Below are 144,179 nucleotides of genomic sequence, written 5' to 3'. Positions count from 1 at the left end.
TATATTAGTCAATTTTTCAACCATAAAAGGCAAGTCATTAATATAAATGAGGAATAAAAATGGTCCTAGAATAGATCCTTGAGGGACGCCTATCTTTACATGAGCCCCCTGTGATTTAGTATTGTTAATATCGACCCTTTGTTGCCTCTTGTCTAAATATGAAGCTATCAAATCTAAAGCCTTTCCTCCTATTCCATAGTATCTCAGTTTCGAAATTAAAGTCTGATGGTCTACACAATCAAACGCCTTCGATAGATCACAGAAGACTCCAATAGCATCGTGATGGTCTTCCCAGGCGTCAAATATGTGCTTAATTAACGCAGTACCGGCATCGGTTGTTGATTTGCCTTTTGTAAAACCATACTGTTGGCTATGAAACAATCGAGCTTCATTGAAATGCAAAAGCATCTGATTGAGTATGACCCTCTCAAATATTTTACTCAAAACTGGAAGAACCGAGACAGGCCTGAAATTTGCAGGGTCCTCCATATCCCCACTCTTGAACAGAGGTATAATTTTACTCAATTTCATAAGATCTGGGAACACACCTTCAGCGATACATTTATTAAAAATGTTAGCCAAAATTGGGGCGATTTTGTTAATAATAGAAAGAACAAATTTAACTGACATTCCCCACAAGTCTTCAGTTTTCTTCATATTTAAGGACTTAAATGTTTTTATAATAGTTAATGTATTAATATATCTGAATTTAAATTCCTTATCGGTTGAAGGTGCGTTCTCCTTCGCCAGGGTTTCAGCTAATGTAGCTGAAGAATCTAGGTTGCAAGTAGTCTCTAAAGGAATGTTCGTAAAAAACTCTTCAAAGACTCTCGCCACCTCGTCATTTGATGTTATTATGTCATTGCCTACCTTTAAAGATAAATTAGTCTCGCGTGTTCGATTCTTCCCCGTTTCGTTATTAATTATATTCCAAATGGCCTTAGATTTGTTAGCCGAGTCTTTAATCTTGTTATTAATAGAAATTGTCTTCGCACAGTGACAGACACATTTGTACATTTTGCTATATTTCTTCACATAAGATTGAAAGTCAGGGCGGAGTATGAATGTTTTCATCTCATACAGATCATATAATGTCGCCCTGCTTTTGCGAATACCATCTGTAGCCCAGTCACAAAATTTAATTTTATTGTCTATCAAAACTTCCTTCGTTTTAAAATTACTCTCAAACTCATCAGCTATTACCTCTTTAACAGGGGTAAAAAAAGCTTATCATCTTCATCGAGGAAAAAAGAATGTAAATTAGGTACTCTTGGATTCCCACTAATGAATCCCAGTGAGACCTCTCAATACCTTCTGTAGACACAGTATTAAGAATGCCAATAGGTAACCTTTGTAACTGCGACCGAGTAGGTAATTAATAAGAGAAATTCCCCTAAAACCAAAGATGAGGACGCCTTTGGATGGAATAGCTGATCAGTACTGACCTAGTTCCTTTTGACTCTGTTCCACGGAGAACTGTAATCAATGGGAAACCCTATTGAATGTAAAAAGTAATTAGTGGAGACTTTCAATCAACGGTGGTAAATAACAAAAAAAATATCAGATTTTTCAGATGTATAGTTGTATAATAAATATAATATTTACCTACACCGATTATTAGCAGGCTATTTTTGTATTCATTAGGTACTTACTCATATTAATAATTTTAGTAAGTTAGCACACAAATCAAAGAAATAATTTAGTTTAAAAAGTTATGATAAAATAATTTCTTCGTCTAGAAATTTAATCCGGGTCAGTATCGGTAACATACATAAGTACATATTACTGCATTAAGCTCTATATTTTTTTGAACTATGCTCCAAATTTATTCCCAACATTATCTAAAGGAGGTTTTTCCGAAAAGTGTTTTTCATCGGCACGTTCGCGTTGTATTTTCCGGTTATCCGGTTTTATCCAGTTTGTACCGGTTTACCCGGTTTTTCCGATCCGTTATTTACATATACCCACGCACGATTGGTCCTGATTATTTTTTTATTTTACGGACGAGTCGGTCGTTGTTTACCGGTAAGAACGGTCTAGTGAACTTGGGCTTTTGGTAATGGGAAATTAATTTGTTATTAAGTGGTTAATAAGTATCCCCCATGTTAATTTTTGCTCAGATTTGTGATTTAAGTTATAGGTAGTTACTCTTTAAAGCTGCTTATATTTTTTTTGTAATTTGACCGATCTCAAAAAATTAATTCTCACTAGAGACGAAAAAACCAACTTACATGCCCATTTTCGGGGTATTCATACCTACTTTCAGAGCATGAGCATGAGTCTTGAAATAATAGGTACTTAAAATAGACAGATATAATATCCTTGGTAGACAAAGATGTCTCAAAACGAAATCTCTGTTTTCTATTCAATTACCTATTCCGGTAATACCCTTGAGCCAAATGGAAATCTTGTGATTATCTTATGGAAATCCAGTTTAAAGGGTTTTACTTAGCGAAAATAGATAGTTATTTATTTACAATTTGTGAAATATTGAGTGTGGGTAGAAGTATTGTGGGTCGGGAGGCACTGAGCTGTTTGTAAAAGTTTCGGCTGAATATTTTATTCATAAAAATACGATCTTGATACATTCAGCCTTTTCCTTCTCCATCTACGTGTCATTCACCACGTACCTACTTATATTATTTATAATAAGTATGGTATTTAACTGTAAGTACCAAGTAAGTACCTATCATTTATTCCAGTTTTTTGAACTGTTTTTTGGTGGAACAAAGCAGTTTGATGGTAAAGTATTTCAATGATAACAAAAAAAAATGCGGCTTGTCCAACAAGGGTGTCCCAAATAAGACTGTACGAAATTTTCAAATGTATCGGACATCAGGAAATTGATCAGATCTCCTCACCCACTACATAAGATCTGATAATCTCCAAACGTCTGAACCGATTTTTATGAAACATGGCTAAGGACATTCAGGGTAACATTACCATCACTCTAAAAAAAACAAATCCAAATCGTTTCAGCTGCTTGGGAGCTACGCTACCACTGACAGATACACCACAGAGACGTTAAACTTATAACACCCCCATTCGTCAGGGGTGTAATATTATCAATGTTGGTATTCCAATTTTAATAAATAAATATACCTACAACTAAGTACCTACATTACAGCATCGCATGAGTCTACACTTACAGTTATTTATTGGTTTGTATTTTCCCGCTAAAGCTGTTTGCAACTGCGTTAAGTACCTAGTTACTACTATCCATACACTGTTCTGTGTAATAAACACACATTTTAGTCGAATTGAACAACTAGTAGCTATGTTTATACAGGATGTAGTTTTATCTGTGTGCTTCCCGTAGGTACCTCAATGTGCCTACTCGTTATACATGGTTATAATAAGACACTTTCATAATGGAATCAACTCAAAAGTCGCGAAAACTGAAATTGGAAACTGTTTATTCATAGTTAAGTTAATGTGAACTGTACTTATTAAGGCTAACTAGAGCCGCAATGGACAACATTTCATTTTCTTTACCCTATATTTTTATTAGTTATTCGGAAACTTTATAGAAAATTAGTGGACCCGTATTTTTATATTTTTTTTATACATACATATATGCATGTTATTTTTAACTTTAAAGTTAATTATTTTAAAACCGGAAGTGACGTCACATATTAGGCTCAATTTTTATTTTTGTCTATTGCCTTAGTCACGAAAAAAAACATAAATGACACTGACAAGTGACATTTAAACTTTGTTTACATGCCAACCAACAAATGGGTCATTTTCAAATGACCTTGATATTTCCGATGATGGAAAGTAGGTACTTATCATGTAAAAAAATAAGCAGAAGCATTTTTTCAGCTGTGTAGGCGGTGGCATGCTCTGGGACATATTATATAGAGGTCATCTCTTAATAATAAATTAAAAAAATAGTCAGAAAGTGTCAGAACAGAATTAATGAAAATGACCCAAATAAACAACAACGTCGCGATAAAACGTCAACGTCAATCAAAAATGAAAGTGACAGTAACTTTGTTTTTAAATCTATAGGCTTTGATCATCAAAATGCATCGCACCTGATGCATGACGTCATCAGCACTTTTTTACTATTTTATGATTTTCTCGAAAATGATACATCCAAAAAATACAAAAACATTTTTTTTGTGGCCTTTAGAGCTAAATCTCGAAATGGTTTTCGATTTATAGCAGCTTTAGTTTTTTGAAATGTTGTCCATTATAAGGAAATCGTAAGTTCCGTTTGAAAACGTATTTTTTTCAAAACTGCCACGTTTCATTTACTATTCATGATAATTCCTTTTTTTAACTTACCTCCAAATAGCCATCACCTAGAATGTAATAAGTTAATGAAGTTAATAAAAAAATGCAAAAACTGGCGTTTCTGGCGGAAACGACCGAAAAGCTGTCAGATTAAAGAAGTAATACCCTCAGTATATTTATCACATTGACCTGCCAACGCCAAGTACACTGATAAATTACCACCCTGTGTACAGTCGTAACAAAACACAATGCTATTATTTGATTGCCCACGGATTATTGTGAGATCGCTGGGTATTAAACTTTTATGAGCCGTTCCTATTTACACAGACAATATTTCTGTGTATCGGAAGCAACATTAAGGCATAATATGATGATTATTCAATAATTATATTTATCTTATTTATATGTTTTTTGATAACACCAACAGCGTAACAATATAAATTTATTAAAGCTGAAATCTTAATAGTTATGCCAATAACAGGTATCTTGTTTCAATATATTTAGTAGATATATTAGTTTTCGTGAGGAAACCTGTTCATCTAGATTCAAGATGACAGACCCTAAGTGCATTGTACTCGTTTAAAAACGGCGATATGACTCGCGACCATAGAACAACGTGGACTCGTGTGTCTTGCGACCTATCACTTCAGTAAAAATATACAGCGAAAAGTGGATGGCTCGCTTGCAAATCACCTTTCAGTAGGTACCTCTTCGGAGATTACAGTCGTGATTGTATCTTGCTGAGAAACGCATTTCTTAACTTGATTCTTACAAAGGCTTAGTTTAAAAAAAACTATCTTACTTAGGGCAAATTTTTCAATAGTGAGATAAACGTTATCTCAGGAATAAAATAGTTCCTGTCATCCGTCGCGACATCATCAGAATTATTATTAAACAAATTAAAATATTTAAACAAACTACGGGAGTTCAGAGGCCTTCGGGCAGCTTTAAAACATCTGACAGTCGGGTTGCCCACTTACCCCGCAACTCTCTCACCAACTAGCCCTAAACCCTTCCTTCAATGGAAGGAGACCCGTGCCCCAGCAGTGGGTCGTGATGATGATGATGATGATGAAGGGAGCTCACATATCTGCATAGCAGACTGTGTATAATTTTAGTTTGAAATCATTGCTGGAACATAGGAATTTACTGAATAGAAAATAAGGTATTCTCATCTCGAAAAGATTTGGAAACTTTACGTGTAAGGCACAAAGCCTTACATGATCCCTAAGTGTTAAGAAGTCGTTCTCAAAGCAACAGTAAGTAGGTACTTAGCGACGTAAGTAACCTGAGCATCGCTTAAATTAAGTTAAAGCGTTTAAGATACTTAGTGGCTTTTCACGAACAATTACTAGGGGGGAAATGTCTTGTTCCTCAATAATAATGTTCTGCGTAGGCATTATTTTCTGCGGTATTCACGAGAACTCGTTGATCATCGGTTCTTCAGTAGATACAAACAGCCCACTACTTACAACTTCAGCTAACATAAGTAATATCATCATCATCATGACCCATTACGTCCCCACTGCTGGGGCACGGGTCTCCTTCCAATGAAGGAAGGGTTTAGGCCTAGCATAATATATGTAGGTATATTGAAAGATCTATGCATGTTCCTACCCATTAATAATCGGTTTGTTTTCCACGTCCTGTCTATTAAGACAACTTATAACGACGGAACAGGTGAAGAGGTAGAGTTGAAATCAAAAACCATGTATGTATTATGTCGCAGGCATCTGGTTGAATCTCCTTTTTGGTTGAATCACTAACGCGTTCATTGAATGGCGCTCCTCAATTGAATGACTAGGCCGAACTTTGATTTTACAAGCGTCACAAAATGTCCAACTAGTTAGCGGACTTAAAATCAGTCAGGTGGTGAATAAAACAAATATGGCGTCTCTAACAGGTAGCAGCTGACACAAAAAGCACCTGTATTGTTATTTTTTGCAAATAAATTAGCTTTAAAGTGCGTTATTTGTGTTAAAATAGTGTAACAACATGGATTTACGCATTATTACGCAGCTGGCGGTTAGTTTCAAAGATAAAATTGTGGCGAAACTGGATAATTATGAACAACTATATCAAGGTACTTACGTTTATTGTTATTGTTTAGTTAATTTGTGAGATGAGAGCTTTATAACATAGTCTTTTTGTTGACTCTTGTCTGGTCATGTTCATCCTAACCAGAAATTACAAAGTTGCTATACTATAGGTATCCCATTCAAAGACTTCGTTGAGTAACGTTCAGTCAAGACGTCGAACGTTACATTCAACGACTTGACGAGTTGTCCTTGAGCCATACAATTGAGTAGCGCCATCCAAGACGGAAATCAGCAGGATGATTGCCAACCTTCGATAGGAGACGGCACCAGAAGAAGAAGAATCCAATGAACGCGCTAGTGATTCAACCAAAAAGGAGATCCAACCAGATGCCTGCGACATAATGTATACAGGGTGATTGGAAAGTCGACGTATTCCTTTAAATGGGTTGTAGACGAAGGCATTTCCAGACGATTGTACCCCATAATGCATCATCAGAAAGTCAACCAGTTCTGGGTTATTTAAGTTTTAATAAGTTTTTTTTTTAGATTTTTGCCAAAATTGATGTGTAAAAGCTCAATATTTAAAAAAACTAACCATTTTTTAAATATTTTTTTGATTGTTTTGCTTTTGTGACACCTTAGCCAACTAATTATAATCATTAAATACGCAATATTTAACTTAATTTAGACACAGTGCTTCAAAATATATAAAGTTCAAAACAAAAATGCTAAATCAAAAAAAAAATGTGCCAATTTTTCAGGCACTACAGCTTCGAAACATAGTCAACTTATAAGCTTTAAAATTACATATCTCAATCTAAAATCGATTAAGGTATGACCAAGATATAGCCAATACAACCGCATAGGCGGACAAATCTCAGTAAGGAAACGAATAAGATAAGTTTCAATTTTAAGGTAAATTTGTTATAACTGGACTTCTAGAGCCCCGAACCGTTTACTAATTATTCTTCTCGGATAGCGCGGTACTTACCTCAAAATCACAGATCGATGACAAGGTTGCTTCGGATGTACCTAGACCTACTTTAACTTAGGACACCTCCTGTATATTGTCATTCGATATTTTGACATTCACGACTTTTTGACGCATTCATAAAATTCACATTTGTCATACATCATTTTTACAAAAATGCCGTGTCTGTAAAATTGCTTATACATAGGTAGGTACAATCTCATGTCATTGTCCCTGGAGCGCCCCTCGCCCCTCAAGTTCACCTCGCTACTTTTGACAGATTTTCATTTTCATTCGAGGAAGACGGGACTCTTAAATGTTTTAAAAAATTGGGGACATTTGTGGAACTGTTTCTTTGCACGTGAGTTTATTAGTCACGTGACAAAGTCCACTTCTCCCTATTCCCTGGAAGTAGATTTTAGTATCTGGAATATCATGATATAGGTATAATTACGGTATCGTGATGCTCACAAGGATTTTCAATTAGGCTAATAGGTATCATCATTACCGCCAGCTGTGATGTCTGTCAATTATTGCCGAGATGAGAAAGGGATCACGTATATAGGTAGGTATGTTCGTAATAGATTAAATTTTACTCAGTACCCAATGATTTCAAAAGGAAGGATACGCCCGTCAGAACGTTTTGTCAAAAGAAAATGGCACCCGCGCGCTGGCCCTAATTCATACAAATTATGACAGATTTATGAGATTTTAGGGCCAACGCGAGGGTGTCATTTCCTAGGGCGGTTGGGCCTGTCCTTACGGTAGTAATATATAAGTCAATGTCAGTACCATATACTCGTACCTAGCTTAGATTAACAATTAGCTTAGAGTGGTAAGCAGACAAAATAATTAAAAACTTATCTCATAAAAATGACCACTCTTCAAAAGGCACGGACATAAAGTGTGTGGAGTGATAATCATTTATAAATAAAAAAACAATTCGATACGACAACCATATAATAAAAACCAATGAATAAAGACTATTAAAGACACACGTCTTCTAACTGACTAATCCTAACTAATATTATAAATGCGAAAGTAACTGTGTCTGTCTGTCTGTCTGTCTGTCTATTACTCTTTCACGCCAAAACTACTGAACGGATTTGAATGAAATTTGGTATACATACGGTCTAGACTCTGGGAAAGAACATAGGCTACTTTTTATCCCGGAATTCCCACGGGAAAAGTTTTTAAGGCGAAGCGAAGCGCGCGGGAACAGCTAGTTCAAAATAAGAGCTCAGTGGTAGAAGTGGGGTATTATTTTTGGCTTAGGAGGCAAGTCGCCCACAAAATATTTAGTCCGCGGGCGAGTTTACACTTTTTAATTTAAGTTGTAGGTAACTGGCCTGAAGGTTTCACAAAATAGGGCCAGTATACACACGAAGACAATTATTTGTGGTAAATTGGTCCGAACTGAATAAGTATTCATTTTTTGTACTTACTCGATTGTTCGTATCATACATAAAGTAACATAACCACTCACACTTGTTATAGAATCATTTATTTACGTTCAGTGTTGGTTTTTTTTTATGTAGCCTGTTTCGTGTCCCACGTTCAGTGTTGGTTTTTTTTTTTATGTAGCCTGTATCGTGTTCCACGTTCAGTGTTGGTTTTTTTTTTAAGTAGGCTGTATCTTGTTATAGTTTTCTCGGAATAAAATATTAGGAGTAAATTAGCCTTCAAATTAAATGTTTGAATCATTCAATTAAATCAATAATATGTATATTAATAATAACTTTTATTTTAACCAATGTAAAACTTAAGTACCTGCTAACAAATTAAAAATACTAATCATTTATAAACTTTTAATTTCTTGATTTAAGTAACCATGTGTAGGTATAATATATATTATGTTTTAAATAGGTAATACTTCATATTAATAATATTTTTAGTTTCACTTGAATGTGAACCGTTCTAGTCACCCACATTTAGTTTATATTTTAGATATAAAAATAATAATAAAGTAATTTATACAGGCATCAATTTAGCCTATTTGGAGACAAAATACATAATATACCTAATTAGGTTGAAAAAAATTATAGAAAACGTCTTTGTTCTTGAAAAGAAACTGTGAATTGTTATTGTAATGTAAATAAATGTACGAAGTAAATTTCTGCGTTAATTAACAATTAATGAATTTTGTAAATCAATAAATATGATTTTCTGATCTAAACCACACTAAAATTAAATATTGCTTAGTTTTTCAATGCAGTGCCCAAGACTAATTTCACTATCACATAATTCACGTGTACAGCGTTCAATTTTTTTCTGTATTTGCATGGTTTGGTAGGTACGTTTACTTATGAAACCTTTTTGTTTCATCAATCCAAAATAATAATTGGAATTTTTCTCCAACAATTTCAACAGAGTGGCAATATTCGGCTTTGATGAAATCTTTTTATTTAGCCTACCATTCCAGGTCTCATTTGCATTATTAGTTTTATGTCTTATATTGTAAAAGCACCATTTATCGAAAAGCAATGAGCTAGCTCGAATCCATGTTTGCTCAAAGTACTCATTAAATTGACAAATTTTGCTGTCTGTTCCGCCTTCACCTTTGACGTACAACCAACCATCCGTTACAAATTCTTTTGGTAGGTAAGCCAGAGAAACAGCACGTCGAATATGTGCCTTGGCAAATCTACACTTTTTTAAGCCAAGATTATAAGCTTTTCGCCAACAAGCACGGCTAAAGTGAAAAAAACAACCACGAATTGTAACTGTAGGGAAACAATTTTTAACGGCCAGCATTGCACTAGCTTCATAGTCACTTGTAAAAGACTTTGGCTGCAATTCCGGAATCAGACTTTTAATCATTTCGAATAAAATTTCATATGTGTTCTGCTTCTTATCAGGAAGTAAAGCGTAGCATAATGGTATAATTTTGTTTGTTTCTGTGGTACTACCCATGTCCGCTTGAATGACATATAACTGTTTGAAAGGAGGAGAAGCACTTTTAAAAGTTCCATCTATATAAAAACTACTGCATTTCTTAATATTTCTCTGGCTTTCGGGGATGCAAAAATTAAAATTCTACAGTTTTTTTCAGAGTAATCAGCTAAAACAAACTTTTGGAAGCAACCAGGCACTTTCACGTCACTTATTTTCAGGAATCGTGTTTTTTTTGCCTGCAGTGATTGAAGTCGGTGTTTATACAGCGTTTTTTTTAGATTGTCATAAGTTGGCATTTCTTTAACTAAACTAAATCCAGTGTTACTAAATTCTTCAACCACTTCTGCGTAAATAGAAGGAATAGGAGTCGTTTCATTTTTTGCTTTTTCTATGCACTTGTTTACTCTCTTTTTGACCTCGTTTTCAATTTCATTTTGCCTACATTTGTGGGTTTCCTCTTTAATGATAGTCACACCATTAGTTACTAAATTTGCAGTACAATCCTTCCTTTTAGTACAACGCCAAACTATATGTCCATTTTTATTTTTACATCTCTTTGTGTATCTACGCCCATTTAAAAGAAGTAGGTCACCACCTCTTTGTGAAGGGATAATTTCAAAATTGGAATCACAATTTTTTTCCATATTCGAACACGACGGTTCATCCATGCTAAAACAAAATAAACAAGTAGGTAAAATATAAGAATATTATGCTTCCGATTCGATACGTAAGTAGGTACTTAATAAATGGTAATATTAAAATACGTGTTTACTCAACTTACTCAATGGATTAAAGTCCAATACTAAAAATTGACAGGAAATCACTAAAAACTGTATGTACTCGCGATGGAAATTATTTTCAATTATTAAAACCTTTTCGATAAACAGCTCACATATTCTGAAAAAATCACTAACTTCAAGTAACAGAATAACAAATAAATTTTACACTACCCACATCATATTAATAACGAAAATAACGTTTTGTTTTCGCTTTTTTTCCTAAGCTGAGTTAGTTGTGTGCGTGTGGTTTCTTTTTTTAAAATTTGAACAATCAACATTATAAAAAAAAAGTTAAAATTTTGTACCAACACTGAACGTGGGACACGATACAGCCTACTTAAAAAAAAAAAAAAAACCAACACTGAACGTGGGACACGAAACAGGCTACATAAAAAAAAAAACCAACACTGAACGTGGAACACGATACAGGCTACATAAAAAAAAAACCAACACTGAACGTGGGACACGAAACAGGCTACATAAAAAAAAAACCAACACTGAACGTAAATAAATGATTCTATAACAAGTGTGAGTGGTTATGTTACTTTATGTATGATACGAACAATCGAGTAAGTACAAAAAATGAATACTTATTCAGTTCGGACCAATTTACCACAAATAATTGTCTTCGTGTGTATACTGGCCCTATTTTGTGAAACCTTCAGGCCAGTTACCTACAACTTAAATTAAAAAGTGTAAACTCGCCCGCGGACTAAATATTTTGTGGGCGACTTGCCTCCTAAGCCTTATTTTTGACGAGATGTTTGCTCTGACACTCCATCTTGTTCGTATATTGTTAATCTAAGGTACAGAAGGTCCTCAAGGTCCATTTGAGTGAACTAGGTGGAGGCACTAATTAATTAAAAAACTAATGATTCTTTTCCTTTTGTTATTTATGTTTAAAACAGCAACAGAATGAAACAAAAAACCTATACCTAACTATTGAAAACACAACCATTATTATTATTAAATTCTTTATTAAACATAAATCAATTTGTACATAGGCGAACTTAATGCTAAAAGCATTATCTTCCAGTTAACCTTGCCATTTTATATACGGTTAGCTTGGCAACGAAAAGTGTTCTTTAAACAAATCGAGAATGAAAAGGTAGTTACAATTGAAAAAGTCGGAATTTATGTCAACAACAGTCAACAATGAATCGGAGTGCCATATAGACTGCCAATTTAAAGGTTACAGTTCAGTGCACCGGAAAATATTGACGTTTCTAGCTGTACAGTGTTAAGGGTTAACCCTAGTCCGCGTTCTTCTATGGTATTAAGGGGTCACACCACGGAACAAACCGGAATCGGTTGTACCTCAGACAAAATCCTAACTAATATTATAAATGCGAAAGTAACTGTGTCTGTCTGTCTGGAACTCTTTCACGCCAAAACTGCTTTGAATGAGATTTGGTACAGACATGGTCTAGACTTTGAGAAAAACATAGGCTACTTTTTATCCCGGAATTCCCACGGGAAAACTTTTAAAAGCTAAGCAAAGCTGGCGGGAACAGCTAGTTATAAATTAAATCCAATATTAAGAGCACGAGCCGACGATTGATAACTCAAAAAAATACCACCTAAATATTAGTTTTCGTATTATTTTGATAGTAATTATTTCTTGTCAATAAGCCTTCTGGGCCTGACAGAAGAAACTATGTAATAAAATCGTCTTGCAATTTGGTATTACTTTTTGAAAAACATCATCATTAAACATTTACTGGTGGCAGTGACATTTAATAATTAATATTCTAGCTATTTACTTGCGAATATCAAATAAAATTCGTGATACAGTTGAGTGCTTCAAATTTTCCAAATAAATGTTCATATTTGCCAATTAAGATATTGTTATCGTTTGATATTATTAAACACCAACCTGATTTGTAGTGAAATGTTAGCAATTTGTGATATTAACTCAGCTCAATCCAGAGAATAATATTTTGGACATAATTGAAATCCAACGGAATGCATATATGGGGGAATTTGAAGTAAGTATTCACACAAACACATACCCTGTCTATCGTACCAAAATAATATGTGAAATTAAGCATGATATACGAATACCTATAAGCAATTGTTTTTACTATTATTAAAAGTTTTACCTAACTACTTATTTGTTTTTCGCGAAAAAGAGTACTGAAACCAAAAGTTGGACAAAATTACTTCTGTTTATTTAAAAGAATAGGTAAAGGTCCATAAAAAAAGACTTTTTAGGATTCCGTTTCTAAATAACAAAAACGCAACCCTTATGGCTTCGTCATTATATTTTTTTAAGTTATTGCGCGAACCAATGGCTTCCATGCAATCCATGCTGTGTAGAGTGATGTGACAAAACTTCTCCGTTGCGCTCGCTCTTGAGGCTGCGCGATGTGAGTGAGCGCGATGCAATACTTGAGTCACATCTTAAATGCGCCCCGTGCTAGCCCTTCTAGAGGTCATAGCCATTACGATAGAATAAACTAACTGTGAAATATTGAAACACTGATATTTTTTTCATAAACTAACACCAGTATAAGAATATTGTTTTACTAGCACATCTATGAATAAAGATTTATAATTGCAAATTTTTAGTCCGGCACTTATTTTGTTGGCCAATAATATGTATCATGGATTGGAATCTGTATAAGTCCACTAGACAGTCGAATAGTGTAGTGGTTACTGGCCCTGACTGCTATGCCGAAGGTCCCGGGTTCAATTTCCGGCTGGGGCAGATATTTGTTTAAAGACAGATATTTGTACTCGGGTCTTGGGTGTTGATATTTATATTTAATATGTATCTATCTATGTATTTGTGTAGATATATCAGTTGTCCAATACCTAACACAGGCTCTGCCTAGCTTGGGGTCGGATGGCCGTGTGTGAGATGTCCCTACCAGTGGCGGCTGCACCTCAAGTGCGCCCGTGCAACGCACTACCATTTAAAAACCTTCTATATATGTACCTTCCTTCTTCCTATACCATACTAGGTACGTGTAAAAAAAAACTTCACAACAAATACCAATATATAACAACCGTAATACCTACCCTAAACAGAAATTACATAAATCTGATTATCGTTACGAGTTAAATGAAATCGAGCTGGCCTATTTTGATTTCTACTGCGAAAGAATTAGATCTTATTTTTGCTTGAACAAAAACGGCCTCGTGCGCTCGGATTGTCGCACGGGGCGAGCTCCTACATGCAGTATGAAACAGGATGGAAATCGCCCGGCGCGTGAGACGGAAGATGCTCAGTACAAACTGTATGCAGTTCTAGGATAAATTCGTGCGCCGCACGCGACCGGAAATTGCCGAAATAATACGAATGACGCCACGGGACTCGGGAGCGGGAGGCGCGGGCGGTGGCCTTGACCGGTGGCGTGACCTACGAACGATGCACTTGTCATGTCATTGTCAATTTCACCTTTCGCGCGCGAATACGTAATTAATTTGCTAATTACTTATTAACTAAGAAAGTAGTAAAGATTTCGTGAGTGTGTATGTGTGTGTGTGAGTGAAAATGAGTGCAAAATACAATATTGACTTCATAAAAAGCAATAGGACATTGCAAAATAGACTGGACATTAAATCTGCTGGGCCGCCTCGGCCTTTAGTGCAAAACAAAAAATGAAACTTATAAGTACCTACCTGAATTTTCAAAAGTGAAATGTTCAATAAAAAGAAATGGTTATGTGGATGTGAGAGACTAATGCTTTATTTTGCTTTCCGTGTGTTGTTTTCGTTTCGGCGGAGAAGCTATTTCGCGTCAATAAATAAGGTAAATATACAGGGTGTCCCAAAAGTCAACGTCATCCCTTAAATGGCTGATAGGTCAGCTCATGAGAGGCCAGAATATCACAATATGACTTTAGTAAAAACTCGATAATTTTGGAGATATTGACACTTTTATAAATTTGCTGAAAATCGACACCTTGGATCAGTTTTTTGCGTGCCACCGGTACAAAAATCCATATTGTTAGAATTTGTTTGGTGTCGCATCACTCTGTATAGCCCTGCTATTGATCGCAGTCAAAAAAAATATCGAGTAATGCTGTATGTTTAAAAAAAACACGGTTTTCAAAGTCATAAAAGGTAATCGTATTTTTTTATAAACAACTTTGACTCTACATACTGTAAAAAAAATATACCACGCAAACCTGGCACCTTATTTGTAAAGATTGCTCGTTTAATGCAGTTTCCAAAATGGTATAAAACGTTGCTATTGTATTAATTACCAAAAAAGTTATTGCTATTTTAGTACAAAACGACTTCGATGTAAAATTGTTTGAAGGAAATTTATCTGACTGAATTTATTAAGGGTAAGTCATGTTGGAATGAGTAAAAGTAAAATAGGTGGTGTGGCCGGGAGTGAGAAAAGAGACAACGTTGTCACAGTTAATAAAAAAAACGCATTTTGAGTATCTTTCTCGAAAAAAGTGGACTATAGCAGCTCCACATTCGCCATAAATGTAGCGCATGGTAACGTACATTCCTGAGTAGTGCTATTGTGTGATAGAATGAAGTAAAACTCTTACACATGTACATTGTACACCCACAGCATCCAAAAAAGGGCGGGATCAGCTTGTCATTAACATTACCTCTAATTACTAGTTATTTATTTTAAAGTTATTGTTAAACAAAACCAAATTCACAAAATTATGATTATGACCATTAATGAGTATTATTTTTTGCTGATTATGTACTTAATATAATAATGTGGTGTTATAATTTTGAGAAATAAAAATAAAAGTCGATAAATGTTTGTTTCTTTTTTAATTAAGGTGTAAAAAACGCAAAATATGTTTTATAAGAGTTTGGTAAGTTTTTTCTTAGCTATTTTTGCGTCATCTATGTTGCCACGGCTGACCCCATCACCTATTTTACTTTTACTCATTCCAACATGACTTACCCTTAATAAATTCAGTCAGATACATTTCCTTCAAACAATTTTACATCGAGGTCGTTTTGTACTAAAATACCAATAACTTTTTTGTTAATTGAAACAATAGCAACGTTTTATACCATTTTGGAAACTGCATTAAATGAAGAATCTTTTCAAATAAGGTGCCAGGTTTGCGTGGTATATTTTTTTAAAGTATGTAGAGTCAAAGTTGTTTATAAAAAAATACGATTACTTTTTATGACTTTGAAAACCGTGTTTTTTTTAAACATACAGCATTACTCGATATTTTTTTTGACTGCGATCAATAGCAGGGCTATACAGGGTGATGCAACACCAAACAAATTCTAACAATATGGATTTTTGTACCGGCGGCACGCAAAAAACTGATCCAAGGTGTCGATTTTCAGCAAATTTATAAAAGTGACAATATCTCGAAAATTATCGAGTTTTTACTAAGGTCATATTGTGATATTCTGGCCTCTCATAAGCTGACCTATCAGCCCTTTAAGGGATGACGTTGACTTTTGGGACACCCTGTATACTTATAATTTTTTTACTTCTAATATTGTAATAGTTAATCTATTTTTCTCCAAAAAATTACTAAACCCATAAAGTGCACCACCGGGTATCTGAGGCACCAGCCGCCACTGGTCCCTACATATTTATGTCCCCACATATATTTTATAAGCATATCTACCTAATAAGATGATGATGAATGTGCACAGATACCATCTCAGGGTATTCATGTTTCTCATTTCCGTCCGTATGAAATGGAAACCAGCAAGGACGATTACCTATTTTTAGAATATATTTCACCCTCAAAAGGGACGTAAACATAATTTGTGAGGAATTATAGACCCAAATAAAATTAAATTTGTATGCCATAAACATGGACAATATTTATTAAATTAGATACCTACTCACAGGTTTTTTTAATGATGTAAACAATTAATAGTACATACAATGCTTACGCAATTAATTTAAATTACTTATTTTTTGAATATTCAGAATTACTGCCGAAAATAACAGAGACACATGATAACAGATACAGTAGGTACATGTCTTTGTCAAACATAACATTATAGATTCCTTATTTTGTCGAGGGATTAGAAGTCAAATAATTAGCGTTTGAACCTTCTGGATCGAAAGCTACTGCTAATCTCATTGAAGTTCGCAGCTAATATTTGTCTTTCATAATTAGTTAGCAAATAAACTTGACTCAAAGGGAAGTTAGTGTGTACGGTGGCCAAACAGGCTAAGTACATAGTGCCTACTTTTCCGTTTCTTGCCCTAGGGGAAAAATAAATAGATATAAAAGAGTTAGAAAGAGAAACGATATCTTGTGTCAACATTGGGTACTTACTGGTTATGTTTGATGTTCGTTTGTGAGAAAGTAGGAGTAAATACCTACTCAGTTAAGCTCAATAAAATATATATAATATAAGTAAATGTTTAATGGAGTGTTATCTCGCCAAGCGCCTACTTTTTTACAGTTTAATAGTTGAAGGTGAGCGCTATTTATTGATTTATTCAGGTAATTACTATCATATTATTACAGTAAAATACATGTTTATAAATGTATAGCTAAGAATAGATTACCCTAGGCTAGGAGAAAACAGAAATATTGTATTTAGTTATACGTCAAAAGTAAGTCTAGCACAGGTTTCTTAAAAAAATAGAGGCAGCCATTTGTGTTTGTTTTCAAACCTATCATAATTGGAACATCCTATTTCGGATTCCGCACCCGAAAAAATCATTATCGCTCATTGCACTCCATGGGACCCTAATATAAGTCTCCTCTGTAATCTGTTGTCTGTCTGCCAGAAGGTTGTTTCTCATTATCTCAATTATGTAGGTTAAAAGAGAAAATTTTCAATAATGACTTGATTGTGAAATATAAATATATATATATCATCATCATCATCATCAGCCTATGTCAACCCATTAATTTAAATATATTTATGTAAATAGTGTGTTGGGAAAAAAGTCATCTGTACAAGCAGCTGACACGTTAATTGTTAATATGACATACATAAATAATGTATGCAGGCCAATGTACCTATGAAAATAATATTCCAATATTTATGTAATTATAACATTGAAATTTTACAAACATATATTTCTAATTTATTTTTTAACAACATACATAAGCTCTTTAGAATTTGAAGTGACATTATTTTGGAAACATTTTATTAATGGTCCTATTAGGTGTTACATAAATCTTGAAGATAAATAGCTTTCTGGGTCGTAATTTTTTCAGTTTACCATGATTATGTGTGTCCAAGTCCAAATATAGTTAATTATTTTTGGTAACCTAAATGTATGTTATGATATTGATGAATATATTAATATTAATATAATTAGGTAGTGGTACATTTTTGTTGACTCATAGATTTGGCATGCTATGAAAATTCGGCCGCCTTCACCAGAAAAGCATTAAGTTTGTAATAATTTTAAAATAATTAATTATACCTACCTATCCAATAAAAAGCCTATAGGCTAGCCTCGCTTTATTTTTATACACTTTCATGTACTAGCTGCCGACGAGCTTTTGTTGCTGAAATGTTCGCTAAAATCCGAGTTGAGTATTTTGCTTTTAAATTAATCCCTGACACTCCGGAAGTCCAGACACACTTGAAAAGTGTATATTATGTACCTATACCATGCAGCAGATGGATATTATATCAGTCGAGAAAGCCTTGTATAAGTCATAATATTTTATTCATAATCTTCTGCTGGCTCAGTTTTTCCGCATTTCCTTTTTTCCAATATTGGGCCAGACGATAAAACCCAAAATATGAGAACAAACAAAAAACTTTCTGTCGGACATAGGTCGGTCCCAAGACCTCTTTGCAAAAATAAGTTTCAATTAAGTATTACTTAAGTAATAGTTGGTCTCAAACCCACGCATTGCTCTTTGCCCACGCTAAGTTCAATAAGGCCCGATTTCACCACTGAAGATTAAGGCTATTCCGAGAGTAAATCGACTTTTTTCTCGAGAGCAAGCAACGTCGTTCGTCAACATATTCTCGAAATAACCTTATTCTTCAATGGTGAAATCGGCTCTAAGTGACCCACGGACCACACGGGATCCACGCAAATATGAAAATGTATTCAGTAATACGCATTATTGTTTTTATTCTCAAGTTACGTGGGTTCGTGCCATCATTATTAAATATCTCGCAATATTGATAAATACTTAAGAAGTTCTTTTTAGTGGTTTTTATACATAAATATTATGATTTTATGATGTTATAAAGATAGAGCCATTATGGTGTAACGTATAAGATGTCCTTTCATTCAAGAGTACCTATGAATTCATTAGAAATTATGAATTTATGTAGAATTATACCAAGTGCTCTTACGTTCATAAGTGAAGGAAAACCTCGCGATCAGATTTAGCACATGCATATACAGCGTGGTGGGTAATGGCCAAAGCTTAGGCAGTTTAGAACTTAAGGGTATATTATGCACAAAGGTTCCAATCGAAATGCGAGAGAGCCAGAAACAGGCACTAACACAACCGTAGAGAATATAATTGATTAAAATAAATATAAATATGTTGTTATATACCAAAGCCTTCCTGGCTTATTCAATCTACGCTAAGCTGATCTAAAGTTACATCCATCACTAGAAAACAAAAATAAACACTTCAATTCACCCAGCGAGGTCGGCTATAAAAATACTTTACGCCAGCGGAAGCCATTACTGAGCGACACAAGTCAAGAAATACAAATCGAGTCTAGAGATCTCGAGTCTTATCTTGGGAACTCCGCAATAGTCAAGCTAAAAGGGATGTCAACTGTCAACCACATCGACCGAGCAATATACTAGACTATACAGACTATACAGTCAGATAAACCCATTATAGAACGGGATTCTTAGAAAAGAATATGTTGTAGTCGTAGCGAAATGATTCATTTGTTTAATGCCTACCACAAACATTGTGGAAGTATCTAATGGGTTTATTGTATTTTATAAATCTGAGTTTCTACAGGATGTTGCAAAAAGAGTATACTAAGCCGAAACCAATATACGTGTGTATGATATATCTAAGCCCGAAAATAAAAAGAGAATGTAAAAATTCGCGAAAAAAGTATTCATTTTCCATACTTAGAAACTTTATTGGTCACGTGACTTTTTACCTACTATGGAGAATGTATTGTTGTTCTTGAATTATTCTAATTCACTCCAAATTCATAAATTTCATAGTACCTAATAAGTAGTATACCACCGATTACCACCCCATGAAGGGCTATTCAATTAATAGTATTCATTCATACACTAGACAATAGACATTCCTTACTACATGAAATGTCTCGTAGTTTAGGTGAAATGTTTTAAGTAGCCCTCTGCAATATCAGAAATTTTGAAAGTAGTCTGTGTGATAAAACATAATTTCAGAGTGTGACAGCATATTGTAAAACAGGCAATTACGCTGACTAAACTTAATATTCTTAACTCTTACTGATAAAATATATACTAGTACGCGTACTATGTATGTGTTTGTATGTTTATGTGTAAAACATATAAACTCAATAGTTATACAACAGTATAACACACAGGCTTTTTACCCAGGAGTTTATACGGAAACCTTTTAAGCTAAAGCTAAGCTCGCATGAAAAAGCTGCTATATACGTTAAGTTGGTTTCTCTATATATACAGATGGTAAAAATTAAACAACACAGTACCAAGTACAGCCATTATAAAAAACCACACCGTGTTAATTAGTTGACGTATTTTACGTAAGCAGGTTAAAGTAATTATTATGAAAATCAGTGCAGCGATCACAGGATTCGATATTAATTTCGAATTAACACAACACAACCATATGGAAAAACATTACCCTCCTCCTTCGGCAGTCGGGTAAAAAGAACAGTATCGTCAACTGTCACTGTCAAAATGTAAGTGACATTAAATTTGTTTTTTCGATATAGATTCGAAAATAGTATCGAATCCTGTGATTATTCACATCTCTGCTTTGCAGACTACATTATCATGGCGGAATCACTGTAGTGCTCACATAAAACCGGAGCCGATGAGTGGGATGCAACAATCGAAGTTGTTCAGGAATATGTCTTGTCTACCTTGTACAGACTATTTGACAAGGCCGAATCAACTTCGACAAGGCTGAAAGGCGCATACAACTGGGTTGGGCGGCATACGTGAAGCTTCGACACATAATATTCGCCTCGGCCATTCCTCAAAGCCTGAAGATAATAAAGGCTTTCAATCAGTATGTACCTACTGCCGGTGATGATGTATGGTTTAGCGGCTACTACAGTCATGGGTACATCATCGATATCGATAAACTCCTTTGCACGTTTCATCAATCACAGCGCCATATTTATGGCGAATCGCGATATAGTGACGTTTATCTACGTCGATAACAATCCCAATGGATAGACCTATACTCGGGTTTTCTATGAAGAACCATAACACCATCAATGGAATCACCATAATACCATAATAATAACATCGTTAGCTCTAAAAACCTGCAAACTGGAGTAACAGAGCGACCGGGCTTATAATATGGCGAGGAACCGATGACCAGTGGGGCAAACGAGTTCTCTAGTGGAGACCACAAACAGGCAAGCGTAGCGTGGGATGCTCTACGGCCCGGTGGACCGACGGCCTTAGACAGGTGGCTGGTAGTGGCTAGATCAGGAATACTGAGGACAGAGTGTGCCACCACTCCCACGCTCTTTGGGAGAGACCAATGTCCGCAGCAGTGGTCGATTACGGGCTGATGATGATGATCAATAAGGACATTAAAATAATACTACATAAAATATAATAAAATAGACCATACTAGAACATAAAGGGATGAAAATTAGCCCGTTTGTTTAGTTTGTTAGTATGTTCATCCACGCCATTGTCTGCATACGTTTAACTTAGACTCATCATTCTCAAATAGCAATTTAAAATACGTAATGAGAAAATATTTGTTGTTCCGTTTCCGTATCAGCGTCATAAAACAGAAAATTAAAGCGTAATTGCCGTTTGGGAGTTCATTAATTAATTTTAAGCGATCGCGTATTACTTTACGCTTCAAACAAATTCCTGAAATACAACACGTTTTTTCACTCAAATATTAATTAGCTAAACAGATTAAATACTTTCAAAACTCATTACGTGCTAAATTGAATAATGTTCCTTCCGAGTTTTTTAAATACTTAACATTAAAAGCAGAAACTTACTTTGAAACTTAGCTTCCTCAAATGAAAAACATACACTTTCCAGAACGCACGTCGAATTTACACAAATCTTTTGTTTTCTTTTCTACACTCACACGTTCACAGTACTGGTATTCGAACGCGAATTCTGAATTCAAAAATCAAACATCGAATCGTGTATAAGGGGTGAGGCACACGCGCGGAGGTCCCGGGCTCGCGAGGCGGACTGGGCCGGGGTTGCGGTGCAGCCCGCCAGCCGCCCCCATGGCGCAGGTTCGCATATTTTCCAGTGAACGGATCACGCGTCGAGTCTGCCCTCACCTTTATAGCATTTTACTTTTTCCCTTTATTTCGAAAACGTTAGTGGCCATTAAAAATATAGTTTAGACTCTACACGTTAAAACATAAGAATTTAACGCGTACAATGTTTTTTTTCTGTTTAACTATACGAGGGATGCAATGGGTTTCAGGGAGGTTTTGATGGAGCTGACAAACATAAAAAACACAAAATACACGCACTCACGCCTTGTACTAATGTACTCCCTTGCGGGGTAGGCAGAGGTGCATTGTTGGACCCACTTTTCGCCAGAGTGTTATGTTAGTCCCAATGTAATAGCCAGGGCGGGCCTATTGCCATTTTACGGGCACATCCAAGACCCGAGAACAAATATCTGTGTTCAAACAAATATCTGCCCCAGCCGGGAATCAAACCCGGGACCATCGGCTCAGTAGTCAGGGTCACTAACCACTACGCCATTCGGTCGTCTGACAAACATAATGTCATTGATACGGAAAAGAAGATACAACAGTCAACTACATTTGGTAGAGATAATTGCCGCGTGTTTGCTTTGGCAGTAAATGCAAAATGCAACTATTTACATTTATATGTTACCTATATCACGCAGGTAACCGTAACGGCCATAGTATTAAATTTTCAGTCGATACACATAGAATTGCCAATGAATTTGCTTTCATAACGTACATTCCCAAACGCATGCCAACAACAGTTTATTGTAGAACTGTTTCATTAATAAGGAACATACCTGCCTTGTTTATATTTAAAAAAATTGCTTTTATATTCTCTATCTACTGTACAAGCACTGGTTTAAAAAAATCTTCAAATGCTTCTGTTCTTGCAGTTCAATTGAGTTACAAAGCTGATTCAAATCCCTAATATTTTTTCCGAAGTAAATAATATTGTGCCACGGTGAAAAATTGCTATAGTTCTATATTTTGTTATCTCAACCTTGCTTTGTTGTGAATCGTATGAAGTTTTTTTATTGGAGAATAACACAGAAAGAGTTTTCCTCTATAGAACTACTGAAGCGAGTAAATAATTCTTTTTTGAGAGTGTTGGAAAGTATAAACGCGTGCATATTTCTGCGAATCGGTTCCGTAGGTGCCAACAAACGAAGGGGAATTTTATCTTTAACATAACTTTGTACTTTTCCAGTAAATATTTGAAAATGATTTCGAGAATGGTGGGTAAATTGTAAAAGTAAGTACTTAGCTTTTCATTCTATGCAATCGATAAAAAAATTCAATTTTGTGGACATTGAGTTAAAGTTGATTATTAACAAGGTGTAAAGTCCAATGCCTTACAGGGCTCTTTGGGGCATCTATCTTTCATACCATTAAAAGTTTGTATCTTTTTTATGTGTAAAAACCGTATTGAAAGTACAGTCATCTGTAGATAGCAGGTTCGTCAGTCATATTATTCCTATAGCACCAGCGTCCGCTAAACGGGGTGGTTATCACCGTCGATAAACTCGTTGCATGCGCGTTCCACCAATCACAGTGCCGTATTTATGGCGATTCTCGATATAGTAACGTTTATCACGTCAATAACGAACCCGTGTAGCAGCAGCTATTCAGAGAACAATCGCCCCTACAGACTGTGGAACTAAGACATGGACAAGATAAACAAAATGCTATAAACATTGTTTGATTCCCGGAACCTCTCATTGTTGTGTTCAGATGGAGATTAATCCTATTGTTGCGTTGTGTTCTACTGCCGGGACGTGAAGCGGGTACTGTGTAGAATGGACTTAATGTAGCGAGGCTTGCGGGTGTCAGGGGGCGCAGTGTGTATACAACAATTATTTTGGTGTATACACACTGTATAGTTAATTGTGTAATCGAAATATGTAACATACTTATGTAAGTACGAGTACATACAAGTACGTACAAGGAACACGGTAGTACGATGGTCATCAAATTCTTACAGCTACGAACAGAGGTCTTATCAGTAAACACGTACGCAAACTTGTTTATTTTTCCATTCAAAATGATTTTTTTGTAAATGTTATTTCGTTATGACTTCGCGATATGGCCGCTGACCTATAATTTGTTTCACATAAAGCCTTCACAATACACATTTAGGGGTGTACAAAAGTCCCCGAATATCGTACGACATATTTCAGGGCACCCTGGGCAGTCCGCGACACACGATAATCTGACTGCTGGCAAATCCTTCCACCATCTTATTTATAAACGCTTTATTGTACACAAACAAACAATATACAAAACAGATTACAAATTTAAAACATATAGGACGTATACAAAGGCGGGCTTATTGCCAAAAAGCAATTTCTTCCAGCCAACCTACGACCTTTTCAGTTCAATCCTTCCTACGGTGACAAACCCTAGTCTAGCTCTATGTCACCGACGCGCTCAGAAACAGAATGAACATTCTACGTAAATTTTATCAATGCTAACCTTTTAGTAAATTAAATAAGCACGGTATAAATAGCTAAATTTATTCGACACGTTTTCACGAGAAAGGTACAAACTGGTGCTATTTCCGTAGAAATGATATGGTCGATAAAATGCAAAAATATCTTGTTGGCCATTCAGATAAACATTCCTTTGATTATTCATTTGAAAGTTTCTTCATTGGAAGTCCACAATAACCAACCATTAAAACAGAATCAGTTATAAGTTTAAATTGTGTCTTTGTTTGTTGCTACAAAACCAACGTGATTGACGAATGTTTCAGCAAAATTAGGTCAGCCGCTCACATTTATTCTATTATCTTCATTGTGAACCATCGCATGGAAGTCAATACAATAGGCGGCTGTATCGTTAAAATCGATCTCATCCAGGCCACCTTTGGGTGAACGAAAGACTTGAAATGGCTCCCTGATGTCCCTGAATTAAGGCCATAGCTCATTAGAGCCACCCAAATCCAACTCCTGACCTTTACGGTTGTCATGCAGAGGGCTGGGGCGTCTCAACTTCACTTTCACTCTTTCGTCTAAAAATGAAATACCTAAGTACACTGAAGTACACAAACAAATCGCATCTTATCTGGTACTTATAAAATGGCTTGTGAACTTTTGAAGCCTACCTGCTTCTTAGATTAAAAATATTCGAACAATATGATCAAGCAAAAAAATAAATCTTGTTTACAGTCAAACCGTTTAAGTTCAACCTAATGACAACCATTGTACAGTCAGCTGCATAAGTAGCTATACACTTTTGTACCTTGTCAATCTGAAACCGCCTATCCATCCATTGAAATATTGACAGTCCGTCAGTTTGAAAAGGTACAAAATTGTATAACGACTTATGCAGCTGACCGTACCAATGAAAAAAGTCAAAAATCTTCTAACCGAACTAATTCAAAATGAGAACTCAGTGTTAGAAGTGGGGTGTTATTTGTCGAGATGTTTCTTTTGCACTGACACTCTATCTAGTTCGTATTAAAATATCGTTGGACATTTGGTAATACCTACTTATGACATCCTGCTCTGGGTATTACGGTTATATTTTAAAGTTGTTTGTCTCGGAGTTTAACAATGGAAGAGGGTACTCACAAATCTCTTGAATATCTTGATATTGATATTCAGGCTCAGCTTTCATGGAAGAGAAAAAAAGGTGAAATCGATTGTTGGGTAAATACTGGGTATTATCCATTTATTTTTTTCTAATTTATTTCAGAAATAAAAAGGTGTATTATTTATTATCTAGGTACCTTCGAATTTATGTACTTATGAAGCTGACTGTACAAGGCGAGTCTGAGTGTGTTTTATTATGAACATTGTGCAGTCTAACAAAAAAGTCAAGAAAATAAAGAGTGCTAAGACTTTTTATCATTGTCTTTTTAACGGGTTTGTGTTTAACCAAATATAATAGATTACATACGGCTTTAAATAATTAGTCAGGATCCACTTCCATTTTCAAGATTTTATAGTTGAATGGTATGAAAATATACCTAACTGAATGGATGATTGTAAAAACCCACCTCGGACAATATTTTCTGAAACCTTTTTATGATTGAAAACTATTCTCTAACAACAATATTCCTACGCGTGTTTTGAGTGTAAAGACCTGAAAATTTACATAATAGTCTCAATGCATTCAACTTTTTACCTATTTATATCCTGCCGCTAATAGGTATTTCTGCATTTTTACAGCAAGAAACTCAACAAATTGATATTAAAATAAACTACAAACTGGTTCTTTAGTAGCGAAGGTCGTAACACACTTCATTAAGCTTTTCCTTGTTTAACTAGTGAGACTCCATCGCAACTAGTCTGTTCGTTTCAAATTGGCTTCCATTCGTCTTTGTCTCGCACAAACAGGGGAATCCCTCTGATTTTCCGCATTCGAAATATCGGAGCTTCGCCATGCCAACGCCATTGCTAATCCAAAGCGATAGAGTCGTGTTTTCCTCGGCGTTTCAAATAAAATTACTTGTATGAAAAGTGGGAGTGAACGCCTAGATAGAGTGCTGGTAAAGCCACTGCATCGTTTAAATACTCTTTGTTCGAAGCATGTGGGCACGGTGCGGCTTTTCACGATAAAACACAGAGAAGCATTCGTTTCGAAAGAACCTCGAAGTTAATTTATGTGTTACTTGCTTTTGTGGTGAAATTTTTGGTTAGGATTGCGGGATTATATTCTTCTTAAAACTAAGTCTAAGTAGTTTCACGTAGACAACCTTAATTTTTAATGTAAACCAACGATATTTTAATACTGAACGTTTTTATTGCGTACGTTTGTAGGTATACTGTTAATTTAAGCATTGAACATTATTTTATTCACGGTCGTCAACATCAGCAAACATCACTTTTCTATATTATTTTTATTTCTGACACAGCCGTGCTATTTCTCTTCCTTATTGATTTAGATCCTCCAGTTAATGATAATAATTATATCCCATCTTTTACCAGTTGCAAAGTTAGCGCTGTTGGAATCTAAGAGGTGTTCATTTGGCAGGCCATTGTGTTTATTCTTTAGGAAGGCGTATTGGCCTATCTCCAAGATCCTATCGACCGCATCATGAGTTATACAACACATTGGCAACTTTAAACCTTTTGCAATGCGATTACGAAATGGAAAATGGGAGAAAAATTACTCTAAAATTGTACAATAACACAGTATGATACTTTGGTATTACGATCTCACTCTGATTGGCTACTGTACATGAAAAAAGGCTAATGCCCAGCTGCTCATTTCAGCTTATACCTATATGAAACGCAGCCTTTCTTGTTAGAGTAGTAATTTATGTTTCTTGAACGCTGCATTTCTACCAGAGATTTTTCTACTAGGGACATTAGCTACTAAAAATACGAAAATGTGTAGATATACAATAATTATATAACAAACTATCGTCAATATGAACTCAAGTTAGGTGGTGTCAGCTCATGAAATCTAGAAGTAGCGCGAAAAAAGAAAAACTCAAGCCCGAGATCCATGTCCTTATAATAGTTTTACTTGTAAACTAGGCATAACACTAATAAATAATATCATTACGATAGTTGTTGTTACTTTGACTTTGACAAAGCTTTCACATAACATTATTTTAACGATGCGTAAAAAAACCGACCAAGTATATGTATTAATTTCTGTACCACTTATGATATTAATGTTGGTTAAAAATTAAATGAAAAGTTTTTCGAATAATCGTTGGCGCTCGTGGAGACCTCCCCCCCTAAGTGGTCACTCTATACGACCAAAAAGCAAGGTTTCGAAGCGCTACTACGCGAGCCAAAACTCTGATATCTTTGTATTAAACGTGCCGGTTGCACGACAGCTCTTGATCGTTAGTTTTTCGTCAGAAAAGAGTGACCCCTCTGGCCTCTGTGTGGTCTGGATTGCCATCTTGACCCAGTCGGTGCATTGCCTTTGCCTCGCCGCTTTTACTAGCATTTCTAGTGCTTTCGCCGAACTAAAACAGCTGCAAGGATAAACAAAAACTACGGGGATTATTTCGGAAGTATTTAAACGTTCGGGATTATTTCTGCACCACAATAATACACTGGGCTGCAAAAATAGTACTTACTACAATCTTTTTCTTCTAAACTGTAATAATGTAGTTACGGCTCGAGACCTACCTTATGCATCGTAAGTGCAAAAGTACAACGAAAAGCGGATGACTCGCTTACGACCATAATATATAATTATGTACCTAATGTACGGTATTTATTAATACTATTAATTGAAATATAATGCAAAATTCTTGGTATAATAATTTATATTGTTAGCCGAAACGGGGTGACCCAACTCGTCATACAAAATAACTTTTTCTTAATGAAATTGAATAAAATCTATGAAAGAATTCGCAGGAAAAAACTCGCCTGTGTTGTAGATGCACAATTAATGTTTCGTGAGTTCATCACTGTACACGAAAACGCTATTAAATTGTTCAAATATATTATTATGTTTGTACCTGAGTATAGCGTAGTAATAATTACTCCCATTCGTGCTTCATCATTTAACATTGCTGACATTTACGTGTAAAGTACCTACCTACTTGTTGTCTCGTGAAATAAAATAACAAAGTATTGACATATGTTATTAAAACACATACAGTTCCCCAAAATTGATAATGCACATAGAAATCTTCGTCATTGTTCGGCAACGGTCGTATTCCCGAGCGTTAGAAAACTATTATGTATTTAGAGTGGTTAAGTGCATTTTCTTCATGAAATTTTAGTAGAATTATGTAATTGGTGCTAAAAGAGATAATTGATTTATCAGTAACGAAATTTGATTCGATAATTCATAATATTAAAATTTACTTCGAAAATGTTACAGTAGGTACTTTTCAAGTGTCTTACTGAAGCTGATGTAAAGATGGATGAAAGAAGGTTTGAATAACACAAGGTTTATATTATAAGGAGAAATGGATTTCAAACACATGTTTATATTAAAAAATTTAAATCTCAGTTCAAAAGTATTTACAGCACTGATTATTTCACATCAATAAACATGTTTACATTAAAATCTCAGTTCAAAAGTATTTACAGCGCTAATCATTCACAATAATATTACAATTACAAACTTGGTCTTTTGGGTGTGGCTTTATTGGCAAAGTGAAGTCTATCAATGTGACGTATATTTTATTCTTAAATGCGCCTCATAATATGGCATCGTCAAAATTAATTAAAGTTGAAATTAAATTCACATTTGAAAAAAATAACAAGAACGATGTGTAATTGCAGCTCTTTATAATTCCACAAAAGTAATATTGATCTTGACCTTGAGACCCTTGACTGATCGGTGACAGCCACCGACCGCCCAAATTGTTTTCGATTATGTGTCACATGATATTGACTACTATTTCTTTCGAACAAGGATCAAAATGCAAGTGCTTTGTTTAATTCAATGATTCGGGTGTTTCCGGGAATACGACAGTTTGCGAAGATTTGCATGCGCATTATTAATATGGGAGAACTGTACTTAAGGGCTGATTTTTCAATGGTCAGATAAACGTTATCTGAGGAATAATTCTGATGCTGTCACATCTGAATTTTGTATTAGACAGTGACAGCAATAATTTTGTTCCTCAGATAACGTTTATCTGGCCATTGGAAAATCTGCCCTAAATAACATACCTAAACTCTTATTTCGTTTTAAAATTAAAGTCAGTATCAACTCTAACATTAATTACCTTCTTCCTAAAGGACCTTATCTACTGGCATTCGCAAACTCGCAACCACAGAAGTTTGGTTCGTTAAATGAAAGAATCCAGAAGTTAGAGAGTATTTGCGAAGTTCCCTACACACATTCCTATCCTGTGCGAAGTTGTTTTAAAGTTACCGTCGTTCCAGGGATGTGATACTGTGATATATAGGGTTTTTAGGTTTCTCCCTCAAAATAAGAGATTATTATCTACCTAATTGCTTTCAACGGATCAATCTTTACCAACCAAAGGCTGGAACAAATTGCTTTTTTAAATGGCAATAAGCCCACTTTATACAATTTATTGCACTTTTTTTCTTTTTATGTACCAACTAGCTGTTCCCGCGAGCTTCGCTTCGCCTTAAAAAGTTTTCCTGCGGAAATTCCGGGATAAAAAGTAACCTATGTTCTTTCTCAGGATCTAGACCATATATTATGTTTACCAAATTTCATTCAAATCCGTTCAGTAGTTTTGGCGTGAAAGAGTAACAGACAGACAGACACAGTTACTTTCGCATTTATAATCCTAATCCTAACTAATATTATAAATGCGAAAGTAACTGTGTCTGTCTGTCTGTCTGTCTGTCTGTCTGTCTGTCTGTTACTCTTTCACGCCAAAACTACTGAACGGATTTGAATGAAATTTGGTATACATACGGTCTAGACCCTGGGAAAGAACATAGGATACTTTTTATCCCGGAATTCCCACGGGAAAACTTTTTAAGGCGAAGCGAAGCGCGCGGGAACAGCTAGTATTATATATAGTTAGGATACCTAATTGTGTCCGTAATCCGCTTATTCACGTAATAAATAAAATATCACCTGAGTTCTTAAGTTTATAGGAAATGTATTTCTGTATGCAGTGCTTTGAATGGCCATACCTATGGAATATCTTAGCGAAGATTATAACTTTGAGATACTCGGAAATGTCTGCTTAGTAAATTCGCTTTGAAGTTGACAACTTTTCAAAGAAATATTTCAGGACAAGTATTTGCCCGCGAGTTTTATAGGTACGGTCAAGTGCAGAGAAACCTGACCCCCCTCTCATAGTAACCATGTTTCTGAGAGGGGTCAGGTCTTTCTGCCCTTTACTGTACGTTTTAAGGTCACAGCACATAATAAACGTAACGTTAACGGATCGCCTCTTTTTCTTCTGTCAACCAGTAGAACGCGAGCGCGAATGCCGTTTTTACGTTACGCTTAATATGTGCTGAGACCCTTAATAATATGGTGACATGACGACTATGTCGTTCGGAAGGTTGCAATACCTTATATCATAGTGTCTTGCGCCACCAGTTATACCTTTAGGTTCTCCCTGGGTTTTTTTTTTTTTTTTTTTTTTTTAAGTTTTTATTATCACTCCACAGACTTTATGTCCGTGCCTTTTTGAGAGATCAATATATTGTGAGAGTTTGCTTGTTTTTTATCTTCATCTTTTAACTACTCACTACTCAATGTGGAAGCTTATAATATATATATTTTATCTTTTATATATATATATATATATATAAGATACTCTCTTTTATATATATATATATACTAGTGATGTAACGAATGTGTGTTTTTGGACATTCGCGAATGCGAATGCGAATGCGAATGCGAATATTCACATTTTGTTCAAATTTGGCGCCATTTGTATGGTTTGGTGGCAGTCTCGTACTGAACGAGGCTCGTTCCGTTCTAGGCGCATTCCGAATGAGACTAGCCAGTACTAGTCGTAGTTTTTTTTAAAAGTAGTTACACTTTAGTTAGCACCGTAACTGTTACGATACATTGCGACTATGTGCGGTTTCTGAGGACGACTTACACGAAACATTTTTTAAACGTATTTAAATCTATGGCGGTCTTGCTCAGACACTACAGGATTATTGGTAAGTAGACCTGATCCTTTCAAGAGGTTATATAGGAAGACATTTCCAGTCGATTGAACCCTATAATGCATCATCCGAAACTGAACTATTTCTAAGATATTTAATCTTTAGGTTTTTAAATTTACTTATGTCAAAATTTTAAACATATAACGGAATATAAAAAAAACTGGACACGTATATTTCAATTTTTTGGTTGTTTTGCATAAGTAACATCTTAATAAACTAATTAAAATGCTTAGTCAAATCAATGTGCATTTTTGGACTAAAATTAGACACAATAGCTCAAAATCGTTAAACATTTTCAAAAAATATTAAAAACTTAAAAACAAATAAGTTAATTTAAAAAGAAAGTCATTTGTCAATTTTTTGTGCACTTCAGCTTAAAAACATTGTCAACTTATAAGCTTTCAAATAAGATATTTCAATATCAAATCGATTTAGGTATCTCTAAGATATGGCGAAAACAACCAGAGAAGGCGGAGAAAACTCAACATGGGTTTCCAATATTAAAGTAAAAAAAATCACACTTTTTAGCTTTAAATTGGGCTAATCTAAATCTGGAAAACTAACAGTTTTCCTATTGAATTTTGTCCGCCTGTGCTGATTGTTTTGGCCATATCTTGGTGATACCTAAATCGATTTGATATTGAAATACCTTATTTAAATTTAATTTGTTTAAGTTTCGGATTATGCATTATAGGGTTCCATCGACTGGAAATGTATTCTTCTATCACCTCCTGAAAGGATCAAGTCTATTTGCAAATAACCCTGTATACTGTGAAAATACGCTTTTTGTTTGTTTAAAGAGTTTATTTAGGTATGTTTAGGTCTTATGAAACTATTAACTATAATATTTAAAGTTTCATTTCCCAAAGTAAATAAATAATACAAAAAGATAAAGTAGACTGGAAATGTGATTAAGAGGGTAACTTGTAATAAAAAGGTTATAGTCGAATGGATTTAGATTTTGTTAACCTACCATTATTTAAAATAGTTTTTTTAATAGGTCCAATTCATTCATATTCATAGGTCATATTCGCAAAACATTCGCACAAAATTTTGCGAATGCGAATATCCAAAAATATGCGAATATTCGCGAATGCGAATGCGAATGCGAATATTCGTTACATCACTAATATATACCTATATATTATCAATAATTTTTTTTTTTGCACTCCTGGAGGAAAATCTACACAGACACCTGGGAAGGGGACCCAGGTAGTGTCGGCCTTTAACCGACTAAAAACCCCCAGTTGTGCATTTCTTGTTTTTTTTTTTTTTTTCTTTGTTTCACACAGTCACACTTACAATTATAATGGCAACAAACATTTGAAGGGTAGGGCCAGTGTCAGCTGTCTTCAGAGAACTTAAGAGGATCCCTAAAGCTAAAATGCTAAAGTCGGCTTGATATACTTGATTAGATTGGAAAAACGGTGGCTTCTATCACATTGATAAAAATATATATTGTAGCAGAGGGTATACTGAAAATGTTAGTTGCTTATAAATTGGTGCAGGATTATAATAAGTATGTTAAAAAAAATTGCAAACACACCATGTCTTTTGCCATTTTTTGACTTATTATGAAAAAACCCTCGAAATCAGAGGGCCCATTTTCATGGAATCTTATATGTATGTGTAGGTAATTAAATTCTTAACAAAGTTACCTTAAAGAGTTGGATTTAATGGACCAGAAGTCAACTTTTTTTGCAAAAAACTAATAAATTCCGGTTTAAAAATGATGACACCGTGACAGATTTCAGATTTCTTCAGTCGTCGCCCTGGTGGCGGCCTGTTAGGAGCGATACCCACGCCATTTTATTTTTTATCAAATATTTCACAAAAACTGATTAAATCAACAAATTATGACTACAAGTATTATAATACATATGCATTTGCTATGGAAAGTTAATTTTCTAATCATTTTAGATGCAGAAAAGCCGAAAATTCTTAGAAAACATTTCGCCTTTTCGATTTGTTTACATTTTTTACTATAGAGTTACAGATGCATAGATAAAGGTAAACATTGCACATAATGACACTTATTAGATTCTCCGAATAAGAACTATACGGTCAATGCAGTATATATGCCGAATATAACTACGAGTGCGTCGATAGAACTATGCTACCTGCTGATACATACACCTTTGTCAGTGATGCACATGGCTCCGTCTCGTGGCTTGACCATTGTCTGATATCAGAGACGGTGAAGAAGAGCATAACAGATATATGCGTGGACTACGACGTGACATGGACTGACCATCGACCAATACATATAACACTTTCAATAAATAAACTGTCAAGGGTGTCAGTCATAGAGAAAAAATAAATAATTGTGAAAAGAGTGGCATCTCGAGGAGTTTTTTGTCATACTCTATACGTCATACTGAACAGCGTCATCTCTTTTTATTTCTCAGCCTCATTGTACATACGTACAGGGTGCCCTTGGGACACCCTGTATATATAGATATAGCTGTTCCCGCGCGCTTCGCTTCGCCCTAAATAGTTTTCCCGTGGGAATTCCGGGATAAAAAGTAGCCTATGTTTTTTCCCAGGGTCTAGACCGTATGTATACCAAATTTCATTCAAATCCGTTCAGTAGTTATGGCGTGAAAGAGTAACAGACAGACAGACACAGTTACTTTCGCATTTATAATATTATAGTAAGGAGTAAGGATTGTTATGACAAGTTATTAACTTCAATCTATAATGATATCCTAATCCTAACTATCCTAACTAATATCATAAATGCGAAAGTAATTGTGTCTGTCTGTTACTCTTTCACGCCAAAACTACTGAACGGATTTAAATAAAATTTGGTATACATACGGTCTAGACCCTGGGAAAGAACATTAGCTACTTTTTATCCCGGAATTCCCACGGGAAAACTTTTTAAGGCGAAGTGAAGCGCGCGGGAACAGCTAGTAAGACATATTTGCCTTAACGTAGTTACACCACACAACAGTTATTACTTTATTAGCTAAATGTAAGTTCAATCTACATATTTATGTACCTACCTACATGCAACAATAAATAAAAAACAAATTATTATATAATTATTTATTACCTCGCATATAACAATGTTTCAGTTCAGTTTTGTTCATGTCACTTGTAAAATAATATGCGAGTGGGTGTGTATATTCCTTTTTTATTCCTTTCACCATGAAAACCAATTCATGTTGTGCTAGTTTAATGTTTCCCAAGAGAAGAAAATCCTTTCAATTGACCCCTAGCGGCATCATAATGCACTTGTGGTGATAAAGTCATTTCGTCCAAGATAATAGTGCATCATTTATCCTCGCGAGGCAAATCTTTGACGACATTTATCAGTTTGGTACACATAGTATTTTAATCTTCAGCGGATATGAAGATGTCGAACGCTCTTTGCCAGTGCCGCCATTTCAGCTCGGTTCCCGTGGAACCACGTGGAACCTGGATCCATATGGAATCTGTTAGGTCGCAAGAATTTCATAAAAACACTTTTAGCTCATAAAGATGCTTTTTCTTGACACATCATTTTTATTTGTATATAAAATTTATAAATAACGATATACCGAGAATAAAGGCTTTTATTTACAAAAATTAAACATGTTATTTGCGAGACATTGTAAGACAACTGAACTGACACTGACACGCAATTTCTTCATAATAGCCATAGATCATGACAATGTTGACATTCAAATACTACTTATCTATGTGTCTTGTTATTGTTCTATGGTCTTGTTCATAACGCCATCTTACATCTTTTTTGGTAATAAGAGTAATATAAAGAGATGGCGCTACCTTCTACTAAAAGTTCAGCCATTAAGGCAGTGACCCCCCCCTGGTGTCAGTCGGCCCAGAGAACTCTCACACTAATCCCTGGGCATGGAGACCACGGGATAGAAACGATATTGTTAGGTACGGTAACCTGATGAATATATACCTACCACATGAAAAACATGGTGAAGAACCTAAAACGGCTGCAGAGATAAATGAGCTGTATGAACTTATTGTTACCACTATGCAAATCGCTGCTGCAGGTGCATTTAATAAAAAAAAAACGCAATAAAAAATATAAATCTCAAGCGGGCTGGAGTGAACATGTTGCGGAACACTATGCTAAATCACGGGATGCTCTGAGAGAATGGCACTGCGGCGGGAGACCTGCTGCTGGCGAACTCACTGATAATAGACGACTAGCTCGGTCCAAGTTCAAAGAGGCGCTCAAGAAATGTCAACAAAATGAAGAGCAAAATAAAATGAATAGCATAGCAAAAAATTTCTACAACAAAAACTTCACTAACTTCTGGCAAAAAACAAATAAAATATGCAAGTCTCGAAGTTCAATTCCCTCCAATATCGATGGTGAAACTGACAAAAAAAGAATAGCGGACTTGTTTATCAATAAGTTCACACACCCGCCACCGGCTACGCAAACCTATGCCCAGTCACTGCAGACTGCCTCTGCTGGAAGTGACATTACGTGTGAAAGGGATCAGCCCGGTGGTGATACAGCCAACAGTATTACGCCCAAGTTGCTTCAGAAAATTATGAGTAAAACTGCGAATGGAAAATCTCCGGGGCATGACGGGTTATCAATTGAACATCTGAAAACTCTTGGGCGCCCCTTGTGTGTCATCCTGTGTAACCTGTTTAGAGCGATAATAAAACTGGAACACCTACCAATTTCACTTACTCGGACAGTCGTAGTGCCCATATGCAAAGACAAACAGAAGGACATATCCAACTCCAACAACTACCGTCCGATTGCCCTCGCACCTATTATAGCACGACTGCTAGAAAAAGTGATTCACTCTCTATCTGAGAAATACCTCTATAGCAGTGATCATCAGATGGGGTTCAAGAGTAACTCGTCGACAACAACAGCTATATACGTAGTCAAGCAAATAGCTCATTACTACAAGCACAGAAACACATCTGTTATAGCCTGCTACCTGGACCTTAGCAAGGCTTTCGACCGTGTCTCTCACACTCTGCTCTGGGATAAACTTCGCGAAAGAGGAATGCCGGAGATCCTTGTGAGAGTTCTAGTGAAATGGCACCAACAGCAGACGAACTCCGTGAGATGGAACGGCGAGTACTCCAAACCTGAAAAGCTGTACTGTGGGGTGAGACAGGGAGGATCCAGCTCTCCAGTGATGTTCAATGTGTACATGGATGAGCTGAGCAGCAGGCTGGCGGAGTCCGGTGTTGGCTGCTACATGAATGGACTATGTGTGAACCATGCAAGCTACGCAGACGACATGGTGCTCTTGGCGCCCTCGGTATCCGCCATGAGGCTTATGCTAAAAATCTGCGAAGACTATGCAGAATCACATAACATGCTGTACAACGCAAGCAAATCTGTGTACATGGTGTTCGAGTCCTCTAACACTCCTGCCGAAAATCCACCCCTACATCTCAATGGGGCAGCTCTGGCAAAGGTCAGCCAAGTTAAATATCTCGGACACTTAATTGACGACAAGCTTCGCGACGAAGCCGACATCGAGAGACAGCGCAGGGCTATCAGCGTCAAAGCCAACATGCTGGCGCGCCGCTTCCAGCGCTGCAGCGTGGAGGTGAAGCGCCTGCTGTTCACCACGTTCTGCTACAACCTGTACACGGCTGAGCTCTGGTGCCACTATACGAAGGCAGCATACAACCGAATCCGCGTGCAGTACAACAATGCATGGCGGATACTGCACCGCCTGCCCCCCTGGTGCAGCGCGTCGGAGATGTTCGCGGCCGGGCGCGTGCACGGCTGGGCGGCGCTGATGCGCCACACCACGGCGGGCGCGTCGGAGCGCCTGCGCCGGTCCTGCAACACCGTGGTGCGCGCGGCCGGCAGCTGGCAGGCGAGCCCCGTCCATGCAGTCTGGAGGCGACTACAAACACACTCACCATGACTGACAACTGGCTCAAACTGGCTTTTATATTATTATTGTGTGATAAATGCATGTAAAATAATGTTTAATATGAAATGAATTATGAATGTATTTAAAGGTAAAATGTAAATTAATTTTATATAATTTATTAGTAATCTTGCTTTATAAATAATTATTAATGTTAATGTTATTTAATCAAAAATATGGGTTATGACCTGGAATAAATAAATTTATTATTATTATTATTATTAGTATGCCAAAGCGCGAGCCTGTTTATATTCTGAGGGGTAATTTATTTTATTTTAACGGTTGTGTATGGTAGGTAAGCTACACAATATACAGGGTGTTGAAAAGTAAGTTCATAATTTGTTTTATTTGAAACCAAAAACCGTAGTTAATTAAAAATATATATATTTTAAGATGTGGTAGTCTGTACACTACAGGTTGTTAAAAATAAGTAAGTATTTTTAAAAATTGAAGATCTAAAATTTACATAATTTTTTAAATCTATTTAACAAGCTTTGCAAAAAAGCGGTTAAGTGCGACTGTATCTCGCCATGAAAAAAATGAAATGTTTACTGTAGCTATGAATTTTATGCGTTACAAGTGGAATAAAATACCGCATAATATTATGTACAACTATGTAAGAGCCTAGTATTTAAAAAAAAACTCATAAGAAAATATTAAATACACAGGTTTTATAACCCCTGAAGGAAATAGAGGGGTGTTATAAGTTTAAAGTAAGGGCTGAATTTTTTTTTTAAATTAGGGTGATAGGTAATGTACCTATATTTTTAATGATTTTTTCAAATAGATAAATGTTATACCATTTTTAAATTGCCATAAAATTACCTATAGTTATAGTTATAGAAAAGGGCAGGGCTACCAGTGCCCATTCGCCAATGCAACCTATAAAAGATCTATAAATTATGACTCCCCATGCCGAGTCTCACTCTACAGGCCCAGGTCTTTTATAAACCTGATATTACCTATACAGGATGTTGCAAAAAGGGTATACTGTGCCGAAAGGGTTTGACTCAGGGGTTATTCTGAACAACTTTTGTTCTCCAAGTTTTGGAAATTCTCGAAAAATAAATTCGGTCTCTGTAGTAAAAAGTCACGTGATCGGATAAGTTTCTATGTAAAAGGTTTTGTTACGTGAATTTTCAAAATTGTAGAAGAAAAGTGGATCAGAATGGCACCTAAATCCACTTTTGGCTAAGCTTTATACCCTTTTTTCAATACCTTGTATAAAATATCGTCAGCGTCACCTTAGATCGTAATCATCGTAACTCCTCGTGACCAAATTTTAGAGGAGACAAAAATACTGTTTTATTTGTAGTTCTAGTTGGCATACTACCCACCTAAAGTTTTTTTTAACTAGCCTAAAAATGATTTGTTTAGACAGTCTATCTTCCTGTTCAACCGCAGCCTGAGTGCCAGTGACTCAATGACTCAAAGACATTAGTGCTCCTAAATAAATAAAGCAGGCCTGTAGATTATCTTTCAGTGTACCGACACATCTGATTGCTGTAAGAGCCTGATAAGCTCTTCGAACGAGTCATACCTCTGTGGTGGTACGGTTTCGACCTTTCGGACAGTCAGTTTGGCATCCGAAATGCGGATTCGAATAGTGGGTACAATACTTTGCGTTCGTTCACTGTCGGAGCAGGATAAGAACCACGGGCGAGTTGTTGCGCTGGCTGTTTGCTTAAAAATAGTAACCGCGTTCAACTCTATCCCCTAGAGGGCGAACCTTTAGGGCGGCTCTTGTATACCATCACTTGTCTTCTTATCTGCAGAAAATTGACAGAGGTCATACGTGTCTAACAAGTACATTAAGGATGCGAAAAGAGAGGGTTTGTTTTCACAGAAGAAGTTCAGTTGCGGAGTTCCACAGCGGTAGGTCTTGGACCCCTCTGCTGTGGAACTTGGCATACAACGCGGTCCTGCAAATCAAGCTCGCAAATGGCGTTAGCACAGTGCATTTTTCTAATGTCACACAGGTCGTGAGGTAGGCTGAGAGCCTCCTTCGGGGATGACATCCCAATGATTCATTACGAAAAAATTGCTGCAGCTGTGCTCGCCATGCAGTGCATGGGCTACTTCCGAATCTGGGGGGCTGTTGCAAAGGAGTCCGTTGCCTCTATACGGTACGGGTTCCGTGCGATCTATGATCCTTCCGGGAGCACCTGTCTTGTCAAGTCGAAGAGAATGGCTCGTATTCGACGCAACCTGCAATACTGGTGGGATTGGTTGGAGGGCAGGACAGCAGGAAGCTGCAGCAGCCGTCATGCTGTGATTCGACGCATAGATGCAAAAAAAAGTTGAAAGTAACTTCATGTTAATAAAATTAATATTAGATCTTAATTTAACAACATAACATTGCAAAAAAAATTAACATTGTTGAGTATGTTATTGTAATTTACTAAAGTAGTAATAAAAACAAAGGCTTATTGCATAGTTTTCGTTCACGTTCGCCTACATCGCACGTTGTATATGAGAATAAAGGGTAATTACTAAGTTTTCTTGTTTAAAAATCACGGTTTGGGGTTTAGAGGAAAACAAATGGTAAAATGCGGAATACAGTTTTTTTGTTTCGAATAAAGAGGAAAACATGTGAATTCAAAAAACGTTTCTATTGACACCAAAGAGTACTTTTCGCCGAGAAAAGTGGAGTTACAATGTTTGCGATCTAAAGTGATGATAGAACTAGAACTTATTTTTTCAGTTCACCTGCTGTTGAGTGAAATCGTAATTAGGTAAATGACTCCTTGACATGAAAATAACATTTTTTTTATAATCGTTATTACAAAACCGTTTTTTTAATACAACAATATTTGTAGGTGTACTTACAGTGAGCAAAAGAGCGCAGCAAGGTGTAAATTTTTTGGTTTTTAAGAAACAAAAATATTATTTCTATCATATCCCAAATACACATAAGTACTTAAAAAAAAACGCACACTCACGCCTTGTACTAATGTACTCCCTTGCGGGGGTACTTACATGTTATTATTTTTCTGGTGACCTCCCCATATCCCTTTGCCAGCTACGTAACCTTTTGTGACACCCTGTATATGCAGAGTTCTGCAAACTACTGTTCTGCTTTTGAAACACCAAAAAAAAACAGGTCGTCTAACTAAAAGGTCACGTGACCAAAAAAAAATTATATGAAGAAGCGTTTTTTTCACGAATATAAAAAATTACGTAGGAAAAAAGTTTTTCAGAGTGACGCCTGAGTAACGCCCTTTCGGCTAACTATACTTTTTTTATTTACTATTGTTATACCTCACACGGGGGCAGAGTTTAATACAACACCCTGAACTATTAAACTCTGATAATATTTTCGCGATTTTTTTACATTCTAATTTCATTTCCTGGCTTAGAAATAACATCAATAACATGCTGCACACGTAGGTTTCGGCATAGTATTAAACCCTTTTTGCAACAACCTGTATAAATATCGGCACGGGTACGACTTTATATATAATTAATTATTAAATATTAAAAATACTTTCAAATAAAAATAAATATTTTCGTATCACAAAACAATATTACTTACTTAGTATACGTTTAACAAAGTGGCATGTCTTCACTTTAATGTTTTCGAGTACTATGTTAAAATTTCATGTCATTGTCCGGAGAACGCCCCGCATACCTCAACCCCCCTCACTAGATTTGACAGATTCTGATTTTCTTCTAGCTTTAGTGACAGCCTTAACAGACGCCTGTCAGTGGCCACACACTCCTTTTGTCATCGCTGTTGTTTTGCCTGGTGTTAATGTGTGACAGTGTTCTTAACACTATCTTAATTTTATTGGTTAGTTCTTATACAGATAATATTAATTCATGATATACTATACAATACCTACATATCAAAACTATACAATACATGCTATATACTATACATAACAAAACTATAAAATACATGCAATACTGTTTGGCCGTCAATATAAAATTAAAATCAAAATTCTCCTATTCCGCTCCATTTTGCGTTGCCAAAAACCTTGATTGCTGGGCAACGACCTCTTTGTCCCGATTTTTTATTGCCATCTTTAGGTTGTACTCGAGGATCCGTTTCTTCGGTGCTGTTATTGACGTTTTAGCGAGGTTGCCGATAGCGTCCTCGGTGTCATCCGCATAGTAGGTGCAGGCGGAGGTGTGCCTCGACAGCGCCACTACTGCGTGAGGTATGCTATCGTGCAACTTTATTTTATCTTTTGTTTTTATGATAATGACGGATTCGTACGTCAATCCCTGTGCTTCGTGTATGGTTAAGACGCGTGATCCCGTTCCTTCTCCAAACCCTTGGCTTGGTCAGGGTCTCTTTTTCTTCCTGTGTATGCGTTAGGAATAGAGTGTTGGTTTGGGATTTTGGAATTGCTGCGTCTGTAAACCTTTTCAGCTGCAGAGATTGGATACGCGCTGTGGCTGCGTATATGCCTGAGTATACTTCTCTTAGCGCGTATGCAACATCCATGGGGTTTCTGTATGAGCACAACAGCTCCTGGGTGATGTTTGCTACCAGTGTTGGGCGACTGTACCTTAGTTCGAATAGGTTCTCTCTGTCTATGTACGGTAGCTGGTTGATGTCTCCGATTAGAGCAATATCACTGGCACGGGACAGGCGGGCGGCAATTACGATTGCCCCGAAATGGTTCATCAGGGCCTCGTCAATTATCAGGCGTTGGCATCCGACATGTTCTCTAAAGCCGTTTACTAGGACTGATGCCATCGTACGTACCCTAGTTCTAACCATGTCCCCGATCCTATGCGCTAGCCTGTTTCGTATATCGACGGCCGCCTCAGTTGTCGTGGTGATAATGGTGTCTTTGCTCACATCGAAGTTATTTACCACCCAGGTTGTCTTCCCACATCCAGGTACCCCGTTCACCCAAGCGATGGTGGGCATCGTCCAGCTATTCCAGGTAGCGTTAATGGTTTCCGCTTTTGCTAGGATTTTGTCCTCTAGCATAATCCTGGTACACTGAGCTACGACCACCATTTGGTTGTTGTGTGGGAGAGTGAGTTTCGGGATGTTGCGTTCCCAGGGCACGAATCCGCATTCCTCGCTATAAGCCGCCATATACGCTCCAGTCATTTTGCCTCTGAGGACTTGGCAACTACTGTTATCGTATATGCAGGCTTCGGCCTCCTCGAGTAAAACTTTTAGCCGGCTTTCGTTCTCTTGCCTGTAGGTCTGCATGATCGTTTTGCAGGACAAGAGATTTACCTGCTTTGTGGCGGTTGTAATTGCCATAAATTCGATGGCGGCATTCTCTAGATGGTCGTTTGAGGTGGTAGCTGTTTTCAGCTTCGGTGGGACCACCTGGCCCATATCCGCTCGAGTAATTTTCCTCTGGGCAAGCCTTATTCCAGTTTTAGGTTCTCTGGAGATTTGGCACCTCTCGGGTGTCCTCTGTGGTTTTCCTATAAGGCTTGAGGCAGCTGCTTTAAAAGCCTGGAGGAACCCTTGGACACGCCCTTGCGATGTTAAATTGTGCATCCTCCTTTCCATGTTCCGTTGTTCTGAAGCGGCGACAGCCCCAGCGGTCATCCTCTCCTGTAGGCGTTCAGATCCGGTGACCAAGTATTCGGCTAGTTGGTGGCAGTTGTCAATGCCCCTCGCAAGTATATGACCTTTGAGAAAGCTTAGATCTTCGCCTCTGTCCTCGTACACCACTATTTCATGATGTTTTGAGGCTTTTAGGCAACCCAGCTGGTCAACAATTTCGCCTTTCCTATACTCGATCACCATTGCGTCTACGCTTATTATCCTGGGGACGTTACTGTCTAGCGCTATCTCTCCAAGCTTACTGAGCCATGAGCATGCCTGAACGAACGGGGTGTCGTCGGCCCACTCGAATAGTGCGATGGTCTTGTTACGCCATCGCACTAGTCTGCAGGGCTGATTTCCCACTAGAGTTACTGGCAATGCGTCGTAGGCTTTACGCTTCATGGTAGCCTTCGATGTGCTCCCATTTAGGAGAGAGGCTAGGCCGGGTGATATGGCCACGCTCTTTCGCGCCCCTGAGATACAGAAGCTGATGCCGAGTCTTTCACTGCTTCCGTCCATGAACAGAGCCACGCTTCGGAGTCTTAGTCTAGCTTCTCCTTTTTCTCCACAATCCAACAGCTGATGTGTTGCTGTTTCTTTAGGAGTTGCTTGTGGTGGTGCTGTGATGGTTGTGACTGAGGCTTGAAATACTGGTATTGATTGCGGGTCGGGGCGGGGTATGGTGCTGTTTCTCCTGGCTGCTACTCTGAAGACACGATCTGAATATGATAGAAAATGAGGTCTATGCTTGGTGTCTGCCAGAATATCTTTTAATTCTGACTCCACCAAATTCCTGTCTATCAATGTCTCCAGATCTTGTCTTGCAGCAAGGAAACGGGGGCAGTCGAGAATTATATGCCAGACCGATTCAATGATGTTGGGGTCGCATTCACATTCTGGGCTTTCTTTGAGTTTAAATCTGTACAAATACTCTCCCATCCCCCCATGTCCAGTCAGCATTTGTACGTGAGCAGGGGTCAGTTTGGCACTTCGCGTAATCTGGTAAGCTTGGTTGACATCCGGTAAGAATTTACGCGTGACTGCTCCTGTACTGGATGTCGCATATCGGTCTTGCCATTGCCGGACCGATTCCTCTCTGATCTTTTTCCTGACATAGGACAGGGGGACTTTGTCATAGTCGTGGGAGGTGCTTTGTAGAGCTGCCGTTTTGGCGAGCTCATCGGCTCTTTCGTTCCCGGCAGTTCCAATGTGTGCCCTCAGCCAGAACATTTTTATCTCCCTGCCCTCGCACACGACCTTCGCAATGTTTTCCTTTATGCTTCTTGCCAGGGGGTGGCTCAGTTTCGGATTTCGGAGCAGATCGAGTGATGATCTCGAGTCGCTCAAGATGTTCACTTTGTTATCCGTACTAGAGCTCACCAGTCTTGTTGCCCTGTGAAGGGCATAAAGTTCCGATTGGAAGACCGTGCACGACGGGTGGAGACCAAAAGTCTCGGACAGTTTTTCTTTTCCATCCTCCCACCAACTTAGGGCGGCGCCGACTTTTCCCTCTATCTTGCTTCCATCCGTGAAGATTTGGGAACCGGTATGCAACGGGTTGGTGTTTTCAAAGAACTCGTAGTTGGTAGAGGTAAGTGTGGACGGATGTGGTAAGTCCAGGTACCCTACTTTCCGTTCGAGCTCTTTGCCTGGCGGGAGGTAGTCGGTTGACAAAAGTTTTTTGGATTTGTACAGATTTGCTGCCTCCTGTATTCTGAGATCGAGAGGCAGCAATCCCGATAGTGCCAGTGCAGATGTGAGCGACACTGTTCGGTAGGCTTTGCATATTTTCTGCGCGAAACCTCTTTGCAGCGAGAACAGTTGTTTTTTGTTCATTTCCAGTTCAACGGCTTCCGACCAGACGCTTGCGGCGTATGTCATGATGGGCTCCACTACTGCGATGTATATTGTCCTCACAATTTCACCGTTAAGTCCCCAGGTTACTTTCGCCGCTCGCGCTAGCTGTTTGTAAATATCCGCTGCCTTTTTACACTGAGCGGTAATATGAGCTTTAAAAGTTAACCTGCGGTCTATGATGAGGCCCAGCAGTTTTATTTCCTCTACAAGATTAATTTTTGTGCCAGCCATGGATAGTTGGGGTAGATCGTACTTCATCTTCTTTGTTAGTAGCATCGCGTTGGTCTTATGCGGTGCGAAGTTGAGTTTGTTCCGAGTTCCCCATTCCACTATTCCATTTAGTACTTTGTTCGCTGACTCCTCTAGGGTATTTACTGCTTGACCTGTGAAGACAAGGGCCACATCATCTGCGAAAGCTTGGCAATACACTCCCTCAGCCTCTAGTTTGTGTAGCAGTGAGTCGAGTATGATGTTCCAGAACGTCGGTCCTCCTATGGAGCCTTGGACACATCCTTTAGTGGTTCCCTTCTCACATGCTGCACGAGCGTAATTGACCTTGATTTTTCGGTCACTGAGATAAGAGCATACCACCTCGTACAGATTTCGTGGGCACCTTTTCTTTGTCAGTTGATGTTTTAAAGCGGGCCACCATGCGTTGTCGAAAGCACCCTCTATGTCCAAGGAGATGAGAATGACGATGTTTTTACTGTTTATTCCCTCTCTTAGGTGTTCTACGAGGTCATAGAGGGCGTCCTCGGTTCCTCTCTGAGGCATGAAGCCGTACTGTTTTATGTTAAGCGTCGGAAAGATATGCCACTGGAGGCGACTGACCATTAGTTTTTCAACAATTTTTCCGAGAACTGAGAGTAACCCTATTGGTCTGTAGGATTTTGGGTGTGTATAGTCCTCTTTGCCAGCTTTCCGCAAGATAACCACGTGGGCCGTTTTCCATTGGGATGGGAAATGTTTAAACGATAAGCACTTATTGGCTATCGCCATGAACACCTCCCTATCGCACTGAATGGCTGCGCCACAGATATCGGCAGTGAAGCCATCGGATCCGGGGGCTTTTTTTGCGTTCATTGCTTGTAGCACGAGGTCTATTTCTGCGGCAGTAAATGGTGGATCGTCATCTTTAAGATCCTGAGGTATGTTCTTTGTTTTTTCTCTCAGTTCCGCATGGAATAGTTGGTCGGTGCTTACGGAGTCATCTGGGTAGAATGTCTTGGCTAGGAGTTCCGCTGAATCTTGGGGGGATAACGTGTTGCCCGCAGGGTCTCTTAGAAGCATGTCTTCCTGCTTGCCGGAGGTTTTCTTTATGACCCTGTAGATTTTGTCCCACATGCTTTCTTTTTCCTGAGTCGTACAGAACTCCTTCCAACTTTGTGTTTGGGCTTTCTCGGCTTGCTCGGAGTACTCTACTTTGGCTTTTTGATACTCTTCTATGACGTGAGGCATTCTGGAAGCAGCAGCATTCCTTATTCTCCTTTTTTTCCTCAGAACATCTTTTTTTAGATCTTCAAGCGACTTTGACCACCATGAGGGCTTGAGTTCCCCGTTCCATTTTCCTGCGGTTGGGATGGTTTTTTCGCAGGCTGCATGGATGGCTTCAGTATACGCTGAGATCATCTTTTCAAGATCTTCTGGGTTATCACACTCTTTAACAGATGAAATTGTAATGTTTTTCTCAACTAGGAGCAGTTTCAGTTTTGACGCAAATTTCGACCAGTTCGCCTTTCTGGTGTTATAGATACGCGTTGTGATTGGCTTGAGATGTTCTAGTGCCTAGTTCTCCCTGGGTTTAAACGACAAGACTTTACCATGCCGCATAAATGTGAAATAAAATAATATACTTAGGCCTTGTTTCACAATGTCTGGTTAGTGGCTACCTGTGAGATAACATACATGCTGTCACTGTCGAAAAAATAATAACAGAGAGTGACAGCATGTATTTTATCTCACAGGTAGCCACTAACCAGACAATGTGAAACAGGGCCTTAATCATTTTTATAAGTACTCTTTTAGATACTTTCATTGTTTTTTTTAATCTAAGTATTGGATTGAATTGGATAACTATAGTAGGTACCTACACGTTTTTTTTATATACAATATAGGATAGGTATTTGCAAAGGCATACCTAATTTATGTATGAATTACATAATAGGCAATATCTACCCACAAAATTATTTTAGTTGCCTAAGTTAAACTCAATATCAAACTAAACTAATCTAAGTTTTGTTTTAACAACCAACTTAACAGGTAGACTTACTTGAACATATAATATAACTACCAGATGTATAATATTATCAGGTAAGTTCATAGTACGACCTTTAATTGGAAATAATTTATGATTATAATGATATCGATTCTGAAGGCAGAAATTTTAAATTTAGCGATGTCAAAACCTTAATTTCTTTGTTTAAAATTCGAGTCTATGATTGTTTCCGTAAATGTCATTTTATGCTAGCAAATTTTTTAGTTTGACAGCGTTAAAATTAGAATTTCTGCCTTCAGAATCAACATCAATATCTAATCATCAATGTAATATCTGATGATTTTGATAATACAGTACCAAATAAGCTGATATAATGGATTTTTATTCCACTTTAGGCTTTATATACCACTTTTGCGACAACTTGTATAATTATCAACCTACAAGAAGTGTCGAATGGTTTATTACTTTTATGGGAAGCCGGTGAGACAATAATATTTTATACAGTCACGAGCAATAAAAAAGTTCCAGTGAGAAACGCACCTAATTTACTACTAAAACGGAAAAGGCTAGCTTAAATAGACGCATTTTTCCTGAAATAAAAATGACATATTATGTATCTAGCCTATCTGAAACCTAGTTAAACATTGTGAGATATGGCGTTTCGACTTTCTCCGTGTTCGGCATCATAAGGGTCACAGTGACAGTTAAATAAAGTCCATTTTTCTCTCCACCTTTAATTTGCAAAGTGCGGGTGCCTATATAAATAGAGTGAGTCGCCCGCGCGCCTCAGTTGTAATATCACCATGCAGAAATGACTAGGTTTCAGATAGGCTAGATACATAATATGTCATTTTTATTTCAGGAAAAATGCGTCTATTATGTAATCTGAGCCTATCTGAAACCTAGTTAAACATTGTGAGATGTGTTTACTATCGCATGGTGGAGAGAAAACCAACTGTGACCCATAAGCTACTGATGAGTATATCAGTAGATAAATATTTGAATCTATAAATTTATAATGCATAAATTTCTAGGTAATAGATATACTAAAAAGAAAGGTATAAGTATACATAAGACTTAAGTACTTCCTTATTATTCCTGACTTGTCAGAAAGTTATGGAAGGTATGTACCTATACATATAGGTAGGTATTTATACATATGGATACACACAGTGCCTCTTCGAAAGCAATACTTATAAGTAATTATTGATCAAAATCTTGTTATTGTCAAGGCAATATTTTTAACATACACTAGCCGAATGGATGGAACCAGTGAAATACTTTGCAACAATATTTAAAAGCTGTAAAATGTAGAATATCGATCCAGGCTGCTGGGGCTCAGGTCAGCACATGCTGACTAGGGTATGTAATTCTGGACTGACCTCAGAAATGCAGCAGCCGACCCTGGAGCCTCGTGGACCTGCTCAGTCAGCCCCGTACGACGACACGGCCTGCAACACCTGGCGTGGCATCTAGTCCTTGGAACGAGGAGTGGTGCTTGAAGGGAAGATAATTTTACTAAATATCTCAGCCTCATCAGCTACTGGAAATGATTAGATGAAGGCTGTGACACTGGCGGATAACTAAGTATTCAGTTTTTCAAAACATGATGCAGGTCACTATATTCATATTCTAGATTGACAAGTAACACACAGTCTAATTTTGTATTCTAACTAACTCGGCGGTTAACGAGTTCCTGTGCAGTCCTACTAGGAAGGAAAGTTATTTTATAAGCCTTTGCACCCATTTTGTGGGCTACTATCATTCTGTATCATCATGTGTGAATATTATGAGCTCTGGCAGCATTCCTTGGTAGATGACATCAATTAATAAAGATTGATTAACACAACAATAACAATTATAATAGTTGATAAATGAAACCCGGCTAACATGTCTTAACTGGGTAAGTAAATGATCAGTCATGCCACCAGGATAAGTAAAATGTTCAGTACTTCATATGAAAAACATTAACAAGGTCACCTTTAGGTATGTTCGTCAACACTAAAGCGAAAAAGCGTGGCGCTAGTGTCGCGATAAACATTGACTCCGCGTTAATTTAATTTTAAAATCTATAATTACTCAAAACATAACTTAATTTCCTAATTAAAAGACGTGTTATGTGCCAATTATTATCAGAAAATGTTATCTCAGTGTATCTCCGTCTAAAACTGTGAATAAGTGCTGTGTAATGACATTGATTCGCTTCACGTTATCAAATTTAATAAGGACCTAAAATAACAAGAACAGTTTACAAGTGAAAGTGCCAAAACCGACGTAAGTAAATCGGTGCTGACTTAGAATGATATGATTGTCTATAAAATACCAATTATATGGTGTGCGAAACTGTGAAGTATAAAATTGACCTTTGGACTTAACGAACTAATTATTCAAATTATTACAATAGAGCGCCATCTATCAGGCGAGTGCGGAACTACGTATGTGGAATCATATAGCGACACCTAGCGAAAATCTCGTGAAACACTACACTAGATCAATATTGTTGGAACGTCTCAATACTGCTACTCAATAATAGAGGGCGTTTATAGGAAAAATAATTTCAAAAAATGGATTTAGAAAAAAAAGCCATTAACTGCACCCGGTGCAATATAAAAATTAATAAGAGACATTTATCATGCTCGGTTTGTCTTAATGCCTACGATTTGGACTGTGCGAATGTCAGTGAAAAGCGATTTCTTTTAATGACTAAGGTCAATAAAATTTCATGGAAATGTGATGAATGTATAATAAAAAGAAACACACCCTAAAACTACACATTCCAGCTACCGAAATATCTTGTAATACATGGAATGAAAATATAACTATTCGAAAACCATCTATACAAAGAAGCCGTAGTTTTATAAATGAAAATCTTTCACTGACTACTACTGAAGAGTGTTTAATGAGCTCTACTATAAAAGATAGCGATCATCACGCAAGCCTACCCAACCTTTCAATTATGGAAAACTCTCAATTAGAGGATATGAAAAATCAAATAGATTTATTGCAAACAGAACTATCCATAGCACATGATGAAATTGATAAACTTAATTTAGAAAATTCAAATTTGAGGAAATTACTAGAAGAGTCGCAGAAAAAAATAGGCACTTTTAATAAAGTATTGTACAAAAGTTCGCCACGGAAAAACACGCCACGGAAAAAAAAGGATGATCTAAGTAAACCTCCTAGTCCGAGCCCAATATGTATTAACTTATCTGAAAACAATGCTGAATTACACAATAACGAGCAATTAAAAGTAGAAATTAATAACCTGACAACAAAAACAAAACCTGAAAGAAAGCAAATAAGCCAACCCAAATCGGAAAAATACAATAACCCCGAACTTAAGAAAATATTACCTACATCGACTACCAAAGTCCAAAAAGAAAATGAAATTCTGAGCCCACAAAAGAGCAAAAAAAACTATAATAACTCATAAATTGAAGTCAGAGTTACTTACAACAAAACAAAAGGTCCTAATATTTTCCAACGAACAAGGGAATGGTCTAGCCTTGACCCTACAAACATTGCTGGGCAACTCTTTCCAAGTGCAAAATATATGTAAACCCGGAGCTAAAATGCAAGATATTTTAAAACCAATGAAATCAATGGAAAATATGTCGAAAAGAGACTATGTCATTATTATCGGGGGATCAAACGACAATGACCCATATCTACTACTCTCACATCTAAACTTTCATCTCCATTGCCTGTCCCAAACAAACACTATCGTATGTCAACCTTCGTACAACCGATACTTGAACATAAATAAGCTGCGCTATGAAATAAATTTTCTATGTAAAAAATTTGAAGATGCAGTTTATTGAGATGATATTTATAGTCAACACCTTTTACAAGAAATATTACGAATTGACTATAGAAATAATTACAACGGGTACACTCAAAAACGGGCATCAGACTTAAACAAGAGCATTATTACCAAAAACAGTTCCACACAGACTCACGCCCAATGTCCGTCTGATAATACTTCTGCAGCTATCAGATTGTCACAGGAAGCAGTGGAACATACATCAAACAATGGTGAGAATGATCATATTTTTTTAGAAACTCTATATTAAATGCATCCTCAAGTGTGAGCGAAGAATGCAAAAAAGGATCACATTCGCCAAATTTCTCCATACTACATCAAAATATAGAAGGCCTCTTAAACAAACAAGACAATTTGCTATTGACAATTGATGATTTTAAGAATAAAAAAATGCTAATTGATGCCATCTGTCTAAGTGAGCATTTCATGATAGAGGGACATGAGGGCAACTTGAATATTGACGGTTACAACTTGGTTGCATCATATCAACGTAAAGATAAGAAAAGGGGCGGCACCTGCATTTTACTGCGACAAGGTATTGAATATGAAGTGTTGAACATAGCATCAGACCTATCTATTCCACTAAAGTTTGAGTGTTGTGCGGTGCTTTTGAAGGAAGTGAATCTTATAATTGTCTGTGTGTATAGAATTCCTGGTAGTGACTTAACAGTGTTTCTTAAAAATATGGAATCTCTATTAAATATTTTATGTAAAAGAAACAAGAAAGTTGCAGTGTGTGGCGACTTCAATATAGACTTTAAAAAACCTAGAGATAGAGCCACTAAATCGTTAATGTCTTTGCTTTATAATTTTAACTTAAAACCTCAGATTCATGACTATACCCATGTCACAAGCAAGTCCAAAACATGTATAGATAATGTATTAACCAACTTTGAAGGAAGAGGAAAAGTGTATAAATTAGGTCTTTCGACACACCATGCACAAGTATTCGAATTTGAAACTTTAAATCATAATAATATATATACTAGATATTGGTTCGAATGGAAGAGAGACTACTCCGACGAAAATGTTAAAAAGTTTCTAGAAATCATGTCCAGTCTCTCTTTTGCCAATGTATTTGAAACCTCAACGATAAATGAAGCTTTCAGTATTTTTTATGAGGATTTCATGTTATTTTATCTTTTGTGTTTTCCTCTCATAAGGGTAAAAGAAACTATTAACAGGAAACATTACTGGATATCAAATGGTATAAAAAAATCTAGTAATACAAAGAGACAAATGTACTATTACACAAGGAAAAACCGTACTGAGGGTCATGTACGAGAATACTTGAAATATTCCAAATTACTTAGAAAATGTGTCCAATGCTCTTATAGAAAGTCTAATGAAAAGTACATACAAAATTCAAAAAATATCTGCAGTGCTACTTGGAATATAATAAAAGGCAAACAAAGTGGTAGGCTACCTGTAACAATTAATGAAATTTATCATAAAGATTATCTAGAAAAAAATCCACAAAAAATCTGTCAATTGTTTAATAACTTCTTCCTTGAAACAGTAGAGAACAATTGTAAAACTAAAAACAATAAGGGATCAACACTAAAAACTCAAATTTCCAAATCTATGTTTCTAAAACCAGTCAACGTAACTGAAGTCGTCAAAACTATAGCCACTTTGAATAATACCAATGCAGTAGGAATTGATAACATATCTACTAATATTTTGAAACTTTGCGCGTGCTACATATCTAGTCCACTTTGCCACATAATTAACTTATCACTTGAACAGGGCATTTTCCCAACGCAATTAAAGATTTCCTTGGTGAAACCTCTACATAAAAAAGGAGATAAGAAAGAAATGAATAAATACCGCCCAATAGTACTAATACCGATAATATCAAAAATCTTCGAAAAAATTATGTACTCCAGGCTCTCTAACTTTTTAGAGAGTAATAACATTTTGAAACCTGAGCAATATGGCTTTAGAAATAAAAAATCTACCACATTAGCAGCATATAATTTAATAAAGTATGTTACGGATTCAATGGACCGTAAAATTCCCGTTTGTGCGCTTTTCATGGACATGTCAAAGGCATTTGACTTTGTAGAGCATAGCATATTACTGGATAAGCTCTACAAGTATGGAATAAGAGGTAATGCCCACCAGTGGTTACATTCTTACCTGAGTGATAGGCTACAGTGTGCGGTCGTCTCTACCATAGACGCAAAATCAAAAGTTTTGACAGAATGTAGATCATCTTTCAGGAAAAATCTATTTGGTGTGCCCCAGGGCAGCATACTGGGCCCCCTTCTCTTTTTGCTCTACATTAACGACTTCCCTGATTCAATTGAAGATCCAATGATTTTGTTTGCGGATGACAGCGTCGCATTTATACAGGGAAACGCTTCATCTTTTACCGACAAGGTTAATAAAGATTTAGTACAGATGGGAACTTGGCTAAAAATGAATAATTTAAATATAAATGTAGAGAAAACCAAGTATGTACAGTTTTTCTATCCACAAGGGACTGCACAACCATTAGAAATAGTATACGAGGGGCAACTCATTGAACGAGTTGAAAAGATCTCTTTCTTGGGTATAATACTAGACCAACATGTTAATTGGAAGGCACACTGTCAAATGGTGTGCACGAAAATTGATAAATATGTGTTTGTCCTGAGAAGGATTGTTAATATTTCCACACTAGACGCAGGAAAAATTGCTTACCATAGTTATGTATGCTCCAATCTGCGCTATGGATTAATTTTGTGGGGCAATTCAACTAATATAAATCTAGTATTTCTAGCACAAAAAAAAGCCTTAAGAGCATTATGTGGAATAAACGACTCTACCGTATCATGTAGACCATATTTTAAAAAGCTAAAACTTCTCACTTTGTGTTCATTGTACATATTAGACATAACATTATTTATAAAAAAGAACACTGGCCTTTTCAATCCAAAACCGGAATCTTATAGCCGGCGACTAAGAGACAGATTCAAGAACAAATTAGATCTCCCTTTTGTTCGCAATGCTACCACACACAAGAGTGTATATCTAATGGCTGTTAAGATTTATAATGCTCTACCAAAGGAAATTACGTCTTTAGCAGTGGGACGATTCAAACAGGCACTGTCCACATGGTTAATAAATAAATGCTATTATAATCTAGATGAATTTTTTAATGATAAATAATATTTTGACATGTTTTAATTTTAAGTTTTATTCCTATTATTTTTTGATGCCAGATGCAATGTATAATAATATAATATATTGTTTTGTTTTAATTGTGCCATTATAATTATTTAAGCTATTTTTTTTGCATGTTATTGTTTGAAAAATAATGTCATTTGAAATTTATAATGTAACCATCTTTATGTTTATTTATATTTTCTTTTAATAATATGATTTTTAAATTTTGATATTGTACGCTTTGTTTAAAGCAGATTGTGCCTGTTCATCTTTTGTATACTTTATACATTGTATACTTGTCTAACACCTGCAACTCACCTGTGACCACAATCGCAATAAATATATGGTTTCAATGGTTTCAATGGTTTCACTAAGGGCAGGTCTCGGCCAAAACCTTAAGGCTTCGCCTTGTTGCAACTTCAAAGGTACGTAGGTAGGTACCTACTTACATTGTTGTAGGTTCGATTTTGAAACCATTAAGTCAACCTAGATAAAACAAAATAAAATAGCTCGATTAAATAAAGATGGTACGTAAAGATGTTAGTTGTACCTGATCAGACCTGATGCAACGACAGCCAACATAGACTCTCTAATCTGTGGAAGCATTAATCATGGTGGCGGGAACATGGACAGTTGGACGAGCCACCTCGAGCCTGACTTATCAATCAGAACTGACAGTTCGCCAACAGCAGATAGCTTGCGGCTATCTATAGGTAAACTTAGGTAGTTAGCTATACCCAAGAAAAAGTCCTTGGACATCGATATGACAGTGGAACGGCGAATAACTGTGACATTCTTTAAAACAAAAAGGCTTGTTGTTGTTGTTGTCCAGCTAAGGAAGGTTAACTACCTACTTCAGCGACCTGGTATTGCATTCTGAAAGAACTGCAAAGAGTTAATATTATGACTAACAATTATTACTTATTTAGAAAGTTTTCAGCAAACTCTAATAAATCAAGCAGCTGCCACGTCACCGCTGCACGGTTATAACTCTGTACTAGCTTAGTAGATATATATACAAGTTCTAGCCTTCAGCTAGAGGCCAGAGAGCTCCAAAATGAGATGCGAGTACGAGCATGACACAAGTAATTTTTTACTTGGTAACTAGTTACGTAACTAACTGAAAGATCCATAAAACAGTTGAGGATTACTCAAAATGGAATTGTGAAAACGGCACGTCTGCATCTTAACCAGTCAGTCTAAGTAGTTTCAGCAGATACAGTGTTGAAAAATAGTTATGAAACGTTTGCGCCAGAATCGATTTAAAAATACATTTATATTAGAGAAGCCGTTTAGGCATGAATAGGTACTTTCACACTTTGGATTGTGCTCCCATCATTTGGAGACCTTCGAAATTCATAGAAATTTAATGACGACTGCCATTGTTTATTATCTAGCTCCGTACATTGAGTAGGGCTGCGGCTACACGTGATGTGATACACAGTACACAGTAGGTATATGCATGTTCCCAGAATAGTGGAAGTTATAATTTTACCAAAAGGTATTCGATACACAACTAGTAGACAGCTGCTGCGTAGGAGGTTCACGCATTTTTCAACAAAGAGCTCGGATACACACTCACAATCCACTGGGACATAAAAAAGACAGCTAATATGGTGCCACTCAGAAACCGCGATGACACTCCGATCATGATCACCCGACAGTAGGATATATTATAATAAATTCGGTAACTTGTGAAGCGGTATGGTATAGCAACAGCGACTTTCAGGAAATCAGGAATTAGCTCAGTGCTTTTAGGTTGAACACTCGCCGGTGGGATTCACTTTGCTCACAGCCGAGAAAAGAAAAGACTCAAAGCTGGAATCTGCCGATGTGTCATGACACTTAAGATAGTGTCTGGGGGGTCACTTTAAATGACGAAAAACGAACTTTCAGTGCACTGCGGCGCGAGCCGCTCTATCTGTTTGTATGTATTAAACGTGCCGATTGCACGACAGCTCTCGTTCGTTCGTTTCTCATCAGTATAGAGTAACGCTCCTGTACTTACCGTGCGTCACCATTCCCATGAGCAGTCCAATGATCTTTAGGCAGTTTAGAACAAAAGCTGCATTAGACAGTTTCTTCAGCAGAGACATCGAAATAAAAAATTTATTGCACAACTATCCCCAGGAGCAGTCTACAGGTCACTTTGGGCAGTTCAGAAGAAAGCTGCTTTAATAGAATACCCTACCTCAGCGGAGGCATCAAATTGAAGTGCTATAACACTTTTAGAAGCGGTGCACGTTACCCGATTTGTCGTCATCCATGCCGATGTGGCTACGGCGACTGCAGGTGGTTACTCAGGCTTCGTTGGTGTGCCCTTGTATGGCTAACATGACCAACCTTGGTAGTAAACGTTCGTCTGCATATGCCAAAATCACTGATGAATAGCGCACGTTATACGATACCTATTTAGAAGTCACTCATAATGATGGCTGATGATGATGATGACCGTGCTAGCAATAGTGCAGGCGTTTCCGCTGAGCATAAAATCTCTTCCCAGACAGGGGGCGTTTGGATCTGGCAACCAGAACAGGAGTGCCAGGTGTGCGCAGCGATGCAGGTGGGACAACACAGCCGCCAGGGCAGGAGTACATGGCTGGGTCTATGCAGCGATGCAGGTAGCACAAACCGGTGGCCAGGGCCAGGACCGGGTGTACGCTGCGATGCAGGTGGCACAAAACGGTGGCCAGGGCCAGGACCGGGTGTACAGCCGCCAGGGCAGGAGTGCATGGCTGGGTCTATGCAGCGATGCAGGTACCAGCACAAACCGGTGGCCAGGGCCAGGACCGGGTGTACGCTGCGATGCAGGTGGCACGAGACGGCGGCCAGCGCAGGAGCACAGGGCCGGGTGTATGCTGCGATGCAGGTGGCACGAACCGGTGGCCAGGGCAGGAGCGCAGGGCCGGGTGTACGCTGCGATGCAGATGCCACGAGACGGCGGCCAGCGCGGGAGCACAGGGCCGGGTGCAGGTTACACGAAACTTCAATTTCACCGAATCGGCCTGCCTACCCTCAGCGGGTAGGTACCGGCGGATCACATTACTCGCCGCACATGCCACAATGTCCCAACATACTGAAACTCGGAGCCACGTGCTGCCTGTAAAAAATCCTATGATGGTCCTGGAAAGCTCCTGTTTGTAAAGCCTTACATAAGCTATAATCAAGTGCATTATTGTAATAGCAAAGTTTTTATCAACTGTTTTCTAAAAATATTAGAAATTGAGGGTAGAAAAATATATTTTTATAATTTTTTCCTGTATAAAATTAACATATGCTTTACTTAAAGCGGTCATTAATGTAAGTATCTAGCTCAAGCGCCACTAGTAGGACCGGAATAAGTGATCAATCATCACCACGACTATTGAATCGGACCCTACTGCGTGGGATAAAAACCCCAAGCGCCGGAGCATTATGACCAGTGGCTGAGCTTTTAAAAATCAGTAAATAATAGCATTTTACTCACGGCTTATCAACTCAAACCTTCGTTGCGAAATCCTCAGCAATGGCTGCGTGCGCAGCAGCCGGCAGGCCCCGCGCCGCCTGGTCCGCATCACGCTACAGCTCCCGGCAGCGAGGACTCCGCAAATTCAATATTATATTTTTCCCCGTCGGAGCGAAGCCGACGAGAACCGTGGCTACATTGAGCCATTTTGCCGAAGTGTTCACTTCAAAAATCAAAAACCAACTGAGGCGCGCGGGCGACTCACTCTATTTATATAGGCACCTTGCAAATTAAAGGTGGAGAGAAAAATGGACTTTATTTAACTGTCACTGTGACCCTTATGATGCCGAACACGGAGAAAGTCGAAACGCCATATCTCACAATGTTTAACTAGGTTTCAGATAGGCTCAGACTACATAATATGGAGTCTGCAATATTTATCAGTGCCTCAGAATATTGCCTACCAAAAACGTGAAATTGTGTTCAAATTTTTATTAGGTACTTAATAATTTATGTAAAAAATAGCCATTTAGTGTCGGAAGTGGAACTTTTTCATTTCTCGTTAGTATTTACCTACGTATGTACTTATCTTGAAATCCAAAAGGTTGGCCGACGGGAATAGTTTTGTATGCCCTTCACCACATCTATCTACTAAAAACCACACAATTAAACAAATACCTACATAAACATACAATCCATAGTTTTCCTTGTTTATAATAATTATAATATTAAACCCACCTACAACTTTAACCACATCAAAGCATTCGTTTTCACCTTTATTTAAATCATTGGTTTAATTACGTAGCTGCGGAACACTTGAGGTTTTTGCCGCGTTGTATGTGCGTATTTCTAGCAATTTCCAGTGAAATTAGCCAAAGCATCAGAAAGGTATACTTAATTCCGTGTTAAAATAAACTGGAATAGCTTATAAAAATACGACATACTTAATAATATATCTTTGTAAAAAATCAAAGGTCTTTATAAGTAGATTTTATTTCAATCCAATCCACCATTATTGATAAAGCAACTGTAAGACATAACAAAATTAAATTTATGAAAACTCTTATTCCATGCGCTTTTTTTAATTTTAATTGCTATAAAGCCACCAGTAATGCTTGTACAAATGTACAGGGTGTCTTCATTTATACCGACGTTTATTTAAAGAAACTTCATCACAAAGCCAAAGAAAGCAAGAGAATACGTAGCCCTGACCCTCCACACGTCCGGGCTAAGGGAGTGGCTAGTAGGGTTGCCAACACGGACAAAATAATATTATGCCACCTAATTAAAAAGACTTGGGGGGGCTTGTCGCTCACGTCCGTAGGTACAAACCCTAGTTACCCTACACGTGCCCCCTGGGTGGTGCTAACGAGTGACAACGCCGAATGTCGGGCGGCGGTAAATCGACCCGACCTCCTCTCCTAGCAGAGGCGGCGATCTCCCGCCGTAAAAAAGGAGAATCACCAACACGCCTGCCAAGCGCGGTGATTATGGCAAATACACCTCCTAATGATGGAAAAAACAAAGCCCCGGCCCCCAGTCCCCGGCAGCCCCGCTATCCCGGACTCCGGTAGCGGTCACGGTAACGGCGGGGCAGGGGGTGCGAAGAATCTCCGGCAGAGAGTCGGCTACCAGCCCAACCGACCCTTGCACCTGGCAACATATAACGCACGGACACTGAGGGAAGACGTGAAGATAGAGGAGCTGGAAGAGGAAATCAGCAAGTTAAAATGGGACATTATAGGGTTATCCGAAGTCCGACGAGAGGGAGAGGATACGGAAATTCTCCAGTCCGGAAACTTGCTGTACCACCGGGAGGGCGACCAACTGTCCCAAGGGGGTGTCGGGTTCATCGTCAACAAGTCCCTCGTCAACAACATCGTTGAAATCGGAAGTGTGTCGACACGGGTTGCGTACCTCATCCTGAGAATATCTAAACGATACTCAATGAAGGTCATACAGGTTTACGCACCCACATCTAAGCACACCGATGATGAGGTCGAACTTGCGTATGAAGACGTATCGTCTGCCCTGCGTAAGTTCACTACTCATTTCACGGTGGTGATGGGAGACTTTAACGCGAAACTCGGAAAACAAGAAGGCGGCGACACGAAAGTGGGGTCACATGGATTTGGAGTCAGGAACCATCGTGGGCAAATGCTGGCTGACTTCTTGGAGAAGGAGGGCCTCTATATGATGAACTCCTTCTACAAGAAGAAGCCACAAAGGAAGTGGACGTGGATTAGCCCCGATGGGAAGACTAAAAACGAGATCGACTTCATATTGACGGATAAGAAGCACATATTCAATGATGTCTCAGTGATCAGTAGGGTTAAGACCGGCAGCGATCACCGACTCGTAAGAGGCACTTTGAATATAAACTGCAAAATAGAACGCTCCCGTCTAATGAAGTCCACGCTCCGTCCTACTCCTGCTCAAATCCAGGATCCCGAAAGCTTTCAGTCTGAGCTTTGCGACCGCCTGATATGTTTAGAGAATTGCGTTACAGTTGACGATTTAAATAATAGGTTTGTGGAAACTGTCCGAGAGGTAGGATCGAAATATTTTTCGTCCCGAACCAACCGAGGACCTCAAAAACTCTCAGATGGGACTCTGAGTCTCATAAGAGAACGGAGAGAAATGAGGTTGCAGTCTTCAGTTGATATGGTCGAATACAGACGTCTAAACAGACAGATCGCCAAAGCAAGACGTTGCGATATGAGACGCTACAATTGCAAGCGCATTCAAGACGCAATAGAGCAAAACAAGGGCTCCAAAGTCTTTGCTAGAGATCGATCTGTTCGGCAGACTCTGTTGACCCAACTGAAGACCGACACTGGCAACACCGTTTCATCAGTGCCCGAAATTCTGGGAGAAATTGAGAGATTCTATGGACAGTTATACACCACAACACAAAACCCTATTACCAGCGGTGCTCACGACAGCCGAGCGCCACTCACCCGACACTATACCGAAGATATTCCGGACGTCAGTCTAGACGAGATTAGTATAGCTCTCAAACAGCTAAAAAACAACAAAGCTCCGGGAGATGATGGAATAACGACAGAACTTCTGAAAGCCGGCGGTAGACCGATTTTAATAGCACTTCGGAGGCTGTTTAATTCCGTCATACTCGAAGGCACAAGCCCGGAGGCATGGAGCAGAAGTGTAGTGACTTTGTTCTTCAAGAAAGGCAACAAAGCCCTATTGAAGAATTATAGACCCATTGCACTTCTGAGCCATGTGTACAAGCTGTTTTCGAGAGTTATTACGAATCGTCTCGAGCAAAGACTCGACGACTTCCAGCCACCCGAACAAGCCGGGTTCCGAAAAGGCTATAGTACCATAGATCACATACACACGCTTCGGCAGGTTATACAGAAGACCGAGGAGTATAATCTACCTTTATGTCTAGCGTTTGTGGACTATGAGAAAGCCTTTGATTCTATTGAGCTCTGGGCGATGCTTCAATCCCTTCAGCGGTGCCATATAGACTATCGCTATATCGAGGTGTTGAGATGTATGTACAATGCTGCCACAATGTCAGTTCGATTACACGAACATAGCACAAAACCGATCCAGTTGCAAAGGGGCGTGAGACAGGGAGATGTTATTTCTCCGAAACTGTTCACCTGTGCACTGGAAGATGTTTTTAGGCTTGTAGAGTGGAAAAGACTGGGCATTAACGTCAATGGCGAATATATCTCTCATCTACGATTTGCTGATGACATAGTTATTATGGCGGAAACGCTGGAGGAGTTAGGCGAAATGCTCACAGACCTCAATGATGCCTCTAAACAAGTTGGGCTGAAAATGAACATGGACAAGACAAAGGTCATGTCGAACGAACATGTTTCATCATCGCCCGTAACTGTAGGAGGTGTCACCATCGAAGTTGTTGATCAGTATCCCTACCTAGGACAAGTGATCCGATTAGGTAAATCCAACTTCGATAAAGAGGTAGCTCGTAGAATCCAACTCGGATGGGCAGCGTTCGGGAAATTACGACACATCTTCACTGAAAACATACCTCAGTGTCTGAAAACAAAAGTTTTCAATCAGTGCGTGTTGCCAGTGATGACTTACGGAGCCGAGACGTGGTGCTTCACCAAAGGCCTTATCCACAAGCTCAGAGTTGCTCAGCGTGCTATGGAAAGGGCTATGTTAGGCGTGTCCCTGCGAGATAGGATTCGTAATGAAGAAATCCGCAGGAGAACTAAAGTTACCGACATAGCCAAAAGGATTAGCACGCTGAAGTGGCAATGGGCTGGCCACGTAGCCCGCAGAGCCGACGACCGATGGAGTAGAAAGGTTCTGGAGTGGAGACCCCGTGTCGGCAAACGGCGTGTCGGTCGCCCCCCAACCCGTTGGTCTGATGATCTGCGGAAGGTAGCGGGAAGCCGCTGGATGCAGATGGCGGGTGACCGTTTGGGGTGGCGATCGTTAGGAGAGGCCTATGTCCAACAGTGGACTACGGAAGGCTGAGAGAGAGAGAGAGAATTAAAAAGACGTCTACTTTTTGATGTTAGTGAATATAAAAGTCCTTGTTTTTATGTATATCTGTTAGTGGTCTTTACGTAAGTTAGTGTCATGGCATACCCAGGCCATGTTTTGATAAAAAAATATACTTATGAAGGGTGATTCATTAATTTTATCCTACCTATCCTCTTGTTTACCTTCTACGCCTTGTATGAGTAGATAATTTTGGTATTCAGTAACAAAAACTCTAAATGCCAATTTTTCCATAGTTGGTTAGAGCGTAACCAGATATTAGTGGTTGACGTTTGACACATCTGTCAAGAATTTTATATGGAGGTGACGTATAATTGATAACCACTCCCTGGTCGGTTAGATAAGCGACTATGGAGAAATTGGCACTAAGCATTTCCAACACCAGTAGATTTAAATGTTTGGTGCAAAGCACCCTAAATCTATCAAAAACATTTTCTACAATAGAGGTTTTAAAAGTAAAATAAAAAGTAGTCGTTGGCAGCCCTATATCATCATGTGTGATGCGGGTCAAGTGTGACTCTCGCCTGTAGTGGACGCTACACGAATACCGGCACCTAAACTTGGCAATTTCTTATAGGCTGCTATGAAAGACGCAATTTTTTTTTCTTTGAATTTTTCAAATTTGAAGCAATATGATTTTGAGCAATATACTTAATAGGATGATCTTACGAATGCTGACGAACTACACTCACGGAAAATGAAAAGGTTCCACTGACAAATGCACCAAATTACTCCTAAACGGAAAAGCTTAATAACGCTTTTTGCAACATTAAAGTACATTTATCAGAGCAATAGGATATTACCAATAAAAACATAAAATTTAGTTATTTTTTTAATTAAATCTTTAAATAAATTGGGGTCCTTTGGTGTCGGAATTTTGTGAGTGGAACTCTGTCATTGCCCGTGAGTGTAAGTAAGTACCTACAGACTAATTTCACAAGTTTTTTCTAACAGCACCATAGTTTTTTAGCTTCTTCAAAGTCATACAACTTGTATGCAGTTGAAACCTAACTTTCTCAACTTTGTCACTCTCGATCTTGAGGACAAGAAAAATCGTTTAGAATCTAACAAGTATAGATGTTGCAAACTTGATAACGATTTTATTTCTTGGGTCGAGAGAGACACCGTGAGTTTTCCAAGCTACTCATCGGTTCAACATTATTGAACTGTAAAGCATGTTAAATAGTTTGCTGTAAAGCTGATTTTCATGAAAATAACCCGAAGAACAATATGTACAGGCAATCCTTACTTGTGAAAGTAATTGTGTTCTGCTAAGTCTCTTTAATAAATAAAGATTTAAAAAAAAATGTGTTCTGTGGTGCAAACACAATTAAACTCTTGCCCTGATACTAATGTAGCAAAAGCTATACTCTCTTAAATGTATACTTAATATAGTGGCTATTGCCGTCTTTCGCGCATATTCAAACCATGACTCAAGAAGAAATATATTATACCGTTACTGCAGAAATTATTGAAGTATTAAAATAGATTTAAAACAAATAAGTATGTCAGGATCGTGGTACGAGGAGATCCATAGTCTCTGCCTACCCCCTGGGAGACAGGCGTGAGTATATTATTTATATATAATTAGATAACACAGCCCGTTACAACCAAAAAAACCTTTTTTACAAAAACCACAGCGCAAAAAAATGTTTGAACACTTCTAACGAACGTCTGTTTTCTTTTACGAGTTCTCATTATGACAGTCTCGTCTGCGCGGTCGACGCTGAATGCAAAAATATGTAAAAACACCTCGATCCACATGTAAATGCGGCTTTACACCGAAGAAGGGAAGGTTTGCGGTTTAGTGTGCGGCATTTAAGAGAAAAAAAGAAAAAAAAACTGTATTGTATGCTTACACACACGGAAACATTTAAAAAGAAATGGGCAAAAGACACAATTACGACAGGAAATGTAAAGACGTAACAGAGCTTTAAGGACAAATGTTTTTTTTTTTAGTAAAACATGGGTTTTTTCAGTCTAAACTTAAGAAAACACAGCATGTCGCAAAATAATTGTGAATTTGTGAGAGGAAAGGGGATCACTCAAATCGATGAAAAAAACATTAAAATCGATCAAAACTTGTGGAATTAGTATAATTCGCTAGTAAGCTTCTGTAAACTAGCTTAGCAAAAATCTGGTACCTGGTATCTGCGTATAAACAAAACCACAATACCTAATGCTACAAATTTATACATAGTAATTAAATACTCGTAAGTACATTCAAATCGTAAACGTAACCTTTATTAATACCACAAAATATTACTTTTCCAAAGTAGTTCAATATAATTTACGAGCCCAATAACAAGTTTATGACACTTCCAATGCAATTTCATGTAGAACTGTTATTAATTTCCAGCCGCGCTGTAATAACACAGTGCAAGAGGAAGCAGTGGTGATGATCAAGATTCATTAATACACTCACGAGCAATGAAAAAGTTCCATTGAGAAAAGCACCAAATTACCCCTAAACGGAAAAGGTAACATTGAAGTACGTTTTACAGAGCATCAGGATACTACCAACTAAAAACGGTAAGATTTTATTCAAAATATTAATTACACGTTTGAAAAAATCGGGGTTGTTTGGTATCAGTATTTTATAAGTGGAACTGTTTCTTTGCCCGTGAGTGTAGTACGAGAAAGGTAAACCTGAAATTAATGTTTATGTCGAGACTTACAATGCTTACTTTGCAGCAAAAACAGGTGACCACACGAAAAAATACTTATGACACTCGATATGGTAGGTAAATTTTATTATTTTTCAATAATTGATGGCTAGCAGTAATATAAAAAAATATAAAATGCGGGCCACCTCCGATCGAGGTGGAAAACCTTAGGGCAGGCGTATGTTCAGCAGTATTTATTTATTTAAGGCATCAAGGCCAGTAGACATCCTATGGCCGAGATGTTGATGATGATGATATTTTAGGGCTTGCAAAGCTAAAGTTCGGCCTATAGGCTCTGCCTAGCTTGGGGTCGGATGGCCGTGTGTGAGATGTCCCCACTTATTATTATTATTAGTTATCGGATCTATCTTACCTTTTTTGATGCGATGCTGTTCAAGCACTGTTGAATGATGTTGAAGACAGCAGGCCTTGGCCCATACATTTAGGTACTTTATTTTATTTTATTTGGGAAAACAAACAATTGTACAATGTTTAATACTAAAGAAACAAATAACTTAATAAAATATATGGTAATCGTACAATCAGCACCGCTTTCCACAAGTGAACAGTAAAATTAAATTGGTCTAGGCTACTTTCACGATATAAAGATTTGTAGTTACCTATTACTTACAATTAACACAACACAAAGTATTACACTCATATGTACAAACATGTGCCCGTATACAAAAAATAAATAACAAATAAATAACTATGTACGCACACTTAGATCACATATAATATTGAGACATGAGGTTCTATATCTAGCTGCAGGCAAGATACATCTTCCTAGCTACGCCACTGTAGGGATATAACACTGTATTTTACGACTCTGTGGTATTAATTATAAGCTATTTCGATGCAAATCACTCTAGATAGCGCCCTAAGGGCTGAAGCTATTGCTGAGTTAGTATACAGGATGTTGGAAAAGTGGTACCTATATAAAGCCAGAAGCCTAAATAACTGTTGTGCTATGACTTTTGGAAATTCGGGAAAGAAATACATCCCCTATTTAAAAGTGTGCAAAAGTCGTTGAACAAAATTTGTTTAGACTGACCCCTGAGTATTCTTCTTTCGGCTTACTTTTACCCTTTTTGCAATGCCCTGTATATGTACACTTTTTAGGTAAATATATAATTTAGTGTTGATCTCTACAGTTTCCACTGCTAGGATTTACAGAAGAACTTATACGGATAGGAATCGAAATCGCAAAAAAAAAACTAGAGTAATAAAAATATTTTGTGGTTGTGGATTGAAAAGTACAAGAAATAAGACCCATTTTTTTTAATTTGGATAGGTTAATAAACATAAACACATTATTAGTTACAAAACATTTTATTTCCTTGTACATCCATTGATAAATGATAAAGATGCCTGTATCAAGTTCATGGTAAAAAAGCAAGGATTAGTTCTATGTTTAATTTATTAGCAGTCAACGTATATCTTCAGCGTATACAAATATCTAACGTACATTTATACGTTAGTTAAAAGTTACAGTGTCTATCCTATGTATCTATTCTATAAGCATAAATATACAGAATGTTTCTTTTTATTTATGCTTATAGGATACAAAATTGTATTTCCTTTTGCTTATTTATTCGTTATTTCTGATTACAATGATAATAATACCATCCTGTGTATAAATAACAAACCTAATTACACGTATTACCAGCATCCCTAGACTCAATGCTGATTTCGCATCCACTCACAGGCTTCATCATGAGCACCAGCTGCACCTTCAGCTGGGAGATGTCTGCCTTCAGGCGGTACTTGCGGAGCAGGTGCACCAGCGTCGTCTTCATAGACATCATGGCGTAGGATTTACCTGAAATGGAACATAATGGATTGAGTGATATAATTCATGAAGGGAGATTATCATCAGTAGGGTTTATCGTTTTATTCCACACAAATGTAGTCCTTTTCAGGTGTTTGTGTGTACGAATATTAGTGTTGCAGGAGAAAAATGAACAAACGAGAGCCGTCGTCCATGTTTAATACACTCACGGGCAATGAAAAGTTCCAGCGAGAAAAGCACGAAATTACTCCGAAGCCTATATTTAAAAGCGCACCAGAATATCACCAACTAAAATCAAAAACATTTTGTTATAATTTTCTATTAAATGTTTAAAAAAATCATTCTATCTAGGGTCTAAATTTTTTAAGTTATAGTAGTTCTATGTGTGTGTCAAGATGGAGTCGAAGCTCGCGCGGCAGCGCTCCAAAACTTCTTTCATCTTAGAGAGCGATCTGACTGGCACTTTCTGATAATATGAAAATGATGTAAACCCGAGTCCGCGTTGTACTATGGCCCTTAAAACTATAGGGCGTTACTAAACAAACTTAGACAGTATTTAATAGGTGTTTAGCGCTGTCAAACGCCTAAAAAATCTGTCAATTGTCTTTTTAAGCACTTGTTAAACAGTGTTAAAAAAAATCGTGGTGGTACAGACGAATCCCTTACCTATACACCCTCGTTTCCCAATACTGAACGACGCGAAGGCGGCGGGGCTGGCGGGCAGGCGCGCCGGCTCCAGCCAGCGCCCCGGGTCGAACTGGTCCGCGTCAGCGCCCCACACATCGCTGCGGTTGACGCCCCACAGCCCGATGAACGCGGTCGAGCCGCTCGGGATTGTCACGTTTTCTGTTATAGTGAGAGTTTGTTTTTCAAATAATAATAATAAGTATGTGTGGACATCTCGCATACGGCCATCCGACCAAACTAGGCAGAACCTGTGATATGGGTGACGGACAGATACTTTGATATATCTACAGAAATTCATAGATACATAATAATTAAATAGATAAACGACAACCAGACACAAGGCACAATACATTTTCTTTCTTTCTTTCTAGATCTAAATTTTTCTATGAAGCTTTTATTTTTCAATCATATAGGTACCTTTATAAGTAAGTATACTTATGAATATTATTTATTGTGTTTATTTATCTCGACTATTGAGGTCAGTGTTTTTAAACTAATACTCCCGCTCTGAAACCTTCAGAGAAGAGGAGCATCAGTGTCCCCGTGTACAAAAACTGAATCTCCTAACACCTTACCAACTATAGTGGATGTGTGAGTGGCTGCCTGCTTCTGCATGATATGTATGTTTATTTTTGCTTCTAACTTATTACAGTATCTATGTAGACTTTTTGTAACAATTCCAGTGGCTCCTATTACTATTGGTATTATTTGTGTATCCGTGTTCCATAATCTTGCTATTTCTTTTTTCAGAAGGTGATATTTGCTTAGCTTTTCTATTTCTTTTGCTCCGATGTTGTAGTCTGATGGTATTGTTATGTATATTAAGTATGTTTTGTTTTCTGCTTTATCTGTATATATTATGTCTGGTCGGTTGTGTGTGACGGTAACATCTGTCTGTACCGGCATCTCCCTCATTACTTTTGCTTCTTCATTTTCTTTAACTTGTGGCTGTGTTAAATGCTCCTTCCACCATAAATCTGTAATATGTAGGTTATGTTTTTTGAGCAATGACCAGTGAACATATTGTACTACGTTGTTGTGTCGTTTTGTATAGTAGGTGCCTGCCAGCTTATCGCATCCAGAGGTAATGTGTTGTATGGTCTCATCCTTAGTCGCGCATAGCCGACATCTACCGTCTATTTCCTTTCTTAGAATGTCTCTCTCATGCTGTCTTGTATGAACTGCTTGATCTTGAATGGCTAAATGGCTGAATGGAATAAATTGTTGCAGGATTTTATATTTATTTGTTGCACTTATTTGTTTTTTTTTCTCTCTAAAATCGTGTAAAGTTTTTTTTTTGCACTCCCATACAATTTGCTCCCGGTACCTCCTGCAGGTTGACTGGTAGAAAATGATTCTAGCATTAAGTCCACCTCATTGTACATATTTACTTCTGTATATTGTGCAATAAAAGTATAAATAAATAAATAAATGGCGAAAATCGAAGCTTCTAATGTTGATGACACTGGCTGTTTCTTGAGCCATCTGAATGATAACTCTCTGTCTATATTATCTTTTTGAAGAACTGCCTTACAAAATTGACCGTGAAGTGGTTTTTCCTTCCAGGTGTTCACTCTCTTTTTAATTACTGCGCTTTTTATTTCTTTATCTGTGTATCTATTCTGGCTAATCTAATTGTAATTCTTGTAGGTTTTCTTGTGAATCTTTGTAAATGGAGTATTTATCTTTGGTTTTGTCATGTTCTACTGTAGCTTTGATGATGTAGTCGGTTTCTTGGTCCAAATTGAATATTATTATATATAAAATTATTTATTATATATTATTATTATATAAAATGATGTACTCACTACATTTTACATCCTGATCAATGTCCCTCAAAATGATTGGCGCTATTGGGTAAAGTCTCATGACTTCCTTCAAGACAGCCTCTAGGTACTCCAGCTTCCTGAAGTCATCCTTCGTGACATCCCTTGAAGAGTCACCGAATACTTCTTGCAATCTAAAAGCAACACGTTATTTTGTAATTATAAAATGATATTATATTAACTATACAGGGTGGCCCAAAGAGTGACGTTCAAAGGAAAATGTTTGATTCCTTAGGTCAAGGGGTAGCCAAATCACCCCCATGTACTCGTATGTTCAGCAATTTTTAGTAGTTTAGGAGTTATGATTTTTTTTCCTAATTTTCTACGAAAATCGACCTCAGTGGATTAATTATGTTTTATTATTTTTTTGGATAACTTTTTTAAAGTATTTTTTATTTTTGTGTCATCCTCTTAAGTTTTTCTTTTAACCATAAAAGTTTCAGCTTCCTAGCTGTAATGTAAGTTAGTTATTTTTTTATCGAAAGTTCGAATTTTACGATCGAGCTAGACTGCTCTGAATTTTCAACTTGAAATTAAAAATTGAAAAAGATATTCTCATGGTCCCTTATTAATTTTAAAAACTCCGCAAGGTTCCAAAATTACATAAAAATAAACTATTGCTTAATGGGGTATTATTTGCAGAAAAAAGCCTTCAAAGGTACCTGGGTGGAAATTACCTAATTAGTAAATTGTTTCAGAAAGTTGAAATATTCCTGTTATGTCATTACTAAGGACTAATTAAGTTAGAAAATGTATCAAATTAAAGGGAAAATTAAATTATTTACTTTTTTTAAAAAATTAATTTACGTTTTTGAATGTTAATTCTTAGAAAAATGTTTTAGTCTGAGTAGTAAGATTTATGAGATAACTAGCTGTTCCCGCGAGCTTCGCTGCGCCTTAAAAAGTTTTCCCGTGGGAATTCCGGGATAAAAAGTAGCCTATGTTCTTTCTCAGGGTCGAGACCACATGTATACCAAATTTCATTCAAATCCGTTCAGTAGTTTTGTCGTGAAAGAGTAACAGACAGACAGACACAGTTACTTTTGCATTTATAATATTAATTAGGATTGTATTATTAATAATAAGTAAATAAACTCAAATAATTCTTCTAAACATTTACTCACAATAAATTTTCAAAATGGCGACCTCCCATAGCAATACACATTCTACATCTACGCAAGAAATTTTCTTTAAGTCGAAAAAGTGACAAGTGTTCTAACTTAATTAGTCCTTAGTAATGACAAAACAGGAATATTTCAACTTTCTGAAACAATTTACTAATTAGGTCATTTCCACCCAGGTACCTTTGAAGACTTTTTTCTGCAAATAATACCCCATTAAGCAATAGTTTATTTTTATTTTTATGTAATTTTGGAACCTTGCGGAGTTTTTAAAATTAATAAGGGACCATGAGAATATCTTTTTTCAATTTTTAATTTCAAGTTGAAAATTCAGAGCAGTCTAGCTCGATCGTAAAATTCGAACTTTCGATAAAAAAATAACTAACTTACATTACAGCTAGGAAGCTGAAACTTTTATGGTTAAAAGAACAACTTAAGAGGATGACACAAAAATAAAAAATACTTTAAAAAAGTTATCCAAAAAAATAATAAAACATAATTAATCCACTGAGATCGATTTTCGTAGAAAATTAGGAAAAAAAATCATAACTCCTAAACTACTAAAAATTGCTGAACATACGAGTACATGGGGGTGATTTGGCTACCCCTTGACCTAAGGAATCAAACATTTTCCTTTGGACGTCACTCTTTGTGCCACCCTGTATATTCCAAAAACAATTTAAGAGCATTTACAATCGGAAATTAAAAAGTGACAATGAAAAAGTTACAGTTACAAAATGCCGACACCTATTGTTCTCAATTTTTAAACAGTTGATTGAAATAGTGATATTCTGTTCTGATGCGCTGTTAAATGTACTTCAATATTGCAAACGGCGTCATTAACGCCTTATCCGGAGTAATTTGATGCTATTGTGCGACTGGAACTTGAACTCTCGTTAGTGTGCCAGAACTTACTCTTTGTAGATCTTTTCTTGAACATCAGGGTACGACCCGATAGCCATCAGCACATAGAGTAGTTGCGTCGCAGACGTGTCATGTCCAGCAAAGATCAAAGTGTCCAGTTCCTCTTGTATCTCTTTCTCTGTCATTGACCCATCGGCTATCAAGTCTATCAATGAGTTAATGAATGGCTGAAATCTGTCATCTGCAAAATACGAAGTAAAATCTTGTGATGCCTCATTCCTTAATTTACATTACAAATACGACATTTATTTACTTCAGCTAAAAGCATCTTTCAGGCAATATTGGGTCAGAAGCTTGAAGCTGGATTGGTTATATCATTAAATATTTATATAACCAATCCAGCTATTATCTATCGGTAGATTCGGTAGTTAGGTAAGTACTTGAAAATATAAGAAAAGTTACCTAGTTTTTTATTTTCCTGTCCAACAGCTGATTGAGTTTTTTTCAGTGCCTGAAAAAAAAAACCTATTAACAATTTCGAATGAAACTACGAAAACACCACACTATTTATAGTTTTTCGCCAATTTTACATAATTTGCAATTCACTCACATCCCAACTAGTACCCCTTAGCGTCTTCACAGCCTTTTCTTCCTCTGCCCTCAGTTTGCTGTATTTGAACACAACATCGAAGTGCATCCACAGGGTGAGTATTCTCTGCATGCACACGTGCACGATGGTGTCGACAGCCTTCTTGTATTCCTCGGTGCTGCTCCCCTTGTCTAGGATGCCGTCTGGCTTGCCGAATGTCGTTTCTGAAATTATAAATGGTTTATAATATAATAAAGAAATTATTTCAAAGATACAAACAACAAAGGACAAATAAATTGTGTTGGTAAAATCAATATTGTAAGTTTGTAATGTTATACACTTCTCGATCCGCGAAACAAAGTTTGTTTTGTATACGAAATAATACGAATAGGCGCATTCTATATGATATCATAGACTAAACGTACCTACATGCGGTAACTGACTGGCTGCATCAGTAATTTAAAAGTACGGAAATCTCATAATAAGTATGGCCTCACTTTGAATACCAGTAGAATAATAACAATCTCGCGTATCATAACCTTCGAGTATTTATGATAGTCATTACCTTCTCTGTGGATCTAGTCTGTCAGTCAGTCATTGTTGTTTACTTGTTTACAATCATTTTTTACAATTATTACCTAAAAGGGAAAAGGTACCTAAAATTCTATCTTTTGATTACCAAGCCATGTTCCTCATCTCGTTTTATGTTGTGCTGTGCTGTGAATACGTGTGACCTATGTTATGAAGCATAAAATGAAACTGTTCTGTATTCATAAAAGATAATTATTGTGTATCAATAAAGTGATACTTATGGAGTAAAATGAAATGTCTACAATGGATTGGGTACTTTGAGTACCCAAAATCTCGGTATGTACCTTGACGACGATGTGGCTCCAAGTGTGGTGCTGATGCACGCATACTTTTTTTATTGACCTTGGCTTTGATTTTTTTGGCCTTGACCTTGGCTTTCAAGTTCATGGTCATTCTGTCAAACGTACCTAAACATGAATAGGGTGACTATGAAATTTTAAAATGAACTAAATAAAACTGTTTTATGTTGGTCAGCTTAAAGCAAATAAAATACGTTTTTTAAGGTCTTATCGTGTTCAGTATCATCAGCTGTATCTACCATTTCCCGCTCCAACGCAATTAAGTTAACACCCTGTATACACGGTAAGGTACTGTAAGCTACGTGTCATCCCGGAATCCCAAATTCCACCTCCTCTATCTGACAGTTTTCGCGCTATTTTGACGCCCCTCTAAAGTTTTTGCGCGTCGGCTTTTGACTTGACGCCCCCTGGGGCCAACTTGCTCCAGAAGGTTAATAAAATACACTTGCGAGCAATGAAAAAGTTCCAGTGACAAAAACTCCTAAACTGAAAAGGCTAGCTTAATTGCCGTCAGCAACATTGAAGTACATTTAACAGCGCATCAGAATATTGCCAACTAAACACATTTTTTTTTATGAAGTGTTTGAAAAAATTGGGACTTTTGGTGTCGCCATTTTGTGAGTGGAACTTTTTCATTGCTCGCGAGTGTACAAGTACGTTACTCACTACAAATCCCATCAAACGCGTTCGACATAATATATCTATTATGGTCGAAGGGTCCCCCCCCGGCGTGCGGGGCGAGGTCCCTCACCAGGGCCGCCGCCTGCTCATTGAAGATCTGCAGGAAACCGTTGAGGCACTGCTGGCTGAAGGAGGGGTTCAGCAGCTTCCGGTGCTTCCTCCAAGTGGTCGCTGAAAGTTGTGGGAATAAAATGTTTTGAATGTTACCTAAACAAAGGGGCGTCGGTCTGAGGCTAGGCTGCAAAATCTGCGAGGCCCATATATGTCGGTGTGGCGCACAGGTCGATGCACAAGGACGACACGGTCTCCATTGCGTCCGGAGTGCGGGAAGGCTGTCGCGGCATCACGCCATCAATGATATCATCCGGAGAGCCTTAGTTTCGGCAAATATCCCGTCCATATTAGAGCCCCCGGGGCTTAGCAGAAACGACGGGAAAAGGCCAGATGGCCTCACATTGATCCCTTGGGAGAAGGGGCGCTGCTTGCTGTGGGATGCTACATGTGTTTGCACTTTTGCACCTTCACATGTAGCATCCACCATTGCAACTCCTGGGGCCGCAGCAGAACTAGCAGCAAAACAGAAAATAGCCAAATATAGCGGCCTCATGGAAAATTACATCTTTGTGCCCGTGGCTCTGGAAACTACGGGAATCTGGGGTCATGACGGCAAAACATTTATCAAAAGCCTAGGCCGTCGCATGAGGGACTGCGGGCTAGACATCCGCTCTGGAGCGTTTCTGATGCAGAGGATCTCTCTGGCTGTACAGCGAGGCAACGCTGCCAGCGCCTTAGGGACCTTTGCGTCGGATGCGTTCCGGAGCAAAGACACATAGTTTTATTTATTTTTATTTTTTATTTATTTTATTTTTTTCTTCTTTTTTTGTTTATAGTTAGGCTAGGTACCTTTAGTCATAATTTTTCTTAAGTTTAGAATAAGTTATTTAGATTGTATTGTGTACCTAAACAAAGTGAAAAACCCCGACATACAACAAAGTCGCATAACTTTTGAACGGCTAAGCCGATTTGATAAAAAAAGACAGAAATGATACCACAAACAGATAAACAGACACAAATATTTTAAACTTATCAATAACACTTTTTCATATATAGTCACACGATACAAAAACACACACATTGAACATACAAGACCTGCAAACAAATATCCGCCCCGGCCGGGGACCGAACTCGGGACTGGCAACCGGGACCTTCAGCATAGCAGTCAGGGTCACTAACTACTACACCATTGAGGTAAATGAAATATTATTATAAACTCACGTAACAATGCAGTGGCGAGGCCGTCGCCTACCCAAGCATCAGCGAATTTGTACACATAAGGCTTCTGATAACAGGTGTTGGCCACAGTCAAGGCATCGTCGGGGTCCGTTATCAACACTGAAAAAGAAAGATTTAAAGGTTAGCCTTTTTTACCGACTTCAGAAGGCCTAGCACGGGGTTCAAGACGCTCACATTAAGACGTGACAAAAGTTTTACGTCGCACTCGCCTCAAAGCTGTGCGAAGTGGGACAGCGCGACGAATAAAAAAATATGTCTTGCGCCATGTGCTAAGCCTTCTGGTATATGTTTAACTTGAATAATGAAAGAACTTTCTTACCGGATCCGGTCACCGAATGTATATAAATAACACAATTCTATGTTCATAATAAGTAGGCAAAAGTGGTATTGTCATGCGAAAAAGGCTTTTATTTCTTTATTAGGATAAGAAAATACAATATTTATGTATCCTAAGTGTATTATTGTACTCATTATATATATATTGTACTCATTGCATCAAAAACCTGTGCGACCTATCACATGAGTACAAATTTAATACACAGCGAAAAGCGGGTGGCTTGCTTGCGAATCACCTCCGATTACCCCTTCTGGGATTATAGTCGAGAGCATTGTGTATGTATGTTATAAATAATTAACAACTTAATAATAACTGTACATATCTTACTTAAAGGATAAGGCCCGATCCATATCTTTGATACTCCTCCTACTTGATTGGATTCTCTGCATTTTTCAGCTATAAAGTCGACTATTTCTGTAAGCAAAAGTGAATTGAAATGTTAGTGTGTAGTTGTTAGGTAGTTAAATTATAAATACCTAAATTAGAAGTTAATTTAAGCCTGCAGTGTATATTGCGTTCATTTTTACTTGGAATAAAAGGTGAAACATTTTAGTGTGTCTTTTTATTTAAATTTACTTATTTAAAAACTAGGTTTTAAAATAAAACATTAATAGTTATGAAAATTACGATTATTGACGACCGAATGGCGTAGTGGTTAGTGACCCTGACTACTGAGCCGATGGTCCCGGGTTCGATTCCCGGCTGGGGCAGATATTTGTTTAAACACAGATATTTGTTCTCAGGTCTTGGAAGTGCCCGTAAAATGGCAATAGGCCCGCCCCCTATTACATTGGGACTAACATAACACTCTGGCGAAAAGTGGGTGCAGCAATGCACCTCTGCCTACCCCGCAAGGGAGTACATTAGTACAAGGCGTGAGTGCGTGTTTTTTTTTTTTTTTTTTATGAAAATTATTTATTAAGCAAAAAAAAAAAAATTCTTCATAGTAAAAAGTCACGTGACCAACAAAGTTTCTATGCTTTTTTTTTCGGGAATTTTGAAATTCTGATTTCAGTTTCGGGCTTAGATATACCATGCTGCACATGTAGGTTTCGGCTTAGTATACCCTTTTTGCAACAGTCTGTATACGAAATACAAAAAGATTGCTTACCTTTCGAATGAATGCATTATAGGGTTAATTAATTTTTCAAATGGCGTTCAGGTTATACGGTAAAAGAGGAAGTGGAAGGTAATAAAATCAACTTAATACTTAGGTACCTATTTTTAATACGAGTATAATGATATACACTCACGGGCAATGAAAAGGTTCCACTGAGAAAATCACCAAATAACTCCTAAACGAAAAAGGCTTCTGTAACATTGAAGTACATTTAACAGAGCATCAGTATATTACCAACTAAAACGGTAATATTTTGTTCCAATTTAAATTTTAATCTTTGAAAAAAATGGGGTCGTTTGTTATCGGCATTTTGTGAGTGGAACTTTTTCATTGCCCGGGAGGGTATAAGTAGTCTCTCTCTCTCTCTCTCTCTCAGCCTTCTGTAGTCCACTGTTGGACATAGGCCTCTCCTAACGATCGCCACCCCAAACGGTCACCCGCCATCTGCATCCAGCGGCTTCCCGCTACCTTCCGCAGATCATCAGACCAACGGGTTGGGGGGCGACCGACACGCCGTTTGCCGACACGGGGTCTCCACTCCAGAACCTTTCTACTCCAGCGGTCGTCGGCTCTGCGGGCTACGTGGCCAGCCCATTGCCATTTCAGCGTGCTAATCCTTTTGGCTATGTCGGTAACTTTAGTTCTCCTGCGGATTTCTTTATTACGAATCCTATCTCGCAGGGACACGCCTAACATAGCCCTTTCCATAGCACGCTGAGCAACTCTGAGCTTGTGGATAAGCCCTTTGGTGAAGCACCACGTCTCGGCTCCGTAAGTCATCACTGGCAACACGCACTGATTGAAAACTTTTGTTTTCAGACACTGAGGTATGTTTTCAGTGAAGATGTGTCGTAATTTCCCGAACGCTGCCCATCCGAGTTGGATTCTACGAGCTACCTCTTTATCGAAGTTGGATTTACCTAATCGGATCACTTGTCCTAGGTAGGGATACTGATCGACAACTTCGATGGTGACACCTCCTACAGTTACGGGCGATGATGAAACATGTTCGTTCGACATGACCTTTGTCTTGTCCATGTTCATTTTCAGCCCAACTTGTTTAGAGGCATCATTGAGGTCTGTGAGCATTTCGCCTAACTCCTCCAGCGTTTCCGCCATAATAACTATGTCATCAGCAAATCGTAGATGAGAGATATAGGGCAAAACACCCAGTAACTGACCACCTTAAGGGAGTTGTTCCAGTAATTTATCTGTAGCGGGCTCAATTCTTATCGCTTATTAAATCCGATTTTTGTTTTAGAAACTAGAATAACAGAGCTACATTCCTGAGTAAATAGCAAACATGTAGAAGTTACTCATTTTTTTATATATTTTTGCAAAAAAAAAGTAGTGATTTTCCCAGTAACTGACCACTAAAATCTAGTAACTGACCACACTCGATGCCAGTAACTGACCACCAATTTAAAATGGTTTAAAAATTGAATTATGATTAAATCTTATTATTATTTATTTATTTGATTACTTCATGTAATAGTACCGATCCTCTGCTCTCTTTTAATGTGTGACACATCACTTTTGCTTAAGGTTTCTTAACTGAAAAGTGCATTAAATTAATTAATCAGATTAATGCATAATTTAAATGATATCTTATTCTAATAATCAACCATTTATTTATTAAAAACACAAGTTTATGCATTTTTGTTAAATACTAAAAACAAAGGAATAAACACACATGCACATAGTGAACACGCATTTTAAATTTACAGCTTTCAGGGAGATTAAGTGGCCCCAATGTAGTACCTTCAGATAAGTTACTGAAAGGGCGATTTTGTTTGCCCGGAACAAGCCAGGATCAGTGGGACAGGCCCATGAAGCATTCATGGTGCCAGAAACGAGCATTTTCTTAAATATAAAGTAGCGAATCCAAGCGCTAAAGCCGGTCTTTTCCATATTCGGTATCAACTGATGAGGAGGAGGAATCGTGGCGGATTGTATTGTCGGCCTGGGAAAACATAAATTCCCCGCCGGAAAAGTAGACCCTTTCCCCGCCGGTCCTTTCAAGGATGTAGGACCAGAGACAGATGGTTTTCATTATTGCTGAAACCCCACCCAGAGACTTTCAGTGCGGCTAAAAGAGTCATTGAGGCTAGCCATTGTAAATTAATATTGACCGAATCAGATATTGGGGGTTCATTTTTCAGGATACAAAGATGGATGCCTTGACGAACGGGATTTCAATGACTTTGTTGAGGATTCAACTGGAACATTTAGTTGTTGAAACGTGCTTTCGTAGGTAAGTATTTGGCCAAAGACAGGAGTAGTCATTTCTCCAAGGGGGACAGGGAATCTTTGCCTCGTTGAAGAGGCGTCACTAAAGCAGAACATCGCTGTACTTTCTGCATTTTCCGCTGCTGGACTAATGTGTCTGCCAATGATAGTATAGCGTTGCCAGTGGATTCCGGATAGTTGTGGTATCGGTTCCAAATGGCTGGGGTTTTGGTCGTGGTAACAACTTATAGAAGAATGCCCCATTTCTTGTGTGCCAATTTTACCGTTCTGTTTGAAATCCGCTGGCCGTTCATAATGCCATTGAAGGGTGTGTTGGTGCACCGGCTGAGGGTGCTAGCATTGTAGTGATGCTTTCTTTTTCCTATTTTGCTGAAGTGGCTTTGCCTGTCTTTGGATAAATGTGGAGGCGCGTTTCGTCGGTAACGTATATTCGGGTTGGGTCATTAATAGCGTCATTGAGGTCTTGTTCGCCAAGTGCTTTTGTGCTCGGGTAACCAATTTCATCTGGTTCACAAGCGCTGGCATCGGTTAGGTACGCCTTCAACTGTTCTGAAGATAGCATTTGAGTATCTTTTCATAGAGTGAGATGGTGAAAGCCATTTGTCTCCTGGTCTTGCATTCTTGAAGGGACTGCTCCAAGGATTATCTTTAAGGAAAAATTGTGACATCTGTCTTTATCCTGGAGAATCCACATTATCCTAGGCTGATAGTATGCTCCACTAGCGTTTTTATCTTCCTCATCAGCTAATACCGAATCTGGAACAAACTTGGACTTTGTGTTTGAAGTCTCTATATTTTAAAAGGTGCTTGCATGTCACCCTGAATTATTTTGGAATGTCTTGTTGATCCTAGTTTGTCTCAGACAAGTGGAATTGCCTTTTCTATACTTTTTTTGTTATCTTGGCGCTTCTTCATCGCGCTGAAAGCTGTAAAAATATATCATATATAATAATACCAGTAACTGACCACCAATTTACCCAATAACTGACCACCTATGTCAGTAAATGGAAGGAGTGAAGATAGAATGCTCATATTTTGACACAAGAAAATGGCACATATGAGCTTTAATATTACGTTCTTATTTTGCCTAAATTCAGCTTCAACCAAAAATCCCAATAACCGACATAGGTGGTCAGTTATTGGAAAATCGCTGTTTTGTCGTCCAGTAACTGTCCACCCCATTAAAAACAATCAAACGGGAAATAACAAGCTGAATCTTATCAAAAACGTAATCTTTATAATTAAATCTATATGGTATAATTTTTTCTTTCAATGATTTAAATTTTTTTCATGGTAAATTTTACGATCAAAAAATTCACTTACCTTAACAAATACGTTAGTCACAACTGCAATTTACTCGGTTCGCGCGCCAACAGAACTTTTTCGATCGCTCACTATCCATCTGTTGGCGGCTGGCAAAATCTTTTGTATCAGTAATGCTCTCAATGAACCACAAAATAGACTGGATGTTCACTAGATGGCCCTGCTTGTCTATATTTCTTATTTATTGGAGTTGAAGAGGAAGGTGGTCAGTTACTGGCACATGGTCAGTTACTGGGTGTTTTGCCCTATTCGCCATTGACGTTAATGCCCAGTCTTTTCCACTCTACAAGCTTAAAAACATCTTCCAGTGCACAGGTATAAGTAGTATAAGTACTTAATCATTTTTCGCCAGTTATGTAATGAAATCAAATCCTTATTAAAATATCTATCAGTATTGTGACTACAATACAAATGTAGAGAGGGAGGAAAAATAATTGGGGCCTTTAGGGAAAGTAGGTACCTTAAGCTTTCATGACTGCTCATTTTTTCTAACGAGACAGTTAGGTATTTTATTAAAAAAACATAATTGCTTACTAATAAGTGCTTAATAATAAGCACTTCTTGCTTCTAGGTTTTTTTCGAAAATATCTATCATTACAAATATTTACTTCATTTTAGTAGTTGTTGTTGGGCGTAGCAGTAAAATGTTGTACTTACACGCACTCACGCCTTGTACTAATGTACTCCCTTGCGGGGTAGGCAGAGGTGCATTGCTGCACCCACTTTTCGCCAGAGTGTTATGTTAGTCCCAATGTAATAGGGGGCGGGCCTATTGCCATTTTACGGGCACATCCAAGACCCGAGAACAAATATCTGTGTTTAAACAAATATCTGCCCCAGCCGGGAATCGAACCCGGGACAATCGGCTCAGTAGTCAGGGTCACTAACCACTACGCCATTCGGTCGTCTATGTATCTAAAATGTTGTACTTATCATGTTATAACATCGGATTGGCCATACACTCACAAAACAATTTTAAAAGCTTTCCTTCCTCTCGTTATTATTTTAACAACATCATTGGGGTATAAGGATTTAATAACTTACCGACAGTGTCCTTGATGATGAGGTGATGAGCATGTCCGATGACAGGCAAAGAGTCACCCAGCGTCGGAATCAAAGAACACTTCTTCACATAACGGAAATACGCCAGGAGCCTTAGCAAAACAAATGATATGGCGCTAAACGCACTAAGGGTTAACAATAACCACATATTTAAATTTTTGATGATAACAAAATTGGGAATTTAAATTTACGAGGGCTTGAAGATGTTAAATATTTAAAGGATGCTTTTTAGTGCTGTTGTAATTGTTTATTTGAAAACATAATGACTGTTGTTTGTTCGGTAACACACTGGCTGAAGTCCGATCTTTGAATGGTCTGTCCATTAACACCTTGTAGTTTATAAGAGTACATCCTATACGGTGCAGTAAGGAGTAATGATATTTTTTGAGGTAAACATAATGGCCTCTTCAGACGTGCGATATCCGTTACCGGAAGCAGAAGTGTTACCCCCTTATTAAAAAAAAGTTAGTGGACGCTTTAGCTAATGAACTGTTTTGTCCCTCTCTTGCCGAGTTGCAGAAGCGGACTTTAAGCTAATGTCGACATTAAATCTATTTCCGTCTCTTTCTGTCTGTATTCTGTCAAAGCAAGGCAGCAATAGAGTTAAGGTCAACATCAGCTTAAAGTCCCTTTCTGCAACTCAGCGAGAGTCTGTCAAAGAAAAAAATGTTCTCTATCAGACACTGAGTTGCAGAAAGGATCTTTAAGTTAATGTCGGAATTAAATATATAGTTGCCTTGCTTTGACAGTATACGGACAGAAAGAGACAGACATAGATTTAATGTCGACATTAGCTTAAAGTCCCTTTCTGCAACTCGGCAAGAGAGTGACAGAACAGTTCAATAGCTAAAGCGTCCACTAACTTTTTTATGAATAAGAGGGTTAGACTCTAGCTCTAGTCATACCTATAGACTATCCTCCGTATTACACTTGAGTCCGCGTTGTTCTAAGTCCGTATTCATAGACCTAACTAGAGTTATTAGTCGAGAATCAAGACGTTTCTTTTTCACCGACACTATATCTTGTTCGTTTGGTTAATGAAAGCTTTTGATGAACATTGAACATAATTATTATCAAACAACAATAGTTAATTATGTTTCCCGTGAGCTTCGCTTCGCCAAGGTTTTCCGCGGTGCAAAGTGTGTAAATGTAGAGTGTTAGCTTCCTGCATACCTACCGAATTTCATGAGAATTTGTTCTGTAGCTCTACATAAGCTAAACGAGGAGTGAGGAGGGTTACTCTATACTGACCGAAAAACGAACGAACAAGATCTATCGTGCATTCGGCACGTCTAATACAAGGCGATAGAGTCGTCCAAAACTTCGTCTCCGTCATCCCTCAGTCTCTTGACTCCTCGAAGCGGTCGCCTGTCGCATCTCGATCTGACCCCTTAGCATGAATTTTTATCGTGAACGTAACGTCAAATTACTTGATGAATTTTGTAGGGAAATTTTAGTTCTGCTACCTACCGCCAGGGGCGCTGTTCATATTTTCATACAAAATTACTCGATGAATTCTACTTCACGTTCACGATGAAAATTCATGCTAAGAGGTCTGATCGCATCATTCGTGGGCATGGAAGTAAAGGATATAGTAGTCTGTATTCATCAGACATAATTATGTAGCAAGTAGCTTTGGAACCCCAAAATATAGTAAATCAAGAAAACAAAATAAATAAGCATGTACAGTGGCCTGCGCCTAAAAGTATACAGGCGGAGTTTTTAAAATAGCGATCTCAAGCTCACATGCTGCTCAAGCACATCCACATAAACACCACTGCTACACACATCACACACAACACGTCCCCGGATTTATAACAGATGTAGCTGGTCCCTTCATCATCAGGAATCGCTATTTTAAAAACTCCGCCTGTATACGTTTAGGCGCAGGCCACCGTACCTATATAAAATATAAAAAAAAAACGTTTTTCAGCAGATTGGCTCGGCCGTCTGTTCAGTTTGCAGATTTATTTCAGACTTTCCATCCAAATGTTCTCTGGAAGTCCGCCATTTGTAGATAAATATGTGTTATATTAAGTTTTTTGTTATTGTGTACGTATTTTTTTGTGTATAAATAGAGAATATCTAAGTTAAATTAAGTTTTACCTGTATTGTTTTATGGTGTGCCAATAAAGATTATATTATTATTATCCATTGATATAGGATTTATTTATAACGTGATCTTGCATAAAAACATCGAGCATAGTTCTAAACGAACGGTTATGCTGATACTTAATTATTAAACAAGGCACTTACATTTTAATATTTAAATGACACGAGTTACTTACAGTTCATGGCCTTGAAAACACTAAACGTGATTGTTCAGAATAAAAAATATAGTTGATGATCTCTAACCCATATTTAAATAATTTGGTTTTTTCGCCCATTATAATACCCATTCTTTTACCGAAACGCTCATAAACAGACGACCCCATCAAGTTTTTTATGTGTATTATGACAGGTGTTAATAAATCTGCTGCACGGCTCCGTTATCGACATCGATAAAGTCGTAAATTTTTTTGTACCAATCTCCAGCGCTGTATTTATGGCGAATCGCGATATAGTGACGTTTATCTTCGTCGGTTACGAACCCGTGGAGCTGGATCTGACCTTCAGGCTCATGTACAGTCAGCTGCAAAAGTAGCTATACACTTTTGTACTTTGTCGCTCTGAAACCGCCTATCATTTCTTTGAAACATTGACGGTTCCTCAGTTTGACAAGGTACAGAAGTGTATAGCTATTTATGCACCTGAGACTAAACTTGTAACTTTGTCTGTTCTTTGTGGGGGAGTCAATTCCTACAAAACAACTGAGTAAACAACCTGACCTTTAGGTCTCAACTCCCTTACAACTGTTACACCTACACTTTGAAATTTTAGAAGAGCGTAAAAAAAAACAGATGACCTTTTCTTGTAAAGAAATATAGTTCACTGAAAAGATCTTTGAAATATCACGATGTATTATGAATACCTAAATTATTAATGAACCTACAAAGATTTTTTGCAGATTCACCTAGGCATCCTAGCAGAATCCTAAGCCAACATAGGTGATATACCTACGTAGATACTGGTGATATCTTTATGCATGGGCCATTCTACTTTCAATGAAAAAACTATGTTCATTGTTCTTGTTTGAATTTGTGATTGTTTTTACGTTTCAGGTTTTATTATTATAAGATGTTGTAAGCACCTATACCTAGTAAGTAAAAACTTAATTTATGCACTAATTAAACTAAAGGTAAGAAAGTTCTGTCACTCACTTTCAATCACTTGTTTTTCATGCATATTTATGTTTCGTTTCTTTTTAAAAGCGTCCACCCGCCCCGGTATCGCACGCAACGGACGCATCGTATTCCGTATTCTTTGTAGGTATCTATAGAAATTCACACAAGTCCATTTCATCCATTTCCAGTGCGGAATTGTCGACGCCGTTTCCCCAAACATTTATAAAAATCCGTTTGGTCCGATACGTACGATACCGATAGGTGGGCGCTTACCTTTAACTGGTAGTTAAGAACTATGTTAAACATACAATGTAAAGACGACACGAGTTAAAATCAGTTACATTATTAAATAATATTACACTTAATTATAGAATGACCCGGATGGTATTTACATAACGTATGACTGACAATTATAAGTCAACGACTAAGAAACTATTCACCTGCCTTTGCAATTAAAGTAGGTATACAATACTCGCATCATAAAATTATTATAGTCGCAACTATGTACTATACACAAGTAACACAAGGAACCGCCTAAACAAAGCTTTACTGCTTTTGTGAAGAATATAATATCGTTTACTACTATTAAGTCTATAGGTACTTGAACATAAAAAAACGCACAGTACACAGGCCTAATACCATAGAATAACAAGTATGCTAATACCTAGAGTCTAGAAGTTAATTTAAACGTTAAAAAAGCGCCCATTTCTAGCGAAAATAAATGAAATTTCTAGATCCTAGACTATGTATAATAAGGTAGTAGTATTAGTATAACTTATTGTCCATATAACACAACTTAAGATAACAATTAAGACGGTAGGTTCTAAAACATACATCCTCGGAGATCCATGGGTTTTCACATTCCTTCATGCAACTTCTGCAAAGAGGAGTGCTGGAGATTTTCGTGCGAAAAAGGTTTTTATTTAACCGGCAGTCAGTCCTGGATTTGTAAATAGGCCGCATAGGCCGCGGCCTAGGGGCGGCAGCGTCCTAGGGGTGGCAGATTTCAGTGGACGGTCACTCGATTTAAGAGGATAAAAGTCAAAGACGTCCACTGATTTTCTCATGGTTTTTATAAGTACTTTAAATAAATCCCTTTAGAAACTCATTCCTATCGAAACCTATATTATCGTGTGATGAAGTCGAGATAATGAACACCATAAACAATGCTAATATTCATAATGATTTTGCTATTAAATAATAATTAAAAAAATTAAAAAACCGACTTCAAAAAACCACTAAAATGTAAGAAATAATTTAACACACACACACGCACTCACGCCTTGTACTAATGTACTCCCTTGCGAGGTAGGCAGAGGTGCATTGCTGCATTAAATAATTTAAGGTTTACACAAATTATATGTGACAGTACAAATATACCTAAGCAGGAACTGTTCTTTTTTGATGTCGGTGCGGTGACAAAGTAATCTGAAGAAATATGTCACCAACTTCAAAAAAGAACAGTTCCTGCTTAGGTATACATATTTGTACTGTCACACATAATTTGTGTAAACCTTAAATTATTTCTTACATTTTAGTGGTTTTTTGAAGTCAGTTTTTTAATTTTTTTAATTATTATTTAATAGCAAAATCATTATGAATATTAGCATTGTTTATGGTGTTCATTATCTCGACTTCATCACACGATAATATAGGTTTCGATAGGAATGAGTTTCTAAAGGGATTTATTTAAAGTACTTATAAAAACCATGAGAAAATCAGTGGACGTCTTTGACTTTTATCCTCTTAAATCGAGTGACCGTCCACTGAAATCTGCCACCCCAGAATTGTACATATAATTACAAGTTATTACATATTTAACTACTAGACATTGTTCTTCTTAATTCAACACTGAGTTCACATCCGGATTGGGGTTTCAACATTACATCCAGTTGACACTTCAGTTGGTTAATGTCTGCCTTTAGACGATAGTTTTGGATGATGTGGGCTATCGTCGTTTTCATTGACATCATAGCGTAGGTTTTTCCTGAAAAAAAAGTATAGATAATAATTTATATAAGTAATATATTATTTTTCAGTCTCCAACATAAAATATATTAAAGTACGCTGCGGCTGCTACACGAGTTCGCACGTGACGTTTACCGACGCGTCGATAAACTCTTATGCGTGTTCCACCATTCACGGCGCCGTATTTATGGCGAATCCTGATGTAGTGACAATTATCTACGTCGATAACGAACACATGTAGCGGCAGCAAGCTGGTAGCGCAAAAAAAATTAAATCTATGTTTTTTTTTTAAGTAGTAAGTAGTCCTAATACCTGTATACCTATCAGTTACATTATAAAGTGCTCTCTTGCGTTGAATATAGCACTAATAGTAAGTATGTTGCAAATCCATTTTCCGATCATTTTGGATTTTATAAATTCTGAACTCCGTTCAGTATGAAAACATAAAAATTATTCCTAAACGGAAAAGGCTATATAGCTTAAAGCCCGTCACAGACTTAGCTTTAATATAATATTAATTATAGGTACCGTACTGTAATAAATATACAATGTGTTGTTTTTCGAACCCGACAAAAACTTTAACGGTGTATTCTACGAGTGATTTCATCGAGAAAACACCCCCATATGTGGGGTCAAATCTCAATATTCTAGAAATGGCAGCCATTTTAAAGTTTTAAATACTTACCCTCAAATTCATAGATCGTATTGTAAATTTACAACAAGGTTAAAATTTAATTTGACCAACACCCGAGTTTCGGCTCTTTACGTCAGTCAAAAAGTTTAAATTCGTTTAACACAACGTCAATTTTAAACCTATTGTAAAGTGTCAAAAAGCTCTATGAATTTGGGGGTTAGTTTTCATAAAAAACCATATCTCGAGATTTAAACGCCTTTTATATTTTATGCGCAAAAAGTCACCTCTATCCAATAAAAATATGTACAACAGCTAAAAAGTTACATAAAATAAGTTATAAGCACCTAATCTTTGAAAATAGCCCCCCTTTGAGGTATTTTTTTTATTTTTTTTTATTATTATTTTTTTAAGTTAATCAAGGAATTGTAAATTTTTGCTGTTTTTGTAAAAAAAAAACAACATTAGGTGCTTATAACTTATTTTATGTAACTTTTTAGCAGTTCATATTGTTATTGGATAGAGATGACTTTTTTCGGATAAAATCATTTTATTTCATGTCCGTAAGGCTTTTAAATCTCGAGATATGATTTTTTATGAAAACTAAGTATCTACAACTTTAAAATGGCTGCCATTTCTAGAATATTGAGATTTGACCCCACATATGGGGGTGTTTTCTCGATGAAATCACTCTTAGAATACACTGTTAAAGTTTGTCGGGTTAGAAAAACAACACATTGTATATTATGGCAAGCTACCACACACTGAGAAATATACAGGGTGGCCCAAAGAGTGACGTCCAAAGGAAAATGTTTGATTCCTTAGGTCAAGGGGTAGCCAAATCACCCCCATGTATGTTCAGCAATTTTTAGTAGTTTAGGAGTTATGATTTTTTTAACTAATTTTCTACGAAAATCGACCTCAGTGGATCAATTATGTTTTATTATTTTTTTGGATAACTTATTTAAATATTTTTTTATTTTTGTGTCATCCTCTTAAGTTGTTCTTTTAACCATAAAAGTTTCAGCTTCCTAGCTGTAATGTAAGTTAGTTATTTTATATCGAAAGTTCAAATTATATCATCGAGCTAGACTGCTCTGAATTTTCACTTGAAATTAAAAATTGAAATAGTTATTCTCATGGTCCCTTATTAATTTTAAAAACTCCGCAAGGTTCCAAAATTACATAAAAATAAAAATAAACTATTGCTTAATGGGGTATTATTTCCAGAAAACAGCCTTCAAAGGTACGTGGGTGGAAAATACCTAATTAGTAAATTGTTTCAGAAAGTTTAAAGATTCCTGTTAGGTAACTAAGGACTAATTAAGTTAGAAAATGTATCAAATTAAAGGGAAAATAAAATTATTTACTATTTTTAAAAAAAAAATAAATAAATAAAAAAATAATTTTATTATTTGACACATTTACTCATAATAGACGCATTTTTCCTGAAATAAAAATGACATATTATGTATCTAGCCTATCTGAAACCTAGTTAAACATTGTGAGATATGGCGTTTCGACTTTCTCCGTGTTCGGCATCATAAGGGTCACAGTGACAGTTAAATAAAGTCCATTTTTCTCTCCACCTTTAGTTTGCAAGGTGCGGGTGCCTATATAAATAGAGTGAGTCGCCCGCGCGCCTCAGTTGTAATATCACCATGCAGAAATGACTAGGTTTCAGATAGGCTAGATACATAATATGTCATTTTTATTTCAGGAAAAATGCGTCTATTATGTAGTCTGAGCCTATCTGAAACCTAGTTAAACATTGTGAGATGTGTTTATTATCGCATGGTGGAGAGAAAACCAACTGTGACCCATAAGCTACTGATGAGTATATCAGTAGATAAATATTTGAATCTATAAATTTATAATGCATAGATTTCTAGGTAATAGATATACTAAAAAGAAAGGTATAAGTATACATAAGACTTTTTTAAGTACTTCCTTATTATTCCTGACTTGTCAGAAAGTTATGGAAGGTATGTACCTATACATATAGGTAGGTATTTATACATATGGATACACACAGTGCCTCTTCGAAAGCAATACTAATAAGTAATTATTGATCAAAATCTTGTTATTGTCAAGGCAATATTTTTAACATACACTAGCCGAATGGATGGAACCAGTGAAATACTTTGCAACAATATTTAAAAGCTGTAAAATGTAGAATATCGATCCAGGCCGCTGGGGCTCAGGTCAGCACATGCTGACTAGGGTATGTAATTCTGGACTGACCTCAGAAATGCAGCAGCCGACCCTGGAGCCTCGAGGACCTGCTCAGTCAGCCCTGTACGACGACACGGCCTGCAACACCTGGCGCGGCATCTAGTCCTTGGAACGAGGAGTGGTGCTTGAAGGGAAGATAATTTTACTAAATATCTCAGCCTCATCAGCTACTGGAAAATATTAGATGAAGGCTGTGACACGGGCGGATAACTAAGTATTCAGTTTTTCAAAACATGATGCAGGTCACTATATTCATATTCTAGATTGACAAGTAACACACCGTCTAATTTTGTATTCTAACTAACTCGGCGGTTAACGAGTTCCTGTGCAGTCCTACTAGGAAGGAAAGTTATTTTATAAGCCTTTGCACCCATTTTGTGGGCTACTATCATTCTGTATCATCATGTGTGAATATTATGAGCTCTGGCAGCATTCCTTGGTAGATGACATCAATTAATAAAATATATTGATAGATTGATTAACACAACAATAACAATTATAATAGTTGATAAATGAAACCCGGCTATCATGTCTTAACTGGGTAAGTAAATGATCAGTCATGCCACCAGGATAAGTAAAATGTTCAGTACTTCATATGAAAAACATTAACAAGGTCACCTTTAGGTATGTTCGTCAACACTAAGGGCAGGTCTCGGCCAAAACCTTAAGGCTTCGCCTTGTTGCAACTTCAAAGGTACGTAGGTAGGTACCTACTTACATTGTTGTAGGTTCGATTTTGAAACCGTTAAGTCAACCTAGATAAAACAAAATAAAATAGCTCGATTAAATAAAGATGGTACGTAAAGATGTTAGTTGTACCTGATCAGACCTGATGCAACGACAGCCAACATAGACTCTCTAATCTGTGGAAGCAACAATCATGGTGGCGGGAACATGGACAGTTGGACGAGCCACCTCGAGCCTGACTTATCAATCAGAACTGACAGTTCGCCAACAGCAGATAGCTTGCGGCTATCTATAGGTAAACTTAGGTAGTTAGCTATACCCAAGAAAAAGTCCTTGGACATCGATATGACAGTGAAACGGCGAATAACTGTGACATTCTTTAAAACAAAAACGCTTGTTGTTGTCCAGCTAAGGAAGATTACCTACTTCAGCGACCTGGTATTGCATCCTGAAAGAACTGCAAAGAGTTAATATAATGACTAATCATTATTACTTATTTAGAAAGTTTTCAGCAAACTCTAATAAATCAAGCAGCTGCCACGTCACCGCTGCCCGGTTATAACTATGTACTAGCTTAGTAGATATATATACCAGTTCTAGCCTTCAGCTAGAGGCCAGAGAGCTCCTAAATGAGATGCGAGTACGAGCATGACACAAGTATTTTTTTTTTTTTTTTTTACTTGGTAACTTGTTACGTAACTAACTGAAAGATCCATAAAACAGTTGAGGATTACTCAAAATGGAATTGTGAAAACGGCACGTCTGCATCTTAACCAGTCAGTCTAAGTAGTTTCAGCAGATACAGTGTTGAAAAATAGTTATGAAACGTTTGCGCCAGAATCGAATTAAAAATACATTTATATTAGAGAAGCCGTTTAGGCATGAATAGGTACTTTCACACTTTGGATTGTGCTCCAAATGATGACCTTCGAAATTCATAGAAATTTAATGACGACTGCCATTGTTTATTATCTAGCTCCGTACATTGAGTAGGGCTGCGGCTACACGTGATGTGATACACAGTATACAGTAGGTATATGCATGTTCCCAGAATAGTGGAAGTTATAATTTTACCAAAAGGTAGTCGTCTCGTGCAAGAACACCGTTACTCGATTTATTCGATACACAACTAGTAGACAGCTGCTGCTTAGGAGGTACACGCATTTTTCAACAAAGAGCTCGGATACACACTCACAATCCACTGGGACATAAGGAAGACAGCTAATATGGTGCCACTCAGAAACCGCGATGACACTCCGATCATGATCACCCGACAGTAGGATCATAATAAATTCGGTAACTTGTGAAGCGGTATGGTATAGCAAAAGCGACTTTCACGAAATCAGGAATTAGCTCAGTGCTTTTAGGTTGAACACTCGCCGGTTGGATTCACTTTGCTCACAGCCGAGAAAAGAAAAGACTCAAAGCTGGAATCTGCCGATGTGTCATGACACTTAAGATAGTGTCTGAGGGGTCACTTTATATGGCGAAAAACGAACTTTCAGTGCACTGCGGCGCGAGCCGCTATATCTGTTTGTATGTATTAAACGTGCCGATTGCACGACAGCTCTCGTTCGTTCGTTTCTCATCAGTATAGAGTAACGCATCTGTACTTACCGTGCGTCACCATTCCCATGAGCAGTCCAATGATCTTTAGGCAGTTTAGAACAAAAGCTGCATTAGACAGTTTCTTCAGCAGAGACATCGAAATAAAAAATTGATTGCACAACTATCCCCCGGAGCAGTCTACAGGTTACTTTGGGCAGTTCAGAAGAAAGCTGCTTTAATAGAATACCCTACCTCAGCGGAGTCATCAAATTGAAGTGCTATAACACTTTTAGAAGCGGTGCACGTTACCCGATTTGTCGTCATCCATGCCGATGTGGCTACGGCGACTGCAGGTGGTTACTCAGGCTTCGTTGGTGTGCCCTTGTATGGCTAACATGACCAACCTTGGCAGTAAACGTTCGTCTGCATATGCCAAAATCACTGATGAATAGCGCACGTTACTCGATACCTTCTAAATAAGTCACTCATAATGATGGCTGATGATGATGATGACCGTGCTAGCAATAGTGCAGGCGTTTCCACTGAGCATAAAATCTCTTCCCAGACAGGGGGCGTTTGGATCTGGCAACCAGAACAGGAGTGCCAGGTGTGCGCAGCGATGCAGGTGGGACATCACAGCCTCCAGGGCAGGAGTGCATGGCTGGGTCTACGCTGCGATGCAGGTGGCACAAAACGGTGGCCAGGGCCAGGACCGGGTGTACAGCCGCCAGGGCATGAGTGCATGGCTGGGTCTATGCAGCGATGCAGGTACCACAAACCGGTGGCCAGGGCCAGGACCGGGTGTACGCTGCGATGCAGGTGGCACGAGACGGCGGCCAGCGCAGGAGCACAGGGCCGGGTGTATGCTGCGGTGCAGGTGGCACGTACCGGTGGCCAGGGCAGGAGCGCAGGGCCGGGTGTACGCTGCGATGCAGGTGCCACGAGACGGCGCCCAGCGCGGGAGCACAGGGCCGGGTGCAGGTTACACGAAACTTCAATTTCACCGAATCGGCCTGCCTACCCTCAGCGGGTAGGTACCGGCGGATCACATTACTCGCCGCACATGCCACAATGTCCCAACATACTGAAACTCGGAGCCACGTGCTTCCTGTAAAAAAATCCTATGACGGTCCTGGAAAGCTCCTGTTTGTAAAGCCTTACATAAGCTATAATCAAGTGCATTATTGTAATAGCAAAGTTTTTATCAACTGTTTTCTAAAAATATTAGAAATTGAGGGTAGAAAAATATATTTTCATAATTTTTTCCTGTATAAAATTAACATATGCTTTACTTAAAGCGGTCATTAATGTAAGTATCTAGCTCAAGCGCCACTAGTAGGACCGGAATATGTGATCAATCATCACCACGACTATTGAATCGGACCCTACTGCGTGGGATAAAAACCCCAAGCGCCGGAGCATTATGACCAGTGGCTGAGCTTTTAAAAGCAGTAAATAATAGCATTTTACTCACGGCTTATCAACTCAAACCTTCGTTGCGAAATCCTCAGCAATGGCTGCGCGCGCAGCAGCCGGCAGGCCCCGCGCCGCCTGGTCCGCATCACGCTACAGCTCCCGGCAGCGAGGACTCCGCAAATTCAATATTATATTTTTCCCCGTCGGAGCGAAGCCGACGAGAACCGTGGCTACATTGAGCCATTTTGCCGAAGTGTTCACTTCAAAAATCAAAAACCAACTGAGGCGCGCGGGCGACTCACTCTATTTATATAGGCACCCGCACCTTGCAAACTAAAGGTGGAGAGAAAAATGGACTTTATTTAACTGTCACTGTGACCCTTATGATGCCGAACACGGAGAAAGTCGAAACGCCATATCTCACAATGTTTAACTAGGTTTCAGATAGGCTCAGACTACATAATAATTTTTCAAAATGGTGACCTCCCAAATCAATACACAGCCTACATCTACGCAAGAAATTTTGTTTAAGTTGCCTAAACGCTTCTCTGTTTCCTCTAACGACATTTCCGGCCTCTCCAATTCGCTGTCTTAGCTGCTCTTCATTTACCGATTCTCGGGCGTAAGCTATGTCTTTGTAATAACCCCAAATAAAAAAAATCTATCGGATTTAGGTCAGGCGATCGTGAAGGCCATGTTGGGATACGTTTCATTTAAATGATTACGCACTTGTGCTGCGTAGTGGCATGGTGCACCGTCATTTTGGAAAACTATGTGTCTTCGAAAAGCGAGGTTGACTTCCTCCAATAATAAGGGAAGATCATTTTCGAGAAACAATTTGTACGTCTAATGGAGACATTCAGCCTCGGCGGCAATTCGAACGGCCCGATCGTTTCGTGGCTTTCTTTCAAGTCACGGATTATTATTATTACGAGTATGTGTTGAAGTAGTTTGTAAACTCAACTAATGGTTTTGTTTTCTATTGTCTATCGTAGATTATGTCAATAGAAAAGTCACTTTTTACTTTCGTGTAACCTCTGCTCTGCTACCTAAAACTACCTAATTACAATAAATATTCATCACCTTTATCCATTGGTTTTACTACTAAAACCCAACAGTATGAACTACACGTTGGCCGAATATGCAGAAATGCATAATTTTTATGGAGTTGCTCAAGGCCTTCACTATCGCCTGACCTAAATCCGATTGATTTTTTTATTTGGGGTTATTACAAAGACATAGCTTACGCCCGAGAATCGGTAAATGAAGAGAAGCTAAGACAGCGAATTGGAGAGGCCGGAAATGTCGTTAGAGGAAACAGAGAAGCGTTTAGGCAACTTAAACAAAATTTCTTGCGTAGATGTAGGCTGTGTATTGATTTGGGAGGTCGCCATTTTGAAAATTTATTATGAGTAAATGTGTCAAATAATTATTTGAGTCTATTTACTTATTGTTAATAATACAATTATCGCATTAATCTTACAACTCACACTAAAACATTTTACTAAGAATTTTCATTCAAACATGCAACTAAAATAAAAAAAATAGTAAATAATTTTATTTTCCCTTTAATTTGATACATTTTCTAACTTAATTAGTCCTTAGTTACCTAACAGGAATCTTTAAACTTTCTGAAACAATTTACTAATTAGGTATTTTCCACCCACGTACCTTTGAAGGCTGTTTTCTGGAAATAATACCCCATTAAGCAATAGTTTATTTTTATTTTTATGTAATTTTGGAACCTTGCGGAGTTTTTTAAATTAATAAGGGACCATGAGAATAACTATTTCAATTTTTAGTTTCAAGTTGAAAATTCAGAGCAGTCTAGCTCGATGATATAATTTGAACTTTCGATATAAAAATAACTAACTTACATTACAGCTAGGAAGCTGAAACTTTTATGGTTAAAAGAACAACTTAAGAGGATGACACAAAAATAAAAAAATATTTAAATAAGTTATCCAAAAAAATAATAAAACATAATTGATCCACTGAGGTCGATTTTCGTAGAAAATTAGTTAAAAAAATCATAACTCCTAAACTACTAAAAATTGCTGAACATACATGGGGGTGATTTGGCTACCCCTTGACCTAAGGAATCAAACATTTTCCTTTGGAGTCACTCTTTGGGCCACCCTGTATATTATGCCTTCATTCATTGATGGTCGTCCTAGTGTTCGCATGTATACATATATATTACGGTATCGCTTGGTGACGTCAGAGAAATATATATTACAGCTGAGTCTGTGACGGGCTTAATGAACCCGTCTTTTTAATATTGTAGTAAATTAAACAGCTCATCAGAACAGAATATAACCAACTAGAAAAGTAAATAGGATTGTATCCAATTTTTAAGAAAATTGGGGCCTTTTGGTAAATAACTGAAAGGGGTGTAACTTTTTCATAGCTCGCGAGTGTATACCATGTACTCGTATCTACTTATTAAAAATTAGAGTGTATCACCCACCTACATAATAGGTATGCTCTCTCTGACAACTCCTGGATTCATCATCTCTGAATGTGTATGAAACTTGATGATTAGGTATTTTAGAGGCAGGTCAGAGGTTAAGTGTCTTTGAACGCTAAACTCAATTGTGTAGTTAATTTTTTTAAATCTCATCATACTACAGTTATTTAACAAAAAACTACCTTTTACCTGAGTTTTTTATGTTAATGAACATGTATGTTGCTGTGTGTTAATGATCGGAATGAATCATTAGTCTAGCTGCAAGTCGTAGGTAGGTATATAGGTAGCTAATAATTACCATTGAATACAAAGTTTATATGTATACTTATTATTGAAAAATTCTCACGACTGTAATCCCCAAAGGGGTAGTACATTAAAATATGTGTCCTCATGAAATCTAAGCGACCCAAGTGTTCTGAAGTGGAGACCGCGACTAGGCAAACGTGTAGTTTAGGACCTCCTCCTTTGGGAGAGGTCTACGTCCAGCAGTGGACTGCTCAAGGCTGATGATGATGAATCGAGTCTATACGCCACGCCCCATTGCCTTGGCTGATGTTCTCCTAAAGCATTCTAGAAAGCTATAGATCGCATCCATCGCTATAGGCTGAAGAAGAAGAAGAAGTTGGTCTATTCTATTCTCCGTGGGAGTATAAGCACCTTCACCTGGCTCTCTCGAGTGGAACCTTTGTGCATATCTCCAAGGTCGAAACTGCCTTCCTAATCTTGGACCATTTCCAACCACGCTGGTCCACTGCAGGTTCACATACCTAGATGTGCTAAATCTAGATATGCAGGTTTCCTCACAATGTTTATCCTTCATCGTGAAGAAAAAAACAAGGTGGTCTTACCAATGCAGTCCCGTTTCCCTACACTGAAGGTGGCGAAGGCGGCGGGGCTGGCGGGCAGGCGCGCCGGCTCCAGCCAGCGCCCCGGGTCGAACTGATCCGCATCAGCGCCCCACACGCCGCTGCGGTTGATGCCCGATATTAATATGAACGCGAATGTCCCGCTTGGGAGGGTCACGTTTTCTGGAAATTAAAATATGATTTTAAAAACTTGGTATCTATAGTTTCAATTCTCATGAACCCTGTCGGTATAGTCTGCTTGACAAGGACATCCGCTCACGGCTACATCATCATCATCCCGTAGTTATATTTATCCACTGCTGGACATAGTGCTCTGTCAAGGAGCGCTACGACAGTCTGTCCTCAGCCGTGCTCATCCCGCCACTAAAGGCTCCTTGACTGAGGTCGTCGGTCCATCTGGATTGCCATGGCCCAGTTAGGGCAAGCATTGGCTAGGAACCCAGCATCAGGCCAGCTAGCCTAGCACAGGGCGCAAGACGCGCACTTCAAGACGTGAAAAGTTCTCCGTCGCGCTCGAGGACGCGCGATGTGAGTGAGCGCAATGCAAAACGACTTACGCCCCGTACTAGCCATTCTGATAGGTAGACAAAAGAAGTCCGATGTTGTTTTGGCTCTCATTTTTGTTCTAAAACTTTGATTCTGTTTTTTGCTTATGGATATGTTAACCTTTACAATTTTATTGGTAAAGTCTAAAAGATGATATCGGCCAAATGGGCGCCGTCACAAATTATTGCCATGCGCGCTCCTCTGGCATTTCTCATCATATCAGCGAGAACTTCGGGCGAGAGATTCTCGTACTCGTGTTGAATCTTGTCCTTAAGGGCTTCCAAAGACACGGGCTTATTCACATAAACAGGGGTTTTAAAAAATCCCACAAAAACCGTCTCAAACGGTTAAATCGGGCGATATTTCAGGGAAAAATTACAGATGAAACGAAAAAAAGGCGAGCCGAAAACTGAATATACACAATTATTACGGGTTCTTTGAGAGTATGCCACTCCATGGCTTCTGAACTTGTATTCTGCATTTGTCTAGTCCAAAATATCAAAACAAATTTTAAAATTGGCGGCCATTTGTACAAATGAGAGCAACTTCCAATAGGGTGATTACTTTTGGCCCACCTTGTATTATAGGTAATTATTTTACTTTTCTAGATAGGTAAGCGATGCAGGGGCCACTCTAAACGGCGTGAATTCTCGGTCAAGTCATGTTTATAGGCACAAATATCTGTTTTAAAGTTATATTCAGACGCAGTGATATTATTATAAAAATAGAATTTTTTAGGTCTTACTTAGTTTAACATCTCGGTCTACGTCTCTCATAACGACTGGTGCGATCGGGTACAGTCGCATGCTCTCCTTGATGGCAGCAGTGAGGTACACCAGCTTCGGAAGGTCTTCTTTAGTCACAGCTCTCGGCTTATCGCCCAGCACTTCTTTTAACCTGAAATAGTTTATATGTATTATTAGGGCCTTTTTAACAATGTCTGGAAAATGACTACCTGTTATGAGATAACTGATATGCTGTCACTGTATAAAACATAGTTACAGAGAGTTACAGCATGTATTTTACGCTACAGGTGGCCAATATCCACATAATATTGTGAAACAGGCCCTAATAATTATGTAGGTATAAGTTGCATAGATTCTGTTTTTATAATGGATACGGCAGAATATTTATAGTTAGTGTCGTCCTTTATAACAATTTATTACTTAGGAAAATACCAAAACAAAAGATACCTATGAAAGTCTGTCCGTGTAACCTATATTTGTATTGTGTTCGGTAAATAAACAATGTATCTGTCTATTTCAAAAGTAATACAATATAGGATTATTAAAATGGCCTGTAACACAAAATAAATAAGCATCTACCTATTACCTATCAATTGTGTGCCTGCAGCTGCACTGATCCTTTGTCATCTACTTACTCTTTGTAAATTCGCTCCTGAACTTCAGGGTAATGTCCTATAGCCATGAAAATGTAAATGAGTTGCGTGGCCGAGGTGTCATGGCCGGCGAACAGGAACCCGTCGAGGTGCTGCTGAATCTCCGCTTCCGACAACGACCCGTCTTCCAGCAGCTCCAGCATTAGAGAGACAAATGGTTTGAAATTCTTATCTGCGGAGAAAGCGGGTTACATTTGTAGCAGATAGGAAACTATATACGCTTATTTTGTAACGGTTAAAATATTGAAATGAAATGAAATATGGCTTATTTGACGTAGAATTTTACAATTACTTCTCAATAGTCATAATATTACTCTACCAACATTTCACAAAGGCCCCGTCATTAAGGAGGAAAGAAATGGCGAAAGAAACTTTTGGATTGGAGTTTAGCTTTTACTGGTAGCACTGAAGGAAGGAGAAAAGGCGTACCACGTCAAAGTAATTATTGATTATAGAGCTTCCACTATATTATTTTTTTTAGACGTTTCCTTATGTCTGGTAAGTAAAGTTGGTTTTCTTTTGCAGTCATCAAATATCTATGGGATTTGGAATGTCAAAAAAACCAATAAGTAATATAATAGACAGAGTATAAACTTTTTTTATTTTATTTTTATTTTATTTTATTTTATTTGGCACACACAACAGTATTAAAGACGTTTACAATATAACATAAAGTAAATTACATAAATTCTAGTCTAGTCTTAACACCAAAACAATGTGTACACAGCATGTTTTTTAGTGTTGGTACTTGCTTTTGTTGCAAAGTTTCCGTTGCTGGTATCTAATTTATTTCGGTAGCGATTCTGCCTCAGCTGCACGGGTCAGTTTTCATCATTTTTTGCGTATCGCGTATATCTAGTCATTATATTGCGTTTCACCATATATACGGCGCTGTAATTGGGGCATGTGCAATGCGGAAGCATTAAACGAGTTTATCGACGTCGATAACCGACCCGTGTCGAGGAGCCTGAAGGCACAAATTTTAAGTAGGTACTTGCCACAACTGAACATTAGTTTTTTTTTAAATATTGGTACATTCAAAATTTGTGCCTTTTAAAATTACTATTTTTATGTTATGTTATGGGACAAATCAGACCACAGCGGTCCATTTCATTAAGATCAATCAACTGTGCACTAGTTGATTAAAGTGCCAAAAATGTGTGCGCAGTACACGGGGGCGCTCTCAAACCCAATGGAATGGATAATTGGACCGACTTTGAGAGAGTTTAGGTGGTGCGACTGTTTTACATACATGCCCGATGTCCATTCGCCTGCACGGGATACTTTATATTTTGACATCAGATGATCAGCCTTCTATGTGTATTATGATGTTTGCACTATCCGAACAATGATATATTAATACGAGCTAGATGGAGTGCCAGTACAAAAGAAACGTCTCGACAAGACCTCACTTTCCCAGTGAGCTCTTATTTTGAATTAGTTCGGTTAAAAGATTTGTCACTTTATTCATTGGTACAATGGTTGTCAGTTTAACTTAATGTTTAACTCTGTTTAACGGTTAACAACATGCGGACATTATTTAGCTTTGTTTTTGTATGTGACACTCCATCTAGTTCGAATTGAAATATCATTGTGATATGAATTTCATGGTTAGAACTTTACCTGAAGGTTGATCTTCAGAGGTAGCTGCAGATTTCACTTTAATCAGAGCCTGAAACGAGTTTTCTTTGTATTATTTTATAACTCAAGTTCATTCAAGAATTACACATAATTATTTATATTCAGGAAGGTACAGTAAGGGGCAGATAAACCTGACCCCCCTCAGAAGCATTGTTAGTATGAGAGCGGGGTCAGGTTTCTTTGCACCTGACCGTACCTAACCTATAGGTACCTATATAAGTATTTGTTTGTAAATTATTGAAATATCATTCATAAATATTTGAATGCAAACAAAACATGCCTAGAACAAAATATAGTATATACATATATTCCACTTAGGGCCTATTTCACAATGTCTGGTTAATTGCTACCTGTGGGATAAAAGACATGCTGTCACTGTCAAAAACATAATGACAGAGTGTGACAGCATGTATTTTATCCGACAGGTAGCCATTAACCAGACATTGTGAAACATGCCCTTAATTATATAGTACAGGGAGTAGATTCTTATATCTGGATGAGGAAGGCCGAAGACAGAGTGTTTTAGCGCTCCTTGGTAAAGGCCGATGTCCAGCAGTGGACGACTACTTATGTAACGGGCTGATGATGATGACGATCAAGATGACAAAGAGATCACACTTACATCAGAAGCTGTTTTCTGTAACAAATGCACCGCTTTGTCCTCAACACCTTTACTTTTGGTGAATTGATATAATAAGTCAGAATGTAGGAATATATTACTGAAGCGTTTCATGTATATATTTAAAACGTCCTCAATTGCCTCCTTGTATGCGCATTTGTTTTGTCCCACAGTATCTTCCTGCCTTCCAAACATATTTGCTGGAAACACAAAAATAACTGTATAAAACTACGTAGGTAGTTGTTGAGAAAGCCTTTGCAGGTGGTTAGCAGGATTAGGTTCGTTCGTTTAGCTCTCTCTCTTTCCTGGGCGGAGTCGCCTGCTTAAAACACTACAGTGGGTGCCCACGAGCGACTTTTGGTATGACAGATAGATACACGGGTCGATTATTATTTCCTCGGATTTACCTACATACATTTCTTACCGACTTCTAGTAGGATGTGTGCGTTGCACTATTGCTATCAGTAGGTACCTACCTACGTTTTATTGTTTCTCTCCTGCAAAAGTCGATCTTTACACAGGACCAACATGTGAATTATAAGTTAAACTTACTCTTTATAGTGTCGAGTGTGATATCAACCAGATAATGTTTGAAGTCGAATGCCTCTCCCCCCACGTGAGGTTCAAACATGTTGACCAGCATCGCGGCCTGTTCGTTGAAGACCTCGAGGAAACCATTCAGGTGTCGCGGGTTGAAGAATGGGTTCAGTTGCTTGCGCTGCGCCCTCCATTTGTGGGCTGCAAAGATGGCAATCGTTTCAGTTTTGTTGAAACTAAGATGAGTCGTGCAATTACCTAACAATTAAAGAAGAAAGAAATGAATTTTTAGTTATTTCACGCACACAAAAAAAATGTTTATAAGTAATAAAAATTTAGCAACCATTTTGCTTCCCGGTGCGGCAGCAGAGGTTCTAGCTCAGTTTGATGCTTTGACAGGCTACAGCGCTGGTTTTCAGTAGAACTGTAGGTAACGTCACGGACGGTGCGGTGGTAGCTCAGTCGGGTAAGCGCCCACTTCTCACGCCAGAGATGCGGGTTCGAATCCCGGCGCTGACATGTACCAATGAGTTATTTTCTGAATTTAAGTACAATGTATACCATTGCTCTTACGGTGAAGGAAAACATCGTGAGGAAACCTGCATATCTAGACTTAGCACATCTAGATATGTGAACCCACCAACCCGCAGTGGACCAGCGTGGTGGGAAATGGTCCAAGCTTAGGAAGGCAGTTTAGACCTTGGGGATATGCACAAAGGTTCCACTCGAGAGAGCCAGGTGCAGGTACTGACACCCCCACAGAGAATAGAATAGAGAATAGAAAGTCACGGACTGACTTGTCTTGAAATGCTTCTCCATATTATTATACACTTTATTGGTCACAGGCTTCCATATTTTTTGTCGCAGAATGTTGTAATTTGCAGAATAATAGGTAAGTGGTTGCTGGCTTAAAAAAGCATTGAAATGTCAAACTGATTTTAACGTTTCATATTTATAATTTATTTACCACTTCTACAACTGGTTATATAGATAAGTACATCGCATTGCAATCGCAAACCGATAAACTCATTTAATGCGTTCCACCAATCACAAGCAAATCGCGATTAAGTTACGTTTATCTACGTCGAGAACGGACCTGTCGGACCAATCATCATCATCATCATCATCACCATCATGTAGTACTTACGAAGTGAATACAGAAGGCAGACATTCCCGAGCCACGCATCCAAGAAGTTGTAGATGTATGGTTTCTTTAGACATGCGTTACTTAATGTGAGAGCATCATCCGGGTCAGTAATAACTGTAAAAATTTAAAAAAAAAACTCTTTTGAACTTATGGTGAAAAATAAATAAATGGATGAATAATATTTGTACGTAAGTACACCTAAATGCTCTTTTTTATGTTTTATCTTTTCTTAGTTACAACGGTTGTCTGGAAGAGATCGCTTTTAGCGATAAGACCGCCATTTGTGCATTTCTGTTATTTAAGTTAGATTTAATTTTTTTATGGTGTGCTAATAAAGTTTATTGTATTGTATTGTATTGATGGTCTCCATTTGATATCATTTTTTTAAAGACCGCGTTCATATACGTCTATAATATATCTAGCCTGGGAAGTTTTTTCATTATTCTATATACCTTGTTCCATGGAACAATTTACACTTAACTAATTAGTTCTTACGATAAGTGGGAAGAGGTCCGATCCACATGGTCGTGATTCCGCCACGTTTGCGTGTCTCTTTCTGAATCCCGTCCACGAACTCAGCTATTTCTGTGAACAGTTGAAACTAGGAGTGTTTATCTGACATCAACTATACAGGGTGTTTTAAAAGTAAAAAGTATTGTAAGCCAAAAGGTAGAGGTTAAATGACTCATTCTTAACTAATTTAATTTTAAAAAATATTTTTTTAGTTAGTAATCAGGAATCAGGACACATCTTAGAAAGTATGAAAGTGACATTTTGTCTGCTTACAACGTAAGTATAGCCTTGTATCCACTTGAGCATGCTCAGGCGAATGAGCGACTCGGCCAAATGAGTGATAAAACTTACTCTACTAAACAGAAACTAAGTTTTAGATAGCTATTTTTACAATGTCCTACTTACTGACTTGGCTCTGCAGCAAGTTTTGCACATGTCCCATGACTGGCACCCAACCAGACAGGGTTGGGATAGCCGCACTCCTCTTCACAAGACGCCTCCATGCCACAATCTTCAGCAATGCAACGCACCCTATCAATACGAGCAAACTAAGCAATAAAATTAACCACATAGTTATTTATTCTTTATTTTGTTTTTAACAATTAAAAATATGTTGACTGAGTCATATGGACTTATTGGCATAGGTCTACACCGGCGGAACTCAGAACTTATATTACGTAGTGTTTTTTTTTCTCAGTGGTTATATTGTCTGGAGATTTCTCATTAGCATAGAGTTTATATAAGTTCATTTCAAGGACTTTGTATATGTATAATAAAAGTCCTTGGTTCATTTACCTCAATTTACCTACTTGTATAGGTATGTAGGTAATATAATTAGTTACCTACTCTGTGGGTAACTACATAAATTTGGGTCCAGCCAGATTCGTCCCATTCCACACTCGACCCGAATTTCATAATTTCGATAAGGTTCATTTTTGTTTGTATTTTTTTCCTTATCTCAAAGTACAGTGGACAGAAAATGTTTATGGATTTCTTAATTGATTGCATATAAAGTGATTATCACTTAAAATTAAGAAATATGTTGACTAAAATGATTATTATTTTATAAAATAGTATAACTAGCCTAAATTTGACCTCAGTAACAGAGAAAGGTAGTTTACCCTTCTCATTGTTTTTGCTCTTCTGAAATTAACGGGTTATCGTTATCGATAACAATGGTCAAGATTTGGATGGCCTGCATCCATCTCTTTTGCGCACTTACTTGTATTGTAATTTATGCATTTGATAAGCAAGGGCTACTGCGAAGTAATTATAATTTTATAAACAGCAAACGGATTTTATAAAAAGGATTTTATACATATTTTCATAATAAAGATATTTTTTGTCTAACTGTAAAATCACAGTAATAATATACAGCACACATAATTATAAATAGTTACTTATTTTGTTAATATTTATTATTACTTATTACGTTTATAATTCAAAACATGTGTAACCTACTAATAATGTTTATAATGTTTAGAAAATGATAAATAAATGATTAAAAGTACAAATTGTTACTTTTGTTTGAATTCATCAGCACATAAAACACCTAACTATAATTTCAGTAAAAAAAAATCTTGTGGCTGACAGTACATTTCAACCAAAGTACCTAGACCTTATCAATCAATTATCGTATTTTAGAAATTCGGGTCGAGTTTGGCCGGGTCGAGTTTGGCCGGGTCGAGTGTGGAATGGGACGAATCTGGCTGGACCCACAAATTGGGTCATAAATTTTTATACAATCTACGCGTTGTGATGCGTTGCCATCTCAGACCAACTACAAATATACCGCTATTCTCCTTCTCACTCAAACCACAGATGTTGCCGACAAAAAAATATGGGAAAATTTATCTTATCATAATAGCAAAAACAAAACTTGAGTAGGTATATCGTCGGTTGATAGGAAAAACACACTAAGGCTTATTTTTCAATAAAGTTTTGCTGGGGAATAATATTGATGCTGTCGCGTCTCAATGTTTGTATTACCTTGACAGTGACAGCAACACTTTTATTCGTCAGATAACATTTATCAAAATATTGAAAAGTCAGCCTTAGGGTGGATTCGACCTAGCTCGAGTAACTTTTTACTCAAGAGTTAACTACCAGTTACTCGGGAGTAAGCAGATTTTCCATTCTACCAAACCTGAAACCAAGATAAGTATGTATGTAGCTAATACCAAGAATAAAAATTTATACCGCCAAAATATTGACGGTATAGCGCCCTTATCCGAGAGTAATTTTGTAATGGCGGTGGCACATCAGCTGATTAGAAACCCGTCATATGACATAATAAACCAAGGACTTTGTATATATATAGTGCCACAAACTTATCTGTTCCGGTGAGAGCTCACGTAAATGTCTAATATTTCTTGATTCTATAAGATTTTAAGTTAGCGTGTAGTGGTAATTCACCCTTTCGGTTTTAATAAATCCATCTAATCTATATCAATATTATAATTCATAGTTAAGTTATGAGATATAGATCAATTTAGTTCGCTCTCACCGGAACAGATAAGTTTGTGGCACTGTAGCTATATATACAAAGACCTTGTAATAAACACATCTGTCAAAATATAAACAAAAGCACATTAAAAGGCAAATTCTCGGAATAACAACTGCGATTAAAATATTAAAACATAAACAAGTTTATGAACTATATGTATGTTTTACTATTATAATCCATTCAAATTAACTTGGCATATCATTTCTATTGCATGCTTTGAAAACGCAGCTTTTTTAATTTTAGTTGTAATACAGTTTCGTTCCTCGTTCATTCAATTAATTATTTTATTTATTATTTAATTATAGGTAAAATACATAAGAAAAAACAAGCTTAAAGATACTACAATAATCCTCGCAGGATTGTGCGCAGCACCTTCATTCTGCGTTAAATTCAGTTAAGTTAATAAATCAATATTTTTTTAGACGACCGGATGGCGCAGCGGTTAGCAACGCTGACTCTTGTGCCGAAGGTCCCGGGTTCGATTCCCGGCCGGGGCAGATATTTGTTTAAACACAGATATTTGTTCTCGGGTCTTGGATGTGCCCGTAAAATGTCAATAGGACCGCCCCTTATTACATTGGGACTAACATAAACACTGGCGAAAAGTGGATGCAGCAATGCACCTCTGCCTACCCCGCAATTGAATATACATTAGTACAAGGTGTGAGTGTTTATATTTTATATTATTTTTTTTAAATTAGATTACCCACATTTACATCATGCCGTTTTATACAGGGTTATTGGTAAGTAGACTGTTTAATATTTTAAAAATTGCTAAGTTTCGGATAATGCATTATAGGGTTAAATCGACTGGAAATGCTTTCCTCTATCACCTCCTGAAAGGATCAGGTCTACTTACCAATAACCCTGTATACGTAGGCAATTTGGTTAGCGTGGGTAGAAGGCGACAAAAACCTCCAATGCTATTAAGTAATTTCGAAGCGACAAAAACTATTTATATTACATTAGGTACATACTCGTATTTCTTGTCACGCATGTAGCACACCATCATTAAATATTTTTAAAATTTGATAATACTATACCTAACCTACCTACCTAACATTAATTATTTTTTACTTCTGCTTATGGTTTTTGTGTAAGTCGCCGCGTCAAACAGCTATAATTATTTAGACGGCTATAAAGGGACATATTATGGCGGCACTAAAATTATTCTCCGTACAAGTTTGTAGTTATATTTTATTTAAAGTACGGTCAGCTGCATAAGTTGTTATACTCTTCTGTACCTTGTTAAACTCAGGAACCGTCAATGCTTTAATGTATGGATAGGCGGTTTGTTAGATTGACAAGGTTCAAAAGTGTGAGTCGTGAGCACAGGATTCGAAACCTCCGTTTACGTTGCGTATTGCTTGCGTATGGTCAAATGTCACTGTCAAAATGTAAGGCAAATTTGTTAGTTCCAAAAGTGGCATTTGTTTTTTCCATGTTAGGTGAAATTTCACCAAACGCTAAACGTATTTAGTAGCCTGTCATACGTCTGTCAGTTAGTACAAAATGTATTTAAAATTTGATTTAAATACTTTTAGCGTTTGGTAAAAGTGACCCTTCGTGTAGATTCGAAAATAGTATCGAATCCTATGCTCGCTACACCTACTTATGCAGCTGACTAATAAATAATTCTCTTTATTTTGTTGTTGTTTCTTTTTCTTTTTTTGTCTTATTATTCTGTCTCAGTGTGTCAAATAAATGTATCTTTCTTTCTTTCTTCTTCTTTCTAATAAATAAATTACCGGAAGAACCGGAAGCTTCTGTCAACTCGTTCAATAGATACTAGTGTGAATTTATAATTGACTTTTAAGATAATTTTTGTAGGTCTATATTTCACCGGGACACCATGGCGGCGCAACCAGTCGCCGCTACCAACAAAATGTATAGAGCTCTACGGAGAGTTACTCACCGTTTGGTTTGGTTGCGCACATACTCTATATCTATACATTTTGTTGGTAGCGGCGACTGGTTGCGCCGCCATGGTGTCCCGGTGAAATATAGCCCTACAAACATTATCTTAAAAGTCAATTATAAATTCACACTAGTATCTATTGAACGAGTTGACAGAAGCTTCCGGTTCTTCCGGTAATTTATTTATTAGAAAGAAGAAGAAAGAAAGAAAGATACATTTATTTGACACACTGAGACAGAATAATAAGACAAAAAAAGAAAAAGAAACAACAACAAAATAAAGAGAATACTTAATACAGAACAAACAAATAAAGGTTGCTGTCCAGAGTGTCAAAACGGCACCAGCTCAGCATATGCTATGGACAGTGAGGCCACAGCGCTGGTTTTCAGCTGGCCCTTGAGTTGACCTCAGTCACGAACGCGAAGTTGGTATATATTAATTATGATGAGTTGTGTTATGTGATAAGATATTAATAATTACATAGGTTATAATTGTGGCAAGAAATAAATAAATAGTGGGTGAGACAGTGTTTGTGTAAGGTATGTAGGTATATACCTACTAGATAAAAAGTAATATGTACAATCTGTATCAAATGTATTAAGTAATAAATATTAAATATTAGAAAGGGTAGAATGAGTAGAAATACAGAACATAAACTAAAAGTAAATAAAAGTGCACAATAGTATTACACAGTGGCTAGCAATGAAAATAGTTCCCGTGACAATAGCATCAAATTACTCGTTTTTAAAACGGAAAAGACTAACTTAATGACGCTTTCTGCAATAAATACTTAACAGTGCATCAGAATAAAAATATTACCAACTAAAGAAGTACTTATACTTAAGTAAATATTTTGATCAAATTGTAAATAATAAAAAAATGCGTCATTTGGTACACACGGCCACGTCAAATGGTTGGCAGGGCACACTAACGTAGTGTATGTGTGCACACTAACGTTGTCTTTGTGTGCATAAACGCAGAAATCGGTTTACACACCAGTAACAAACCACACACACACACACACACACACAACAGCACAAACGAGTTTGCGCGTAGGCAAACGCCCGTATACCAGCTGTGACATAAACATATCAATCGGTAGTGTTAGTTAAATAGTTATATAATTGACGTGAAGCAAAATTTCACTGCTTGTGTCTATATACTTCGTAGCTCATTGGTAGAATGTTAGACTTATGAAACATAGGTCGTGAGTTCGAGTCCAAGGATGGTTATTTTTATTTTACTTAATTCAAATTTTACGTTAATTTAAACGCTGTTGAGTATAAAATCAATTTATTTGAAACTGAGAAATGACTACAAGCTGCATAGCTGTCGACTATTTCTCTTCGCCAAAAATATATGATTCGTTCTTCATTTGAGAATTAAAACCATTCTACCCTCATACAATATTAATAAACGAAATTTGTTTTTAGTTTTAGTGACAATTCACCTCTGCGTCTGCATAGTGATTCACTTTGTGATTTGTCAATTTACTTAATTACTCTTCGCAGTCACTATGGAAAGTCTTAACTTAAACTAAACCATGTTCAAAAAGGCGGAGATAATTGTATTTATATGAACAAAATATTACAATTAGTGAAATCGCAAGACGTTTAACGGTGAGTAACATAAAATTGCAAATATTTTATTTGACTGTTAGAATATTTGTATTTGTATGAGCTAAGTGTTTGTTTTTTTTTGTTTGCAGAGGAGAACTGTTCACTTATGGGTTCACCGATACGCAGATTCGGGACATGTAGACAGTGCATATGATACGGATGCATCACCACGCCATCGAGAAATCGTAGCTGCACATAGCGCTGATCCGTTCTGCAGCAGCAGCACCCGTTCTACGGCCACAACACATAATCTATCCTCTATCCCTACAAACCGTACGGGTTCACTTGCGTGCTGCTGGGTTGCGGTGTCGGAAGCCGGCGAAGAAAATTGCTCTAACCGATCAGCATCGTCGATCTGTGGTAGGAAACCCACAGATTCCTGTAGATTATTATTTAAGAAATTTAATATTTTAACGTTAACAGGGATGTACATACTAGAAATTGGAATACATGTTAAAAATAACCCGGACATATATAAACAAGTAGGAAACGTAGTGGATTTTAACATACGAAATAAAAATAGACTTGTAATGCCAATTAATAAAAGTGCCTTATACAGGAAAAACTGCCACATTATGGCAATCAAAGTATTCAACCAAATACCAATGGACATTAAACAAGTACCTGTAAAACACTTTAAGTTCAAACTTAAGAACTGGCTTATTCAAAAGGTTTTCTATACATTAGACGAATTCTTTATGCATAAATAATATCTTGTAGTATTAATTTTAATGCCAAATCTGAATTTAAATTATTATAATTTTTATTATTTATTAATTACGATTGACATCTGTATAAATTTTATAATGGCACAAATCTTTTCCCTCATAATGTTAATTAATGGTTGCATGTTTCTGCATGTTTTTTTTTTATTTATATACCTGCCTATTTAATTTAATTTTATGTTTTATATGTACCTATAATTTGCATACCGAACAATCGGTGAAACTTGCCTGACACTTTTTTTATTAATGTAAGACCTAATTATTGTACCCATGTTTCTAGCAAATAAATGAATCTGAATCTGAATCTGAAACAGAGTGCGTTTTGCGACTGACTATTTTAAACTTTGATTGGTGCAACAATGTTGTGATATTTAGTGATGAAAAGTCAGACAAGGATGGACGTAAGATATTATGGCGAAAAAGTGGTGAAAATTATAGTTATTGGGGTTAGCTCAGTAATATAAAGTATAAGATTTTAGTTATTTTGTTAAATACTTATCATTATTTACAATTATGGGTAAGCCAATGTGTTAATGATGTTATTGTTACTTATTCTCACAAGTTATCTTATTTCTAGCTAATTAACATGTTGATTCATATAACTAATGACTTGCCTATTTACTTTAGTAAAACAGCCAGTCTATCCTTGTCTGATGTTTATTATGATTTAAAACTGCAAATTGAAAATTTCCCTTATTAATATAAACTACAACTATGTTTTAAAACGAAAAACAACAAAAACGTAACATCCTTAATGTTTATGTTACGGCAAGAATAAATTTGGTAATTTTAACACTTAATAACTTGTTTCATTTACTTTCTGTGTTGCTTTTATTCGTATATACTACAATACTATTATTAACCATCTTAAAAAAAAAACTAAAATTATTAAAAAAATAAAAAAAAATATTGTAAGTTCAGTGGGATTTGAACCACCATACCGATTCATGTAAGTCTTGTATCATACCAACTGAGCCATTCAATCATTTACGATGCCTTGCAAAATTTTGCTTCATATCATAAAAACAAAGAATCATTGTCACTGGCACAACTACATGCTTACAATATCCGTGTGTGGGTTGCCCAGAACTAAATAATTACGTCGACGTCGCCGACACACACATACACTACCTGCGTTAGTGTGCCCTGCCAACCATTTAATGTTGCCGTGTGTACGTGTCGCCATTTTGTGAGTGGAACTTTATCATTGCACGTGAGTGTATTATATACCTATCTAAGTAAGAGAGTTAATTCTTGATTCGTTTCTTTAGTTGCACAGCTTAGGTATACCTACCTACCCAGACGATGATGTCGACGCTGGGGGAGGCGGGCGATGCTTAAATGTAAAGTACCAGGAAATCGCGTGAATTAAAGTAAAAAATATATTTATGCAATTTACTCCATCGAGACGTCGCCGTAGTCGTAAATTAAGTATGTCAAATCAAAGTTACAAGCGATCTAAAAACTTCCTCCTATTTTGAAAGTCGGTTAAAAATGGGAATTATGATTTTTTAAACAAAGCCTTTTTTATATTAAGATGAAATAGTAAGTAAGTAGCACCTGCCAGTTACGAGCATTACCTTCAAAATCTTAAGGGAAAAGGTGAAAGCTCGTGACTTGCTCGTGAGTAGGTTGTAGCAATGTCTCTCGAATGTGTCCGTTTTGCATAATGCCGCCCGCGCCCTCACGGGGTCACTCTATTTGACGAAAAACTGAGTTTAGGAGCGCTGCTGCGCGAGCCACGACTCTATCTGGTTGTATTAAACGTGCCGATTGTACAACAGCTTTTTCGTACGTTTTTATTTTTCGTTAGTAGTAACCCCCCTGAACTCGTCCTTTCGCGTACTCTGAGGTGCTATCGTGGTTTTTATCCACCCACAAAAAAGGTGTGTGTTGTGAGTTTTGTGAGCGTATTATCTATCCAAAAAATATGTAATCCACTCAGTAAAAACCGGCCAAGTGCGAGTCGGGCTCGCGCACAAAGGGTTCCGTAGCAGCAAAATTACAGTTAAATCAACCTATCTCAAAAACTATAAGAGATACTTTGATCAAACCAAAAATCGTTGAAAGAGTTAATTAGCATGCATCACCTCTATTTTTTTTAGAATTTTATACCCCGTAGTTATAAAAATAGAGGGGGGGGACATACTTTTTACGACTTTGAGAGCTGATATCTCAAAAACCGTTCACTTTAAGAAAAATGTTTTTTAGAAAACTTTATATCATTTTAAAAGACCTTTCCATTGATACCCCACACGGTCAAAACATCGAAAAAAAAAATTTCATCCCTCAGTTACATGTATGGGGGGGCCCCACCCCCAATTCTTTTTTTACTATTTAGTGTCATATTTTTGTAGCGGTTCATACAACACATATTCCCATCAAATTTCATCACTGTAGTACTTATAGTTTCCGAGTAAATCGGCTGTGACAGACGGACAGACGGACAGACGGACATGACGAAACTATAAGGGTTCCGTTTTTGCAATTTTGGCTACGGAACCCTAAAAATTCACGTAACCAACCGAACCAGAAAGCAAATCGAAAATCCGTTCCACCGTTGGGCAGCTACGTTACTACAGGCAGATAAACACTACAGTTAAAAACCCGTCGAGGTTTAATAAAAAAATGCATTGAAATCGTCAATAAAGGTTAGGGTAGCACGACCCACCTCTAGTCTCCTATCACAAGTCACAAGGAACGTGCTCCGTATGACCAAACATTCCCCCCAAAGTAACCCAGGTAGGTATTCCTCATACGATTTTGTTACCCCGTTTCAGCTAAGATGATTCCTGTGACGTTATGGAGGCGTTTTAGGTTTTACGGTTTTAGAGATGTGCAATTCGCTAAATCAGTTGACTAATTGGACCTTTACATTTTTACAATATTAGCTCAATTTATTCCCAACTAGCTGTTTCCCGCGAGCTTCACTTCGCCTTAAAGTTTTCCCGTGGGAATTCCGGGATATAAAGTAGCCTATGTTCTTTCTCAGGGTCTAGACTACTCTAGACCATATGTACCTATAGCAAATTCCATTCAAATCCGTTCAGTAGTTTTGGCGTGAAAGAGTAACAGACAGACAGACGGACTAACACAGTTACTTTCGCATTTATAATATTAGTTACGAGGGATATCTCAAATAACGATGTAAGACCTGTATGTATATAATTTGTATAGCTATTATGTATAAGTAAGTATATCTCTGTGTCTCGATTTAAGTAGATAGCTCTCCTCTCAGCCTTTCGCACTACCAACCACTTTCTCGACATCACCAAAGGTTAACTGGTAGAGAGTGCTACTAGCATTAAGTTCGCCTTTGTACAATGTTTTTATGTGCAATAAAGAATTTATAATAATAATAATAAGACCTCTGTGCTTCTCAAGCCATTAACTGAATTTCAGGAAAGCCGAGCCAACGCTCGAATACCACTGAAATATTTATTGAAGTTATCGGAATCTTAGAATGAGGAGTATTCGCCCTTTACCGGTGAGAATTTTCCTACTCGTAATATACTGAATACCTACCGCAGAAAACATTTACCTACGATTAGAACGTAAAACGTGGCCATATGGGGTGTTGCATTTTTTTTTATAATAAGCCGCAAGGTGATAAGAAGGTTTTAATTTTCTGTGGGGGTGTTAGTTCCTGCACCTGGCTCTCTCGAATATAATCTATGTGCATAAGTACCTATCCCCAAGGTCTAAACTGGCTTCCTTAGCTTGAACCATGTCTCACGGCGGGTCCATTACGGCTTGGTGGGTTAATCTAGATGGGCAGGTTTCTTCACGATTTTTTCCTTCACCAGTACACACCGTCTCAGTATATTTTTACTAAAACTTACAGAACCAGTTTTGAAACATCCTGTAGTTTCAAAAATACCTCGTCATGCTTACAGTAACTATATTTTAGCAACTTTATGGTCGGAACGCTCCATCTTTGTTATTTTCAACTTAGTAGAAGATCAGAAGGGCTAGTACGGGGAGCATTTAAGAGGTGACAAGAGTTTTACATCGCTCAGCCTCAAGAGCGAGCACCACGGAGAACTTTTGTCACATCTTAATAGCGCCCCGTGCTACAGGGCCAGGTGCACAATGACTATAAAAATAAAACAACTGGTCTTCTGTTTACTGACTATATTAAAACAACTGGTCTTCTGTTTACTGACTATATTAAACATTTTCATGTTCTTCTTGCAGGTTTCGATATAAATTTTGCAGATATGTACATAGTTGCGGTTAAAGTCCCGTTGATCGTCATCGTCATATTAAACAAGCACTTTTCAAAAGGCCACACTTGGGGAAAATTCTCCGTAGGAAATGTCATATTCATGAAATGGTAAATACCCTGTAAAAATATATAACATAAATATTATATACAATTTTATTGTAATGTAATGGTGGATGCACGAAAGGTGCCTTCCCGAATGACGTATCACATAAACGATTATATACGTGTCCGGGGTCTAGTACAGGGTTTGATAGTTTGGCGAAAACTATAAAAGTTTACGTTTTCTCGCATACTAAGTACCTAGCGCCTCTTGCGGAAACTATGAACATTTTTGACAGATAATGTATGCAGATGGCAGGAGAAAACGTAAACTTTTTTAGTTTTCAAAAATAGAAAATCCCGTACTGATAACATTATTTGGTGCCGCTAAGGGTTCGTTATCGAACGAACCCGTGTAACGACCGCTGACTAGCTAATCCTGTCACCACGGTGACAATCCCTAGTGTTTATCACCGACACGCTAAGGGTCAATTCACACATACCACAACCACACCACAGCCACAACCACACCACAACGACGCCATGTGGTCGGGTGTATATTTAGTATGGAAAATGAATAATACAATTTACACGTACTTATACCACATTTTGCCGTTGTTATCGACCACCTGTGTAATACGACCACATTGCAACCACATCGCGAAAGCAGCGCTACCACCGGCGGCGGCACCGCGGCCACATCGCCATGACATGATGCCATCAACAGCGCGCGCCTAGCTGGCGCCTGCTGTCCCTATTAACTGCACACGACCACGTGGTTACCACATCGCAACGACAGCGACAACGCAATCACATCGACATTTTTTCGGTACCACAACGTAACTGCAAAAAGCCGCTGCGACACTATTCACTCACACGTAACTACACGTGACGTGGTGTGTTTGTGGTAAGAAAGAAGGCTATAACATTTACCTACCTACACATAATAATAAATCATTATCGGCTAGGTACTAAGTATAAATAGCGCTTACCGGAATAATAGGACATTTCAATCCATACTTCAAGAATATTCCACCGAAATATGGGTCCTTTAGAAACTTGCAAAAGGACATGTGAAACTCGACGAAGGTACGACGATATTCGTTGCTGACATACTGATACACCACTGCGTTAAACTGAAACCATTTTGCATTGATCTGAAGGGCTAGTACGGGGCGCATTAAGACGTGACAAGAGTTTTGCATCGCACTCACTCACATCGTGCAGCCTCGAGAGCGAGCGCGACGGAGAACTTTTGTCACGTCTTAAATGCGCCCCGAAATGTGTTACAGGGCTAGAAGTTACTACAAGATACAAGAGGGACTTTTGTCCTAACTACAACGCTCCTTATAAATAACGGGATACCTACTTTTAATCCTTAACGTGCGTTATTCGATATTGTTTGTAAGAGATCTTTAATATATAAAACTACGAAGTATATCCAATAGGAAAACTTACCAGAAACGTTTCGTCAAGCACAACCACATTTTCTCCTTCAATGTTCAGGTAATATGGACTCTTACGGTCGTATTTTTTCACGGAGGAATTCGCCCAAGCCAAGTGTTTAGTGTTGACATACGTCACCACAGCCCGCTCTGGTATTATTATCAGGGACTGAAAATAAAATATTCACTTACATGTAGAAAATAAACCTTGATGCAATAACTCAACCTTAAATTTTCAACGTTATGAAATTCTGCTCTCCTGCTAAATTCAGTTTATGTGACCGGACCCTAAGGCTTAACTTTGTCTTCTGCACTAACTAATTAACTCACATAAGCAATTCCGGCAAATATTAAAAGTATAAGTCGCGATTTGGTCCACATAATGAAAACATTCAGCTAACCTTTGTGTGGCCTAAAATGCCTCATTTGACAGTTCATATTTTTTTCCGCTTCCCGTCACCACTATCAGTAAATTGATCTATTGTAGATAAAAAATCATTTGAATAATATAATACGCTTTCATAAAGAACAAAGAAGTAACTACCTAAATTTTTAATGGAATTTCAATTCAATTTATTCGGGAGCGTTCTAAAGGCCTACCTATGTGTAATACTTACGCAGTAGGCAACAAATTATTATACATTCATCATGCCTATTATTATACTCCAGTCAATCGTGGAAATGGGCACCTACCTAATTGCTTTTTAAATAAGTTTTTTTTTAAATAGCTTTTACGTAGCGAAGCGTCGTTGATGTCGAAGTAGGTATTATGTTCTATTAAATTCAGTCTGTAACTCGAATAAAATTATAAAATCACTTAGGTACTGGTATGTGAATTATGTGATATACAAAAATTGTAATCTAACGGTATTTAAATTCAACAGTGCTTACATGTTGATAAAAAAACTACTTGAATACTTTTTACATAATTTTATTTGTTACTTACAATATTTAAGTGCAGAGTTTTAAATGCTGTCAAAATAAATCTCCAAATCAAACAATTTATTACATACAAAACACTAATAAAAAAGTGAAACTATAAATCATTCGTGGGTTCATAGGAATGGGCAATGACAGAGTAGGTACATATGTATGAAGATGGCAAAACTTAGACAATGAATACCGATGCTTGGTTTCGAAGGTATCTCGGTGATATAATGGCCATATTTCAATCTCTTGTCTGATACAAATCCAATATAGATAGTTGAATAAATATCTACTAAGGGAATACAGATACTAACGTTACTGTGACGACTAACGTAAACTCTAACCAGCTATCCCGACGATCGCTTCAGAGGCGAAGTACTTGACATCGACATCCGGATCCACATTCAACTTCTCCAGCACTGGCTTGACTTGGGGCTGGATCACGGCCGGTTCCAAGAACGGCGCCATTTTCTGCAACGTCTTCGCAACGTTGAATCTAACGTTGGCAACGTTGTCGTCAGCCATTGACAGAACCGTCGGCAGAAGGACTCTAGTTGTGATATCCTTGCCGCACACCTCTGAGAGAACATTAATGCAGAACAGATACGTCATGCGGTGCAGGTAGTTCTGTTCTCGTGACATGGCCAGCACTTTGGGTATGACGTTGGTCTCCGCCCAGGCTGGTCCGTATTGCTCCACCAGTTTCTTGACATTGAGGGTAGCCGCTTCACGGATAGCGTAGACGTGGTCGATCAGCCAGCTCATGCAGAGTCCAGTCAGCTTTTCATCGAAGAACTCCTGTCCCAACTGTCCCGCTAGCAGTGGCATATGCTCAATGATGGCCAGACGTACGCGCCATTTAGTATCCTCAGCAAGTTCCACTATAGCAGGCAAAAGCGATTGGACCAACTGCTGTATTCCGATGACTTCGTTAACGCACTCCAAGTTAGAAATAATATTGAGGCGTACCTCAGGGCACTCGTCTTTGAGTTGTGTGAGGAATAATGGGAGCAGATGCTCGATGGTGTTCTGTCTGCCCACGATGGGGCTGAGGCCCATGATGACGGAGGCCAGTGCGGACTTGACGTGCTGGTTGGGGTCCCCGACCAGGTCCTTGATCTGGGGCAGGATCATCGTCATGATGATGTGCTCCTGGTGGGCAGGCTCCAGGTTCATGCAGAAGTCCTTCACCTGGGGAGAGAAAAGGTGGGGTTTTATATTGGGAATGTTTGGTAAATAAAAGAGGTAAAAGTTGGGCATTTAAAATAGGTACACACATAAGATTGTGTGAATATGGCGATCCTAAGTTATTAATGATAATCTTCTGCTTTTTATAGTGAAAAGACAAAAGAACTAAACTAGAACAGGTACACATAGCTAGAGGAGCCATGATGATGATGATTAGGATAGCTACCAATATCGATGCAAATGCGATGGCATCACACCACACAGCCGTCGGTTGCGACAAACCCAACCAACCTAAGCTATAGCTAGCATGGGGCGCCTTTAAGACGTGACAAAAGTTCTCCGTCGCGCTCGCTCTTGAGACTGCGCGATGTAAGTGAGCGCGATGCAATACTTTTGTAACGTCTTAAAAGCGCCCTGTGGTAGCCCTTCTGGTGTTTATCACGGACTCGCTAAGAAGAAGAAGACGTACCTTCCCGGCGGCGGCGGCGCGCACCTCCGCCTCGGAGTCCTTGAGCAGCGTCTGGAAGATCTGCGCCAGGTCCGCGCGCGCCAGCTCCGGCCCCACCGCCTCCTGCAGCTCCACGAACCTGGGACAAGCGTTTCAATAGATTAGTGAGTACAGGAACAAAACGAAAACAATGAAATAGAAATGTTACCTAAGAGCCCTCACCCACGGATATCATAGAAATTGGACTTTTTGTAGCAATGCTGTCAGTGTCACTCACTTGCATTGCATCTCTTGCTCAAGTACTCAACCACATTTAGTAGGTAGGGATGGAAACCCGACGTCCTGCGCATCCTGAGAAGTCAGCGCTAGTCTGATTGGCCAATCCTTTCACTATGGTGATAAACCACGTTCAGTTCTTATCTAGTCGAGTGTGAATAAGTGTGAAGCCGGGGCGGGTCGCTAGTATATTAATATAGTTGTCTCGCTCGCACTCACTTGTCGGCCAGCATGTACCGCACTCGCCACGACGTGTCTCCGGCGCGCGTGCGCACGGTCGGCATCACCAGCTGCTCCATGTCCTCAGGGGGTAAGAGGGCGGCCACGGCGGCGCAGGTCTCGGCTGCGAGGAGGCGGACTGAGTCTTGCTCGTCCTGAAATTGGGGGGGTGGGAGGTTAGTAAAGGTAAGCTGGAGGGATAATATGCAAAGTTTTTGTTACAGAGATTCGAATGTAGAGAAATGTAGTATTTTAAAATGGAACAGCATGGATAATTGGATATCCCCATTGGTTGTAGTTTATGTACATTGTCATTACTTTCACTGATGAAGAAAAACATGGGGATGAACTGTGCATATATAGATGTGTAAACCAACAAACCTACACTGGAAAATGGCTTGCTTAGACAGCTGGCTTACACTCAGCTCCCAACACAACTATGTGATATGGCTTCACACCTCAGTACCTCCAACAAACATAAAACACCCCTATTCAATTCTTTCCCCTCTAGGAATGTAAGTATCAGCCCCTGGATCTCTCAAATGGAACCTTTGTACATATCCCTCTAAACTACTACCTAAGCTCACTTAAAACACCCTTATTCCTCCATCAAAAACTCACCTCAGCCAGCGTAACAAACATGGGTATCAGGTCGAGCTTCACATACTCCACCTCAACAACCCTCGCGAACTCCCCAAACTTGTACGCGGCGGCGCGGCGCACCATCGGCGTGTCGTCCTGGCAGAGCGTGCGGAAGTGCTGCCGGAGTTCTGCCTTTACGGGGAGGGAGACGCGGGGGTAGCAGACGCTGTGGGGAGGGAAATTTAAGGGTTAATTCTGTATTGCTTGCTGATTGATTGCTGGGAAGTGAAATCAATTGAAATTCTAAGATCAGCGCTTAGGCATTCGAAAGGCTTATGAAGCATGGGAAGAATACACATAGTGGCAGGCTATAGTTACTTGTTTGTTGGCTTTGTTGAGATGGTTATCAATAATTTTAATATAAAACATAGTATCTATGGATATCACAGATCACAAACCAATCTTTTCAGGCCACCATACAATGAAACACAATGACTATGATCAACCATCTATGGCCTGAGGAGGCACAAAATAATTGTGTGTGATACATCTAATGTTATCATAGTTTTATACAATGTTTATGTCGCAGGCAACTGGTTTAATCTCCTGTTTGATTGAACCACTAGCCCGTTCATTGGATGGCGCTGTTCAGTTGTATGACTAGGCCGAACGTTGATTGTACAAGCGTCACAAAACGTCCAACTAGTTAGCTGACTTAAAATCAGTCAGGTGGTGAATAAAACAAATATGGCGTCTAACAGCTAACAGCTGACACAAAAAGCACCTATATTGTTAGATTTTTGCAAATAAATTAGCTTTAAAGTGCGTTATTTGTGTTAAAATAGTGTGACAACATGGATTTACCTATTATTACGCCGCGGGCGGATAGTTTCAAAGAAAAAAAGTGGCGAAACTGGATAATTATGAACAACAATATAAAGGTACGTTTATTGTTATTGTTTAGTTAATTTGTGAGATAAGAGCTTTGTAACATAGTCTTTTTGTTGACTCTTGCCTGGTGATGTCCACCCTAACCAGACATTACAAAGTTGCTATACTATATCCCATTCAACGACTTCGCTGAATGACGTTCAGTCAAGACGTCGAACGTTACAATCAACGACTTGACGAGTTGTCCTTTAGTCATACAACTGAATAGCGCCATCCAATGAACGGGCTAGTGGTTCAATCAAACAGAAGATTAAACCAGTTGCCTGCGACATTTATATTACCTGAATAGTCCACAGGCAGATGCCCGTGAGGTGAACCAGTCTCCGCCGGCGAGTCTCTGCACCAGCGGCACAAAGTGCTGCTCCAGGGCTTGCGGGGAGTGATGGGCGGCCACGGCCCTCAGCGAGGCCACGGCCTTGTCTCGCACCACCGTCTCCTCAACGGTTGCGAGCGACTCCAAGGGCGGGAGCAGGCAGTGGGCGAATTCACCTCCACCGACATGGTTGATGAAGTTTCCTGAAATTATGATTGATAATGATTGTTAATGTTACCTGTACATGGTGTTATATTAATTTCAAATAATTTTGATTAAAATAGATTGGGTCATATGAAATTGTATGAACTGATTAATATCTATGGAAATCACATTAATGTGTTTACATTGTCTGACATTGACCAAGTTTCTAGTAGTTTTAGTTCTTTGTTTTATACCTACTTCTATACCTTATTTATACTAAGTAGGATTAGTGGGTCATCTTGGAGTAGCTCTGCTTATTTCCGTGATTGAGATAAACAACTTATAGGTAAACTAATTGTAGACCACCATCACACATGTAAACAGGATAGGTTAAGGTCTTGTATAGAGCACATAACTGACTCATCTCACATCATCGTGAATAATTTCGCAATGTTTACAAGAAAAATAACGTAGGAGGAGGTAGCTGAATATTAAATCCATGTGGCAAACAACCAACCGTCGAAATTGCACTGTAACAATGTTATTGGAAATCTAATAACGAACACTTACCAAGTTGTTCAGCCAATGCCAATAGCACTTCGTCTTCATCATAAATGGTTTCTGTCAAGAAGGGGATGAGCTCAGACCTCGTCCTCTCCACGCCCAGGGCCAGGGCTATGGTGGACAGTTTCTTGATCGAGTTCAACCGCAATTGGACATCCTCGTTCTTCAGTTCGTCGATCAACACAGCAATCGGATACAGTGATTCGTCCGTCCCTGAATCGCTGGCAGCCATTTTGATGCAAAATAAACACTTCTATGAACTTGCTCAAACAAATTTGCACTTCATAAACGTTGTTTCTAACGTACACTAGGATTTACAATGGGATTTCTTCTTGGAAATTGTATTGTACGCAATAAACGAACAGAAAATTATTCTGCTGCAAAATGGCAGCGCCGCCGCACAATGTTTTTAAAATAGTTGCCAATGATAATAATTTGAAAAACAATATTTTTGTGTTGCCAGGTTGTAGTTTAAATTTATCTATGGAATGTCTATGGTATTACGGTGATGCCTCAGAATAAGGTAGCGTATATTATTATTTTTCTTCAGTGTAGCTACTCATCGCTAGATGGCGCTGGTTAAATTGAATATTCTGAGGACTCATGATACTGGCCAAAAACAGACACATTAATTTATTATTTTTAATTAATTTTGGCAGATTTTATACCAACTTTTGTCAAATTAATGTACTTATGTCAAAAGTTAATAACATGAATTTTTAAAGCTATTTTTGTACATAATCATTTCAATTTTGTATGTTATAATCTCCTTTATGGAAGCGTGATATGGGAGCAGATAGTGATATTCTAGCAGCCATAGCAAATGGAATATTATTCTTAGAGACCTCAGCAGGTCTCTCACGATTTGAAGAAAAAAATTGGACACATCCTGGTGTTCATGCTAATTTTCTTTTTCACAGTGTTTTAGGAGTACTATACCACAGTAAGTTTTTACCTACGCACATTTAGAGAATAGCGTATGGCTGATAATTTACTAGAATCTAATGGAACCTATCTACAAAGTAGCTTGTAGACACCTATGTACTTACCTATATCGATGATCCCGCAATTGACTTCCGGTGCATTACTAAACTATTTGACAAACCACTGTTCATATTGCTAATCTCCTAATAAACAATATTCTTTCAGGTAAAATTCTCGATGTCGACTTCACATCCGGCTATGCGATCAGCATTAAAGCGACCAGATACTTGGCGCTGCCATGTCTTATGGCAGATTTGTATTCCAACAAGAAGGAAATAGCGACAATACATCTGGTTTCCGGAGTAGTCCCCTTTGTCCTGGCGTTGTCTGGTCACGACAACCCTCACTTGGGGAATGTGGTGGTGGCTGGGAATATCTTGTCGCTGTGTTACTATAGCTACGAAAGGGAACGCCCTTGGGGATGGTATACGGCTGGTATGTTTTACCTAACTCTCTATACAACAATGTAGGCTTTGATACTGGTAGGTAATACAGCTGTCCTACGCAACAATGCCGGCCCCAGCAAACGTAGTCAATAAGAAGAAAGTGACTCCAGATAAATGGACCAAGTGGTATCAACTTAGTAGGTTGTAAGATAAGATAACATAAGATATTCTTTATTTGTACACAAAAAAATATGTATAATGTGTATGGTTGTAGGTAATTATAATTTATTATGTAGGGTGCATAAAGCTTGAAGTCGATTGCTACACATACTTATTGATTTTGATCGATCTATCTGATTCTGTAATCGAAAGGCAGCATGCTGATTTTCATGGAATTTCTTTCAGGCGTGGCACTGTTGACGTATTTCGGGGTGTCCACCCTGCCTCCAGATACAGCCAAAATTGTATATCCCCTGGGTCTAGCCGGGCTTGGCTACTGCGCCTATAGACTCTCTTGCACCGTGGGCACCGCCACGCCTCCGCCGCCGACGCCGCCTCCACGGAGGCGTTGAAATATTTTTTTATGAATATTTTGTAGCGAATTTTATTTTTTGAATGTAGCCAGCTTTCGGTAAAGGCTCATAAATAAAATGTTTTTTTTTAATTAAATTTATTTTGTTTTTTTGTTCACGACTATCTATGTATAAGTCTAGGTTTAGGTCATCTTTTTTTATTAGATAGATAGGTAGCATAGGTCAGTTTTTGGCGAAGCAGTACTTACTTCCTAGTAGCCTATTAAAACCAGTAGACACAAATATCCACCTTGCTGAAGCTTTTGAGCGTTTCTCTGTGCCCTATAAGCGTCAATTAATTTTACAATGGCAACTTACTAGGTATAGGTAGAAGGTAGAGGATTACTTACATAAGTAGTACAATTTAGGTGCTTTTTCAATAGCTCTGTAAAGTATTTTTCGTCTTATTCCAGGCGTGGGATATTTGACATACTTCACCGTATTTACGGCTCTAACTCCCGACACCGCAAAGATAGCTTACCCCCTCGGATTGACTGTCCTCGGCCATTGTATAAACAGGATGTTCATGAATATTATAATTCTTTAGTTAATTGTATAATAAATTGCATGCTTTGTATGAGTACTTAAATACATATTTATTTTCATTTTGAATAACATTGTTTCTTGCGATCCAAAATGTCGTTTTGTAAGTTGCTTTCCGTTTGTCAGTAATCAGTATAGTTAGGCAGGTAGGTATAATGCGCTAGAAAAAAACAGAAAAGTAACTTAAATTAGATTTTCAGATGGAAAGAATTGAAACTTAACTATGCTAGTATGCTAGATAATGCTACGAAACATAACTGCCAACGCTAGTTTTTTATTTGATTGATTAGGTAAGTACCTACTTTCTTCATTTAAACCCAGGTAGGTACTAGTTAAAGAAACAAAGTATTCTCCGATCTTTATCCTATCCATTCCATTTACCCCGTTGTAGGACTCGAGCAAACCCACCTACCGCCTCCGCAAAGAAGCGTCGATAATATTAATCTAGTGCCATCTCCAGCTGTTTCCTACGTCTCCTCTGTCCTAGATACTTCGCAACTTATAACCTTTCTTCCATTGACGCAAGTGAATGAAATACGACCGAAGTATTGAACTATTGGAGAGTGGAAACTTTATGTGAGGAAAATAATCGCTTTAACCGCACGAGTGGTCAATTTCTATGGGAAAAGATATAAGTAGATGTAAATGCCTATGAATATTTTTGACCGACTTTTTTAGGTAGTAGGCAGAATATTAGGTAGGTAGGTACATACCTACCCAAATAGCCCCTAGTTTTAGTTGTAACTTATTACTAGTCTAAAGAAAAACCTTTGTCGCGCCATTGCCTAGGTACTAACAATACAATCTCTTACCACTAATGGAAGGACTGCAACACATGTCGTGAGAAGTCTGGAATTTGATACGGCATGCGAAATCTGTCCAGCTGTCCGTACTCTACTAACACTCTATTGTCCCCTACCTCTAAAAAGACCTCAACCTTCTAACCCTTAATGCTCATTCGCCAGAGTTCAATTTTCCTCGCCTCTATCAATGTTTAAGTAACATCAAGAGACAGTATTTAGTGAACACACACTACTCCTATTAAGTGGACTAAAAGCCGATGTCTACTTACAGAAAGAACTAATGTGAAAGGCTAAAATCAGTGAAGCTAAATGATTTTAAGGGTTTCGTTGATGGTCACACAAACCTATACCTAGTATACCTACATACCTAAGTAAATTCTTTTGATGAGATTAATGCACTAAATAATTTAATTAACACGTGTTTCCATGCGATGGCCGAGTCAATATATTTATATAAAACATTAAAGATTTTTAAGATTGAGATGCGTGCGTGGAGAAGACTTGGTATTACATGGATCTCACAACTTTTTACCGTAGAACAACTGAGTTACGAGATTTGGTTTTTTTGATAAGTATTGTTTTTGATGGGATCAATTCTGTAGGTGCTTATTTCACTACGTCACATTTTTTTATAGTTACTTAGCTATACTCTATCCTATATTATTATATAAAGTAACTTTGTAAACATTGAGTTATGCACTCAATATTATCTGAATGTTTATTTATTGTTTTTCACATATGATCAGTTTGCGTCCGATGGTTGTTCTAAGATGTAGAGCTGTGCTGTGATGATGTAGGTAGATCATGATTCTATTCACAAAAAGTTCGATATACTTATATGTATGAGTCCCTAAGTACCCAAGTAACTATAAGTTTTCTTTTTATGTTCCTAAAATTTCAGTGCAGCAACAAAGACAAAGAAAATGTCTGGGAAACTGGGTCAAACCAAATTGTCAAAGTACCATTACGGATTTGAATTACATGTACAGGATCCGGTCTGTATCGTAATAACATTACACCGTGGGGGGCCGCACAGTGGTGCCTCCCACTGTGGGCATAAATAAGTTGCTTGTCACTTAGTTCCTACGTTTGGTTTTAGCTACTTCTTCATGTCACTGGGCAGTTTGTTTGGTTTGGAATTGTATTTTAACCTATCACAAACAATGATTTCAAAAGGAAGATCATTTGAAAAGATCATTGACATATATATTACTGCGTAATATATATGTCAATGATCACAAATAACATCTAATTATAATATGTATCCTATATAGATACCTACCTATAAATACTTACTCATTTATACATTTTCCATCCTAACCTGGCAGACCTCTGAGATCACCTATTATTACCTACATATTGTGAAATGTCTTACATGTATGTAACTACTTACATAAAACCAATCTTGTATACCTGCATTAACTGGATTTAGTCGCCATTTATAATATACTGATATCTTTTTATCGGTATATAATGTGTTAAGTAGGTATTCCTTTGCATAAACAATGTTTTATTTATGTCTAAGTATAAGGTACTTCTCAAATTGGTAAAGTTATGGACTGAAGAAATTGGTTTTATTGAAATATTATTTATAGTGGCAGACTTACCAATGTGTACAGAGTGTCCCTTAACTTAACATAAGTGTATAACTAGTTAAATTAACATTAAGATTTTTTAAGATTTCCTTAGGATATTATTAATGCATAGGTACTGAAGTTAATTAAGCACTTAATTTTTGTTTAACCATAATATAACATCTAGGTACTTATCTATAAGTTAAATACCATAACTTTCATTCCTACTATGTTATTTACACATTCTACATTCAAAAATATTCCGCAAAAGCGTAGGTACTATGACGTACCTATCAAATATAAAAAAAAGTTTATGGGAAGATGGGAAGCGAAGTGTGTGTTACAGAGGATTACAGTCGTGAGCATATTATTTAATTTATGTACCTACTTATCTATAAATAGGTAAGTAGTAGTAAGTACGCACAATCACTGCTATATTTTGCAAATATACTTTTACTTATAATGTGGCACTTCTATACACTTTCTAAGTGCTATTGAATTAGAAATGTATCCAAATAAATTGAATTATTTTGCCATTCATTACAATCAATTGAAGTACTCGCTCATCTCATCGCATGTAATCATCTTCGTAATTTATATTTTCGTCTACAGCTTCTTTACATCAGTAAAAATATACATATGTACTTACCTACATTATTCTTTGTAAGTTTACCTACTTAGCTATATTATTTATTTATTCTTTATTGCACCATATACAAAAGTAATAATGTACCTACAATCTGGTGGACTTAATGCTAAAAGCAGTTTTTACCAGTCACAGGAAAACTATCTGATCTGACTATTTTGGGTGTTCCACAGATTTTCTATAAATATTTACCGCCGACAGGTCCGTCAGAAAGAAAATCTACTAATTTCAGTTAAGTAATTAATTAATTTCACAAATTTGTAAAACGAATGTGAATTCATAGATTTTGTAGTGACTATAAACCAACATCGACGGTGTTGATTAAAATTTAAACTAAGTAATGTACTATTTTCTTCTAAGTACTTAATTAAATTCTACTTCACCCTCGATACACTAACATTAATAATTTTCAGGCATATGGCACAATCAGCAACAGCATACAAGCAAAACTGAAACATCCTAATCCTAACTAATATTATAAATGCGAAAGTAACTGTGTCTGTCTGTCTGTCTGTCTGTTAGTCTTTCACGCCATACATATAATTATATTACTACTATCTGTTCCCGCGCGCTTTGCTTCGCCTTAAAAGTGTTCCCGTGGGAATTCCGGGATAAAAAGTAGCCTATGTTCTTTCCCAGGGTCTAGACTCTAGACCGTATGTATACCAAATTTCATTCAAATCCGTTAAGTAGTTTTGGCGTGGAAGATTAACAGACAGACAGACACAGTTACTTTCGCATTTATAATATTAGTTAGGATGTATAAAACTGCTAAATACATAAAAAATCGCGTTTCTCGCGCGACATCACAGATCACGTTCATATAATTTCCTCAGTGAGATGGTTTTTTCTTTGATACTAACTACGGAACCTTTTAGCTGATGTCCCTGATGATTGATGGCATCTGATCTTGCAGAGGTGAATGACCCTAAGACCTGTGGTGTACTGGAATATGAGCTATGATGCTAGCTATACAGAATGGCGTATTATATACGATTGGAATACAAAAGTGGTCAGGGGACATACATAGAGAGTATGAACACACACTTTTTTATTGCGAGTAGGTATATTATTAAATATAATGCATAAGTACCTACATTTAAATTAATTTTATTGAAATGATTTTTGCAAGAAAACAAGACTGATTTTCTGACCGACATACACTTATGACACCCCTTTTATGGGAAGAGTATAAATAGCACAAGAAACGAGATGTTGTTAAGTAGTAAGCGAATAAAAACCATTTACTTTGAAGATAAAGATGAAGTTTTCTAGTTAGTACAAACAGTTTTATAGTTTTGAATGTTAGCTGCTATAAATTTTAATTACTTACCTCAGTTTAATGGTTTTAATTAAGTATTATTATGGTCTTTCTGTTGTTTTAATCAAAGTAAGATAAGATACATTAGTGACTGTGATACACTGGATCTGTTAGGTATGATCAGTAATGATAATGATTTTATTATCCTTATTTTCTTTAAAAAAAAACCTAACAAACAAACAATCACACCTTGTACTAATGTACTCCCTTGCCCAGAGGTGCATTGCTGCACCCACTTTTCACCAGTGTTATGTTAGTCCCAATGTAATAGAGGGCGGGCCTATATTGCCATTTTACGGGCACATCCAAGACCCGAGAACAATATCTGTGTTTAAACAATATATCTGCCCCAACCAGGAATCGAACCCGGGACCTTCGGCTCAGTACCTAGTCAGGGTCACTAACCACTACGCCATTCGGTCGTCTATCTTTTCTTTCATTGACGAAATATCGTAGCTCGCGAGTGTAGTTAGCCTTTAAACGGTGGATGACAAGCATTATCCATCCGTGATATCATATCCTAAGATATGGAAATACACTTTATTTGCGATCGTTTAGTGTAAATCTTTTTTCGGAAATTTCGTAACTATATCCGAAGTCGGCTTCTAAGATATTCTGTAAGTTTATACTTTCTCATCGCCTCAAGTAGATATCGTAGCTTGAAGACTAGACTGTGTCTGTCTGTCTGTCTGTCTGTTACTCTTTCACGCCAAAACTACTGAACGGATTTGAATGAAATTTGGTATACATACGGTCTAGACCCTGGGAAAAAACATTGGCTACTTTTTATCCCGGAATTCCCACGGGAAAACTTTTTAAGGTGAAGCGAAGCGCGCGGGCACAGCTAGTAAATTATAAAAAACAAAATATAAAAATACTATAGTAACGATTAAAATATTTGTCAACTCGTCTAAAATTCCAGCCTATGATGGTGTTCACTACGATAATTGAAATATCCTGAGAAACTTTGAAAATCGGTTCCGATTCTCTCCTTTAGTCAAGACTTATAATAATTCTATTTTATGTAGATATCAATATCAAATGTATTATTCCATAGTAACATATACGGAACGGTGTAGATGTTCCAAATCAATTTTATGGCAAAGCCTCTGAACTCGTGCATACAGGGTGTTGCAAAGAGAGTATACTAAGCCGAAACCTACTTGTGCAGCATGGTATATCTAAGCCCGAAACTGAAATCAGAATTTCAAAATTCGCGAAAAAAATATATTCTCCATAGTTCTTCTTTTTGCAACACCCTGTATAAATAATAATGGATTCACACATTCGGCCATATAAAAGCAAAGTGAAGGAAGAATGATCGTAGGCCGCGAGAAATAAGTTTATGAGTTTTACGACACGATATAATAAATAGCTCTGTGTTTTCCAAACTTTCTTCTATGTTACTGTTGCTTTTAGGTACTTTAGGTGCTAAAACTAAAAAACTATAGGACTGATAATAAAACTTTTTGTAAGAGCTTATTATACATTAAAATTTTCATATTTAAAGCACCGGACATGATTAGGTATATTCAAATCAGAATCAGAACATTTTAGTTTAGCACAGTAATTAATAAAAAAACTAATGTAACACCTGTTATGAGGTTATATCACAGGGTTACATTTACTTTAATAGACGGTGAAGCTCATAATAAATTAAATTATAACCTTGTCACAACTCACAAGTATGAGAACCGCTGTGACGCATAGATCATAAGGAACAGAAATAACACCCTTCGATCTGGTGGTCCTTGACCCCGGAATCAGTGTTTAGTCAAATAGTATAGGAGTTGGATTACGAGTATGTATATGATCTCGATCAGGAACCCTAAAAAATCATGGATGTGCACGCAAGGAGCCTACCGAGTGAAGTATCCACTGTCTACAGTACATCTACTGTGTCCAGGTCCAGTCCAATCTGGGAAGTCTGCTAGCCTAGCACGGTTCGCATGTCAATTTTTTTCCGCACACGAAGCCGCGGGATGTGTAAGCGCGAAGCAAAACTTTTGTCACGTTGATACACACATCTAGTGCCCGTGCGAGCCTTCTGGGTAGCGACGGACAACTCATCTTACTGGTTCTCTAGTTCAATCGCTCAGAAGCCATATCGGTCGAAGGACCTACAAACTAACTACTACTTAGTTACTGCAGGACTACCAAGATATACCTACTACAAGACATCACATATTTTAATAACCCAATATACCCTAAGAAGTAACCTAGTAGGTTCCCTACTAAATCCTTTCTATCCAGTCTCCTGAACTATTGTATAATGTTAACAATACAAGTGGAATGAGAATTATTGGGTGATGTTTTACATATATTGAGCGAAAGTTTATACGCTACAGTCCTTGATGATTTCACTAAATTATTATGGCGTAGGTAATCTTAGCTGAAGCTAAAAAGTCTATATAGGAAGTGATGTTCACACCGCTCTAATTACACCTATATATATACGAGCAACATTTAAATAGTCGGTGGTACTAATTCTGGTAACACGCACTCACTCACGCCTTGTACTAATGTACTCCCTTGCGGGGTAGGCAGAGGTGCATTGCTGCACCCACTTTTCGCCAGAGTGTTATGTTAGTCCCAATGTAATAGGGGGCGGGCCTATTGCCATTTTTCGGGCACATCCAAGACCCGAGAACAAAATAATATCTGTGTTTAAACAAATATCTGCCCCAGCCGGGAATCGAACCCGGGACCATCGGCTCAGTAGTCAGGTCACTAACCACTACGCCATTCGGTCGTCAATTCTGGTATTCCGTTATTATTTGAGACGTTATCAAAGTTCCATAAGGGCCACTTGCACCAACATATTATTAAAACTGTTAAACGATTTATGCGTGTAAACGTCAATCCATATAAAATTATATGGATTGACGTTTCTTAAATCGAGATGAGACACTTTGGTGAAAGTGGCCCTAAGTCTTCATTTAACTCAGTTTAATTTAAATAATTGATCAAATCAAATATAGGTACATAAATAAATGATTTTGAAGCTGTTGATATAATTGTTATTGATGGATTCTTCATTATATTAAATTTCAGGACGTGTAATGTGTATGTGCCCATCATTATAAATGCAAAATGAAACAAATGATATGTATCTTGTTCGATACTCGTATCATTTAATGAAACATAATGAAATAACATCTGACAAGACATATCCGTGAATAACAATTTAAGCATGGATTTAAAGGGTACACCCGAGGTTGTACCGCAATCCGCGTTGTTATACCTATGCCTATATTTCATCTACCTACATTGAGTTACAAGGGCAAAATAATGTCACAACTGAATTGATCTACAAAGTGTATTAGCAGGTGCAGCAACACACTCCTGCCTTCCCCGCAAGAAAGAGCTTTTTTGATTGGTGAAGAGTTATGTAAAGCCCGAACTTGAGTGTTTATATAATGATGTTATACATGGTGTGGTAAAATTTAAAATTTAAAAAAATATACTTATAATCTTTAGGTTTACTTTCGGTAACCAATGCCTATTAGGTAATGGGCATGACGGTATGATAAAATAATGATGATAATACTTTACAACTTTTTGTTCTACGGTTTTCGAAAATTAGTTCAGAACTATTCTAGAGTCTCCAGTTATCAAAAAGCTTATTTTCTAAGATTTTAAATAGTGTTTCTGAACATGCAACGGCGCGCGGCGGCGCGGTGTCCCCGATTTCAGCTTTTATGATAAGCTTTTTCTAACACCCTGTATATAATCCGTTTTTCATCCATACAAGTGCAATATGAATTCAGTGACAGCACATAAATTGTAGCGGTAATTTCATTAGTACTTCCGTTTCTGTAAATAATAACTTTGAGAGCGCTGAAAAAGCCCGTCGCTACGGTTTTACTGGCTGAAAGCTGAAAAACTATAGTCTGTTCAACATTATGTGTTTGAAGTGATTTGATATATTTTATTCGCTAATGAGGTCTTTTCAAGAACACGTAGAGGTCAGGAATATCGTTTTCAAAGCTCGGACAGATGGCGTCAAGGTATACATGATTGTCAAATTTGTTTGTTTATTATTTATTCATAAACTTTTATTTTTTTACCGACGTTAAATTTATGACATTGGCACGTCCAGCTTCGCTAGCAGCTTAGCTACCGGAAGTAAGAGAATCTTTTTTTTGTCTACAAATGTCATCCTGAAAAGACTTAATTCAAAGGCAATAATAGTATTATAGTTTGTAAAATATAGCATAACTGTTGATTGACAGTTCCTAATGTACAAATTTGACAGCTGTCAAATGAGGCTCGTGCTATGTTTTACAAGGTATAAGGAGAACCACATTTGGCGCAAATAAATACTTTGATCCGACAGATGATACTGAAACTGGCCAAGGGCGTACCCAGGATTTCAGCTAGGGGGGGGCAGCGCTTGAGATGATGGTCGGTCGGGTATGTTGAAACAAAAATCATGAAAATTGTCTTTTATTAAGGTCAACTAGGCCAATTGCGTCTACGGGCCAAATTAATCTTTTCGATCCTATTTGAAAACGGCTTTATCAATGTTGAAAAATTCCATCTAGTTACGGTGGCTTAAACTAAATACTTTATATGAACTGCAGACAGATGGGGTTGTAGTCAACATAATATTATCCAAGTATTCAGTCATTTTGTGATTTGCACATTTTTTTGAAAGTTTGGTACTGTGACATGTGATTGAAAATGTGAATCTAAAGTTTTCTTTATCAATTGATTTTATTCAGTAGGTATTCTAAACAATAGTCATTGGGCTACTTATATAGACACAAATTTTCAAGGAAATAGCTTTATTTGATGAATTAATGATGTTAATTTTTTTATGTTTGATAAAAGTCTTGGGGTAAATGCGTTAGGCGTAATGGGGCTATTGCGATTGTTGCAACGCATTGCCTCAAAACAGAAATCGTCAACCTTTTAATACATACATAATTATGCTCACGACTTTAGTCACCCGCTTTTCGCTGTAAATTTGTATCGCCGTTTTTTATTGAGTACAATGCACTAGTGATGTAACGAATATTCGCATTCGCATTCGCATTCGCGAATATTCGCATATTTTTGGATATTCGCATTCGCATTCGCAAAAATTTGTGCGAATGTTTTGCGAATGTCAGTATTAATTAGAAAATAACTATATTAAAATAATGGTACGTTAAAAAAATCAAAATCCATTCGTTTATAACCTTTTTATTACAAGTAACCTTCATAATTAATTATTAATGACATTTTCAGTCTTTACTTTATTATAATGATACATCTGTCGGATGATCGTATCCGCTCGGAAAATCTCGGAACCAAATTGAGACTGAGTTCCGATACGGACTGAAATCGTGTTCAGTGTCACTGTCAGCCTTATTACACTCACGGGCAATGAAAAGGTTCCACTGAGAAAAGCACCAAATTACTCTAAACGGAAAAGTCTAGATTAATGATGCTTTCTGCAACATTGAAGTACATTTAACCGAGCATCAGGAAATAACCAACTAAAAACAGTAATAGTTTCTTCAAATTTTAAATGAAATGTTTGAAAAATTTGGGTTCGTTTGGAGTCGCCATTTTGTGAGTGGAACTTTTTCATTGCCCGTGAGTGTATTATATTGTGTGAGAACCGTTACACACTCAGAAACCGTACCGCACAATGTGTCGTAACAGTTACGGGGCTAAATAAAGTGTCATCATCATCATCATCATCACGACCCATCACGTCCCCACTGCTGGGGCACGGGTCTCCTTCCAATGAAGGATTTAGGCCTAGTAAATAGGGCTTTAGGACTAGTCCACCAAGCTGTCCTAGTGCGGGTTGGTGGACCCCACCACAAGCAAGCTTGTGCTGAGAAAGTTGTCGGGTACCTAAGTGGGCAACCCGACTGTCCGATGTTTTCAAGCTGCCCGAAGGCCTCTGACAAGGCTTAACGACTGCTGCCGAAGCAGCAACCGGGACCCATGGCTTGACGTGCCGTCCGAAGCAAGGAATCGTAAAAAAAAACCACTTGAAATCGGTCACCCATCCAATCAATGACCTCAGTGATCAGTTACGATCACTGAAGCTAGCTCGACTACGGACGCCTCAAGCCCAAGTGTTACTACTTTATTTAAAAAAAAACTGCGTGTAGTATTGGCTAGTCTGATTCGGAATGCGCCTAGAACAGCAAACCATACAAATGGCGCCAAATTTGAACACCAACTGAATATTCGCATTCGCATTCGCGAATATCGAAATCAGATATTCGCATTCGCATTCGCATTCGCGAATGTTCAAAAACACACATTCGTTACATCACTACAATGCACTAAAGTTGTCGGGTAAGTGTAAGTGTACAACCCGACTGTCAGATTTTTTCAAGCTGCCCGAAGGCCTCTGACTAGGCTTAACAACTGCTGCCGAAGCAGCAATCGGGACCCACGGCTTAACGTGCCATCCAAAGCACGGAAGCGTCCAGAAAAGAACTATTTGAAATCGGTCATCCATCCAAGGCTGACCGTGCCATGTGTTAACCTCAGTGATCAGTTACGATCACTGAAACCAGCTCGATAAGGATTTTTACTATTTATGAACACTAAACTTATTGATGAGTATGGGTTTTGCCATGCACATATTTTAATTGATATCTAAGTTTAATACCCGTATTTGATCCAATCTTACTATTTTTCTAAAGAATATAAATGAGAGGATGTATGGATGTTACTTTATTTTATTCGCAACTGTCACTCACCACTTTTAAATCTACATTCTTACTCACTTTACTTAGATAGTTCTTTTTTCATAAAAATGTTATTTGGATTTATCATGGAGTAAATGCATCAATGAAAATTAGACGCATTTTCCTGATTTCTACTAAATCATCTGTGAATTCGTCAATAGTTTATTTTGGCTAAATTAACTGCCATACTATTATTACTATTGCACAAAAAATTTAACTGGATAAAACTCTCTCATTTTTTTTCACGGAAAGCTTACCTATTGAATAGTTACATACTAAAAATACATTTGCCTCAAACCTGGAAAATGCGTTCAAAATCACGATTTTTTTAAGACACTAAATAAGAAACTTTTATAAGATTCCAGCAAAGAAATCATTGCTTTAAATTTGTTAAGAAATAGTTGTTCAATAGTCGTTAGTTTCTTAATTTCCGAAAACTTTTAGTGATCTAAAAATACAACGTAACCCCAGTTGACCTTAATTAGTTTGATTAAGATACAAAAAAAAAATAGGTAGGTAGGTAAGAGTAGATAACACGTTTTTAATTCCGACTTGGCAGGAAAATTTACGTTTATTTTATCTTCTAGGGGGGGGCAGCTGCCCCCCCCTGCCCCTACCTGGGTACGCCCTTGAAACTGGCTCTACATCCACAATGGATGGTATTTCCGCACCTGAAAAGGTGATATAGGTTTCCTTATTGTCGGTGTATTTCAAAAAACAAAGTTGGAGTTTTTTTTTGAAATTATAAAATTACATATGAACCATGCAATACAATACAATAAACTTTATTTGCACACCATTTATAAATAAAACTTAAATCTAATTTAACAGAAATACACAAATGGCGGTCTTATCGCTAAAAGCGATCTCTTCCAGACAACCTTTGTAACTAAGAAAAGATAAAACATAAAAAGGGCATTTAGGTGTACTTACAAATATTATTTTAAAAACAATGCAGGAGGCTAATAGGAGTGACAGTAGTAGATTGCACGGACTATGCCCTGCTCCTAGCAGTATTTCAGCCGTAACTTGGACAGATTTACAGCCTCGGCTCAAACTACAAATTATGTGCGAACTAAAAACTGGCGTTTATTTTATCAAAAAGAAGTGTTAGGTGCCAATTGGCCGCCGACGACGGCACGAGCTTGCAGCAGACGACCTGTGACACTGTGTCACCAACGTCGCTACTAGTTTCTATTCTACAGATAAACATCATGAACAAGATGGAATATCACATACAAAACAAAGCTAAATACTGTTCGCATTTTGTGTATTGTCCAATGGAGATTTATAAACGTTTTAAGTTCAACCTAATAATAACCATTGTATCAATGAATAAAGCCACAAAACATCTAACCGCACTAACTCAATAGGTAATTGGCGAGATCTTTCTTTTGCCCCGATACTCCATCTTGTTTGTTTATTGTTTATCAAAGTTTCTGCTACAGGGATATGACGCACGCTGGCACGTCCGTAAAGTTACTATACTTACGAGTATATAGTTTATTATTTCTATGGGCACGTCCGTTCGTTCATATCTTATCCTTAGAAACGTACCGACTCGTTGTCTCTGCTGCCACCTTATGCGGTGGCCTGCCAATTAGCACCTTTACGTGATAACTAAAAACTGACGTTTATTTTATCAAAAAGCCGTGTTTAATCGGTTTACCGCCATACTTCCTTCAGTCTAGTTCGGAACATGCGAAAATATTTTGTGAAACGTTTATTTTATTTTACGACCAATTATTTTATCTGAATTATGATGAAGCTCTGAAGTGAAATATCAAAGGAATTGGGTGAACACTAAACAAGACAACTCTTTTGATTATTATATACCTACTTACTTATATACATTTATGGTGCCTACAGTCTACTGTACGACTGTATATACTACAGTATTGTTTTATTAGAGATGGTAAACGATTTCTTTAGTTGTCCGTACGGACCTATATGCCAATCTTAATCTCCGTTTACCACTATACCAAAAAAAGCTGGAAACTTATAAGGGCTTACTTATGCTTGTACGAACCAGCGCTGATAAGATAGTAAAATATAAAATAAGCGCAGGTGTTCTCCATAGTCGGTTAGGGCATAACCAGGTATCAATGGCTAACTTTTTACACATCTGTCAAGAATTTTATATTATGGAGATGACATATAATTGACTAACCAATCCCTGGTCGGTTAGATAACAGACCATGGAGAAATTGGCACTAAAGTTTCCAGATTTAATTCAAAATATACGGCCTTATGTGTCACCGTAAAGTATGGATTTAACTAATCACTTTTTTTATAGACCTGATAAGTAATATTCACAAAAATAACTGGGAAAATATATTGAGAAACTTGAAATCTTATGGCTGTCGCATAATAGCAAGAGGCTCACGTAAGAATCAAGTTATCAGTAATAATAAACATAACAAAAAGAAAAAAAAAAAAACGACAACAAAACAAACGACACACTTTAAAACTCACGGCCGGCCGTCAGAAAAAAATTCTATCCAAAATATTTCTCGACCGAAGTTACCGAGAGTAGCCGATTTCAATCACTTTCAGTTACAGTCCTGAAGATGGATTTACGGCCTGAAACCGATGACGTCAGCTTCAGCCCAGGGAGTACTGGGGCAGAACCGACTACCCACTAGGACAAATAATACAAATAATAAGATAAGTAGGTATGCATGTTGTTATGCAAAAAAATACCTGGACTAAGATGTCACCGTGATGAAAGAATATTTAATTTAATTTAACCGACACTATAGCAGTAATTTCAAGCTTAACAACCGATTAAGGGCATTATAGATTTGATCAAGAGTATGGTGGGACACTCCAGCCCGTTAAATAATGTAACAGAGGTGTTAATTATCTTACAGAGTATGGTGAAACTAGTCCTTAGCCAGGCAGATTATAGTTGCCCGTCGCTGACTGCACGTGCCCATAAAAGTATATGCCGATCCTATAAGCATTAGTTTTATTACTTCTATACTACAATTAACAATTATTCGTGGCTTCTATACAAGATTGAAATCCTTACCATAAGTTGCGATATCTATATTGTAAGTTATTTATTTATTTATTATGTATAAAATCTTAAATTATAATTTACATCAATTGACACGAAACCTAGAAGGTTTAATTGTGTCGGTCTGGCAGTTGACATTAATAAGCAGGTAGTAGGGGAACCCGGGGTAAGATGGGGTCACGGGGTAAGACGGGACCCCCCACATATATGCAAAACTATACATCTTAGGAATCTGAGCCAATAGAAAGGCTTAAATGATTGACCTTTAGTGCGCCAGTGACAGCAGGGTGAGCGCATGCGTTTTTTGTGTAAGCTCAATTGTTTGTTTTTGCGTAGTGTCCATGTTATTTTTGACCGGTAGAAACAACATAACACAGTAAGTAAAACAGTGGCATTTTTGGTAATTGTGTCTTTATTGTGTGTTTAAATATGTGCAAAATCACTTTAACATTGAAAATATTTTTTTATGAATTATTTTTATAAAAAATATAACGTGGGGCTAGACGGGGTATTTTTGGAGGGGCAAGATAGGGTACGGATCTAGCCTGGTTAAGTTTTTTTTTCTTCAACCCGATATTTGACATTGTAGAAGGGCTCTAAAAGGGCTACAGGGAAGGTGGTTAAAAAGACAAAGCAGATACTGCCTACGAAGAAGAATAACAACGAAGATGACTGTGTCTACCTCTACTTGAGGATATCAACAGTCCTACTTTCGACGGTCGAATGGCGTAGTGGTTAGTGGCCCTGACTGCTATGCCGAAGGTCCCGGGTTCGATTCCCGGCTGGGGCAGATATTTGTTTAAAACAGATATTTGTACTCGGGTCTTGGGTGTTGATATTTATATTTAGTATCTATCTATCTATGTATTTGTGTAGATATATCAGCTGTCCGACACCCATAACACAGGTTCTGCCTAGCTTGGGGTCGGATGGCCGTGTGTGAGATGTCCCCACATATTTATTTATTTATATTTATTTATTTACTTTAAATCTAAGAAAAAGTGGGTCGTATTTCAAAGGTGCAGGCGTTGGGCTCACACTGCAGGTGCTGGTGTTGACGATAAAATCACAGGAGAAGTGTTGTTTGTCTGTTTTGTGCCCCACATAGTATACGTACCCCATCTTACCCCGTACATGGGGCAAGATAGTTTATTTCCCATTTTTACATTTCTTAAAATAAGTCAATTGTAATGATTACTTTTTTGGAAAAAGCTGTGCCAAAGTGTTCGTCATTAAGTTCCTAATGAGGCATAAATAATTGATAACGTTGTGGTTATAAATACCTGTCGTTTTTTTAATTTTTCCTTAGCGACCCGTCTTACCCCGGGTTCCCCTAAGTAGAATTATTTCTTAGTGCGAAAGAGACGTGAATCAACCAAAAAGTACATATAATAATAATAAAAATGGAAGTCGTACGGGGTCAACACTTCTCATTGGTCCACCAACTGTTTTCCCACAAGACTGGGGCAGTAAGACGGCTAATGAAGGCTTATTATTTGCTATAAAGAAAGAAAATATTCGCTAGGATGCGAACCCTGGACGACAAATTCAATGTCTGAAGAGAAATGGATTCAATCATTCAGTTACGTTTGTGAAAGAATAGATCTTAAATTAAAATCGAACATGACTAAATTTATCTTAGTACTTTTATCAAATGAAGAGGTATAGACCATATATTATAATTATAATGAAATTATTTCGAATTTTCTATGGCAATATTATATTATACTTATATTGTTTTTAGGTACTTATAGGGGAGCGATTTTTTATACTTTGTAAATAAATGATTAGTACATTAAAAAGTTCAGAAGGTTAACATTTTCATCAGAAACTTTTTATGATGCGCTATGAAAAATTCATGGAACAATCGGGACTCATTAAATTTTTAGATTTTGTCTTTATACCTACTTAAAATGAAAATAGTTAACCTGGCACAAACATAAATTCGTATTCGTAGTTAATTACAAACTAATACTTGTTAGTGAAAGTAATATAACAAGCTAAAAAATTTACCAAAAAATTAAAAGATGCTGAAAAATTAGCCATCCGTTTCTAATGAAAACTACTTAGTATTTACCTACCTACGTACGTACTACTTACATAATTATGTAAAAAAATATGCAAACATGTGACTGTAAATTTTGCACGCTCGCTTCTGGTACAGTTTACATAAATCTGCGACCTACTTATGAAAAATATAGTATGTACAATTGTACATAACATAAATTAGTACCTACGTAATATTATTAGGTAGGTACTAATAAAAATATTCCTACCAAAATGTATCCAGTTGCTCTTTAAATAGGTAACTAGGTAGAATAGAATAGAATAGAATATATCTTTATTGAACATCACAAATTAAAACATACGAAGAGAACTTATAAACTAGGAACAATGAACAATAGGCGGCCTTATCGCTCAGAGCGATCTCTTACAGGCAACCTTAAACATAAAGATCATAAAAGCCTACAACCTAACTATACTTATAATATACCTAAATAAACCATACATACTATAGCTACATAAATACTAACATAAGTAACATGTTCTAACTAATATACCTACATACTATTATTTACATACATACAAACATACATACATCCTATATATATATACAATAAATACATACAATATACATCACTTTACTTCCACTATCAAATCACCAATCATCGCACTTCTAGATTTTGAACTGTAATAACAGTGTAATAACAGAACTGTAGTAACACTGTACTATGTTAACATAATTGTAGACAATGTTGTGGGATGTATATTATCATTATATTTAATCTAAGTCTACTTAGTAAGTTTTAATGTACATCTGTTTATTGTCTCAAATAAATAAAAATAAAATAAAATAAAATAAAATATATTAATACAACATCTCGAAAGTAGGTAACTAACTATTAAGACAGGCAATGTTTTTTAACGGAACTTTTAAAAACCTGCAGTGATTTAGAACTACAGATAGTTAGAGGCAGACCCCCTTATTCATAGAGAAGTTACAGAACGTTTTAACTAATAAACTGTTTTGTCCCTCTCCGATAAAGAACAAATTGTTCTTTGACAGAGAGGGACAAAACAGTTTATTAGTTAAAACGTTCTGTAACTTCTCTATGAATATGGGGGAGAGAGTTCCACAGCTTAATTGCTTGAACCGTAAAAGAGTCAGTATAATATTTGGTCGAATGCGCAGGATATTCCAGTAGGAGTTGCTGAGATGAACGCATAGGCCTTCCCTGCGCATTCAAACGAAATTCAAACCGTTCCTTAAAGTTGTTTGGTGCACATGGGTTGAAAAGTATTGAGTACAAGAGAGAAAGAATATGTGCATTCCGTCGGAGGCGAATCGGGAGCCACTTGAGTTTAGTGCGGTATTCTGAGATATGGTCAAATTTTCGTAGGCCGAAAATTATTCGTATACAAAAGTTTTGAAGGCGCTTAAGTTTGTTTAATTGCTCCTCAGTGAGATCCGGATAGCTGGCGTCAGCGTAGTCGAGTAGAGGAAGAAGAAGGGTTTCAACAAGCGAAACCTTAGTAGATGTTGGTAGAAAATTGCGCAGACGCCTTAATGAAGAAACAGACGCAAATATTTTTCGGCTCAATGCAGCTGAAGTGGGGCCCTTTAGGATATCAGTGAAACAACCGAATTCTACGAGTGACGTTTATTAAGTGTCCAAATAAGGGTAGACATAGAGCTTAGGCTATATTATATTATTGAAAAACATTCATACTCTTCTCTTATTTCATTTTTATTTCGTAACTTTTGTAATTCTTCTTCTTTCATAAAAATCATCTCTACTGAATCATACGGTTTCTTAAGTATGTCTACGACTCGTGGTTGATCAGGCCACTTGTCAGTAGGCAAATCTATATCTCCTGAATTTTCTCCTGACTTTTTACTTTCTATTAACTGTTGTTCTAGTCTCTTTTTCTGTCCTCTCGTCATCACATTCACAAATTGTTCATTCATTCTTTTTAATTCATCAGATGTCACAACTATTCTTGACAAAGCGTCTGCTACTACATTTTCATTACCTTTAATGTATACAACTTTAAAATTAAACTCCTCTAACAAAAGTCGAAATTTCATCAAACGAGTAGACGGGTCTTTCATGCCAAACAAGTATACCAAGGGCTTGTGGTCAGTCAAAATAGTAAATTCTCTTCCAAAAATATATGGTTTAAAATATTTAATAGCCCAAACGATGGCAACTAACTCTTTTTCAACAGTTGGGTATTGGCGTTCGGCTTTGTTTAATGGTCTACTTGCGTAAGCTACAGGTTTTAAATCATTATTGCACAAAACTGCGCCTACAGCAATGCCAGATGCATCGGTTTGAATTATGAATTCATTGTCGGCATCAAAATTTGGGTACTGCAATATTGGTGGAGTAGTCAAACACTTTTTTAAATACTGAAATGCTGATTCACACTCGTTCGTCCAAATGAATGGTACATTTTTTCTACACAATTGATTTAATGGAACGGTTATTTCTGAAAAAGATTTAATAAATTTCCTATAATAATTGCAAAAAGCTGTGAATCTTCTAACTTCATCGGTATTTTGGGGTCTTGGGTATTTTTGTAAAATAGCAACTTTTTCGGGGTCTGGCAGTACACCATCTTTAGTTACCACATGGCCTAGGTATAGAATTTCTTTTTTCATAAATTGACATTTTTCGGGACTTAATTTAAAATTCACTTTTCTTAATCGTTCGAACACATCTATTAGGTTTTTATTATGAGAGTCTAGATTCCTCCCAAATACTATAAGATCATCTAGGTAGACGAAACATTTCTCAAAATTCAATCCTGACATAGAAATAGATATAACTTTACTGAAAAAATTTGGACTTGTCTTTAATCCTTGTGGCATACGCTTTAATTGATACTGTCCGGTGTCTGTAGTAAAAGCTGTTAGTGGTCTACTGTCTTTATTCAAATTTACTTGATAATAACCTTGATAAAGATCAAGATGAGTGAAATATACTGCCCCTGTCAATGAATCTAGAATTTCTGTGATATTGGGTAGTGGGTATTTATCATCAACAATTTTTTCATTGAGCTTTCTGAAATCAATTACCAAACGCCACTTTTTATCATTGTTATTACTTTTCTTGGGTACCAGCAAAATAGGACTAGACCACTCGCTCTGTGCTTCTTCAATTATATCGTTTTTAATCATATCTTGTATCTGTTTTTTAATTTCTGGTTTTAAGGATTGAGGTAGTCTGTAAGGTTTAGTATATACTGGAGTAGAATTGGGTTTTAAAGTAATTTTCTGTTCACATACATTGGTAGGTGTTAATGTATCTCCTGGTACATAGAAAATGTCAGAGTATTTATTACAGATTGATTCTATCGAATTACGTTCTTCATTATTTAAATGTTCAAGTTTTAAAAGATTTTTTAATTGTTCAGCTCTGTTTACCTTTGATTTAGTTTTAGTAAATTGGCATATTTCATAATCTGATAATGAGTAAATGTTTGGTTCAAACGCAGGTAAAGATATTTCATTGTCACTTACATTTAGTATTTTAACTGGAATGGTATATTTTCCGGGGCTTATTATTGAACTAGCTAAGAAAACATCTTCTTTTAGTTCATCTGCTATTATAACACTATCATCTTTCAGTTTTGTTTTTAATTTAATGAAATGTATTGATTCACTACGGGGTGGGATTTTTAAAGTATTGTTCTGATAGTGTGGTTCATCAAATATTTTAATTTCACTCGGTGGTTCGAATTCATGTTTTAAAATCAAGTTGTTATTGTCCAAATCAATATTACATTCAAATTTTGTAAGGAAATCTAATCCCAATATGCCATCCGCTTTGATAGGTAAGTTCTCGAAAACATAAAATTTGTGAATAAAACTTTTGTTTGATTCATAATTCAATCTCAAATTAACGTATCCTTTTGAAATAATTTGTCCACCAACACCGTTTACTACCACTTCTTCAAAATGAATTGGAATAGAAATTGGTAAAGCTTCAAATTTTATAACAGATAAAGATGCACCGGTATCTAAAAGCCAAAAATAATTATTTGAATTTAGCGAAAATTGTACAAATTTACCATTACCAAAACAACTAAGTACATAATTAGGCACGAAAAAAATTATTTGTCGATTGATTTTCTTCAGTTGATTGACTGGGTTCTTCTTCATTTCCATTCACGTGATAAATATTTTGAGGACGCTGAAAACGTCCACGATAATTATTCCCTCTTTGAAATCGTTCATTGAAATTCGGTTTATTAAATGACCCATAACCGTTACTGTTATAATCAGGGCGGTGAGAATTATTGTACCTATTATTGTTGTAGAACGTCCGAAAACCACGGCCACGACCTTGACCTTGACCTCTACTAACACTTCCGCCTCGACCGCGTCCACGATTGTAGTAGCCTGTAGACCTCGCAAACTGCATAACCTCACCTGTATTTATTGAAGACGACGAAGTCATTTCCTCCTCTTTTGCAGCTTGGATAGCATCAGCTAAGTTCGCGTAGTTCCTCGCAGTTATTATTGTACTGAGCCTGGGATTTCGTAGTCCATCCGAAAACTGTTTAATGGCCTGCTTCTCATTCAATGGTTTAAGAAAAGCGTATTTTGTAGTGTCACCTTCGGCTTGTGTAATAGTCAAGTCCGTGAAAAGTTTCTCCAACTCCGAGCCATACTCTTCAATAGACTTAGAACCTTGTTTAGTTCTTAGCAACTGAGTCTGAATAGCAGTGAATGATTTTTGTGTAAAAAGACGATGTTTTAAATCCTTTATCAGTTCTTTCACAGATGTATAATTTGAATTTAATCGCAACTTCGCATTTTCGGATAGTCTACTTTTTAACACAAAAGTAATTAGTAAGAGCTTACCACTGTCGTCCAGCATGTCAGCATACATCTCGACTCCGTCTACTAACCGCTTTGTGGTACTCTCTGAACCATCCATAACTGGCAACAAACTACACGCCGTTTTAATGTCAAAATCCATTTTGGTAGTTTTATCTGTAAAATTACATAAGTTTAATATTTCCTGAAATAAAGAATTAATTTTATCATAAAATAAATAAATAAATAAAAAATAAAAATAAAAAAGCCTTTATTTCTACTACTTATAACTTAAAGGTGTACATGCATAGAATATTATAATGTACTTAAAATTAATTAAGTAAAACATTTTCACAATAATCACATGAAATATTTAAAATAATGTACATTCTAATTAATTCACGTAAAATTTGCATGCATATTACATAATATAAATAAAATTCTAAATAAAAACATTACTAATTAGTGGATTGAATTCATTTAACATAATTTCATTTTTAATTTATTATTAAGTATTATAATTCTAAATAAAACATTTGTAATTAAATGAAATCAAATTTA

The 144,179-nt window shown here is 37.4% G+C and overlaps 6 protein-coding genes across 8 annotated transcripts in view; 1 reads left to right on the top strand and 5 right to left on the bottom strand.

Annotated features, from left to right (window-relative positions):
* The window catches only part of LOC105388294 (octopamine receptor beta-1R), a 78,691-nt gene extending 56,492 nt beyond the window's left edge, over nucleotides 1-22,199 (bottom strand). For both annotated transcript variants that reach the window (XM_038111560.2, XM_038111561.2), the window contains exon 1: nucleotides 22,008-22,199. The gene's annotated coding sequence lies outside the window, so the exon portion shown is untranslated. The remainder of the gene's footprint in view (nucleotides 1-22,007) is intronic.
* Nucleotides 22,200-66,176: 43,977 nt separating this feature from the next.
* LOC105385593 (cytochrome P450 4V2-like) lies at nucleotides 66,177-81,014 on the bottom strand. The gene is made up of 10 exons (XM_038111424.2): nucleotides 80,678-81,014; nucleotides 75,268-75,354; nucleotides 74,586-74,702; nucleotides 73,296-73,481; nucleotides 71,761-71,963; nucleotides 71,613-71,661; nucleotides 71,202-71,391; nucleotides 69,148-69,299; nucleotides 67,319-67,498; nucleotides 66,177-66,682 (listed from the first exon to the last, which is right to left on the bottom strand). The coding sequence occupies exons 1-10, from the start codon at nucleotides 80,841-80,843 to the stop codon at nucleotides 66,510-66,512; spliced, it is 1,503 nt and encodes a 500-aa protein (XP_037967352.2). The 5' UTR covers nucleotides 80,844-81,014; the 3' UTR covers nucleotides 66,177-66,509.
* Nucleotides 81,015-85,715: 4,701 nt separating this feature from the next.
* On the bottom strand, nucleotides 85,716-102,808 carry LOC105388776 (cytochrome P450 4V2). Its single transcript, XM_048630716.1, has 10 exons — nucleotides 102,548-102,808; nucleotides 102,125-102,214; nucleotides 101,630-101,743; nucleotides 100,498-100,683; nucleotides 99,949-100,145; nucleotides 99,309-99,357; nucleotides 97,668-97,857; nucleotides 97,032-97,183; nucleotides 95,723-95,902; nucleotides 85,716-85,906 (listed from the first exon to the last, which is right to left on the bottom strand). Exons 1-10 carry the CDS (start codon nucleotides 102,711-102,713, stop codon nucleotides 85,737-85,739), a joined length of 1,494 nt encoding a protein of 497 aa, XP_048486673.1. The 5' UTR covers nucleotides 102,714-102,808; the 3' UTR covers nucleotides 85,716-85,736.
* Nucleotides 102,809-113,068: 10,260 nt separating this feature from the next.
* Nucleotides 113,069-115,291, bottom strand: LOC119692178. Its single transcript, XM_038111668.2, has 4 exons — nucleotides 114,953-115,291; nucleotides 114,636-114,791; nucleotides 114,170-114,313; nucleotides 113,069-113,255 (listed from the first exon to the last, which is right to left on the bottom strand). The coding sequence occupies exons 1-4, from the start codon at nucleotides 115,001-115,003 to the stop codon at nucleotides 113,091-113,093; spliced, it is 516 nt and encodes a 171-aa protein (XP_037967596.2). The 5' UTR covers nucleotides 115,004-115,291; the 3' UTR covers nucleotides 113,069-113,090.
* A 246-nt stretch (nucleotides 115,292-115,537) lies between these two features.
* LOC105388768 (serine/threonine-protein phosphatase PP2A 65 kDa regulatory subunit) lies at nucleotides 115,538-120,659 on the bottom strand. The gene is made up of 6 exons (XM_048630623.1): nucleotides 120,241-120,659; nucleotides 119,495-119,729; nucleotides 118,302-118,488; nucleotides 117,681-117,835; nucleotides 117,207-117,324; nucleotides 115,538-116,740 (listed from the first exon to the last, which is right to left on the bottom strand). Exons 1-6 carry the CDS (start codon nucleotides 120,464-120,466, stop codon nucleotides 115,889-115,891), a joined length of 1,773 nt encoding a protein of 590 aa, XP_048486580.1. The 5' UTR covers nucleotides 120,467-120,659; the 3' UTR covers nucleotides 115,538-115,888.
* Nucleotides 120,660-120,909: 250 nt separating this feature from the next.
* LOC105388269 lies at nucleotides 120,910-122,744 on the top strand. Of its 2 annotated transcripts, none has more exons than XM_048630620.1 (3): nucleotides 120,910-121,177; nucleotides 121,384-121,653; nucleotides 122,590-122,744. In XM_048630620.1, the coding sequence occupies exons 1-3, from the start codon at nucleotides 121,021-121,023 to the stop codon at nucleotides 122,721-122,723; spliced, it is 561 nt and encodes a 186-aa protein (XP_048486577.1). In that variant the 5' UTR covers nucleotides 120,910-121,020; the 3' UTR covers nucleotides 122,724-122,744. The 2 variants fall into 2 exon arrangements, with proteins under 2 accessions (XP_048486577.1, XP_011557456.1); XM_011559154.3 differs by lacking the exon at nucleotides 122,590-122,744 and adding an exon at nucleotides 122,010-122,277 and having other exon boundaries at nucleotides 120,916-121,177.
* Nucleotides 122,745-144,179: the final 21,435 nt, after the last annotated feature.

The sequence above is a fragment of the Plutella xylostella genome, chromosome 26 (genome assembly GCF_932276165.1).
Source record: "Plutella xylostella chromosome 26, ilPluXylo3.1, whole genome shotgun sequence".
NCBI lineage: Eukaryota > Metazoa > Arthropoda > Insecta > Lepidoptera > Plutellidae > Plutella > Plutella xylostella.
Note: the sequence above shows the minus strand (reverse complement) of the source record. Positions and strands in the feature narration are given on the sequence as shown.

Coding starts and splice junctions, on each gene's coding strand:
- LOC105385593 (XM_038111424.2), bottom strand. CDS start 80,843: ATGTGGTTATTGTTAACCCTTAGTGCGTTTAGCGCCATATCATTTGTT. Junction 73,482..74,585: donor CCTCGCCACTGCATTGTTAC/GTGAGTTTATAA, acceptor CACAACTTTCAG/CGACCACTTGGAGGAAGCAC. Junction 71,662..71,760: donor TAAGGGGTACTAGTTGGGAT/GTGAGTGAATTG, acceptor TTTTTTTTTCAG/GCACTGAAAAAAACTCAATC.
- LOC105388776 (XM_048630716.1), bottom strand. CDS start 102,713: ATGTGGTTAATTTTATTGCTTAGTTTGCTCGTATTGATAGGGTGCGTT. Junction 101,744..102,124: donor CGGACCTCTTCCCACTTATC/GTAAGAACTAAT, acceptor AAATTTTTACAG/TTATTACTGACCCGGATGAT. Junction 100,146..100,497: donor CACACTCGACACTATAAAGA/GTAAGTTTAACT, acceptor TTGTGTTTCCAG/CAAATATGTTTGGAAGGCAG.
- LOC119692178 (XM_038111668.2), bottom strand. CDS start 115,003: ATGTGGACCAAATCGCGACTTATACTTTTAATATTTGCCGGAATTGCT. Junction 114,314..114,635: donor TGCTTGACGAAACGTTTCTG/GTAAGTTTTCCT, acceptor AAATGGTTTCAG/TTTAACGCAGTGGTGTATCA. Junction 113,256..114,169: donor TGAAATGTCCTATTATTCCG/GTAAGCGCTATT, acceptor ATATTTTTACAG/GGTATTTACCATTTCATGAA.
- LOC105388768 (XM_048630623.1), bottom strand. CDS start 120,466: ATGGCTGCCAGCGATTCAGGGACGGACGAATCACTGTATCCGATTGCT. Junction 119,730..120,240: donor GGCATTGGCTGAACAACTTG/GTAAGTGTTCGT, acceptor TCATAATTTCAG/GAAACTTCATCAACCATGTC. Junction 117,325..117,680: donor CGGTACATGCTGGCCGACAA/GTGAGTGCGAGC, acceptor CGCTTGTCCCAG/GTTCGTGGAGCTGCAGGAGG.
- LOC105388269 (XM_011559154.3), top strand. CDS start 121,021: ATGGGAGCAGATAGTGATATTCTAGCAGCCATAGCAAATGGAATATTA. Junction 121,178..121,383: donor TTTAGGAGTACTATACCACA/GTAAGTTTTTAC, acceptor ATATTCTTTCAG/GTAAAATTCTCGATGTCGAC. Junction 121,654..122,009: donor TTGGGGATGGTATACGGCTG/GTATGTTTTACC, acceptor AATTTCTTTCAG/GCGTGGCACTGTTGACGTAT.